Source organism: Telopea speciosissima, chromosome 3, assembly GCF_018873765.1.
Source record: "Telopea speciosissima isolate NSW1024214 ecotype Mountain lineage chromosome 3, Tspe_v1, whole genome shotgun sequence".
In the NCBI taxonomy this organism is placed as follows: Eukaryota; Viridiplantae; Streptophyta; class Magnoliopsida; order Proteales; family Proteaceae; genus Telopea; species Telopea speciosissima.
This window is the reverse complement of record NC_057918.1, coordinates 31,219,313-31,341,208: the sequence shown is the minus strand read 5'-3', so window position 1 is coordinate 31,341,208 and position 121,896 is coordinate 31,219,313. Positions and strand designations below refer to the sequence as shown.

General features: G+C 39.2%; 7 protein-coding genes across 8 annotated transcripts; 3 read left to right on the top strand and 4 right to left on the bottom strand.

Annotated features, from left to right (window-relative positions):
- Positions 1-2,961: 2,961 nt before the first annotated feature.
- Positions 2,962-22,660, top strand: LOC122654786 (suppressor of mec-8 and unc-52 protein homolog 2). Its single transcript, XM_043849034.1, has 11 exons — positions 2,962-3,008; positions 3,091-3,231; positions 3,359-3,408; positions 3,633-3,747; positions 5,992-6,040; positions 6,172-6,261; positions 11,185-11,253; positions 11,337-11,460; positions 21,100-21,455; positions 21,595-21,978; positions 22,330-22,660. Exons 1-11 carry the CDS (start codon positions 2,962-2,964, stop codon positions 22,612-22,614), a joined length of 1,710 nt encoding a protein of 569 aa, XP_043704969.1. The 3' UTR covers positions 22,615-22,660.
- A 2,465-nt stretch (positions 22,661-25,125) lies between these two features.
- On the top strand, positions 25,126-45,064 carry LOC122654721. Its single transcript, XM_043848944.1, has 7 exons — positions 25,126-25,279; positions 25,800-26,797; positions 31,376-31,576; positions 33,767-33,962; positions 35,985-36,215; positions 44,536-44,538; positions 45,053-45,064. The coding sequence occupies exons 2-5, from the start codon at positions 25,934-25,936 to the stop codon at positions 36,167-36,169; spliced, it is 1,446 nt and encodes a 481-aa protein (XP_043704879.1). The 5' UTR covers positions 25,126-25,279; positions 25,800-25,933; the 3' UTR covers positions 36,170-36,215; positions 44,536-44,538; positions 45,053-45,064.
- On the top strand, positions 40,899-45,904 carry LOC122654722 (60S ribosomal protein L18-2-like). Its single transcript, XM_043848945.1, has 5 exons — positions 40,899-40,935; positions 41,064-41,153; positions 41,473-41,601; positions 43,044-43,226; positions 45,690-45,904. Exons 1-5 carry the CDS (start codon positions 40,933-40,935, stop codon positions 45,846-45,848), a joined length of 564 nt encoding a protein of 187 aa, XP_043704880.1. The 5' UTR covers positions 40,899-40,932; the 3' UTR covers positions 45,849-45,904.
- Positions 45,905-51,334: 5,430 nt separating this feature from the next.
- On the bottom strand, positions 51,335-52,059 carry LOC122655077. The gene is made up of 2 exons (XM_043849317.1): positions 51,976-52,059; positions 51,335-51,856 (listed from the first exon to the last, which is right to left on the bottom strand). Exons 1-2 carry the CDS (start codon positions 52,057-52,059, stop codon positions 51,335-51,337), a joined length of 606 nt encoding a protein of 201 aa, XP_043705252.1.
- A 6,982-nt stretch (positions 52,060-59,041) lies between these two features.
- On the bottom strand, positions 59,042-61,181 carry LOC122654320 (ethylene-responsive transcription factor RAP2-12-like). 2 transcript variants are annotated; one of them, XM_043848367.1, is made up of 3 exons: positions 60,877-61,181; positions 59,293-60,247; positions 59,042-59,165 (listed from the first exon to the last, which is right to left on the bottom strand). In XM_043848367.1, exons 1-2 carry the CDS (start codon positions 61,133-61,135, stop codon positions 59,337-59,339), a joined length of 1,170 nt encoding a protein of 389 aa, XP_043704302.1. In that variant the 5' UTR covers positions 61,136-61,181; the 3' UTR covers positions 59,042-59,165; positions 59,293-59,336. The 2 variants fall into 2 exon arrangements, with proteins under 2 accessions (XP_043704302.1, XP_043704303.1); XM_043848368.1 differs by having other exon boundaries at positions 59,293-60,241; positions 60,886-61,181.
- A 13,122-nt stretch (positions 61,182-74,303) lies between these two features.
- Positions 74,304-98,668, bottom strand: LOC122654319 (AT-rich interactive domain-containing protein 4). Its single transcript, XM_043848366.1, has 15 exons — positions 98,278-98,668; positions 97,981-98,172; positions 96,700-96,753; positions 96,417-96,505; positions 95,710-95,986; positions 95,546-95,602; positions 90,463-90,494; positions 89,079-89,214; positions 88,754-88,927; positions 86,013-86,654; positions 85,193-85,330; positions 84,977-85,075; positions 81,465-81,565; positions 81,270-81,360; positions 74,304-74,561 (listed from the first exon to the last, which is right to left on the bottom strand). The coding sequence occupies exons 1-15, from the start codon at positions 98,428-98,430 to the stop codon at positions 74,457-74,459; spliced, it is 2,340 nt and encodes a 779-aa protein (XP_043704301.1). The 5' UTR covers positions 98,431-98,668; the 3' UTR covers positions 74,304-74,456.
- A 1,767-nt stretch (positions 98,669-100,435) lies between these two features.
- LOC122655075 (FCS-Like Zinc finger 17-like) lies at positions 100,436-101,040 on the bottom strand. Its single transcript, XM_043849316.1, has 2 exons — positions 100,713-101,040; positions 100,436-100,601 (listed from the first exon to the last, which is right to left on the bottom strand). Exons 1-2 carry the CDS (start codon positions 100,937-100,939, stop codon positions 100,436-100,438), a joined length of 393 nt encoding a protein of 130 aa, XP_043705251.1. The 5' UTR covers positions 100,940-101,040.
- Positions 101,041-121,896: the final 20,856 nt, after the last annotated feature.

The following is a 121,896-nucleotide window of genomic DNA, read 5'->3' as shown; positions in this document are numbered from 1 at the left end:
TATTCAAAAGTCATGGGTGGATCTGTAATTAAGCTTTACCTCAGGAGAGGTACGTGTAAACTTCCCTTTGAAAAAAAGTTGAAGAGTTATAAACACATAGAAAAATCGAATAATTGGACTTTTCTAAATTTTGTCCTACAACGTGTCATTGACATAGACATAAAAAAAATCATTCTCAATTGCGAATGATTTTATCTTTAGAGGTTTTCGTAGAAAGTGTAGATCTTGGAGGACTCGAGGGTTATATGTTGAGGATTAGTAGGGGAGATCGTATCCACCTCTAGGAGGGTCTTTATCGTCTCCATTTATCTGCCCCTCCATTTTCTCCATTTCATCTTTTAGGGGGGCAGAAATGACCACCCTACCCCCTGTCCGAACACACTGCCTGGGTGGGGTCCACTCCCCCCCTATCAGATGAAATGGAGGAAATGGAGACGATAATTTCCCGTAAGTGGATCCCTTCTCTACCAGAGTTTAAATTACGACAACCGCCACTTACAGATTGTTCGGTGTGATGGGTTTCTAAGATTATAAATCAACAATCTTGCACTTGCAACGTCCAACTAATTGAAACACTCTTCAATCTCATTGAAAGAGCAACAATTCTAGACATTCCCTTTCTCTATTTCCAATAAAGGATCAGTTGGTAAGGGGAGCTTCGAAGAATGGACGTTTTTTTTTTGTCAAAACCATGTATCACTTCCAGTATACTCATTAGAGAGCTGAGGAGAAGGAGGGCCCCTCGACCTTGAAAGTTAGTAGTTGGAGTAGTACATCATCCTCAATACGGCAAAACAATTGGCGATGCCAAACATTATCGAAGATAAAAATCTTGCCAAACATTATCGAAGATAAAAATCTTTCCATGGCGAGCCTACGCTCCAGGGTTGGCTTAGGGAAGGATTGGCACAACGTCAAATTCCTATTGATTCTATGTTCCAAAGGCGTTGCTTGATGGTGGAAAATCCAACTCACATTTTGCTTTGATCGTCATGGGAAAAAGGATTAGCAAAAGAGTGTTGGTCTTTGCAACTTTATTGATTGGTACTTGTGGCATGTACACAATTTTTGGTTTTTGGGACCAAGACTTGGAGTCCAATCAAGGTATTTCAGGCAACACATCTTTCACATTATGAGTTCCTTCAAGTCCAACGTTCACCAAAACCTTCACCTTCTTCTAGCCAAATCACTGTGTTGTAGAAGCATCTCATTATTGCCTTATTGGAAGAATCCTACTCCATCGTTTTGCAAGCTGAACACTGACGCATCTTAGGATTGCTGACACAGGAGATGAAATGACTGGCCCAACCCCATGAACGACGAAAATTTGCGTTCTCATTTGTTGCCGTTCACATCTAGCCCTTGTGCACCCCACAGATAACACTCTCCTTTTTTGTAATAAAAAAAAAAAATTGGTTTTTTAAATTTGGCATGCATTGTAATAATAAGGGAAAATTTCACGTAGCTCCCCTGAGGTATGACTCATGTATATTTTCATCCGTGAGGTTTGGAAAATTTCACGTACCTCCCCTGTTTTCCAAACTAAGTAACAAAAACACTTAGTCCGTTAACTGTAGACGTTAAACGTTAAAATTGTGTTTTAATTGACCAAAATGCCCACATCTTCCCTAAATCGTTTAGGGTTTGAAAAAACATGCAACTCATCTTCCCCAAACCTGCAAATCCACTTAAATGGATTCAGATTCAGGGAACAAAAAAAGAATTCTAATGGATCGAAAGGAAGACTCAGAAGAATGGTTTTGAAATCCTATGCTCTCATCAAAGAAGCCTTTCTCTTCCATTTTCAGATTTCGGATTCGATGATTTGACCTCTTCTTCCCATGTTGAGAAATTGGTTAATGATCTGAAGAGTCAATCCAATGAAGTGCAAACCTTGCAAAGCACAATGTGGAGAACCATATTATTATTGCCCAGTGTGGGGCTATTGCTCCTTTGATGTCATTGCTCTATTCACCAGCGAAACTAACACAAGAGCATGTTGTCACTGACCTATTGAACTTATCAATAAATGAAGGAATTAAAGCCTCGATTGCTGAGGCAAGAGCTATAGAACCTCTTATCCATGTCCTTAAGTCAGAAAATGCGGGGCCCAAAGAGAACTCTTCTGCAACTTTATTTAGTCTATCGGTACTGGAAGAATACAAGATAAAAGTTGGTCGTTCCAATGCAGTAAAGGCCTTAGTTGATCTGCTAGGCTCTAGCACACTTAGGGGTAAGAAAGATGTTGCTACTGCCTTGTTCAATTTAATCTTTCATGAGAATAAGGCACACATAGTCTAGAACGGAATCTAAAGAGAGCACAGGGTTTCAAAACCATTCTTCTGAGTCTTCCTTTTTCAATTTTTGGTTCGATTCGATTTCTTCTTTCTTTCAATCAACGACGAGCATGAGTCTGGCTTGGGAAGATTCATTTGGACTTTTTTTCTAGAACCTGAATCCATTGAAGTGGATTTGCAAGTTTGAGGAAGATGAATTGCAAGTTTTGGGGAAACAATTTGGAGAAGATGAGTTACTGATTTTTCCAAACCCTAAATGATTTGGGGAAGATGAGGGCATTTTGGTTAATTAAAATACAATTTTAACGTTTAACGTCTAGAGTTAACAAACTGGGTGTTTTTGTTACTTAGTTTGGAAAGTAAAAGGCGTATGTGAAAATTTTTAAACTTCACGGATGAAAATGTACATAAGTCATACCTCAAGGGAGATACGTGAAATTTTTCCTAATACCGACCAGGTATATAACTTATAAGTAGAAAACCATATCCCTCAACCTAAGCAGGAAACTAAGCAGGAAACCCGAAGCCAGGAATCCTGTCCCTCTTCCAAGGATCCACCACCTAGCCTTGTAATCGGGAAGTCCCTGAACTCTAACAAACTAAATAAAGTTTGAGCATTTGGAGATCCTCTTGTATCGTCGATTTGATTAGAATTATCCGGAAGATGTCTTCCTCCAAGAAAAATTACAAAGAGAAGATGATTCGTCGCAAGTATGTAGACTTAATTTCATTCCAGGAAAAACTTGGTACTTGATTTTTCTTGTTAACTTTTCATATCTTCCACTGGTCACAGAGAAGAGAAACAAGAAGAACAAGAACTTCCAAAATATCGAGATCGAGCCAAGGAGCGCAGAGAAGATCAAAATCCTGATTATGAGCCAACTGAATTCGGAGCGTTTCATGCTGTGGCTCCTCCTGGGGCTGTTGATCTACGGTGAGTTCAGCTCTCATATTTGAGTGGAATTTTTTTTTTACTATCTGGAGCTTGTTCTTCAGTTTTCCTTCTGTTGATGTAAAGTAACTTGAATGTCTAAACCACCACGGTGCTGTGTTTTTTTTAGGTCAGCTGATGCGCAAAAAATATCTATTGAGAACAGCAAGTATCTTGGAGGTCCGTTACACTGATTTCAAAAAGTTAAAGAATTTGCTGGGTTGTTAGGTTACTGGCAATATGTTAATTAGATTAGGGAGGTATTTTAATTGAGTCAGTTTTTATGGTTCTTAGCTGTTGAAATCCACGAATATATACATAATCCTATAGCTCTTGACAGTATAACCTTCCCTCTTTTCCTTTGCTGGATGAAATCTTTGTGTTACTGCATGAATTTTCTTCAGGTGACGTGGAACACACACATTTGGTGAAAGGATTGGACTATGCCTTACTTCACAAGGTAAGAAGTGAGATTGACAAGAAGCCAGATGTGGGTGAAGAGACTGATGGAAAGTCTAGGTAAATAAATATTCTCCAATGGTATTACTCTTATGTGAAATGAATGTGAATTCTGTCTCCTGAATTCTACTGGCTTTTGACCTGTTAGTGTATGTTAGAAATTGTTGGCATGCATGGAGTCATGCAGAAATTTTGAAATAATAAATTTAGTTGCTTGCTAGAGCTTAACTGCATTGATCCCTTATCTTTCTTTAGGAACATCTTGATGAGTTATTTTTCTCTAAAATTTAGTTTGAATAATCTGATTATCAACTTAAAAGTCTCTAATCTTCATTGCGAAAAACTTTTTATTTTCTTGTGCTTCTGGAAGAAAGGAAAAACTTGGTACATTTGTATGGAATATGTGCATTCTTATAGGTCACATTGTTCCATAGAGAGTGAAGGAAGGTGGAGGATCAACAATTTCTTATGTTCTTATTTGACTTTCTCTTTCCCGATATTTCCCTGCATTTCGACTTATTGAACTAGTGGAAACCCATTTGATGAATGGAAAACTATTGACAAAACAACAAATTTGGGAACCATCATGGTCTAAGTTGAATTGAAACGTACATAGAATCTAGTTTGGATTAAGGCAAAGAAAGTCAATTGTGCTGATTGTCCGAAATCTTCACAGCCTCAACATCTTGGATTAGACCCTTCCAGTGACAAATGCTGAGTATCCTGCACATAGTTGTCAAGGTTTTGCCAGCGTCCAGGTGCCTTGGTCGCATAGATGGGATCCTAGTAGCCTTTTTGGTGTCACCTTGCGTTCAAGCCCCTTCTAATGCGTCGGGTTTCCTAGACGCTGTGATAACTATGATCCTGCACCTCGGGAAACTATTGCAGGACTCTTTTTTGGGTAAGAAGAACTATTGCAAGAATGGAAAGAACAAAAGTAATGAGCTGGAAGGGCAGGGATTTTTTAATGTTTAAATACACGAGGCAAATTTGGTAGACACATAAGTCAAAACCCCGAAATGAAAATTTTTAGTAGGGATGTAAAGCTGAAGTTCACTGTGGAAACTGAGTTATATAGATGGATATGGATTTTTTGAAGCAAAATGTTTATCAGGGAAGAAATGCAGAATCTTCTGAAATGGTTGGTGCTCAGTAGTGTTCAAACGTTCATTTTTCTCTCTCTATCATCCACGCCCGAGAGATTGGCCATCCCTAAAATATTGTCCAGGGAGATAGAAGAGGGAGAGGCGGGGACAGGGAAAGGGAAATTTTAGGTTCTAAAAGAAAGGAAGTAAAGGGGAGAAAAAAGATCTTTAAAGCAATGAATGACCTATCAAGAGGAGTGTGACGGCTCAGAAAGCACATTGAATACTTGGAGGCTCAAGCTCGAGGAGTTAAAAGTGACTCATCCGATTCCCCGCCCAAGCCCCGGGTTTTGTGAGGTTTGGACATCCCTTCCGGTAAACTTCTTTAAGTTGAACACTGATGCATCATAAAAGAAAGAAGACCAGAAAGGGGGTATTGGTATTCTAATCAGAGATCATATGGGTCAGGCTCGCAGTGCAATATCTGAACCTTTGTTTTTCCTCCATTTTATTGGGAGAAACAATGGTGATGCGCTGTGGTATGTTAGAAGCAATTTCAGAGTGTTGTGATCGGCTTATTATGGAGACAGACTGTAAGAATTTTTTTTCTTTAATCACGGGCATGAACACAAATATTCCGTTATCTGTTCAGCTGGTGATTGAGGATATTTCTTATATAGCCATTTATTTCTTGCAATGTAATTTCCAGTCTATTCATAGAGTGATTAATATTGTAGCTGACTCCCTAGCCAGGAAGGCCCTGCTAGTTTTGAGTAGGACAGTTTGGCCGAATTCCACTTCGTAGTTGACGGAATCTTGTAAGCTGACTTCTACGAGTTATTGTTGTTTTAATGAATGGACGTTCTCTTACACACCCCCCCCCCTAAAAAAAAAAGAAGGAAAAAAAGAAAGTAGTCTATTTGCAGGTCTCAATGGGGGTATAAAGAGTCCACTAAAAATCTGAATTTGAGATAAAAAAGGGGGAAGGGGAAAGAAAAAAGAAATGTTGACAGTGAGTTTTTTTTTGGGGACGTGGAGTTATCTTGAAGAGGTTGGGGTATTCCCTAGGCTAATTGTCAAGTTCTGATTTTCTCTGATATAATGCACCTTTCCTCCCTCTCCCTTCCTTTGTTGTTATTAAACGCTTATAATTTTTTTTTTGCCTGGACTTGTTTCCCCCTTTTCAAATTGACGCTTACACTCAGTTATTCATCAACAGAGTACCGAAGGATGACCAACCAGTGTCATTTCGCACAGCAACTGCAAAGGTGCTTATCTTCTTTAGATTGTATAAATCTCTTATTTATAATGCCATTCACAGCTTGAACAAAAGAACACATTTTTTTTGTTTTGTGGTGACTCAATACTTTACCTTGTGAGTCATGTCTTCTGGTTGCAGTCGGTGTATCAGTGGATTGTCAAGCCCCAAACTATTATCAAGTCAAATGAGATGTTTCTTCCTGGTCGAATGGCATTTATTTTTAACATGGTAGGGATTGAGATTCTTTTATTTTTTGAAATTTTCCTTTTTGGTTGGTAGGTTGTTTTGAATAAATGTATGGTTTTGGTTACTTGATTGTTGGGACTTGTCAAAGTGGAGTTTGTTGGGAACTTCTATTTTCATTTACAGTTGCCTTAGCTTTGCCTGGACTAGTTCTCCTTCTTACACTTTTGATCCCTTTTAACTTCATTGATGTGTTAACGCTGATGGTGTAAAATATTCTTGAAATTCTTATACACATGACACAACGATCTTGCTTTGAGGCAAAACAAAAAGGACACTTAGGACCACACTTCTACACACACAAACATGGAAGCAAGGTTTAAGTATCGGTATCGGGTATCATATCGGAGGGGTGATATTAAGAGTCTAATCGTTTTGACGTATTGTATTAATGTATTGGAGAGGCGCAAAATAGGTTAAAGATAAGCATGTAAATGGTCAAGAAACACATGGAAATGCTAAGGATATATGCAAAACACAATTTTGAAGCATAAAACATTATAAATAAACAATAAATATATTTCATGGATAAAAACTAAAAAATGAGAACAAAGTATGACGAGAATATTACATTCAATAATTATGTATAAATGATAAGGTTGCTTACATGTACTAATACCATTAAGAGTTTCGGGCTTGTTCAATATTAGAGATAAGGAGCAACAACGATGATTTTGTGCACAGACTGACCATACGAGCAATACTGTTCCCAATCTAAATAGTGATGGTGATGCGACTCCCACTCATAGTAGAATTTCAGATCCTCTTCTGCTTCAACTTTTGATCCTTCGTAGTGTAGGTATATGGATTTTCAGCGATCCACAGATCTGGTACTTAAAAGGGGTCATCAAGGACCCATAAATGTCTCCCCCAGTCGGGGATGAACTATAAATTCCATAGGACGGCTGCGGTTTGCCCAGATCGCTGGGCAAGTGTCAAGTTATAGACTGGGAAGCGGTAAGGCACCCAGTCTGTCCGGCCAAAGGCCAGTCTCCTTCTATCTAGACCATTCCTACTTACTATCCTACTAACCGACCCTAATCTAGTTCACTAGGTAAAATCCTAAACTAAGTATGGCATGAAATATATGTGTTGACCCTGAGTCAGATATCTATGCGTTGAATTGGAGAGAATAGGACTTGTGTCAATATGACACTGGTCCTCTTTATTTATAATATCAGGAATAGGGTTACAATGAATACAAAATATAGAAACTACTCAAAATACCCTTATTCCCAATTTACAACACTCCCCTCAAGTGGGTGCATAAATATCATGCATGCCCAACTTGCACACAATAGGACAAAAAACCTTACTAGCCAAACCCTTTGTAAACACATCAGCCAACTGATCTGCTGATTTGACAAAGGGAGTACAAATCAGTCCTTGCTCTAATTTTTCCTTAATAAAGTGTCGGTTGATCTCCACATGCTTCGTTCGGTCATGCTGGACAGGGTTGTGGGTTATGCTAATGGCAGACTTGTTATCACAGTAAAGCATCATAGGCAGTTGGACCGGAACAGTCAAGTCTTGTAAAAGACTTTTAATCCACAACAGTTCGCAAATGCCATGAGACATGGCACGAAACTCTGCTTCAGCACTTGATCGTGTAACCACAGCTTGTTTTTTGTTACGCCAAGTGACTAAGTTACCTCCAACCAAAGTGCAATACCCAGAGATGGACCGTCTGTCATTAGGAGAACTAGCCCAATCTAAATCAGTAAAAGCCTCGACTCGAAGATGATCGTGTGGAGAGAAGAGTATATCCTTTCCTGGTGCTGCCTTCAAGTAGTGGAGTATCGGAATGACTGCTTCCCAGTGTGAGGTGTATGGATCATGCATAAATTGGCTGACCATACTAACAACAAAAGTAATGCTCGGACGTGTATGAGACAGATAAATCAGCTTGCCCACCAAACGTTGATACCGACCTTGTCTACTGGCTCACCTGTTTGACTAGACAGACGAGCATTTGGTTCTACAGGAGTATCGGCTGGCTTACATCCCATCATACCTCTCTCAGTTAAGATGTCTAAGGTGTATTTCCGCTAAGAGAGAAACACACCCTTTGTAGACCGGGCCACCTCAATGCCAAGAAAGTAGAGCAATTGTCCCAAGTCTTTAATCTCAAATTCTCGGCCAAGATACACCTTGAGGCATGTTATTTCTTCAATATCGTCCCCAGTCACCACTATGTCGTAAACATAGACAATTAAGACTGCTATCTTGGTCCCTGTGCGCTTGATAAAGAGAGTGTGATCTGCGTTGCTTTGAGAATAACCAAATGAGATCATAGCACCATGAAAACGGCCAAACCAGGCTCGAGGAGACTGTTTCAGCCCGTATAACGCACACTTGAGTTTACATACCTTGCCATCGGTCTCTGAACTAGCAAACCCAGGAGTAATATCTAGATACACCTCTTCTTCGAGGTTCCCATGTAGGAAGGTGTTCTTCGCATCAAGTTGCTGCGTGGTACACCCAAGTTTGAATTGGAGAGAATAGGACTTGTGTCAATATGACACTGGTCCTCTTTATTTATAATATCAGGAATAGGGTTACAATGAATACAAAATATAGAAACTACCCAAAATACCCTTATTCCCTATTTACAACACTATGTTATTCTAAACTTGGTTGTGGTACATTATGCTAGTTAGACTAACTAATTAAAGCATCAGTAATGTTTTGATTAACGTATTATGACGCCCTACTTAGGCTAATTACTATTAATTAAACCTAATGCTAAATGATTGATTAAGTAATTTATGGAATAATATTTAATCTAGTTAGTGAATAGCTTTTAATTAACGAAGGCTAAATTAATTAATGAATGGACTACACTAGATTAACTATGTCTAAGTGAATGCATTGTTAAAAACCTAATTTAATCTAATGTGCTTGATTAAAACTAGACCTAAAAATTAATTAAGTGTGTTATGAAACCGAATTAGGCTAATTACACTTACTTTATACTAACCCTACATAATGTGTTAAACATGTTATGAGATCCTAGTTAATCTAATGCAGTAAGAATTTAACTAACTTAGTGCTATGTTACTTATTTAATTATCGCTAAGTAACTAAGTGTATGTATAAAAAAGAAAGAGCTACCCGGTGCATTAGGCTCCCGCTATGGCAGGGTCCGGGAGGGGCAAATGTACGCAGCCTTACCCCCTGCTTCGCAGGAGAGGCTGTTTCCAAGTTTTGAACCTGCAACCAATAGGTTGCAATAGCACATTTTAGTATACATATACCTAGTAAATACTTAACATGTAGTGTAATCTTAATGCAGTTAGTATACTTAATGTAAGCTAATATACATACACTTAAATGTAGGTTGCGTACATTTGCCCCTCCCAAACCTGTAGTAGCGGGAGCCTCATGCATTGGGATGGTCTCTTTTTATGTATACTAAGATGTATTATGTTACATATGTATATACCAAGGTTCTAAAACTCGGATCTCGGAACCAACTCGGTTTTGGGAAAAACCGAGTCGAGTTGAGATCTTGGCGAGTTGGTGCTTTTTTTTTCCCGACTTGAAGCCTCATCTCGGTGGGGTTTAGACCTAGTTTGGGTTTGAAACTTGGTATTCAACCTATTTTAGGCCATTTAAACACAATGACACTATCAGATTTTGCAAAAACAAAGTCCAAGTATGAGTTTCAATTCGGACCATAGATTGGTAGGCGATGATGTACTAAAAACCCTACTCTACACATAATTTAGTAATAGAAAGCAAGCAAAACATTCAATTAATAGCTAAACAACTTAAATAAGAATTAGAAATGTTAAAGTGATATATCAAACTGTTTAACAGTGTTACAACTATCATCACATAAAATGACTTTGAATCAAGTATTCAGTCCCCACTAGTGTCACATAGTCTTCCCATGACGTAGTGTTGCTGTAATGTTGCATATAGCGCTCCACAGCAAGCATATAAGAGTTCTGTTGAGTTAGGTAAGTAAATACATAGTAGATGGGTCATTTCCATGGGTCAACCCGAGATCCGAGATCTGGACAAGATGCCTCATAAAAATGGTTCAAAACAAGATCTCGAACCGAGATCCGAGATCCAAAAACCGAGAAACTCAGCGAGATCTCGAACTATGGTATATACTAATATACTTGGTGGATTTTGCTAAGATGTGTATACTAAACTCTATTACTTACAATACTGTGATTAAGAAATCTGGGTACATTAGGGAAAATAAAAAAGGGTTAAGCTGTATTAAAATTTTACTACCCTATATTAACATGCGTCAAAGCTTTATGAAATCTGATTACATTAATGAAATAAGAAATTATCTAATCTATTTTAAACATCCCTAAGTAAACATACTGAATGGACCTCTTGGGACCCTACCAGACCCTGCAATAGCAGGAGCCTTGTGCACTGGGGCACTCTTTTTATTTTTTTATTTTAAGAGAGTCTCGGGTGATACTTTTACTGCTGCTGGCTCTGTTTTAAGTTCTGCAGGTAAGTATCGAGGTAGGTTTCTTAAGTATCGACCCATATCGAGTGATACAAATCATATTGGCTGATACAGGTCCATGCAGTACATTACTTTTTTTTTAAACGTATCGATGCTTGCTGATATAGATACGATACACACTGATACTTAATACCTTGCATGGTAGCATCTTGAAGTGTCTGTCATGCCGTACCCCATCTTGTTTGCCACCTCGCTTAGAGTTTTTTCTTTGTTTTGGTGGGTGGGTGGGTTTTTTTTTTTAAAGGGGGGGGTGGGGATGTATTTTTCAGATTTACTGAAAGGAACGTTGCATTTCCTAGTTAAATCCATGCATGTATGAAATATGAATGTCTATTTCTAGTACTGTTGAGATGCATTTCATTATGTTATTTGAAACAGTTTAAACCTGAATCTTTTGTGCATCCTAGGAGGACAATTTTTCTCATGATATTCCAACTACTCTGCATAGAAGCAGAGCAGACTGCCCAGTTCCAGAGGTAATATTCCTGATGCTCTTGAAATGCAATTGTCCCATTTAGTGATGGTTGAATAAGTTGATAATGATTCTGATTTCTTACAGGAAATGGTCACTGTCAGCGTTGATGGTTCTGTGCTGGACCGTATTGCTAAAATTATGTCATATCTCCGCCTTGGATCATCCGGGAAGGTTCTAAAGAAAAAGAAAAAGGATAGGGATGTGAAAGGTATGAGTTATTTTGTTAGTTATGTATTGTGTTACAATTATATTTTGTGTGCATCATGGAAGGTGCCGTCGCTTAGTGTAATGGTAGAAAGTTTCGGCTGCCTGTATGAATTTGTAGGTTGGATTCTGAGGGCAGCCACTTTTTGCAAAAAATGCCAAAGGTTAGGAGTTAGGGCTGACTCCAGTCCACCTTTCCTGGGGTCCTGCACAACAGGGACTTGCATTGGATTACATCCCAACATAAATACCATTTTTGTTCATGTCATAATGGGATAACAAAAATGGCAATTAATTCGATCACATTAAATTTAAGTTTCATCTTCTTGATGAGAACTTTCCCTCATTGAAAATTCAAACTGTATTCCCACTAGTATGAGTTGGTTTGTGCCCAGCTGTGGATGGCAGGGTCGCAGGGATTTCCTTTGCTTATTGGCTTTATCATCTGTGTACTTTTTTGTTGAACATGTCATTGTCTCTCCCTATGGACAATAATGAAGTCAATTATCATTTGGACTGAAAAGTAATAGATGCATCTGAAACAGGGAATAGAGACATTCACCAATCCGATAGGATTGTTTGGTCAATGAATTTTTGGTGCTATTTCCCCATCAACAAACTGCTAACCAGATGTTTGACTGCACTATCTGAGATTCTGCTCATCCCTCACTGGAGGTCATAGCTTTTACTTGTCAGGGTTTATCTCATTGGGTTATCACAATCGAGAGCTTTTACATCCATATATACTGATCATATTGTCAGATGATGGTATACTGTTTCTTGATCATGCACGTGTGATGTGGAAATCATGCAGCTTAGACGCTTCCTTTAGGTTCTATCTTAAAAGTTGATTCTGGTCCTCTTGGGAATCTAGATTAATTATGTATATGGGGAGCCTTGGGCCTTGAACCTTCAGGAACTACATGGGCGCTGCACTATTTCTTTTATAACTCTCACTTTTGGTGAGGGGAATACTGTCGTGGGAAATGATGACAATTCTTCAGGGATTATGATTTTCAGTTTCAGATGTGGTGCCTTGAATATGTCATTATGTCAATTTACTAATGGAAAGAAATGCAAATTGCAAGGATTGGTTTGCTCACTAGGAATTCTGGTGGATCTTGGAGAGACTCACTTGCTAAGAGAGGTTCACTTGTTGGTTTTCAACTTGCACCCTTAGTTACATTGGAGGCTCAGTATAAATTTTGGTGAATCATGGAGACTCACTTGGAGAGGGCAGGATGTTAGCTGCCGTATATGATACCTTGTTCCAGTGAATTTAATGATCTGTAGGATCTTAGAAGATTTCCTACAACTAGTGGATTTTCAAGGGAAACACAAGAGGCCAAAAGATTCTAAATAGCATGTGGGTAATGAGCTCAAGGGGATTTATGAGGAATTCCAAAAATGAGTATAGAAAGATTCCAGAAATCAGATCTAAATTTTGACAACTTTACATAAGGGGGAGGCATGGGCTTGAAGAATAGAAGGGGAGAGACCCCATGAATTTACAATAAGTCTATTTCTAGGGGAATCAATACACAGGGAGGGAGACCTAGAAATCTTGGATTGGACTTCAAAGAGAATGGAGTTCCAAAGGGCCTGCACGATAACACTTCTGTTTCTTTATTTCTCAGTTTTTTTTGGTTCCTGGAAACAAAAAAAGAATAGAAATCCATTTGTTAACACCGGTTCTTTTTTTGTTCCTGGGAATGAACCAGGACAAAAAAATTGTTGAGAAATAGAAACAAAGAAGCTCCAATTTGAAGCTTCTGTCCCAGAAATAAAAGGAAGAAATAAGGGGGGGGGGGGAGTTGCTCTTTAATGAGTACATGGTTAATTTGATTGGCAAAGCAGTAATTTCATGTTCAAAATAAAACACCACCTCCAACATCGCCGCCACCACCACAACCTCCACCATCGCCACCACCACCTCCACCTCCACCTCCACCGCTGCCACAGCTGCCGCCACCTCCACCACTGCCGTCACCACCATTGCCACCACCACCATGGATGGTTTTTCTGAAGTGAAAGATGCTGCGTTTACTGAAGGGAAGAATTGGTTGTTCCAGAAATTTTTGAATATCAAGGACTGGATAAACCTAAATCAGACCTACCACAGAATGAAAGTGCCACAAATCAAGGAATGGATAAAGCTAAATCAGATGAAACAGTCGCAAATCAAGGTGGAGAAAATGACTAGAGCTCCAAACAATGACTGTAATATAAGTGTTGTTGTGTTATCAGTTTCCACTGCAATGGATTGATAGTCGTCAAAAACCTATTGTTTTGGCTCTATCTGCTTGATGAATGGCAAGCTGTTACCACTCGGTACTGCACCTTGGACTGCAACAACCAAAATTTGGTGAATGAGCTTTGCTAGGACGACTTATTAAAAATGAGAAATTTATTACCTTTCTCTCATATGTGGGATTGTAGTCCTTTGCCTAACCTGCAACTTTCTCTCACAGAAATTTGGTGGCAATGGTGGTGGCAGTGGCGGTGGAGGTGGTGGATATTCAGTGGTATTTTTGAAAATTTATAGAAGTTCCAGAGACAGAAATTATTGTGCATAACAAATACGTTTCTGTTTCTTTTCTGGTCAGAAATAGAAATGACTGAGTTACTACGCATTTACCAAAAGCATTTTTTGGTCCAGAAATTTTGCCCAGAAACAGAAATACAAAATGCTATTTCTGGAATAGAAACATGGCCCAGAAATAGAAGTGTTACCGTGCAGGCCCAAATTTGCTAGAAAGATCTAGCCTTGGAGGTCCATCTTCTAATGTGATGCTCTAGCCAGATATGGGAGATAGCAGCACCAAAAGCTGATTTTGCCACCGTATCGCAGCAGGATTTCCCAGCGAAAGTCATGTCTACCCAGATCCATTCATTCTCTGTGAAAAAGGGCAGAATCCTTCTTCTTCTAGGCCAACATTTGGCCAGTAAACCATTCCAAATTGCCAAGGAGTAAGGGCAGTTGAAAACTAGGTGATCCGCATCTTCAGAGGCATTCCAACAATGGCAGCATTGGGGAGAGACTGCAATCTGCTGGCGGATAAGGGAAGACTACATGGGGAGGTAACGTTTGAAACTTGCCAGACTGTGAAGCTGTGGCGAGGGACGTGGCGCTTAAACCAGACCAACTTGCGCCAGAATTTAATGCATCCACGAGCCCTGATGAGGTCCCAAGCCAATTTGTTGTTCATTCTTATTCCTCCTCTCGTTATTTCTCCTTCCATTGTTTCCTTCCTCTGTTGCCTTGGTCTGTTCTAACAGAGTTTACAGCCCCATGCGTTGGCATCGATCTCTACTGAGATGCTTCAGATCGGTTTGTGATTTTAAGAAACGTTCTCTATGATAGAAACATAGTTGTCAAGGCGTCGCCTCGCGTCCAGCCACCTTGGTGCCTAGGCGGACGCCTTGGTCGCCTTGCGTTTAGCCCCCCCCCTCCCCCCCCCTCTCAACGCCTTGGGTCCCCTAGGCGCTTTGACAACTATGGATAGAAACGATTCACCTTTCACAATTTCAAGTTAAGACCTGATCTCTGCTGAAAGTTTAGATCAGAACTTGAAATCTGGTTCTTGGGTTTTCGCTAGATCTAGTTGCAGAAATGATCTCCGTTATATTCCTTGTTGTTTGAGTTCGTTACTAGTGGAAAACAAGAGGCTATTGGGTGAGCTACTTTTCAGTTGATTAGACTTTCATAGGAGAGAGATCTCTCAATCCAAACAGGGCTGGTTCTATTGCCCTTTAAAATCTGTTGAGACAAAGAAGAAGATTATTATTTCTTCTTAATTGGTTTGAAGGATAGATCCTTGATATTACAAATAAACCCCTGATTCTTAAATTGCTTTCCAGAATTGTCTTTCCTTTTAGATATAATTCCATATTGTTCCCCAAATTCTGTTAGTTACTCCTAAAAGATTGCTTTACTTCAAATATCATTGATTTGCCATTGATCCTTTTATTCGAGTTATTTACTATTCTTGTGGGCCCATAAGGAAGCGTTTGGTTGCGTAAATCTTTTGGATGTGGTCTGATTGTGGATGGTCATCCACTTGAATTACCATTTGTTGAATTGTAATTCTAGAAAATAAACTGTTTGGTTATCATGATTCTGTGAAGTGATTCTTCCTGAAAAACTGTTTGGTTATCCTGAGTCTGTCAGTTGGATTCACCCTGAATCTATTTGAAAAACTATTTGATTACGCTGAGTCTGTCAGTTGGATTTACCCTGAATCTACCTGAATAACTGTTTGGTTACCCTAATAAGTCTGTCAGTTACTAAACCTTACATTTAAAAGTATAAGACACATTAACAAAAAAAAATACTATTACCATATTAATGTTCTCAAATAATTAATTAAATCCAATTACCACCCAACCTTATATAACCTAAAATTATTAATATGTCATTGCTATGTGTGAGTGTGAGCTTAGGTGTAGGGGCAGTAAGGAGTGGGGGTGAGTGTGTGCTCAGGTGTAGGGGCAGCAAGGGGTGAGGGTGACTATGTCAGTGTTGTCTTCAGGTGTAGGGGTAGCAAGGGGTGGGGGTGAGTGTGTGCTCAGGTATGACAACATAGAGGGTATGACTCAGTCTGACTCAAGAGCTTTCATTTTATAAGTGAAACAACAGTTCAGATTCCCCCAAGCCTCACCCTATTCTGATGGGTAAATCAGTTCACTTCAAGATAAGAAATAAAATAAGATGCTACTGCTACATGAGAGTCGTGATGGAGTCGAACCATCATCTCCTGGGAACAAACCCAGGTGCTCTTCCTTTTGAGCTAGAGACTCACCTACCTACATAAACCATGTCACAAAAACATATAGCAACTGAACAAAAGCAAAAAAAAAAACATTTGAAGCCAACCCACAAATCCAACATCATTTATTTTCTGCTGTTCTTCCTTATTACCTAATTGCCCAGCCATACTCAATACCATCACCTTCTCCTGATCATTCTTTTTATTTAATTTAATTTTCTATTTGGTTCTGCACTAAGAGACACCTTCTCCCCCACATTCTCATCTTCCTTGTGAGAGATGATGTAATTGGTCTTGGCCTTGGCCTTGGCCTGGGCCTGTTCTTTGTCCTTAATGAATTAGGCTTTTAGCTTAAAAGAAAATCATAATATGCCTCATATCCATCAAGTTTATAAATAAATATAAAGAAGAACAACAGAAAATATCCACAGGATCCTACATAACCATGCTATAACCATGCTACCATCATGCCAGTGCAAGTTCATCTACTACAACATAACAATCAGCAATGGATAGCGAGCAGTGTGAACTGATTTGTCAGCAATAGAGCTTGCTGGAGTATGTAGAAATCCAAAGTACATATTACTTTGCTAAAACTGATGAATAATAAAACTAGAATACATTATTCCTCAATTAGAATTCCTGTTGAATGAAGACAAAACCCAATGTATGCCATAAAAGCAACAATAAGTGTATTTATGTGTGACATTTTTTCTCACGTAGGATCTCAACAGTCAATATTCTTATTCAGTGTTCAAAGTGTGAAGCATGATGTGTGGCAGTTGGAGCACCAAACATGGAGTCAATGGCACCAAAACCTTGATGCCCATCAAACTACCATAGCTTGAGGAACTAAAAACAATCTCACAAACAAGAACCATAGCTTGAAATTGAGCACATGGACAAGATTAAACTAAGTTCAGAGTTCCCTTTTAAGAAGAGAAACTTATTAAAAGACAAAGAAGGGGATGGAGCCCAAGGCCACCAAGGCCAGTACAAAACCTACAACTTGCAGAAAAGTCTAAGAACTAAAGCAAACAATCTCATAAGTCTCTCAGATGGCCCACAGGCCAAGTGGTTTAAGGCATCAGAAACTGGTCCTTATCCCTCAGGACCGGCCAAGCACTAGCCTTAATTATAACCAGTTAAAGTCTCTGAGTAAGTTAAGAAGTTGAAAATACAAAGTCTATGTTGGCCAACTCACTCTCCATTTACGAGTAGTTGGTGTGTTTGGCATCACCATATAATTTTTAATGTTTTTTGTTTGTTTATATAACCTCACAGGCTCACATTAAGCCCAAAAAGGTATGTGAGTAAGCACACACGTTCATTTTTAGGAAGCCTAATCATGGCCACTTGTCAAGTTGTCATGCCTCAGGGCCCACCTAATCATCCATGAAATTGTTTGAACAATTTTCTTCTTGGGCCTTCAAGGCCAGAGTCAGACCAGCAAAAGGATCTTAAAGCTATTCTTGCACTTTCTACTTATCTTAAGCTTGTGTAGAGGTGTCAAAGATTTGTATCAGAAGACATGACAAAATTTCAACAAATTCTACCCAAAGTCTACAATGGCTAGGCTCATTATAATCGGAAATTATAAGAAGTGCAAATTACATAGGAAAAGACAAAAAGAATCACTCAATTCAGATATTCTCAGAGACAATCCTCACCAAAACTGTAAATCATTAATCTGAAATTCCATCACAAACATATTATTGTCTAAGAAAGAAGAAGCAACTCAAAACCATCTCGATTTAGACAAGTTAGATACCAAACAGCAATTATATTTTGAAAAAGAAAACAGAACAATAAAACGAAACGAGATTTGGGCATTTGAAACAAAGAGTGGGTGAACTCCACTATTATAAGATCAAACCAATATCCGAAAAAAAGAAGAGCTGGAAAAGAAAAATCCAGAGATGTCTTGGCTTTTCAAATCCCGGCAGGTGGATTTCTGCCCTGATTGCTCTTCTACATTTTGTCTCACTCTCTTACCTCTCAATTCACATTTTCTTACTTAATTTCACACTGAAGTCCATGATATGGTTTCCTACTCAGAGCTCAAATTAAACAAGTAACAACATAAAATCAGGTTCTCCACCTATCAATATCTAGCTAGTGAACATTTACATATCTAAATACTCATCGAGATGAAGAACAGGAAATTAGATGAATCAACTTTAAATTCACAGTCCAACACATCCATAATCTACAGATAATATAAAAACTGAAATAAAAATTAAGGAATTTAGCCAATGAAAAATACGTCGAAGATGAATCTGTCAAGAATGAAGCGTATTGTTGGAAAGAACAGAACGAAGAAGGGAAGAGCAGCAAAATCTTCATAGACAGGGTAAGATTCCTCCTCCCAGTTGATCGAACCCATGCCTAAAATTTTACAGACCTAGGTTCGATCTTGCAGAATGGAAGGAAACAAAAAAAGGAAAAAGAAAGAAGGAATTTACGAAGAATGAAATATCAAGGGCCGTTAGACGAAGGAATTGATTCAGAAATCGATCGATGGAATAATGGGGAATATCCATCCTCTTTAACCAGCAACAAGGAAACAGAGAAGAAAAAAAAAAAAAAAAAAAAAGGAAATACAAAAGAGAAGAATGAAGAGCCAGAGAGAGACCACCGAGCATACCTGCAATCCAAAACTTGACAAAGCCCTATACCCAAGTATCTCTGCTCCAAAAATCCCTGCAATCCAAAAAAACCTAAAAATAAAAAACCCTAAATCTTAGAGAGAGGGAGAGAGACCAGATAACGAGAGAGATAGAGGGATAGAGAATACTGCTCACCCTTGCTTTCAACGATTTCCAAGTTAGGAGATAGAGAGACAGAGAAGTCGCAAGCAGCCAAGCACCTCCATCTTGCAGGTGTTCTTCTTCTTCGTGCGTCGAGAGGCACAAGGAGCTTTTCGGTTTTTTTTGTCGAGGGCTCTTGTGATTTTCGAATTAGGGTAATCCGAGATATGGATGATAGTATTTATGTTAAAGCTGTGAATGATCATCCATATCTGAGTTTACCTAAAGAGGTGAACTCAGATGAATGATCAAGTTTAGTGTAAAAATCAGAATTATACAATTCTTGTAATCCATTGGAATTAGGCAACCAAACGGTTTTATTAATTTAGAATTATGGTCCGACAGAACGCCGTTCTGTTGATTTACGCAACCAAACGCTTCCTAAGGGATCCAATTTGAGGGATTCGGAACCCAAGATTGCATCACTTCAATATTTGATCCAATGGCTAGTTCTTGATAATCAAGCCACTGATTCTTCAGTTATTGATGGTCTGGGTTCCCGGTGGAATAGACTTGTCCTTGAGTTATGTTATTGTTCAGCAATATTTGATCAACTTGATCCTCCCTTAGCAGTCAGATGTAGAGTTCTGGTGCCCTTTCTGATCAGTTGAATAAAATTTTGACGTGGAGATTTTTCACATCAAGGAAGTGATGTGGGTAATGATTAAATTTAAAATTATTGATGTGGGATAATAAGCTCTATCATAGTAGGCTTTCCTCCTATTGTAATATCCTCTTGAGGTTCAATGACGTCAAGTGAACCATCTTCTAGTTCCTCTTTAGCTTCCTTTTTGTCTTCTCAGATTCTTCTGCTGTCTGGAGTGCCATCTCCTATAAGGCTGCTTTAAGTATTTTGTTATGTTCTAGAAGATCATCAGTAGGGAGATGCATCTTATGAAAGCTGCCATGATTCCGAAATTCTCACCTCAAAGTTCTTGGTACCCAGCTTTGGCTTCAAATTGCCCTTCTTTCTCAAGTGTTAAAGTTCACGAACTTGAGATTGAAGAGCAAGGAGGATATTTATATCGAACTCCATAAGCTATGATCAAATTAATTATGTTCAAGTCTGATACGAAACTGATGCAGGCAAGGAACCAAAAAATCATAAGCCTGCAGGTATTGGGCCCAAGGAAATTGATGAGGAAGATCCCCAAAACAGAGTTTTCACAGAGAAGATTCCAGAAATAAGACGAATTAATGATTCAATCCACAGTAGAAGTTCCAAATGGGATGTCTTATTAAGTGATTACAACTTCTGATAAGTTGTATCCAAAATTAAAATTAAGAGAAAAGAGAGAGAGAGTTTGTAAACATTTGAAAAAGAACCGCGAACAAAATTTAACTTCCCATGACTTACAGAAGGCCAGAGCTTCTATTCACTAACCAAAATGATGCTTAATGGTAAGTTTTGACCTTCCAAAATGAGCAGGGATGGAAAGTGATGGAAATAGCCAACTGTACTATATTATATGATGGTCCCAAACTCCAAAATCTATTCAAGTGGCCAGTGCTTGATAACCAAGGGATTGATTCTTCAGTTGGGGATGCTCCGGCATGAGAATCTTTCTGTTGAAGGTGCCGCTTGCCCCAACAGTGAGGACCATAGACCATGGTTCGTTATCTTGGGATTGGATCAGCCGAGGCCGATCCCGAATGTTAACCGATCCACTGGTACGACCTAAGGGTAAGAAAGTAATAAAAGCCGATTGTTATTAAAAAGCAGGGGTAATTCTGTCCAAGCCAGACTGATTCAGGGCGATCCGGATCAGTATCGGATCGGTATTGGCCGAGACTGATCCCGGTCCGATTTCCAGTACCTTAAACCATGCCTTGGACTGTTGTGGCCAGATCCCCCTTTGCTCCCCTTCTTCTAATCTTCCATCAACACACCTCCAGGGGGGGATCCAATATAACCGCATTGTAGTGTTGTCTATATTACCCTCCTTCTTCTGGCATTCCTTGCATATCATCAGTCTTTTAATATAACATAAGCTTTTCATTTCCCAGCATCCACCCCCTCCCCCAAGAAAAAAGGAAATATTAAGTGGTGGTTTATTATTACAGGGAAGATTTCTGCTGTTAGCAATGAATATGATGAAGATGAGAAGCCATCACAGCCTGATGGTGGAATATCAAAACAAAAGACTGAAAGAGAGTCCACACTACCACAGCCACTGCCTCGCCAGAACAATCTTGATTTCAGAGAGACACAGGTCCCGAGTGTTGCTAGAGCTGAAGAAGAAGACATTTTTGTAGGGGATGGTATTGACTATGCCATCCCCAGTAAAGATATGAGCCAAAGTCCAATTTCGGAAGATATGGAAGAGTCTCCTCGAAATAGGGAGAGACAACCATATTTCAGTGAACCTGCTTATGGCCCATTGCCACCACCTGAACCTCTGCAGGATTGGCATCAAACGGTGAGTTTGTCATGCAATTGGTTTAGTGAACTTTGTTGGGAAACTTGAATCTAAGTTTCACACAAAATTTACAAAACCCATTCTTATTATCCACTCTGGCTATTCTTTCTTGATTTGATTGTTCTTTTTCTTTCTGCAGAATGGTTATGATACAATGCAGACACAAGTAGTGGCAGGTGGCTTCCAAGGGGAGTGGCAGGACTACCAGTATGCTGAACAACTGGCATATCCTGAACAGTATCTCCAGGAAAATATGCCAACCTATGATGTGCAGGCAGGCATAAATGTGCCACATGACCCTCGCTTCATGACTCAAGAAGAGAAGGATCGGGGCTTAGGGTCAGTTTTCAAGCGCGATGACCAAAGGCTTCAGCAACTTAGAGAAAGGGATGCTCGTGAGAAGGATCCCAATTTCATTTCTGAGAGTTATTCTGAATGTTATCCTGGGTACCAAGAATATAATCGTGAAGTTGTGGACAGTGATGATGAAGACGACTTGTCAAAAATGGATATGGGTGGTCGGGTAAGACATTTTCTCTAAAATTATTTATTCATTGAACTATCATTGATGCTTCTATAAAACTCTTTTGTTCAGATATATAAACTATGTGAGCTGTCACATATCTTAAATTACCTGACAAATTGACTGCAGTCCAAAAATGTATGCTGTTAGGGATATGAAACCTGCTGGAGAAATATGACTGATCTCTTCTGTGTGCTTGTACCCTCAATATATAGGCAGACTATTCTTTAGTTACACTGAATTTTTTTTTCCAACTTTAATGTTTGCTATTGGTGAAAATTCTCACCAAAATGGGAATCTTTAATGTAACCCGACACTTGGTGTTAATGTTGATGGAACTTTTCAAATCAGGCAAAGGGTCGTCTTCATCGGTGGGACTTTGAGACAGAGGAGGAATGGGCAACATACAATGAGCAGAAGGAAGCAATGCCAAAGGCTGCATTCCAGTTTGGTGTGAAGATGCAAGATGGTCGCAAGACGAGGAAGCAAAACAAGGACCAAAAGCTCACCAATGAGTTGCACAAAATTAATAAGATCCTTGCAAGGAAGAAAATGGAGAAGGGTGAGATCCATGATGATGGTGGGATGTACGATGATGATGATGATAAGCAACCTGGAAAGAAGCTTCGAATATAAATCTTGGTGATTAGGTTCTCTAAAATATATAGTACTGTTCTTTGTTGGACACTTGGTCATGAAAATAGATCTATTGAATATCTATGAAAAGTTCTCATTTTCTTTACTTCCAAATTTGTTGTTTCTCTTTTTCTATTTTATTGTTTCTTCTCTCTTTCTCATGCAAATGGATGCAAGTCAGAGATGGAATAATGGCTAAAAGGCCAATTGTAGTTACCCGGCCCTTGTATGACTAGTAATATTAGGTTTGCGGTGCATATGTGACCTGTCAGAGGATTGAAGTAACTCGTCTTGGTTGATTGAGTGAGATCACCGATTCTCAGGCTTGCTGGGATATAAGACCTGAATGAAATGGATTGTTATAAGTTCATGAACTATTCCATTAAATCCACTGTCGTAGCATTACACGGAAACACCAAACCTTCCTCTTCAGGAGAAAACCCATCAGAACAGGATAAGGTGGGTGATATTCAATTTTGAGAACAAGCCTAAGTCCTTTCAAAGTGTACCAGTTTGATCCTTCATTTGTCTCTATTTATTTATGGGAGTAGTTTTCTTGGACGGTAAATCCATTTTTTGAATTCATGGATAACAGAAATATCTCCCACGCCGCAAGTTGGATTAGACTGAAATTTTATGGATTGATAAACCCTAAATTTCTTTATTCACATATCAACTTTCAATCTGGAGTCTGGACAGAGTTGGCGTCAGAAATCAAATGAGAAAATAAAGTTAATTGATAATATAAGGGAAGGATGCTAAGATATGGGTGGGTGTATGGATTTTTATCGCCCCCATACACGATCTCCCATTGCACCTTCAGTGCACTCCTGGTTGCTCATGCATGTGGATAATTCGAGTCTGACAGTCCAAATCAAAACCCCCACAAATTAACCTCAAAATATTTAAATCCAAATTCTCCTCCATTCAACTTCTCTCCTCTCCATGAATGACGGCCAAATCAGAGTCCGTCCATTCAACTTCTCTCTAGTTAACGGATTCGGTGTTTTTGTTACTTAGTTTGAACCTCAGGGAAGGCGTGTAAAAATTTTCAAAGTTCACGGGTGAAAGTGTACTTAAGGCAACCGTTAGGGGAGGTACGTGAAAATTTTCAAACCTCATAAGTGAAAGTATAATTAAGGCAAATCTTAGGAGAATTATGTGCAAATTTTCAAATCTCATGGATGAAAGTATAATTAAGGCAAATCTTAGGTGAATTATGTGAAATTTTCCAAAACTCATGGGTAAAAATGTAATTAAGGCAAACCTTAGGGGAGGTACGTGAAATTTTCCCAAAAATTAGATGATATGTAATTCAAGCACTTTGATTTTGCCATGTGGCATGGCTAATTGGAAAACTCTCTGTATTGGTCACCTTAAATTGCATGTTTCCTTGTCTTCGAAGTTATAGAACTATTCAAAATTTGATTTATTTATGTTTTTCAATTTCCTTTTGGGAGAGGGATTAACAACCTAGAAGTGTGTAATAGAAGTTTACACGTTAACATTTTATTGATTGTTGGATCCCTTCTTTATGAGTCGTTATTCCCTCCAATTCTTTGTCCTCTTCAACTCTTCCAATTTTTCACATGGGGGTGGAAATTACCATCTTACCCCCTTGTTCGAAAATACTGACCAAGATGGGGTCCCCTCCCCCCTGTTAAAGGAATTGAAGGAATTGGAGATGATAATTATTCCTTCTTTTATATTTCAACCGTTCAACCAATCATGATTAAGATGTAGCGAGAAGGATCTACTGATCAATAAAATGTTGTGTATATCATCCCCTATTTCTCGATGGAGAGGGGAGGGGGGATCTAGATCCTCTACAACATGCTGCACTGCTGCCCCAACGGCCCCATATTGTGCAGACACAGGGCCGCATGCAATGACCACCTTACCCCTATGCCCGAATGGGGGTAAGGTGATCATTGCATACAACCCTATGTCTACACAGCACGGCTGTTGGGCAGCACGCGATAGAGGATCTAGATTGAGGGGAGATAGAGAAAGGGTATAGGTGTATAGCGGCCAATGCAGTTGCAATAATTGATAGGTTGAATAAGACTGTTGAGTTTCTACAAAAAAAAAAAAAAATAAGACTGTTGGGTGATTTACTTTTAGAATTGTCCCTTTTAAGTATATTCCCAGAGTTTGTAACAGTGTGGCGTGTGGCTGACTCTGTAGCCAGAATTCACTATCCATCTAGGATCTTTGCAATTTTGATCTCATGTGTTCCACATGTTTAAAAAAAATGAAAAAGAAACCAAAAAAAAAAAAAGAGGCTGTGTGTACGTTTTCCTTTCCAAAAAAATGTTAAATGGTTATGCCTTCCCAAAAGAAGAGAAAAATTCACCACGCTATGACAACTTGGAAATACCAAAACCAGACATAAAAGTCACTAAACCCCTACAGTGAGAGGATGGGTATTTTTGGTATTTCAACTTAGGATAGATAATTAGATTTGCGCGTAGGGAGGTCTATAGATTGCGCTTCTTTAACCTGATTGTCACGTATCCCTGTGATTCTTCCTATGTTTCCTGCAAAATTACGGAAGAAGTAATCTTCATCTTCCCCTTCTCGTCACCTGCGGGCTCTGGAGAAATCGATTGCCTTTGTTTTTCGTGCTTCCTTTCGTTCAGAAGACGATTATAGTGGTTCTGAGGTTCGAATTCGATTCATTTGGTCTACCCTAGTTTTTAAATTTTTTTTTTTTGAAATCCACGTTATGATTTGATTAGAATCGATTTTGTTCATCTTATTCACCGCTAAAATCGATATATGCGCTTCATAATCGCTTTTAGTATCTAATTGGACGGTTTAATGCTACTGAAGGTATTGAATCAATGGAGAAATCATTAACTACTGAAGTAATTCTATCGAATTGGTCGTCTTCTTCTTCGTATAATTTAATTTATGCGAGTTTAATTCATAACTTAAGATCTTAACTTGATTTCTGCTGATTTTCTGCGGTGATTTCTATCTATTACTTGGATGTGCTCTCATGGTACTAGGGTTTTGTTTTTTGTTAGTCAAATTCACCATCTGCTGATTTTTGCACTTTCTGGACGCAAATATTATATTAGAAAACTCTGCTACAATTATCATACCTTGCGGAAATAATATGTTCAATTTATATAACTAATTATTTGTTTTTGTTCTTTTGGGTAATGATTTTCCCCCAGCAACAAAGAACAGGGAGAAAGAAGCTCTTGAGTCGTTATCTCCTTTCGCTGTGCATCTCCTCGACTGTTTGGCAGGGATCTGTGCAGTAGAAACTATTGTATTATCTGATTCTTAATTGCACGTTGCATGACACATGGCAACACCGGAGGCAAGGGTTTCATATTCTTCACTTTCTAAACTGGAAAACGATAATACCAAGTATCAATTTGATGACGGCTACGATGATGCTGCCTGGGCTGTGCCTGGAGGCCAAAATACTTGCTCCACAGCCTTTAGGTCCTTTAAACAAGAGTACCCATATCCGTCTGTCATTGAATCCGATGATTTTCTTGATGGAGGATATGATTCAAGTGATGATCGCTATAACTATGTACAGCCTAACGTGGTTCCAGATGTCAACTTAAAAAATGTGTTGAGTGGGATACTTGCAATTGTTATGGGCCGGAATAAAGGATCAGCGGATTCGGATGAGCATAGGGCCTCTAGTACGAATGTATCATTTCTGGGTTCGGGAAAGAATGGAGACAGTGTCTTGCATGCTTCAGTCTACATCCCGAGTGCGCCACCACTTCTTGAGCCTAATGGGATCAACTATAGTGCATACAAAGAGGTCTTGGAGGCTGATTCTCCAGAGTGGCTTCCAGACAGTTCTACAACTGTTTGCATGCAATGTAATGCTCCTTTTACAGCCCTTACACGAGGAAGACATCATTGTCGGTTTTGTGGAGGGATTTTTTGTAGAGCATGCACAATGGGGAGATGTTTGTTGCCCATTAAATTCAGGGAAAGAAATCCTCAAAGGGTGTGCGATACATGCTATGATCGGCTGGATCCATTACAAGGGATATTAATCAATTCCATCAGCAATGCTGTCCAAGTTGCAAAGCATGATGTGATGGACTGGACTTGTACAAGAGGGTGGTTAAATCTGCCGGTGGGTTTATCCATGGAACATGAGATATATAAGTCATCTAATACTCTGAGGAGCTACTGCCAGGTGCGCTTTTTCTGCCCACCGAGTTCTCTTTTCTTTAATTTACAGTTTTAGCTGAGTAGTCTAGGCAACTGGGCAATGCCCCTAGGGCCTTTCATCTTCAAAGGAAAATTCTGAACTATGCATTGCCATTAAAGAACTGATTTAGTATTGGCCCTTGGCTGAGTGAACCATACTGTCATATGATATCTTGCTTGTCACGTGAGAAGCTGTGGACATGTTGTTAAATTACCCTCTGCTCATGTAGTGAGTTCTTGGCTAGAGGGAGCTCATTACATGGCAAAAAAGAGGCAAATTTTTTTTGTGGGGTGCTTGACCTGAGAAAGTCAACATAGTGACAGATGGGGAAAAGATCATACACATGGTTGGCCACAAATTATTTTTTTTCAGAGGGTGTCACACAGTTGAGGTGGGGCTCTCTTTTGCGTAGCCACAATGTGAATGGAGATGAGGATGAATCAATGGGATGAACTCGATTTAGGTTAGGTTATGAACTCGATTTAGGTTAGGTTTTTTTTTTTTTTTAATAACATAATTATTCCATGCTTCTCGCATTAATAACCTAGACATAAGCCAACAGAAAAATTTAACAAAAGAATCAATTTATATAAAAAAGGGGAAAGTTTTTGTACACGGTCGTGTAAACCATGTACGAAACTTTTCCCCCCTCCACCAAAAAAAGATGAAACTTCCCCCCCCCCCCAAAAAAAAAAAGATTCTTTTTATTTTTTATTGGCCCCACTCTTCTTTCTTCGTCTCGTTCTCGTTCTCCTTCCTCTTCATCTTCTTCTGATGAACGATCGTCTGCAACCACTCCCTCTCCCCGCAACCCTATCCCACTTATTCCCAGCAAATCGGCCTTCACCACCAACACCACTGCCACCGCCACCGCCACCGTCATTTGCCCCCTCCCTTGCTCTCCCAATTTTTCTCCCTCCCTTGTCATCGCCACCTCCCCTCTCTTCTCTGCAACCCACCCACAGCAAGCCCAGCCAAACCATTTTTATCCTCAAAATTCTTTGAAAAAGGTTTTTTTGTTTTCAATTAGTAGTTCCTTTTTATAGGATGTTATGGTGTAAATATACATAAGAGAATTTTTATCTTCAACCAAGTTAGGATCCTTTTTTCCCCCTTTCGAGTTTTTTTAGTGAACAGCCAGGGATATTGGAAATGGGAAGTCTCTTTCATTTAAATTGACAATCCAATGCCATGAAAATTCTTCTCTTATTCTCTTTGGGTGGCAATGGAAGATAGGAATTTAAAAGTTATGCAGGTTATGCTCTCTGACATAGTCCAAGTTTTGGTACACAGCAACCATCTCCTTGTGTATTCACTACTACAAAAATGTCCAGCCTAGACTTTTTGAGATGATAGGTCTTTTTTATGATCTTGATTGCATGTCATTGATATTTAGCCTCCAAAATCTCGTAAAATGAATCCAAACATAGGCTCAGTTTGATTGCCACAATTCCTTACCGCAAACCTTGACAAATCAAATATCTCTCTCTAGAAGAAGACCTTGTTGCTTTGGGTCTTAACCATGATGCCTTTTTGAAAAGTGGTTTACAGATTTGGCTGAAGTCTGCTAGGTGCAAGACCAGATGAAGGTAAGAACGACATGAAAACACAGACTAACATGATTATATGCAACGTTTAATAGCTAGCCCCTTTAACATCTTCACTTTCAAGAAGCTTAACTGCAAGATTTCCCCCAGGTTTCAGAATGCCATTCTCATCTACGCCAGAACTGGAACCATCGAACTCCTCAGCATTACTATTGTCCATGTGAAGCTCTGCCAATGGCCAAATCTAAGGCCCGCATCCCCAACTCAACAGATAAAGCAGCGTCTTTAGTTGTATTTCCAGAAACAAGGGGGTACATATCAGATAGTATCACAGAAAATCCTTTTCCCTGCAAAATAAGTATGTCAAACCCCATGTTTGTACTACTTGAAGGTAGGGCACTGGAGATACCAGACAAACTAGTAAGAGGAAGAAGAAGAAGGGATGGGGCGGTGTGTCCGTCGTCGCCTTCTAAGAAGAAGACTGAAGGAAGGAGGCATGGGACCCACAAGTTGAATTTAACAAAAAAGAAAAAAAAGTTTTTTTTTTTTGGGGGGGGGAAGTTTCATCTTTTTTTGGTGGAGGGGGGGGGGGAAAGTTTCGTACACGGTTTACACGACCGTGTACAAAACCTTTCCCCTATAAAAAATAAAAATAAAAATGGTTTGTAAACAAAAGTGTGTACCCAATACCCAAAGCGGACCAAGGCGCCAAATCAGATGCCTAGGCGATGCTTAGAGATACAAGGCATATGCCTTTTGTGAAACACATTTGGTGTTAAACCGCTCAGCTCATTGACAAGTGCCTGGATGCCTATGCGTCCCCTTGACAACTATGCTCCCAAAAGCTTGATATCAACTTACTTCAGTGCTAATCTTAAATCAGGTAAGTCCAGTGGGAGATCAGCTTGCAAGTTGCAACAGGATCACAGGTATAGGGACAAACCCTTAACTGAGAGAAAGCCAGATAACTCTATTTAAACAACTCAGATATGCATGAAATTCTGGTTGAATGGTCTATTTGTCCAGGAGAACAAGTTTGTTAAATCTTATGTTGGTCTAATGGTCAGATTTGAATATATGGGGTAGTCTTAATAAGAGCAAGCCGTCAAAAGAGTGACCAGATTTAGCAACTAACAGAAAATAGCAAGGAGGAACAAAGAAATAGCAAGTCAAACTCAAAATAAAAACAAAGTTCAAATTTTGAAACTAAGATGAACAGAAATAGCAGTGTATCAGCAGTTAGTAACTAAAAGAAAATAGAAACAAAGAAGAAGTGCTGCTGCAACAGAACTCAAACATAGCAGAAAACTGCCAACAAAACTTGAAATCGATGGGTTGAGTTGACTGATATATCAGCGGTAGAAACCTGGTTTGAGACTGAGAAGAAACTAACAATAGTTAGTTATTAAGGTAGCAAATTAGCAAAGCAAAAAAGAAACTGAAAACTGGTATGTGCAACCAAGAAGTGAAAGTATAAACCTGACCGGCTGACCTTGGTTGATTTGAGAAGAAGAGGATAAGAAGGGAAGATATGAACTAGCAACTAGGCCTCTCACCTAGATCTTAACTAGCATTTCACCAGTCCAACTTGACATCCCAACAAGGGCTTCACTGCATCTCACTGCAAAGGTGCTTTGAATCTCACTGAACTAACAAGCAAAAGCTATGTTTAAATCTCAAAAACGTGGGGGAGTTGTGTAGCCACTTCTCTCTTTTTTTGTTTAATAGAACTAAGGAAAAACTGAAATAGGAAACTCTCCCATGTGTGGACTAAGGAGAAGTTCCATTACAACTAAAACTCTTAAAAATAGGAAGTCTAAGAAACCAGAAAAAAACTCATAATTTTGTATAGGCCTCAAATCCCTCATATTTGAGCTCGTAGAATCGGCCTGGCCCATTACAGTAGAAAACCAAAAAATACCAAGCCGATGGCCTATAATTTCCATAGGCATAGTTGTCATGCCGTCTAGGTGACCCAAGGCGTTGGTGGGGGTGATGCCCGAGAGGGTAAGCAAGCCAAGATCGAATCTGGAAGAGAATTCTGATTTGAATCTGGTTTGAGTGGGTTATGGGTAGGTATGATGGAGGTTGATGGAGGGTGGTTGTAGAGAATGGATGATGGAGATGATGAGGATGATGATAGTTGAAGATGAATATATATAGGTGGTAGCCTAGAGTCCCACGAGTTGTCCAACCCAGTCCCACCGAGGTCACAATTGAAGGAGTCCCACCTTTATCCCACTTGAGTTCACAAGAAAAAGTTTTCAAAGAGAGTTTTTTTGTTTTTAATTCATGGTTGCCTTTGAGAGCAGCCAGGACTTGCATTATATAGAGATAGAAATCTTGAATACAACAAAATAACATTAAAGAGACCCTTAGAATTCCATAACCTCTTTGGAATTCCCCATACATAGCGAACAATTCCTAGACATTGAAACTATCCCTAAGACCTAGAAAGCTGGTCCCAAGACATAGGAACTACAAACAAGACTTTGAAAACTGATAATGGAAGGCACTTAATGCTGCCTTGGAATTCAAAAAGACAAATACTAAAAACAAGGAGATACTCTAGTGGCTATTAGAAATATTAAAGGACTCTTAAATAAACCTAGGCAATATGAAAACAAGCTACTACTAAGCCTAATCCGGAATGCCTTCCTTGTACCCACATTTTAGGCCCATTAAAGTGGGGCCCATTACAAAGAAAACACATGAAATCAAAGGCCAATGCATACATAACCCACCCAAGGCTTATTTACAATAAAATAAGCCTATTATGTGACTTATTTGCATCAGGGGGCCTGGAAGCAAGGTGATACCAACTAATGGCCATGGTTTGCTGCTGCATCATTGCTTCTGATTAATCACGTTACGGCATAAGTTCTTGGTTGGGGTCATTAATTGCATCTTACTCGGAACTCAGCCAAACTGGGTCAGCTTGGTCTAGCTAGTATTTGATTCAAATTATTGCGGTTGTCATAATTTTCCCTCACAATGTGATTCTTGAAATTGACAGGTTTCTCGATTAAACCCTGAGAGATCAATACCATATGCAGTTCTGAAAGGAGCTAAAGGCTTGGCAATTATTACAGTTGCTAAAGCTGGCATGCTTCTTACTTACAAACTGGGGACTGGTTTGGTTGTTGCTCGAAGGTCTGATGGGTCATGGTCTGCACCATCTGCCATATGCTCTCTTGGTTTAGGATGGGGTGCACAGGTAAAATTACTTTCAGATCAGTAGACCTTATACTCTATTGATATATATTCTTAATGGCTTGTTGATGTCGCTTTTCCCCGTACTCTGTTATTGTTTTGGTTCTCTTTTCCCTTCTGGAAATGGAAATATCCTTTTTGTTGCATTGCGAATTGCATGATTGTAACTTTTTGGAGTTTTGAATTCCTCGACATAAATGTATATGCATGCAAAACATCACTAAAGTGCATTGAGTATTTAGATAAGACTAGGGATTCCGAAACAGCATGTTTATAGGCGTTCAGATGCATTGTCTTGGCATGTTTCAATTGATTTTATTTCTCCCTGTCTCTAATATTTTTTTTCTCTTTTCTTTTGATTAGGAGTCTATTTTAGGAGGATAATAACCATATTTTCGTTGGGGAAATTTTTTTGTCACTATGCGCGAACAAATGAATTCCAACCATGACCACATATTTTTCCATGTGGAAGTATGATGTGACAAATGCGACCATTGGATATCTAGGGAATAATTTGGATTGACAATGTTTTAAATTTCAGTCCCAAATTCAATCATTTACTATCCCATGTATGTCCATTCACTCCACTCATTGTGCTGTTCACTCCTTTGTACTCCTGAATTTTTTAATGGCTTGTTTTGCCATGTTGCCAACTTTTATTGGGCTGAAACTCGGCATGTGAGCAGGGAACCTTGGTGTCCGCCCGACCCCAAAAGTTCAACCCCATCTTAGCAGGCCATGTGACAGAATGAGTGGACATGGTTCAATTCATGTGCCACCAACGTGATGACAACAAGATTAACCCATTCTGGTTAGCATGCAAGGATTAATAATACTTGTCATCTTCCACTATCCAAGTTCCAACCTCCTCTCTTGGGTAGTTGCGTATAAAGAAGACAAATGCATTCAACTAAAAAAGGGAATGAATCAGTGGTAGAGGAGTGTCATTTTTGGGAATAACACATGGGAATTTATGGATTCTGCATGGTTTCATCTGTATATTTGCCTTTTTTTATTTTTTATTTCCGTCTCTACTTTCATATGGTGGAATTGGTCTGGATGGGAGACTTGTATATTTCATACTGATGGTATGACACAGGAGGTAAAGGCTAAAGAGTCAGTCAGATATGATTTGGTCTTTCTTACTGTCATTCTAGAGTAGCTTATATTAAGTACTACTGGCAGATTTTCATCGAGCCTGCTTTACTTGATAGGCAAATGGAGAATATGTGGTAAATTTGAGATTTTAGATATTAGAATTTTAGTTGCTGTTTTGAATCTATGATTTGTTTGAGCATTGAGAGGGGGGGGGGGGGGTTCTGCCATCAGTTGTCATTTCATTTGTTGAGACAATTTTTTAGCAGCTCTTGTAACTCGTGGGAGACAATATCCCCACCCTAGCTTGGACGACTCCAACTAACTTCTCTTGGTTATTCTTCAATATAATCTATCATATTTCCTTGTTAAGATTTGCTGTTAACTTATATTGCTCTTATTATTGGTTACTGATGGTTTTCTGTTTCTGTACTTATTCCAACTTTGTGGGTGAATTCCATGCGGTTGTGTTGTTTTCCTTGACCAGTTTTTTTTTTCCTAGTTGCAAATTTTGTGCTGTCCCTACATTTTTCTGTGTCATGTTTCTCCGGAATATCTGAACTTTTTATCGTTTCCAATAAAGCTTAAAGCTTCATGCTCACTCCTTATGATGTGCATGGTGTATGTCACTTCATCCCTTATCATTCATCAGGAGACAACAGCTTGTGTTGCAATAGAATGCATCATCCAGAATCATAGTGACAAGAAATTCTGATAGATCTGATATTTTTGCTGACTGATATGTTGTGAAATGATCATCTTGCACTTTTTTCCTTATTAGAATGCACCCAGGAGGCTGCCTATTGGTTGGATGCTTTGAAATTGATGTGTAATTGTACAATATGTGAAACTGAAGTTCCTAACATTAACGTTGGGGAGGGGGGAGGGACTCACTTGATATATTCTCCTTGACAAGGAAACATTTTTTTACTGAAAAGTAAAGATTACTATGATTCTTTAACAAGAGCATCGAAAAACAAAAATTAGTTGTCCAGCTTGCTGCTTTAAAAGAGATCAGTAAGTATCCACTAGAGAATCTCAAACTCTTGGTTAGAAATTAAATGTGTTTAACTGGTGTCTTTTACTTGCTGGAGTGCAGATTGGGGGGGAGCTCACAGACTTCATAATTGTGCTCCATGATTCTAAAGCTGTGAAGACATTTTGTAGCCGCATGCATTTTTCTCTTGGAGCTGGTTGCAGTGCTGCAGCAGGACCTGTGGGGAGAGTATTGGAAGCAGATATTCGAGCTGGAGATAGAGGGTCTGGCATTTGCTATAGTTATAGTTGCAGCAAAGGTATATTATTCTGAAACTTTTTTTTTAATCAATTTTAGGGATTTAGTGTAAAAAAAAATGATTGAATTGGTGTTGTGACATTTCGAGCTTGATACCTATTGTTTATAGGTTTTTTGGCCATTTGGAAGGGCTGACATGGTAGACCCAGATAATCATTTTCATAGGGCATCGTCTGGATTTAGCCATTTGTTCATTGCTTTTGTTCATTGTTGCCCTAGCCCTTTGTCCAACAATGTATTATTAATTGAAACAACACCACAAGTAGAAACACCAAAACAATAGCAGTCCCCCCAACATTATTATATATGTCCACGTAAGTACAAAGCGGCAAGGACTAGGATACCCTTCAGTCTTTGGCTCTTTGCAGTAATAGAAGTCTAATAAAGTTACAAACTAAAACAAGTAGAGTACGACTAGCTAATAAGACTAAGAATATAAAATAGACCAAAACACTAATATCCCTGCGGTATTGCAACTATAACTTAACACTCCCCCTCAAGCTGGAGCATACAAATTACCCATGCCCAGCTTGGAGAAACCCTTCCAGAAAGTGGGACTAAACAGAGGCTTGGTAAACATATCACCCAACTAATATGCTGAAGTGACATAAGGAGTATCAATCAATTTCTTCATAACTGCATTCCTCACAAAGTGACAATCAACTTCAATATGCTTGGTCCTTCCATGAAACACTGGGTTCTGCCAGCAAGAGGAGATGAGAAGCTTCAATCGTTTAGAGGCTGAGATTAACCTCAAAGTAGAATAGAGTCTTCCTTACCTTGGGGGCAATATTGTTGCCGTATGAAATTGGAGTGATCTGCTGGATAAGAGTGCCGATGTAGATAGATCAAACTTCACCCAAATAATTCCAGAGAAATCAGAGTATCGGCAGCAGCTAATGAGATGGAGTTCAATCCTTGCAAGTAAATATCATCATAGACTTACTGTTGCATGTAGACTGGAAGAAGGAAACCCAAGTTTGTTTCCGTACAATAATCAAACTAGGGTTTTTATGAATTAAATATAGCAACATAGGTACAAAGCTGCAAGGATTAGGATACCCTTCAGTCCTTGCAGTAATAGAAGTCGGACAACGTTACAGATAAAACAAGTATGACTAGCTAATAAGAATAAGAATATAAAATATACCAAAAAACTCACTGCCACAAGGACACACAATTATACCCCTGTGGTATTACAACCATAACTTAACAAAAATTTCCTCCCACAAATAGTCGCCCTTGAATTCTTCTGATTTTCTCTTGATTTTTAAGGGGAAGGGGTTCATGCACAATTGCTCATGGCAATCAAACGTTTCGTGAAATAGGGGGGTTGGTTGGTCATTTCGACCCCCTCTATTGTCTCCATCGCATGGTTATATGTTACATATAACCTTTTGCCGTTTTTAAATTAACGTAAGTGAAAATAAGACAACCGTCTTTGCCGTTTGACAGAGGGCTGTTGTGCTGATACTTACATTGTGACAAGCATCTGACTAGGAATAACAAATGGAACTGTTTGAGGGGTCAGCAATGATGCCAGGTATTGCTGACCAGATTCAAACCTGCTGTTTATCAACAGAAAACCTGGCGTCTAGTTTCATTTATTTCATGATTATTGTAAAGAAGTGCTGCTAGGATTATTGGCTTGGATTTGGCATTAGCTCTGTAGATATTAGGGGGGTATGTAATTGATGGTTCTGAATTATATACTATGGTCTACTGTCATTATACCCCATTGTTTTGAACAGAAGTAAGAGTTTCACCATTAAAATAAAAGAACATCCTTTGCCAGATGTTTTGGAAATGTTCTGCCTTTGTGGGAAGTTGACATCTCTGTTTTGGGTTTCTGTTGTATTTTATGTAATTTTCTGTATTATATATGTTTTGCAGGGATAGGCTAGGGTTCCCGTAAGGACAACAATATAATACTTGTTAAAAAAGGAAATAAAAGGGGGGGGGGGGTTAAGACCTTATTACTGTTGGGAAAAGCTGATAACTTGTTATTGTGCAAATGGAACAGGTGCATTTGTGGGAGTTTCACTGGAAGGTAATGTAGTCACAACACGGATGGATACCAACCTACACTTTTATGGTGATCCTTATCTCACAACAGCCGACATTCTGCTTGGGACAGTGGATAGACCAAAGGCGGCTGTACCATTGTATGCTGCTCTTAAAGACCTTTACTCGAAGTTACAAAATTAGCCAGCTCTTTCAGGGGTCTCATTGTACATAATTTTCAATGTCTTAAGTAATGATCTGTGTAGATCAATGCTCTATGTTCATCCACCCACCCCCCATCCCCCTCCCAAAAAAAAAAGGGAAAAAATGCTGCTGTGTGTGTCAAATTTATTATGTCTTCTCATATTCCTGTTCCTATGAGAAGGTGACCCAATTTATTAAATAAATTGTACAGAATAAGTTTGTTATTGTTAATCGTACTACGGCAGATGATGAAACAAATAGTACCTCGCTGTTTTATTGATATATAATGGTTCAATTTATCAATTTATCTCTGTTTTCAGCCATTAAAGGTCAAGATACCTTGATTGGTTTGTTGTCTTCTTCCAAGGATCCCCCATTTGTATACATTTCATCTTGTTCAAAAGGCTGGTTAGGGCCTCTTCCTTTTTGGGAGGATCTCAGTTCTCATTATATTAGCAGATGAGCTAGCGAAGAGAGGTGAAGAGATATACTTTTTTTCACTCCTGCGGCATGTTTGTTGACTTTTTGTCTTTTAGAGAATGGATCTGTTGGATGGTGTTGTGTGTGCATGCATGTATTTGGAAGTCTGAGTGCTTCCCCAGTTTCTGTATGATGCTCTTCCATCTTAATAAAGTTCTTTAACATTATAAATGTTGCCTTATTGTACTCCTGTTACCTATTCATCAACATTAGAAAGCCAATTCGGATCATGGAGTTCCTGCTCTGCTTTGCCTGTACCTAGATTGAATTACCCACTTTGCGAATCTGATATTCTTTTCTGTATGGAAATTAAAGATTGATAAGGACGATTCATGTTATGTTACACAGGGTGGTGGTGTCATTGAGTCCTTGATTCACAAGCCCTTGATGACAATCCCCATAGACCCGATTCCAAGGTGAGGAAACCCAAGATCATATCAATTTTCATCAAATCAATTTCATAATTGATGTTGGATCTACCCCCATATGACTGATATGAAATTGTAACAAACTTGAGAGAGAGAGAGAGAGAGAGAGAGAGAGAGAGAGAGAGATGTATTGTTTTTTTAATGAGAACATTGATTTTGATATGCAGAGATTCAAGACATGAATGAAGTTTCTACTGTCGTAAATAAGTTAGTCGTAATGTAGAGTAATGCAATATTCCATTTGGGTCACATCCATCTGTTGCTTTACCTTCTACAGCCATTAGAAGATAAAATTGTCAATGAAGAATTTGAGTATATAGGAGCTTTACGGATGAAAAAGGAAAGATTCTCAAGTCCTTTCGCTTCTGCTGGATTCCAGGATTAGACATTTAGGTACTAACTACGAACTGACCATCCTGATAAAATTACATTGAAGCTTTTCATATGCAGACCGCCCACGAGCACTCACTGGAGAAGGATGGAGGGTTCGTAGAGATTGAATCCTGCAAGAAAACATACCCAATACAATTGTATCAGATTGGTGCGAGCTCCTTACGATAATAATAAGAGAGCTGACTTCACTGCAGTTGGAGAGAGAGAGAGAGAGAGCTCTTCATGGTCACTTGTTTTGCCATGGGCATGATAGGAGGGGGCCTAAATTTTGTGGATAGGTGGATCTTTAGGTTTCTGTTCACATTTCAAGTTCCAACTCAAATGAAATTTGAAAATGAGTAAAAATAAAGCTAAGAAAATCTAGGGCTATAGAAGAGTGCACAGTAGTGATTGGAGTACAGTAAGCGAGCATGGATGTATATGGGGATACATGCCAATTGCCAATAGAGGTCAATGGTTGAAATTGAGCCTGAAATTTAACATAGCCTGTCCAAACCATCCATCATTCTTAGGTTTTTGGTGATTCATTTTGCCATGTGGCAAACTCCATTGGCTAATGAGCAGGGGAGAACCTTGGGGTCTAAAGGTCTACTAAATTTCAGCCCCTTCCAACATACTATATGGTAGAAATATCGCCCAAACACAGTCCAGCACGAAAAGACCGACGTACCCCTCTGGAAAGACGGAAAGGAGCAGAGGTGCGCTGGGCTGTGTCTGGGCGCAGGTACACGCCGAGGCACAACACCGGTTAGTTTAGTGAGATTACAATGGATTGGAAAAGTTACACATACCCTCTGGTACCTTCTCATAGAGTAAACTGCACTGTAGAATATTAACATCTGGTAATCAACATTCACTTTGCAGTCTATGGCAACCTACCAAAAGAAAACTATTTTAAATCAAAGAGAGAGAGAGAGAGAGAGAGAGAGAGAGAGGCAAATGTTAAAGTTCAGAATGAAAATGGAGGGAAGCTAGCTAGTGAATGAATGAATTTGCAATTTGGATTCAATGAGATGCTAAAAGGCATGCATGGGCATTTAATTTTTGTCAATGGAAGCTTAATTGGGTAGTAATAAACCTTGATTGTTGGCAATGTGATATCTAGTATCCGGACTTGTGATCTAACATCACCAACAACACTCAAAGAGAGATAATTGTTTCTTCCATTCCCAGAGCTTGAAGAAGAGTCTTCTTCAACATCTTGAAGTGTAATTTGGTTGATGCTCACATGGTCCAACACAAGCTGTGCCTGCACACTTACATTGCTGCTATGAGCTGGTTGGTAAAACTCTGGAATTTCAATTGTTCCTATTAATGGAGTAGTAGTAGTAGAACTACTACTACTAGTCCCCTTGTGCAGAACACTCAGCTGTGAAGAACTGTAGCTTAGGCTGAACTTGTTAGGATTTTGAGCATTCATTGTCAAAGACGCCATTACCGACAAATAGACATCGTTGGAGGAGGAGGAGCCACCGCCGGAGGAAACATCAAGCTTAAATGAATCCTTTGTTAGACTTTGGAGTGTGAAAGTAGGCTTCCTGGGCTTTAAAATAAAGATGATAATGAAAGTGATAGCAACAACGGAAGCTGCAATAATCAGAAAGAATATGAGAATAAAAAAACAGCATTTCTGCAGGAAGGAACAACCAATAACCATGGCAGTAGTAGTGTTGCTCTTCACAACAGTTGCTCCAATGTCCATGAAGTTTTCATCTGGAGGGGCAACTCTTCCGTACAGATGAAGGAAGAATTTGATCTTTTCCTTCACCCTCTGGTCTATGATGTTAGCAATTGCCAAAAAGTGCATTTGTCCTCTGATTCCTTACTTGCAACATAAATCCCCTTAGAGAGTAAGGGGAGGTTTTAAAACCCTTGAGAATTGTGACTAGTGAGTAAGCGGAGGGACCCATAGGTCAACTACAACTATCATTCTATCAAGGGGGAAGGTTAAGAGAAGCCAACGGAACTACAATCAAGGTTTAAAGTATTGGTATTGGATATCGTATCTGAGAGATACGAGATACATTAAAGATACGTAGAAATGTTTAAAATATATGTGAAATACAGTTTTGAAACATAAAACACTATAAATAAGTAATATACATAAAATATATCAAATAGGCCAGTCATTTCGCCCACCCCTCATGTGTTTGGGCACACCCTGCTCCCCAAGTACAAGAAAATTTTCCCATAAATTTTATAAAGAGGAGAATAAAATATGACAAGTACATTTAATTGATTATATATAAAGGATGAAGTTTCTTACTTACACTATTAGAGAAAAAAAAATGTCATTTTCAGTTTAGGAACACATCATAGAAAAAGAAATGTTCTGATAGAAAACTATTCTTGTGTAAATCTAGGGGCATGCGCTCAACCGGCAAGCTACCGACTAACTAACCAAGCAATGGATGGTTTTGTTGGATGACTCAACCATTATAGCATATGTGGACAACAAAAATATCAGTCATGTCCACAAGTAGGGTGAAGTTGAAAATTTGTGGACAATTAGACCCCAAGCCTTCTGCTCACATGTCAAGTTTCAATCCAAATTGAACTAATGAGCAACAAAATAAAGGTTTGAAAATAAAGTGAAAGAATAAAACTTTATAAATGAAAAAGAAGAGGATTGAGTATGCCACTAACTTTCGATAAACTAACAATATATACAGTGTTCATACACTCTTGACCTCTGTTAGCAAAAACGTGTTCCCCTTTTTTACATTTTAAACATGTTTTGGGAAACATACGAGAAAAAACTGCAAACGACAAGCATTCCCGTTTTAAACGTGTTTAATAAACGTTTCAAATTTTTTGGGGTGTTTTAAGACCTTAGACTTAAGTGACCATATCTATATCTCCCAAACTCTGATCGAATTGATTCTTTCACCAACATAAAGATGACTCGAAAGGTTACATTTTTCTTGATATCATCTGCAACTCAAGGTCAATGCACAAATACCAAAATTATAAATCTGTATTTCAAATAAAAAAGCCTCAATTTATATGAGAATAATGCCGTTGTTTTGGTTGCCTTTTTTTTGAAATATAACATTTAAAACCCGTTCCGTCCATTTTCTGTTTTTTTGACCGTCCATTTGTAAGTTTTTACCATTTAAACCTTTACCGTAATATTCCATTTTTTTTACTGTTCCGTTTTTGCTAACTATGCTCTTGACCTCGAATTGGGCCGGTGGGCGAAGTAGCCCATTGGAGAGACTAAAGCCAACCCAATTATTTTATCGCAGGTCCTAAATGCAAGCCAGTCTTCCCAGTGAATCGGGCTGCCGTTCTAACACGTAGCCCAACTCATTTTTGAAACCCTATTCCTAGTCATGACTCAAAGTCTAAACCAAAACCCTAGCGCTGATCATCACTTCGCATGCTTATATCACGAGACGTCGAACATCCCTAGTTCTTCTTCTTCTTCTTCTCGACTCCAGCTTAAATCATAGGGCGACAATGGTAAGCGTAACTGATTCATCACTACTTACTTTAATCTTTAACAAAACAAAACCTGAAAAGTCTTCTTCTTATCCCACCCCTTCTCTGTGTATGAAGATTTTATAATTCTGTGAATTTCTTTTCATCAGGGTATAGATCTGGTTGCCGGAGGCAAGAGCAAGAAAACAAAGCGAACGGCTCCAAAATCTGATGATATCTATCTCAAGCTTCTCGTTAAGGTTAGTGTTCCGTGTAACAGAAATTTGTTATTTTTTATGGCGTGTCTTCTTTTATCTCTTTGATTCACTTTGGAAAATAAAATTCATAGTAGTCATTCAAGTCTGAATCCTTGATGATTTGTAGCCATAAATTAGCCTCGGTACCTCAGCGTACTTGTACATTGTATATCTTCTGGTATCAACTCTTAGAGGAGTGCGGAGAACTGTTGATTTGGCATTTCTTACCACCCTCTTTCCGTCCTTTTTTTTGTGGGTGGGGATGAATCTGCATGTGGGTACATCAAAATTTTGGTTCCTTTATTATTTTTTCTGTTTTCAGCTCTACAGGTTCTTGGTTAGGAGAACTGGGAGCAAATTCAATGCTGTCATACTGAAGAGGTTGTTCATGAGCAAGGTCAACAAGCCACCCCTATCACTGTCGAGATTGATTGAGTTCATGAAAGAGAAGGTAAAGATGTAATTTTCTTAGTAGTTTTATTATTTTAGCGCCCTTGTATGTATCCTTGCTTTTAAATTTTTTAATAATCTTGACTTAGAATTTATTTCCCATATCATTTCCGTAGCAGAATAATGGTCATATACAACCAGATCTGATATTTATTCACTCTCTGAGTCTCTATTTGCTTTGAGCTTCAGTGATCTCTCATCTTTGTTTCATAAACTCAAAACAATTTGTTGGTTTTTAACTTGTACTTTATCCACTCTCCCCTTTCTTGACATCAAAGAGGGGTCAGCATAGTAAAGATTAGATATATATGTTGAAGTTTAATTGAATTTGATAGTTAATTGGAATTTGTACTTCATATCATTGTATTTTAACTGTTTGTAATGCAATCATGCATGGAGATATTGTGCTTGAGCAGTGGATCAACTGGGCACGGTAATGCTTCTGGCTAAGATGCCAGCATTATCTATTTAATTTAATCATCTCATTCATGGACATTATTTGCAATAAATTATGCCTTTTACTTTTTTCAAAGTCAACCAGCTTTGAAATTTACATCTTGGAAGGATGTGCGATGCAGATTTGCTTTTAGTTTGATGCTACAGAGATAGTAGCAAAGTTATTTTCTATATGCTGTCAAAATTTAATGTTGCTGTTACTAAAAAAGAATAAAGGAGATCACCCTTGATACAGATAAGTCACCTAATGGGCTTACTAATGGAAGTAAGCCTTTGGTTGGGTTATGTAGGTGTTGTCCTTTGATCCCATGGGTTTTCTTTGTAATGGATCACTTTAATGAGCCTAAAATTAGGGTGGAAAGTAGGAAAACGGAATTTACTCCATTAGTTTAGTTAGAGTCATGTTTTGAGTCAGTGTCATTCATTATTTTAGTTTCATAGTTAGTTTATGTTACCTTATTAGTTAAGGATTAGGTTAGGCCTTCCTTTTTAGTTTTTTGAGTCTCTATATACCTTTGTACGGGGCTACAGCCTAGTACAAACATAGCTTTGTGTTTTGCTCTGTGAGAGAGTATGGTGAAATGCCATTGGTGAGAGAACGTGGGTGAGAGACCCGAGTCTGAGACACTACCCTATCTTCTTCTTTCCTTCGTGGGTGAGAGACCCGAGTCTGAGACACTACCCTATCTTCTTCTTCCCTTCTTTGATTTCTTGTTTTTTATTTTATTGTTCTGAAGTTTCCTGCAAATCTGAGAATCGTTTGAGGTATTTACTGTTGTTGGACCTGAAGCTTGCGATCCTCGAGTGGACTGGTGATCACTTGTGACTGGTCTACACTCTACATTAACCCCCTTCCCTGGGTTTGTGGGAGTAGTTCTTGAGATAGTTTTCATTAGTAACCCAAATTTTGAGATTTTGTTTCTTTTCTTGCTGTATCTTACTGGATAATGTATTCTAAAACCATTGGAACTGATTGCTGATTCTCAGGAAGATAAGATTGCAGTGGTTGTTGGGTGCGTTACTGATGATACACGAGTTTATGAAGTTCCTGCTTTGAAAGTGACAGCTCTAAGGTTCACGGAGACGGCCAGATCTAGGATTCTGCAGGCTGGAGGTGAATGTTTCACTTTTGATCAACTTGCTCTGAAGGCACCTCTGGGACAGAACACGGTTAGTTAAAAATCCTACTTCTAGCTCATCCATGCTCTGTTCTATAAATTGCTTTTGAATTTGGTTAATGTTTTTCGTAGAACTTCACGTGATATATTACATAAATTTTCATAACCTCTAAATGAAATAAAAATGAATAAATAAACTTTCATTCATTGGAAGCCTAAATTAGTTTAACATGTTTCCAAGTATTGTGTGCATGGCAATTTTTTATTTCTGCAACACAGCTATGAGTACAGTTTTGGTGCAGGACATGCTGATGTGGAATAGGCATTGTATAAGTAGATTATGCCTAGGATCCCTTTTGAGATAGATGTTTTGGATCCTTAATATCAGCCCTTCATTTGCACATATGTTGTTTCTGTTGGATTCTAGGCATATATATAACAGAATCCAGTCATGTGTTTTTTCTTTTTTCTTATGTTAAAAATAGTATTGTTCACCCTCATTAACTCTGTTATGAACTTGCCAGAAACAAAGGGTGTGAAATGATGTGGGAAATGTAAATGGAGGAAAACTTGGAAATCTGAGAGTTGTACATTGGAAAACACTCTTAACATCTAAAATCATTTAAAAAAAATGTCTTCCATGTGGTAAAACTGGATTTCATGATACTTATGTTTATGACTGAACAAAGTAGTCAGCCAAGCCACGTCTCATCATCAACGTGAACAGATTTTCTTACAACTCTACAATATTAAAGTATTGTGTTTATGTCATGCTTAGGGGTGTCAACTTGTTGGTTTTGGTGGGGCCTTTATCCAATTATCAATTATCTAATTGGTCCTCTAAGGCCACGGTCTTTATCCATGGGCAATGAGTTTGATGTATTGGGCGTATCCGTAAACCTAGTGACCCATAAATAACCAATACAAGTCTTAGGGGGGGGGGGGGTTCCCCTTATTTATATACTACCACCTACTCCCATTTACCACTTTGTTGTTGTGGGATGCTGCTTCCCTTTGGCCAATCTTTATCCCGTTCCCTACATGCATCTTATGTGGGTTTGGAGGTTCCTCTGCTTCGTAGCTTCTAGAACGACCTCACATCCAACTAGTATCTCATGTTTCCTTACCAGATTCAATAGGCAATCTTAGCTTTATGTCCAAATTAGAGCTTATGAGTTGCAGATTCAATGGATCAATTCCATCTTCCATCATAGAGCTGGTTATAGAGCTTAACCAACTGTCCAACTCTATGATGGAGGATGGAATTGATCCATTTAATCTGCAATTCATAAGCTCTAATTTGGATATAAGGCCTGCCTATTGAATCTGGTAAGGAACTTGAGAAACTAGTTGGATGTGAGGTCGTTTAGGAAGCTAAGGAACCTCTGAACCCATATATAGGACCAATGAAGGAAATGGGGTGGTGACTGGCAAAAGGGAAGTTGCATCTCACATCGACCAGCGTTTTAAAGGAGAGAAGTAGGGGTAGTACATAAATAAGCCCACCCTCCAAATAACTTGTATTGGTTATTTTTGGGTTAGTAATGGAATTGACCGATTATGATTCGCCATGGTCTGTCTATTGAGGACCAATCAGATAATTGGTCTTGTGGTTTAAAGTGGTAGGACTGGTAAAGGCCCGACTGAAACTGACTGGAACCGATTAGTCTACCCTACGTTTATCCGCCTGAGAGAGCTATGAACTCAAAGGAAGGGTTGATGGGCTGATTCCTTCATCGGATGGAAAGAGTAGGAAAAAGAAGCAAATTATAAAAGGAAAATGGAGAAGGTGAACAATGGATACAGATGTAAGTAAAAGGAAGCAAATTATAAAAGGGAAATAGAGAAGGTGAACAAAGGATACAGATGTAAGTTTAGTAATAGTATAATTATATGTACTATATCTTTGTGTATTGGTCGGGTAGGTTTCATTCTTTGGTCAAAAGCAACGCCACCGGTTATTGCACTCTCTCAAACCGAGACCTGGCTGTTAGTAAATGGTCGGTTTGGTTTTGGGCTACAACTAGTCAGGTCTGGGTGGGCCTATTGGTGTGGTTCTGGTTTTGAGTAGTCCTACTCAGCCAAGACTATTTCGGAGCCTTTTAAATGGGATTTTTTATTTTTTATTTTTAAGAATTGCTTATGTGCTGAGCTGTTATTATACAACCACATTTACATTTTTTTAACCCTTGGGGCATTAAATCTTGTACGAGTTTTGTCTGCATTTGGTTTTCATCTTTGTTGTAATGAGTGAACTTCCACTAGGAATGAAGGTGCTGGCTTACCCGGCTAGTACAGCTAGTAAGTATCTCAACTGGTTACAATGAGGTTTGGGATGAAGTCCTGCTTCCATCAGGTGGAAAAGGAGAGGGGGGGGGGGTTACGGTTTGAAAGTATAATAATCTCCTATTATTAAAATGGAAAAAATTTAACTAGGGACCTTAGATTATTATCTTAATTTCATTCTCGATGCAATATATTTCCACTCATGTTGTACTGTTCATTCTGGTTGTAGATTCTTCTGAGGGGCCCGAAGAACTCAAGGGAAGCAGTGAAGCACTTTGGCAAGGCACCAGGTGTGCCCCACAGCCACACCAAGCCATATGTTCGCTCCAAGGGCCGGAAGTTTGAGAAAGCTAGAGGGCGTAGGAATAGTCGTGGGTTCAGAGTCTAAGCCCTTTTACTCCAGTTTTGAGCCATTGACCTGGTTGATTGCAGCAATTTTCGGGGGTAGACTATTTTGATTTTGTTCGTTGTGGATGGTATTTTCGAAGTTCGATAGATATATAATATGTTTTGAGGATTTTGATTCAGTTAGGTTGAAAATTCTATGTGATATCTTAACGAGTATGGATCTCAATGTTTCTTTGTGAGCGTAATTAAAGCGAAATTTTGAACTTCTTGGTTTTCCATGTTCTGCTCAAGAGTTTATGTATTTGTTACATGGGTTTTGCCAACTTCAAAGAAATTATTTCTGGTCAGTATATTCCTACATGTCCGATTGCATCTGGGCCATCTTTATAAGACAGCGGAGATTAGAAGTGTAGAAACTTTTCTGAAAAATGTTATTATACTGTTTCAAGCACAGAATTTGTGAGGTTACGTTGCTCCGTTTTTTTACCGATGAAAATTGCTCCATATATTGTTCCTTGGAGATGAAAATGGGTTACAAAAAGAGTAAATGTTCTTCAGTAAGATTAGGAGGTGCACCACATTCTAGATGGTTATAAGCTCTCCATTTATGGTGGAAACCCAGGTCCGAAGAGAGATGGCTCACAGCTGAGAACGGTTAGATGGAATCCCCTCCGTGAACCTCTCGGGCTCACATTCGAGAATGGCTCACAGTCGTTTAGATGGAATCCACTCTGTGAACCTTTGTTGTCCGAAGAGTGGGGGAGTGCAGTTTGACAATTTCTCGAATGACGAACCGAGATTGTTCGTTTTGCTTGTGCAAATTCTTTATCTAATACAAAAGATGTAGGATTTAAACTTGGGTTGTTGGCATGGATTTCGTGCATGGTATCTGATTGGGTATGACCATCCCGAAAATTGATATGGATTGGCACAGATCGGTCTGTATTGGATGGTTTAGATTTTGCCACTATTTTTCATAAAAATTAGGGTGTTCTTTTAATTGTTTTACCCTTAGTTCAATGCCCGATAGTCGATGCACAACTGTAGTGATCCATCATGCTTCCGTTGGAACAAGACTAGAGTACCATATGGGGCCTTAGACGGGCGAATGACCCCAGCATCAAATAAATCTTTGAGTTGCTTCCTTAGCTCCTCTAACTCTGGCGGCGATATTCGATAAGGTGTCATGGCTGGTGGTTTGGCACCGGGCTCCAACTCTATTGCATGATCCACCTCCCTCCTAGGTGGAAGTGTCTTGGGCAGCTCAGGTGGCATGACATCCTTGAACTCCTGAAGGACCTTCTTGACCGGCTTGGGTAGCACCTCCGTAGGGCTGTTCTCCTTTTCCTCGAGCAATGCCGCAAGGTAGGTGTCTTCACCCTTCTTGACTCTTTCTCCAACTGCATGACTGAAAGTAGCTTGGGGCCTTCCTTGGTCCCTTGCACCGTTGGGGCTATGCATGGTGCACCTTCCTCCATGATACACACTGCTCATGAATGGCATGGATATAGCCTTAACCCTCCTTAAGAACTTCATACCCAATACCACTTGGAAGTCATCCATTGGCACCACCGACAAGTCTACGGTGCCTTTCCATGTCTCGATGCTCATCTCGACCCCTCGAGCGACACCTTCTATGGGATGAGCTTGGGAGTTAACTGCCTTTAACCATCCTCCCTCCTTGGACACCTTTAGTCCAAGCTTCTTTGCCTCCTCCGTCGAGACAAAGTTGTGTGTAGCGCCTGTGTCGACCATAGCATGCAAGGGCTTCTTGTTGATGTGCACCTCCACATACATAAGCCCCTTCTGAGAGGTAGTGGCCTTGATCTTCGTCGCCTTAGCCTTGATGGCACCCAATTGTTGTAGGGACCCCATGTGTGCTTCGTTGTCACCCTTCTCAAGTAGGGCATTGGGAGCTTTCCTCTTGGGGTAGTCCCTAGCCCAGTGTGGCCCATCGCACAAGAAACACTTGTCCCTTGGAGTGAACTTGTCTTTCTGGTAATGCTGAGCCTTACCCTCCTTACTTGCAGGGGTTTTACTTGTTCCTTCCTTGGGAGGGTATCTCTTGGGACCCTTCTCTCCCCCACCATTTCCACCATTGCTCTTCTTGGCCTTGGTATTATCTTCCCTCCTAAACTCCACCAATGACTCCGCCGCTACTATAGCCGAAGCAAGATCTTACACTCCTCATCGTTGTAGTTCTTGCACGGCCCAGCCTTGGAGGCCATCCATGAAGTTGAGGAGGAGTTCTTCATCAGTCATACTAGGGACCTCAAGCATGAGTGTTGAAAATTCCTTGACATAGTCCCTAATAGACCCTGTGTGGTTGAGCCTTTTGAGGCCCCCCAAGAAAACAACATTTTCTGGATAGAATTGCTTCTTTAGTTCTTTCTTGAACTCATCCCACGTGTCTATGATGCACGTTCTCTTTCAATATCAACATGCCTCCTACATCACCATAGAGTTGCAATGTCGGTAAGGTAGAGTATCGCGGTCATCACCTTTGTTACCTCATCGTCGAACGCCATCGCCTCGAAATACCTCTCCATGTGTCATAAGAAGTTGTCGACTTCACGTGCATCTCTCTTCCCATCAAACGCCTTGGGCCTTGGTGCCTCAACCCTAGGCACCTCATGCAATGTAGTGGCTCCCCTGGCCGCTGTTCTCCTACACATGGCCCAATCAGCTTGCACTTCATCGATGCGAGCATCCATCTTTGCCAATGCCTCCCACACTTGAGTCTTGAAGGTGGCAAACTCCTCCTGTTGGGGATGTACTATGGTGTTGAGAATGCTTTGTAGGGACTCCTTGAGCTCTTCCATTTGGTTCACAAGCTCCTCCTTAAGCTCCATGACGTGGCCTTCGTGCTCCTTCCCACTTTGCTCCACAATATCGAGGCGCTCCTTCACCTCGGCCGTTACTAGCTCCACCCGAGCTAAGCGTGGCTCCATAGCACCACCAACATCTACGGACTTGTCTTTGCCTCTTCGCCTCTCCTTACTAGGAATGACCTCCCTTCCACAGACTTGCTCGTTCATCGACATGTCCACCACTTTCGAAGGGTTAGTAGACATCTCTACAAGTATGCTCCCTCGCAATCGAAGCTCTGATACCACAATTGTCACGGACTTAGACCTCTTTAAACAACCGTGCCGACACTTAGCACTCATGCTAGCACTAAGTCAGCGTTTCCACAACTCTAGTAAGGGACTTGGGAAGAGAACTTAGAGAACACAAGAGAGAGTTTGAGAGAATGAACTTGTATTGCTCAAAAGCTTGGATTACAATACTTGATAGCTCACTTGCTTGGTGCTTTGGCCAAATGAGGCCACCTCTATTTATAGGCACCCCAACCTACAATGAATGGCTAGGATCTATATAAGTGTCATCCATCCAACGGTGGAGAACTTTCTAGTAATGGGACTAGAACATTCTAAGATATTTACAAGTATTCTCTAGAAGTCTCTCTAGAACATTCTTGAAGCCTAGAGGTTATAGAATAAGTCTAGCCTCTTCAAGTATGAAGAGTTCTAGACCTTGGTTCTTCCTTGGCTTAAGGTCCATGTCCATGGGTTTTGCAAGCTTGGCCTTGGGCCATCATTGGGCGGACTGTGACAGCAGGTTGTGCCCAGGCACATAGGAATGGGTGCAATGACCACCCTGCCCCCCTACACAAGCTGCTCATGTGCCTGGGCGTAGCCTGCATTGTGGCACAGAGAATATTCTCCCAATGTTATTATATTGTTTCACATACAGAATTTGTGAGGTTACATTTTTTTTTTTTTTTTTGATAAAAATAATTTATTACCAATGGAACAAAGTTCCAAAAGACTCAGCATACAAAGGAAGAAAAATACAGTGAGAGGTTGAATTCTACCAGAAAAGGTTGTTCTGAACTGTAGCCCCTAGAGAAGCTAGACAATCTGCCACTGAATTGGCTTCGTGCAAAGTATGCCTAAACTGGATATCCTCGAAGTTTTGAGAAAGAAGAAGATAATCCTTTATAAGGAGCGTAATCCTCCAAGGAATGGCGTCAAAGATCCTTTGAAGGATATTCACAACTAGCAAATTGTCACTTTCGATGATTAACCTCTTGATGTTGAAAGTGATTGCTGTCATGATAACATACCGAATGGCCATAGTCTCTGCAACAAGCGCATAATTCCTTTCGATGCCGACGAAGAAGCAACAAATAAAGGATGACTCAGAAGATCGTCATACTCCACCAATGCCAGTCATACCTAGATTGCCAAGGTTTGATCCATCCACATTGAACTTAACATATGGAATTAAAGGTGGAATCCATTTGGCGAGTCGGGTTCTCTTGTCAAGGGGTTTAAGAAAATCATTGACATACCCTTTTGCACCTGATATAGTTCTTAATAAAACCTCCCTGGGATTGAAGTTCATTTGCCTAAAAATGAGATTCCAATATCCATTCCATATGTTCCAAATGATGCTGCAAAATAAAGAAGTCTTGTGGATGCTGCCTTTGTCATGAACATTCTGGTTGATGATGAAGGAAATAATAGTAGTTGTTAATGATTGATTGGAAATGTAGAAGCGAAGACCCCCTTGAGACTATATTTGCTGGACATACGGACATTCCACAAAAAGATGATTCACATTTTGATTTTGCTGTCAGCAAATAAAACAAACCGGATCTGAATTGAAGCCTCTATTGTTTAGGAGATCTGGAAGAGGAACCCTTTGATGGAGAATTTTCCATAGCAGATGGTGAATTTTCAGAGCTGTAGGGAGATGCCAAAGTTTAAGCCAATATGGTTGAGAGATTGGATTGAAGCCCTTGATTGCAATGCTGTAGGCTGAGGTAATCGAGAAACATCCACTAGAGGTAGTTGCCCAAACATATCTATCTTCAGAAGGAAAAATGGAAATGAGAATGGATACAATGCTAAACGCCACTTCAGGAGGCCACCAAGCAAAAATCAGATCTCTACGCCATGTATTGGTGGAAGAATCTATCAAATGAGCAACGGTTAAAGGAGCATTTCTTGGAAGGGGAAAAGGAGCAGCTAATGGGGGTGGCTAGGGATCAAAAAATCATTCCACGGATTTATCGAGCAGTCATTTCCAACTTGAATAAAAATATCTTTGTGAAGAAGATCCCTCGAGGAGAGGATAGATTTCCAACCCCAAGAGGCAAAAAAGGGGCATTTTCTTGGAGAAAGGAGGAGTTTGGAAAGTACTTGGCCTTCATAAGTCTGCTCCATAGAGAATCTGACGAGGTAAGGAGTTCTCAACCCTTTTTTGCAAGAAGAGCTTGATTCATGGGGGCGGAGAGCTTGACATTTAAACCACCAATCCTCTTAGGTAAACAAATAGAGGATCAAGAAACAGTAGGAACCATCGCATTGGCTCCACTAGACCAAAAAAATTCTCTGCTAATGAAATCCAAAGACTTTTGAATAGATACTGGGATCTTACAGTAGGACATCATATAAAGAGGCATAGTAGACAGAGTAGATTGGACCAACACCAGTTTACCTGTAGATAGAGAGATTTTCAATGTTGCAGTTTGTTAGAGACTCTTGAGATTAGATCGGAGCATTGACTTTTTGATAATTTTCCACTGGTATATGGAATTCCCAAGTACGCATCAAGAGAAGCTGTAGGAGTAATCTGAAAGAATTCCCTTAAGAGTCTCTTAGTTGATGAATTGACATTAGGGCTGAACTGAGCTCTTGTCTTATTGAGATTGATGGCTTGGCCCGAAAACTTGCAATAATTTTCTAGAACTTCATTGAGAGCTCTCGCCTCAGACATAGAAGCTTCTCCAAAAAGAATCAGGTCATTTGCAAAAGCCATATGAAAAATGCTCCCACCACCCTTGTTGATTTGAAGACCATGAATGCTTCTCTCATGAAGAGCAATGGCTAGTTTAGAGGATAGAACTTCAGCACATAGGACAAAAAGATAAGAGGAGAGGGGGTCTCCTTGTCTTAGGCCTCTAGACGGCTTGAAGAAAGGGAGAGGAGAGCCATTAAGAAGGATTCCCATTTGAGTGTTCTCAACACAGAACATGACCTGTTGAACCCAAGCAGAATCAAAACCATAATTCAGGAGAATGCTTCTAAGGAAATTCTATTCAAGCCTGTCGTAAGCTTTGTTCATATCAATTTTGATTGAGAAATAGCCTTCCCTACCCCTTCTTGTGTTCTTGATTTTGTGCAGAAGTTCATGACAAATGAGCACATTATCCTGGATATGGCGGCCTTTGATGAAGCCATTCTAATTGAAAGAGATAATACGGTTCAGAACTGGACGAAGTCTATTAACAATAATACGAGAAATAATCTTGTATATGAAATTGCGTAGACTTAGAGGCCTGTATTTTGAAATCGAAGAGGGGTGCTCCACTTTGGGAATAAGGGTGATGAAAGTATGATTTAGTTGCAGACTGAAGGCCCCTGTAGTGAAGAAATTCCTGATATAGTCCGACACTTCATTACCAATGCTGGCCAAGCTTTGTGAAAAAAAAGAACCTGAAAATCCATCTGAACCCGACGATTTTTTAGAAGGCATAGACTTAACAGTGTGGAAGATTTCCTCATCTAAGACCGTATGATTAAGACTGATATTGTCCCCTTGTGAGACTCTCCCTCTGATGGGCACAAAGTAACTCTCCTCTATTGGTGAATTTTGGGAGGAAAAAAGCTCTTTGTAGAAATCTGATAAAGCTTTTCCAATATCTTGATTTTCAGCCAACGTGAGACCATTAGCATTTAAGGATCTGATAGTATTTCTGGCTCTTCTCTTAACGGTAGAAAGATGGAAAAACTTGGAATTCTATTCACCAAATTTGATCCAATCAGTTCTTGACTTCTGATGCCACAAAATTTCTTCTTGATGAGCTAACTTTCTTAAGATAGCAATTTGATATTTTTTCTCTCAAAAACCAATGATCATTTCTAAGATGAGGTTGGATCTCATAAAGAGAAGAGAGAACACTCTTGGCTTCTTCCATCCTGTGAGGTTACATTGCTCCATCGTTTTTTTACCCATTAAAATTGCTCCATATATAGTTCCTGGAAGATGAAAATGGGTTACAAAAGGAGTCTATGTTCTTCATAAATGATTAGGAGGTGCACCACATTCTAAATGGTTATAAGCAATCGAAACCCAGGTCCGAAGAGAGATTTTTTTTTATGGAACAGGTCTGAAGAGAATTGGATTCACGTTCACGAATGGCTCATAGCCGTTCAGATGGAATCCACTCCGTGAACCTCTCTCGTCTGAAGAGTAGAAGAGTGCAGTTTGACAATTTCTCGACTGACGAACCGAGATTGTTCGTTTTGCTTCTACGATGGGCCGATGATGATCTTTTAGAGCTAGATTTCCATGGAGTAATGGCAAACTCTTTATCTAATACAAAAGATGAAGGATTTAAACACGGGTTGTTGGCATGGATTTCGTGCATGGTATCCGATTGGGTATGGCCATCCTGAAAACTGATATGGATTGGCACAGATCAGCCTGTATTAGATGGTTTGCTTTTGCCACTATTTTTCATAAGAATTAGGGTTTTTTTAATTGTTTTACCCTTAGTTTGTACGGTTCCATCAATATCGGATGATATTTTTCATTTATCATCTCTGTTCGCATCTTGTATTTCCATTTTGTTTCAAGGGAGATCAACACTATGGCTGACTCAATGGCTCAGATGGCTATGTCGCTTACATGCTTGACAGTTTGGCCTGTATCCTCTCCTTGATTGCGTGAGTTATGTTTGCTCTCTAACCTTGAGTTGTAGCATGATAGTATGATACTTCTTAATAAAGTTCCTCTATTTACCCAAAACAAAAAAAAAATCAATATGGGATCGATCAAGTATCGAAATTGGTGTCAGTCGATATCCAATCTGATCACATTTCCTTAAACCACTGTGGGGTATTAGGTGTCTCTATTTTTTGCCTCAATCCGTTGAGTCTTTCCACAAATGGACGATGGGCCTTTAAAGAAAAAAAAAAGGACATAGGCCTGTGTGGTGCAAGTGCAATCCAAGAGGAAAGTGTTGGGTTTTGGTGTGTGTTGTATTCTGTGTTTCCACATAATTATTGGATTAGATTTTGGGCCTATTACATATATGAAGTATAATTGTAATTGTGTCGGAATTAGGGTTTTTAGGTTTCATATATATTGTCTTTCTAGTGAAAACTCTAGACACAAGCAAAGAAGAGATCACTTTGAGTGGTGTAGAATTTTTTTTTTCAAGTTTAGTAGAAATCCTTTGGTTCTCTTGACTTCTTGAGTGGATGTAGACATGCATGTCAAACTACATTAAATCCCTCGTGTCGTTTGTAATTGTTTGTTGATTTCTTCCTCATGGTTGCGTATTTTTCCTCAACAAGTGCTACCAAGGTGGGGTTGTGAATTTTTTCTTTAAGTTAAATAGAAACTCTGTTGTTCTCTTGAGTGGATGTAGACATGCATGTCAGACCACTTTAAATTCCTCGTGTCATGTGTAATTGGTTGCTGTTTTTTGTCATGGTTGTGCATTTGTCCCCAACAAGTGCTCCAAATCGAGGTTTGAAAAATCATTGCAGGTGATGTGAGAAGATACATGAAATGAATAATGCGCAAAGAGAATGACAGAAGGAGGAACAGTAAAAATGTCAGTTTTTCTTCTCCGGTTGCCTCACAATCATTGCTACATTTTTTTCCTGTTTCAACCGGTGTTATTCTCCGGACCTTTATCCCCTGAGGTTCGCTGACCGGTACAGTTGTGAGGTTCCTCTCATGGGGGGGGGGGGGGCTGAAATAACCATTCCACCCCCTGATCGAACACACTGCCCGGGTGGGGTCTACCCCCTTTTATTAGAGACACTAGGAAACCGTATCGGGCAGAGAACCGCAGGTGATAAAAATTCGTTACTCTCCCATCTTTTCTATGATCTCTTTGCTGGTTGCATGAATGGTTATTTCTCTTTGATCAAGGAAGGTAAAGAAATAAGAGAAGTTTGGTACGGTTCGGTAGGCAGGTTGTGGGGAAGAGTTGTTACGTAGAAAAGGAGAAAGAATGGTAGGAGATCAAAAGAAAAACAAGAAAAGAAAGAACGATGCGTGGCCCGAAGGGGGAGTAATGAAAGTGACAAAAAGGAGCATTGAGTTTTTTGCTTTTTGTTTCGTGCACAGAAAGAAGAGTGAAGTGGGTTAGTAAAAGCCACGAAAAGAAAGGGTTTGTTTTTCAAGCCAATATCGTATGGGTTTGGTTTCTATAGGAAAATTTGATTTTGTACAGAGAATGTGGTACGGATGTTAGGTGTTTTTAAAGTTATTTGACGTTTCCAACGCAGTGGACGGGACGAATCGGAAATATTTCACTTCATTAGTTTAAAGCTTGCAAGTTTGTGCAGAATCAACGGTGATCAAGTTGATCAGATGGAGGTGGAAGGTTCAAGCTTCTCCATTGAATGCTTTACTGACCATAATGAATCTGTTCTTTGTCAACGGGTGAAAATATTCTTATGTAGGAAGAGATAGTCAAGGCCTTCAGGAAGAAATCAGAAAAATAAAAAAAGATGCGTGGTAAGAGTTGATGGATTTAACAAATAGCAAGATTCAGTTGTATCTTACAAATAACACTCTTTGTGAGATCATTGGGTTTGACAGATCTAGAGGAAGTTTGGGCAAAGTTGAAGAGCATGTAAAAATCTAGGTTGTTGATAAATCGATTGTCATTGAAGAAACAATTATAGGGCATTCAGTTGTTAGAGGGAGCAAAGATTGAGGTACATTTGGACAAGTTCAACAGGATATTGAGAGAATTATCGGCTCTTGATGTTAAGATTGAAGAGTACACAACACTTCTTCTGTTGACTTTGCAATCTACTTCATTTTATCACATTGTGACTACACTACTATTCGGTAAAGATACTCCCAAACTTGACAAGGTTATTGCTGATGATGAATGAGATACGACAGAAAAATAGCAGTAAGAGGATGTCAGAGAAGGGTCGTGCCTTAGTTGCAGGAGGTGGTCAGGGAAGAGGCAAACCAAATGAAAAACTAGTGTTTGACAAGTACAAGGATCACTACAAGTCAAAAGGTTCGTAAAATAGCTTAATATTATTGCGAGAAAGAAGGTCATATAAAGAGGAATTATTTAAAGGGTAAAAAGGATACAAAGGCAAAATAACTTACCATTATTGCAAGGAGTAGAGTCATATGAAGAGGAATTGTCTAAAGTATAAGAAGGATAAAAACGAGAAGAGGATAAGGAGAAGGAAGGTAAACAATCAACTACTGATATTATGGAAGGGTTCTAGAGGGAGGATGGAAATGTTTATTTCACTACTTCATCAGGTATATATACTTGAGATTAGATTTTAGATTATGATTGTTTCAATCAAGGATCAATTTGCTACATATTATGCATGTGATAATGGTACTGTCAGAATGACAAATAATGCGGAAAAAAATTGTCGGAATTTGGATCATATGGATTTGCATGATAGATGAGATTGTTCGAACTTTGATTAAAGTGATGCATGTGCCAGATCTAAGTAATAATCTGATTTCACTGGGAACACTGGATTCGAGAAGTTTAGATGTTCATCTGAAGGTGGAATTTTTAGGATGTTTAAAAGGGCCATGATTGTGATGCATAGACGAATGATTAGAAATCTATACAAACTTGCATAGAATGTTGAGGCAGCTACTATTAGAACTCAGGCAAAAGATACATGTGGACGACAAAGGCTACAATAGTTCAGGCGATGAACAAGTACAAGAGGAGAAACATGTGTCTTGTAATGGCCCATTTGATGAGTGGCATGATCTCTCAAAGTGGGCTACAACAATGAATTAAAATCCTCTATAGTACCGGCGGGGAGGCAGTGCACATGGCCTCTACTGTGCCACCGGATATGCACTGCCGCCCCACCGGTACTGCAGAGGATCCTGTTCCTACAACAATAGAAGAGGTAGAGCCACATCACATTGTGCGACGGTGATGAATTATTTGGGACACCCTAGGTGGGGCTATGGATTATGAATCATGCCAATTTGGATATGACAGATAGGTAAGGACACCCTAGATGGCGGGAAGGGAGGCATGCTAATTGGGTGCGACAGACAAGTAAAGACAATGGCAGGGTTTATAGAATCGACAACATCATCGACTTTCTTCATGGTGACTTGCAAAATACAAGACAATGTGGATATTCTTGGATTGGGTGTATCTTGTATTCTACTAATTCACATAATTACTATTGAATTGGATTTTGGGTCCATTACATGTACAGAGATAAAATTGTAATTATGTGGGTATTAAGATTCTTGTGTTCCCTATATATTTTCTGTGATAAAAACCTTGGGCACAAGCAAATGGGAGATCATTTTAAAAGGTGGAGAGAGGTGTACAAAGTTTTATCAAATTTAATGAAAATCTTTGGTTCTCTCGACTGCGTGTTGACATTCGTGCTTAATCACATTAAATTTCTCGTTTAATTTCTTCCTTCTGGTTGCAAATTTGTCCCCCAAAAGAAAGAAAAGAGAAGACACCCGTGGCAAATGTTAACCCAACCTGACCCAATTGCCAACACTAACCCTGTTCACCAGATCAAAGGAAAGCAATGGGGAAACCCACTTGTCCCATTGTAGACAGATCTGACTACTCAGGTGTCAAATCTAAACATAAAATTCAAAAAATTTAACCTCCAATATAATGGCAATAGTACGCATATCATCATCTATCTCCTTTTAATTCTGTGAACTCCCTTTTGTAGTCATGATGAACATAGTAATGTTATATTTTGCCACAAGACCAACTCTCAGATTAGGTTGAAACTTAAAGAAGAACCAGTGAAGAATCTTAAGAGTCAATCTCTCCACACAATTTAAATACCATCAAAATTATCACACAACAGATGTGGAAGAGAGATATCAAAGGATGACCTACGTGTTAAGTCATAAAGGCTACTTTTAATAATCAGAATGCAAGTTACGAAAGGTCAAAAGTATCAGACTCGACTAGAACCGAGAAAAGAGTGCAGCCGCCATGTAGGTAAAGAGTAAAGATTGGGTCACCTGTCAATAAAAAACTGTTGTTGTTTGGTTCCAGCGACAATTTTTCATCTCGTGACTCACGTGGGCCAATACTCCCATTCCCCCCTCCCCCCCACCACCAAACACATTTTGTAAAATAGGCATAACAAATTTTTTATCTGAGAGGAACCATTCGATATTCCAGTACAAGCCAACCAACCTAAGAATTGCTCTTTCAATAATTTGCAGAAACTAATCCCATTCGTTTGTTTAGTCTATCAGCATCGATTTTTCAGTTTGTAACAGCAACCAACTTTAAAAACTGAGAACAGAGGATGAGGATTCTAACATGGGTTTCTAGTTAGTTGAACAGCCCTGTACCTTTTGGGGAAAGCAACCATTAAACCACAAAAAATACAAAGTTTTGAACGTAAGCAATGGAAACAGAAAGGTGCCACCCAGCAATCTCAAGACGCCCACTCCAATCTTCTGATGATACTTAAACCATACTCAAGTCTCAGATCCAAAATGTTAGCCGCAAAAACAGCCCTTTAGGCTATGTAAACATCACATGCTTACCAGGTCTTTTACTGTTTCCACCTAAATTTTACAAGACTAAAAAGCCACTTCATTCCAATACTGCCCTCCCCCCGTGTTGGAATGACTTTATACTAATACATGCACAGAGGATCAAACCACACAAATGGAGGTTCATTGATTTCATCTATGAAATTGAAATGGAGGGAGGGTTTACTCCATAAAACCTTAGTAGCATGGAGGTTCGATCAAAAAAATTGCACCGAATTGCACAGCTCTGGGGCATCTCAGTGACTAAAGTGTATGTTTTAACACAACCGCCAATGAACCACCCTTCACATTGTCAGAGGACTCCTCTCTCTGTGTGTGTTTTTCTCGATTTGTTTCTTTTAAGTGATGAGACATAACACTGGACTTCTTAACTCCAAAAGACAGGTCAATTGGAGGGAGTGCAAGAAAGGAAACAATTCCCACCGACAAGCCCAAGAGCTAACGAGGCAGAGAAACCCAAGCAACCAGACTACTCTAAAATCAAAAAGGATTGTGAGTGGGGGGGGGGGGATGGCAGAAGAACTCAAATACAGCATTAATCAGTATTTCATCACATATAACCACTCCCCAACATTCAACAACAAAGCCATGCAGTTTAAAATCCAAATGCAAATACCCAGAAACAGATGCCAAATAAAAAAAAAAATCCAAGGATGCTACCTATATATACTTCCCCATAAGCCAAAGCTGCCTGAGAACTCTCCATAGCTGAAGCATATGCACCTTTTTTGTTCTCCATCTCTATCATCAGCAGCTACTCCTGAAACAAAGGAAAACCAAAGAAGATACAATTTTCAAAAGAAATTCCACAAAAAAAAGAAATAATAATAATAATTTATTTAACACATCGAATTGATGAAAAGGGAGTGATAGTGAATATTACTAACATGTTGTATTATTTACATAAACCAACATGGGAGACTATGACCCTTCAGAAGACGCCTCCCACCGTCGGAGGAAAGTCATCAAAGCTCCATAGGTCCATCGAACTATTGCCATCCTGAGATGAATCCCCATTCAGGAGGTTTCCCATTGACGTCTCCCAGCTACCCACGAGATATGGTATTTGAAAGAACATCTGGGATTCAAATTCAGGTAGCTCTTCAGAAAGATTTTTTGCAGTATTTTCCTCAACCTGCACTGCTTCCTCCTCGGGTATGGTCTTCATTTTTTTATTTACATGGTGATCCTCTAAAAATCCAGACTCCTCACTATCAATCGCATCTGAGAGAACTGATGAGATCTCTGGAGTCTTTGGTTCTCGATCTCCCAACCCGAAATCAGAACAATCATAGGAATTGCTCCCCTGATCTGAATTAAAACAAAGTATGCCCCCATCAGAAGGTGGAAAGGATTTGAATCCATTCGGGTCAACAATGTTAGTGAATGAACTCATGCATCCAGATCCATTCACAGGGACCTTCTTTTCCATAGAGGCCAAAGTGTCGTAAAATTCAGAAGCTGGGTTGCTCATGAAACTGAAATTTTGGTCAAGATTTTGCTTTTCAGATGTCATGTTCACTTTTGGTATCGGCTTATGAGGGTTTGCCTTCACAGTGCTTTTCTGAGTTGTGGAAGACGACTCTTCTGGGAAGTTCACCTTGGCTTTCTTGCCTCTGATCCGCCGAGCTTCAGCATCATAAGCTCTCGCAGCTTCTTCAGCAGTGTTGAAGGTTCCCAGCCAGACCCGAACCCCTTTTCTAGGGTCTCTGATCTCGGCAGCCCATTTCCCCCAAGGACGCTGACGAATTCCTCTGTACTGGTTCTTCCTCTTCCTCTTAGCAGATTTTTCTGCAAGCCCATTGAATTCCTCGGGTTTTACAGCAGTTGGCCCTCCTGTCGTTCAATTAAGAAACACCACAGAACCCCTGAGAGATCTTCAATTTTTAAGAGAATGGACTATAAACTTAAGGGATTACTAAAATTAATTATCCATTACTCCTTCGATATAAGAAAATTACTAAGCCTAAAACAAAGAAGATTAATTTTTTTTTTAATAAACGGCAAAGCCAATCCAAAAGGAAGTTTACATAGGAGAAGAGCTTTTCAAATTCAATTCGGGAGGTCAACTAAATGGCAATGAACCACCAAAAGGGACAATTTGGAAATAGAAAATGAAGGATAATAAAGAGATTCTATGAATGTTAAATAAAGGACTTAGAACAAAACAAATTCAAGGAAAATATAATACTTCAAATCGGGAAGGAAAAAACTGAGTACCGAAAGCAATTAATACCAAAAGGAACGATTTTAAAAATAGGAAAATAAAGAGCTTCTAGACATGATAATTGCAGGACTTGGAGAAGTCATTACAGTATATTCTACTTCCATTAATCGGCGTAAAATAGAAACCCCGTTCAAACGAAAAAGGGTAAAACAGTGATGGGAAAAAAAAAAAGTAATTAAAAGAAAGTAAATCGGCGGTATGAAAGCATATACGATCAAAACCCTCCCAAAATCGAAAGGGAGATGAGGCATACCTTGTTTCGGAGGTCGAGATTTAGGAGCGAAGGAAAATGGCTTGACATCTACTTGCTCCTCATCGGACTCATCCTTGAACTCCTGAAAATCAGCCTCGAAATCGTCGTCGACGTACGCGATCTCCGATGGCAAGGGCTTGGAGTAGTAATTACCAGAGTTTATCTCGATGCCGGAGTACAGGTAATCAGCGATGGGTCGCTTGGAGCGACTGGTCGGAATGAAATCAGAGATGATAGCTCCACCACACATCTTGTCTTAGGAGATCGTAGTCCGATCAAAATCCAACACAAAATTGACAGTAAGAGATGGATCAGATACGACTGAGTTTAAATATAAACGCAGAGAAAACGAAAAAAACGAAACGGGTAGTTCACTTTTCCCTTCAGCTATTCTTGCTGAAAATGTAACGGAAGAAGGATCAGAGGAAGCTCACAGTAGGTGAAAGGTAGGGTTTTTCACGTTGATGGAAGCGCAGACAGAGAAAGAGAGAGAAAGAAAAAGGAATAACCAGTAGCGACAACACATATAACGTGTCCGTAGGAAACAGAAATGAAAAGAAACAAACAGAGAGAGAGGGATGATAGATAGAAGTTCAGCTTTGCAACTTGCAAAGAGGAAATCCGAAAACCTTTGCGACACTACAGTAGAGTACGGCGTGGAGCCTACCCTGATTTCATTTCAATTTTTTTGGGGGAAAATTACATCCCCTTCCCCTGTACTAGCCTAATAACACATTTCTCTCCTGAATTTTCTCCAATTACACCCAGACTTCCTCTATCTAACGGTGTTAGCCTGCTGTTAGTTATTGTATGAAAAAGACTATTTTACCCTTTTACTAAAACATCAGAAATAAAATTACAATGCTACCCTTTTCTTTATCTTCAACCTAAAATACCCATATCTATCTTTCCTCCTCCACCACCGGATACCACCACCATCGTCGTCGTCACCGTGCTCGTTTTAAGAATTTAGGGTTTCGTGTGTGTGTGTGTGTGTGTGTGTGTTTCTTTGTTTTCCTTTTCCCCCATTTGGGATTAGGGTTTTGGGATCGAGGAGGAATGGCGCAAGAAGGTAGCAGATCTATTGGAGTGGTGAAATGGTTCAATACCCAGAAAAGTTTCGGATTCATCACTCCTAAATTTACTCCTCTATCCCAGGAAAGAACGAGTGTATAGAAAGACTTCTTGCCTTCTTCTACCTTAGGTTAGAAACACCCATATCTATCTTTCCTCCTCCACCGCCAGTACCACCACCACCGTTGCCGCTGTACTCATTTTAAGAGTTTAGGTTTTCGTGTGTGTTTGTTTGTTTTCCTTTTCACCGATTTGGGATTAGGGTTTTGGGATCAAGGAGGAATGGCGCAAGGAGGCAGCAGATCTATCGGAGTGGTGAAGTGGTTCAATGCCCAAAATAGTTTCAGATTCATCACTTCTAAATTTACTCCTCTATCCCAAGAAAGAAATAGTGTATAGAAAGACTTCTTGCCTTCTTCTACCTTAGGTTAGAAACACCGATATCTATCTTTCCTCCTCCGCCGCCGGATACCACCACCATCATCATCGTTGTCACCGCCGTACTCGTTTTAAGAATTTAGGGTTTCGTGTGTGTTCGTTTGTTTTCCTTTCCCCCATTTGGGATTAGGGTTTTGGGATCGAGGAGGAATCGCGCAAGGAGGTAGCAGATCTACCAAAGTGGTGAAATGGTTCAATTGCCAGAAAAGTTTTGGATTCATCACTCTTTAATTTACTCCTCTGTCCCAAGAAAGAAACAGTTTATAGAAAGACTTCTTGCCTTCTTCTACCTTAGGTTAGAAACACCCATATCTATCTTTTCTCCTCCACCGCCAGTACCACCATCACCGTCGCCGCTGTACTCATTTTAAGAGTTTAGGGTTTCATGTGTGTTTGTTTGTTTTCCTTTTCTCCGATTTGTGATTAGGGTTTTGGGATCAAGGAGGAATGGTGCAAGGAGGCAGTAGATCTACCGGAGTGGTGAAGTGGTTCAATGCCCAGAAAGGTTTCGGATTCATCACTCCTAAATTTACTCCTCTGTCCCAAGAAAGAAATAGTGTATAGAAAGACTTCTTGCCCTCTTCTACCTTAGGTTAGAAACACCCATATCTATCTTTCCTCCTCCACCGCCAATACCACCATCACCACCGTCTTTGCCGCCGCCGTACTCATTTTAAGAGTTTAGGGTTCCGTGTGTGTTTGTTTGTTTTCTTTTTCCCCATTTGGGATTAGGGTTTTGGGATCGAGGAGGAATGGCGCAAGGAGGCAACAGATCTATGGGAGTGGTGAAGTGGTTCAATGCCCAAAAAGGTTTCGGATTCATCACTCCTAAATTTACTACTCTGTCCCAAGAAAGAAACAGTGTATAGAAAGACTTCTTGCCTTTTTCTACCTTAGGTTAGAAACACCCATAGCTATCTTTCCTCCTCCACCGCCACTACCACCGCCACCGCCACCGCCGTACTCGTTTTAAGAGTTTAGGGTTTCTTGTGTGTTTGTTTGTTTTCTTTTTCCCCCATTTGGGATTAGGGTTTTCGGATCGAGGAGGAATGGCCCAAGGAGGCAGCAGATCTACGGGAGTGGTGAAGTGGTTCAATGCCCAAAAAGGTTTCAGATTCATCACTCCTAAATGTACTCCTCTGTCCCAAGAAAGAAACAGTGTATAGAAAGACTTCTTGCCTTCTTCTACCTTAGGTTAGAAATAGAATCGAGCCAGATCAACATGAGATTTTATGCTGGGATTTTATGTTAGACCTAATACCCAAGATCATGACATGGATTAAGAAACATAAATGGATTTAATAAACTAAGTAAGAAGCGAACCTGAAGCCATGAAGACGAATGCTACAAATATCAACAAGAAGAGATCGAAAGTACCAGAACTTCTGTCCTACGTAGCCTTGATCGCAAGAGTGATGGAACCTCTAAATTTCATAGTCACTATTAGGGCAAAGACCAATCTTATTTATAACCTTAAGCCTCCTAACCCATAATAGGAAGCAATCTATGCAAAATCTTTGAATATACCCACAATATACCTTAAACCATATTTCGAGATTACCTTATTGAACCCAAGAATAAAATCTTGTGTGTGTGTGTGTGTCCGCTAATAAGATTGGCAACTCGATCACTAATAAGGAAACTTCTAACATTTTACACTTCCATGCGGTGAAAATGTAGGGGAGGAAGGTGTAATTAGGCCATAGTATAGAGGAGGGGCATGTAATTTCCCCCTTTTTTTGGGGTGAGATTTTTTTTTGGTAAAGTATAGTTGGAAAACAAGGTTTTGACCCAGCCAAGTCACCCGAGTCGAGTCACAATTTTGGGAAACCTATTCAAGAGTACTCTAGACTCCACCATGATGAAAAATGATGGAACTCGGCAATGACTCACCCGAGTCATCATTAATGGGCGAGTCTTGTCAAATTTTAAAATAAATAAATGTTACTTAACTCGATGATTGTTGAGTGAGTATATCAATAAATATAATAAAGAACAATTAATAAAAGTAAAACTAAAGGTGTAAAATACGTTAAAGACCCAAAAAAAAATGACTCCTGGATTCCCTTGATTCCCTTCTCCAGAACCCTTCAACGGTTCCCTGTTTGCAATTTTACTGATTTCAGTTTTCATAAGCACACTGAAATTGTGAAACGACTCTGCAATTGTTTACTTTTCAAGTTTCAAGTTGATGAGTTGTGGTGCACTTCATGCCCATGCTCACCAGAAAGTCTCGAATTCGAGTCTCGGCTGGTCCCTTCCCCATCCCCTATTTCAAAAAACAAAAGGGCAGAACTGCACCACTACAGATTTGGATCTCTCCTGTCTCCAATCTCTCCCCATTTTTTATTCAAAAGCTATCCATGTTGTTGTCTTTTATTATTTATTAGTTCTTATTATTTTTTATTTTAATTCAAACTTTCATTCTTTTCTTCCTCTTGGTGCAACCCAAACCACTTTCAATATTGATCCGATTCCGACCCATTATCGATTTGGTACAAGACTGACCCATATCGTAATGATATCGATATGATACCATATGCGATATATCACACCATATTGCAATTGGATCGCACCATATCACAATCGCATCGCGCTGTATCACAGGATTGCGATATATCACAGTATGGCACGAACTGATCATGATATCGATTTTTTGCCGACTTTTCTTTTCTCCTTCTTTGTGCAACCAAATCCACTTTCAATGTCGATCCGATACCAACTCATTATCGATTTGATACGAGACTGATTCATATCCTATCGATATCAATACGATATCATACACGATATATCGCTATAATGATCAAGTCATATCACTGATCATGCCATGTTGCGGGATATGACATGATCATCATAGAGATATGTCATGATCCATCTGTCGATATCGAATTTTTGCCGAAACCAAAAAATAATAAGAATTAATAAAAAAAATACAAGAACAACAAAATTGATAGTTTTTTAATATAAAAAGATGGAGAGAGAGAGAGAGAGCGCAGCCCTTAGATCCTCTCTAACACACATGTCAGACGGAGAGACCTCACTAGGAGATCCCCAACCCCCCACACTGAAGAGGATCCAAATCTTTCCTAGTGAGTTGTGTGTGTGTGGGAAGGTATGAGAGAGAAGAAGTGAGAAGTTTGTATATATATAAGGAAAAAAAACTTTGTTCAGGAGTGTAGGCCCTGCCGTGCGCCAGACAAATGGGGTTAAAATGACCCCCCATGCTCTCGGATAGAGAATACTTCCCCATATATATACACAAGAAATGTTTCTTGTGAAGAATTGAATTGCCCATCCCTAGACATAGAAATGGTGAAATGACCACCCAGTCTCCCATGAAAGGCAGAAATGAGCGCCCACCTAGTGCTTCTATTGGTCCCCATGTGTGCAAAGGCTAGACTGCCACACAAAAAAAACTATTTGATCGCATGGTCTCTACACAAGCATCTTTGTTGATGGGTGAACACACCTAGGTATCTATCCAAGGGACAGAAGCATCATGTTACGATGCCCTGTGAGAGGGCATAGAAAACACCACCAAGTAGACATCTGTTTTCCATATTATTGCTATTTGGAATAGGTTAGAAATAAATATATTATTGATTAACATGCCGTATGGCATGTGCGGGTGAAATAGAATAGTAGAGTAGAATAGAAGGCAGTCAATAAGACAAGACCGGAATCGGTCTCTTTTCTCTCTCTCTCTCTCTCTCTGTGTGTGTCCAGGGGAGACTCCGGAGGAGGAGAGGAGGGTGCATGCATGGAATCTAAGAAAACCCGCCTCATAGCAGGCCCACCTACTCACCCCCTAAGTTCCTTACTGCTTAATAGGCTGACGACATCTGAATTCATTCGGTTCGCCTCCCCTTCCCTGCATTCTGATTGTTAGGTTTGTGTTAGGTGAGCATAATAGTTGGATCCTTGTCCCCTTTTCCTGCTCAGCCTAGTAATTCTTCCGGTGCTTGGAATAAAGGGAAGAAGGGCGTAATGATCACCCTGCTCCCTGTTCGAACACTCTACCCAGATGGGATCCACTCTTTTTATTACAGCTACTGGGGAACTGGAGGAGATAATTATCCATAGTAATTCGTCTGATCTGTACTACACTCACTGGCGTGTTGAAGAGGATTTTTTTGCGAATATAGTATTAAGTTCTCTCTCACATCGAGTCATAATTAAGACTCGAGACTAGTCACTCTATAGGACTTTTTTTCATCTTTCATTTCTTTTTTGCCTCTCACGCATAATTATTTAATTCTCTGAATTATGGCAGAACCTAAATTATACAAATAATTTGACTTTATTTAATAATCTTTTAAAAATTAAAGAATATTTTAAATCAAGGAAAATAAAAAATATAACTTAATTAATGATAATCTACCTCTTAGAAACAATCCCTCGGGAAAAATAAAATAAATAAATAATTTAAGGGTAATTTACTCATACTTTCCCTGAGGTTTAACGAAAGTATAATTTTATCCCCCAATTTTGGATAATTCTACGTACCCCCTGAGGTTTACAAACGTTAACAAATACACCCGTTCCGTCAGTTCATGACTAACAACGTTAAAAATATGCTATGAACTGACAGAATTACCCTTACAAGAAGAAAAAAAAAAAAAAAAACAAACAAACAAACCTGCAACTCATTTTCCCCAAAATCGATTGGGGAAGATGACCTGTGCATGCAGGTATGGGAATACCATGGAAATCGACAGTGGCACGACGAGCAAAGGATCTGGTTTTTTCATAATCAGTTATAGAGGTCAGTTACTATTTTTAGTTTTGTTTCAAAGTCTTCTGAAACTGGTTTTTAGGTTCCAATGATTGCTTGAAACGAGTGTTCATGGTTGCTCTGTAAGTGTATCCTGTAGATTTACTGCAAAAGTTGTATTTTGGGATATGGGTTTTTATTCATATAACTAAAAAAAGAGGGTTTACGTTTTCAACGAAGGTTTTCGAGATGGTTTCATTCGTTAACCATGGAAAACAAAATAAGTTTTTTTCTCTTTTTATTTGGCTCGAATATGATAAATTTGTTTTCTTACGAATAAGTTTCACTTCTCAAGGGTTTCATTTAGAAAATGTGTTTTTGATTTTTGGTTCTCTTCAAAGCTGATTATTGACAATATTCGTTTGGTTTTCTTCTCATTCCAGCGAATAGTTGTTGTCTTTGCTTATTTCTGGTGTTGGGAAAAAGTTCGTATACTTGAAAGTTTATCTATCCTCTCTTTAAAAGCTCTACTAGATCTTCTTCAATCATCAATCCAACAACAATAACAAGAAGAGATTGGATTTGAGGCCATGAAAAATCTGAAACCTCTGTTGGCCCATTTCTTCTTTTGAAGATCCCAAATTAGATTCCTCTCTTTAAAACCTCTGCTAGATCCTGTGTTCCATTGACCTATCTAGATCTAAGTGTTTCTCCCACGTTGGCCTGTCTAATTTGGTTTTTAACTACTTGTCTTTGGTCGAGCTTGATCTGTGTAATGGTACTGAACTCACGGATTTTGCTACAACGGCTATAGCGGAGGCAAGGAATTTGGAGAAGTTATGGCTGGTTAGGTGTAAATTGATTTCCAATTTCGGGATTGGATGTATTGTGGTTGGGTGCAAGAAGCTGAGACTGATCAGCTTGAAGTGGTGCTTAGGGCTGGTTAGGTGTAAATTGATGTCTCATACTTGCAACTCATCTTCCCTAATCGATTTGGGGAAGATGAGTTGCAGATTTTTTTTCCCCTTCTTGTAAGGGTAACTTTGTCAGTTCACAGCATATTTTTAACCCGTTGTTAGTCATGAACTGATAGAAAGGTGTATTTGTTAACGTTTGTAAACCTCAGAGGGATACGCAAAATTATCCAAAACTGGGGGGTAAAATTATACTTTTGTTAAACCTCAGGGGTGGTATGTGTAAATTAACCATAATTTAACTAAGGAGAATATCCTACTTTGAGAGATGTTGGTTGAGTATTTGGCCCCCTGCCCAAGTTCAATGGTGCATCCAGCTCGGTGGTGCACATCCATCCTCGCCATCCAAATAGCACCTTGGCCATGTGTCGAACTCTGGGGGTGCGCCAGACATCTTCCAACACACTCCTGCACCATAAGGAGCCCGATCTAGTTAACTCTGAGATCGATCAGTCCGCACCCTAATCCTGATTTTCAAATCCTAAATCCTTGTTATTTAAAGCATGCGGCACCAATGGAGGTGCGGGATGAGGCATCATTCAGGAGGGGTAGGGGAGTCATTTCAAAGAGGGAAGATAGAGATAGACACTGCACGACTAACTTGTGGTACAGTGGAGGTGTGCCCAACCTTTTCCCAATTATTTTTTCGGTGAAGTAGAAATCTTTTGGGTGAATCTTTTCCCAAATTTTATTTATGCATTGGTTACTTTAGCTCCACCATGTGTTTCCCATCAACAAGTTTACCATAGCCTAGTTTATTTTGTGTTTAAGTTTTGGTCTTAAAGGAGACTGACCCAAGTTTTACCAAAAAATAAATAAAAAGGAAAAACTGACTGTTGCTGTTGAAATCCACCTGAGGTGAAACTGCACACAAAGAGCCAAGAAACACGACAGAAGAACTAACCGGAGTGAGCTCTGGGGGCTCTCCGATGCCTAAGTTAGATCTCAGTAGTTCCATTTATAGGACGAGGAAGGAATGTCTTGAGTTCACGTAAGCCTCAAGTTCACGTATTCTTAAGCTCATGTAAAATACGTACTTTTGAGTTTGGACGGGAGATCTGAGCGGAAACTGTTGAACAGAGTTTGTCTCTTCTTGTAACTAGCATCATGAAGAGTCCCAAGTTGTCTAACCACGGGGAAGGTTTCGATCATGAATTTGATGTGAGGAATCTAGTCTTAACGACTTCCTTATGGCCTTGAACTTATCATGTGTGGGCTTGCTTACGTGCTTTCGGGCTTTTGTCCCTACCAAGGAGCGCCTGCTCATTGGTGAGCCAATCTTATATGTATCATCCCCCACTCTTTTAGTCTGTAAAGAGTCGCGGGAGTGAAATAAAGTATTATTTTATAAGCTTTGTGGCACTTGCTCATTGGTGAGCCAACCTTACATGTATCATTGACCCATAGGTCACTAGGGGTTGGCGTCCCAACTCAAGGAAGGGCGGCTAAGGATGAAGGGGTGGAATAATAGGATTTTATCCATTTGATGGGGAAAGAGTCGAAACAATGACCTCTCCCTAGACTCAAGCCAACACTCTACTGCATTAGCAGCCACCACCATGCCAAGAGGTGCTTCCCAACTCAATTGAGTTGACCTGACAGATTCCTCCCCCCCCCCCCCACCACAATTTCAAGAGAGAATAGCTGAATCCTTGCATCATCCACCGGACAGGCAGGCAACATACATCACTTCACTGACATAGGAGCAAGACCATGAGATTAATGACCGAACTGGGAAGAAGATGCATGGCTGGGTGCAAAAATACCTCTCCCACGCAGGCCTCGTGGTGTTGTTGAAATCAGTGGTCCTTCCTTCAGTAAACTTTGCCGCAAGCCACTTCAAGCTGCATGAATCTCTTCACAAGAAGTCAAATGGGGCTGCTGCTCGTTTCTATTGGGGAGGATCCTCGGAGGCCTCGAAAATCCACTGGCTTGCTTGGAAGAAATTGTGCCATTCAAAGGACCAAGGGGGATTGGGATTTAGAGATGCATCGCTTCATAATCAAGCATTGCTTTCAAAAGGAGCTTGGCGTTTGTTTGCTGAACCAGAATCTCCGTGGGCTCAGTTCATGAAATCAATTTACTTCCGAAGTGCGATTTTTTCCATGCTAAGCTAGGAAATACCCCCTCTTGGAGTTGGAGAAGCTTAATGAAAGGAAGAGAGGTGATGGTTAAGGGATTGATTTGGAAAGTGGGTTTTGGAGATCAAATCAACATTTGGGGTGACAAGTGGATTCCAAACCTCCCTGGCTTCTCAATTCAAGAGACCCCTTCGGTGGACTGCCCTTTTAGGAAGGTTTCTAATCTTATCGACCCTGAATCTCGATAATGGAAAAGGAATATCCTGAATTGTCTGTTCTGTGCCAAGTGAAGGAGGCCATTCTAAAAATCCACCTCTCAATTTTCCCCTCAGAAGATAGACTGATCTGGGGTGTGGATAGGAAAGGCTTATATTCGGTAAAGTCAGCGTATCATGCGTATCATATGTTGTGCAACGAGCGTGACAGAGAGGAATCCTTGATCCCTTCTTCCCCCTTGAGAAGTCGATGGGAATCTGTTCCTTCACCTATGTGGCGTGCGATCTGGAGATGTCCCACCCTTCCAAAGGTTAAAACATTCCTTTGGAGGGCATGTGCGGAGGCTATCCCGTCTGGTGAAGGTCTCTCAAAACATCACCTAAAGCTTGATGGACATTGTTCTAGATGTGGTGCCCCCTTTGAGACAGCAGACCATATCCTTCTACAGTGCCCATTTGCTAGAGCAGTATGGTAAAGATCAGAGCTTGCCATCAGAATGCCGTCAGACAACAACCTTACTATTTCAGAGTGGATCAAGGAATAGAGTAGCCTCCATGGAAGTAATAAGAATGAGACTAATTATCGATTGAGCCTTTGCGGTTTCATTGCCTGGAGTTTATGGTTGGCTCGAAACGATCTACTATTTGGTCGCAAGAACTGGTCCCCAACTGAGACAATTGAAGCAACTCAACGAACTCATACTAAATTCATCCAAGGGTTCCAAGGTATTGAGAGACTTAAGGTTAACCCACCTGTTAGAATAGAATAGAACAGCAAGTGGACTCCTCCTCCTCCTCCTAAATTGAAGTAAATTGCGATGCCTCCTTCGATGCAACAAGTCAGGCTTGTGGAATAGGATTTCTCATCAGAGATTTTCAAGGAAGACCGCTGGTTGCGAAATCAGTGAAGGACCAATATATTTAGGGCTGGGCTGCTCGAAGCTATTTCCTATGGCCTGGATCACATGGAAGTGGAATCGGACTATCAAGAGGCTATCTCCTACATCAAAGGCAGTAGCAGCTCTATCCCTTTTACCCTTCAACCCCTCATTTCGGATATTTGCCGGCTTTCAACTTTTTCTCTAAGTTGTGAGTTTACCTGTATTCCTAGGGAAAGCAACTCGGTTACCGATTCCCTAACATAGAAGGCCATGTTTTTGCCGTGTGAGATATATTGACCGAACTCCACTCCATGGTTGATAGAGTCTTGTACCCCACCTTCTACGTATTTTTCACGTGCTAATCAATAGACATATTTCTACCAAAACAAAAGTTAAAAAATATAGGAGCAAGACCTGGACCATGGCTATGCCATAGCAAATCCCGAGACTTGGAATGAAGTGACGTCGCAGGCTACCAAAAACAAGGGGCTATTGGCTAAACAATTTGTTCTTTGTTAATTGTTATGGCCTTTTCCCTATTTATCTGATTTTAGTTTGCCAAGTGACCAACTTGGAGAATCAATTAGATGGAATTCTCTAATAAATGTTGATTTGTCAATCGAGCTTATTGCAGTTAGAGGTGTAGTAGGTGTTAATTAATTTGGATAGTGGATATTTTTAATTTTATTTTATTTTATTTTTGAAGAAGATAGTTGGATAATTAATTCTACTTTTGTTGCACCAACTATCAAAAATTCCAAGTTGGCAAGTGGGAGACACTTTGATGCTTGTTAGTTTACCCAGAGAATAATTTTTCTTTAAGAAAAAAAAAAACAAGTCATCTCATTTATGCACAGTAACAATATTTGCATTTTTTTCACCCCAAAAAACAATATTTGCATTTGAAATGACACTTATTGAAAGAGAATTTTATTACAAAAGTCAATAAAAGAGCAACTCCTACCGAGAAAAAATTTACTTACAAAGAAGGCCCGAGGACTTGACCCCCAAGTTTGAAAAAACCGAAAGTTAAAATGTTCTAAGAATACAAAAGATGGGTGATAAGACTTACGATATTTGTCCGGAATTGTGGTCTACGCCAACAATCCCATGTGTCTAATTTCTCTTCTCCTTAATACAAAAGGGCAGAAATATCTTTCAAATGGAGAGGAGAGAGATAAAATCATGGGAGTGTGACCTACTCAAACAGATACAAAAATGCACAAAAATATCACGTTGCTTCCATGAAAAGGCAAAAATCCCACCCAAGGCGATATATAACACTATAAGACACATGAGAGGAAAGCGACTCCCATAAGTCGCATCTTATTCTCTAGTGTTCGCTAGCTACTTGCTAATGCGATTACATTTCGAGTTCAGAATGATTTATCTGACTGCAGCAAGATTACTATGTAAAAATGTATGTATCAATCACACATTCACACATACACCAGTTGGAGTTTAATTATTTTAACATGCCAGACCAATACGGCATTCTGCTTAAGGTAATAATACTTTACAATAATAAATCATTCACCAACATTTTTGGGTTGTTGTTATCTCTCAAACGTCCATAATAATTAATCGGGCAAGAGAATGCTACTTGGTCATGTACTGTTCTGCACCAACATGGAGGCCAATGAGAGCGCATGGGCACACCAGCAGGAGACACACGACTAAGCAACATTCTTTTTCCCTAATCTCTTATATATAGTAGGGACTAAGGGTAGTGCTACACAAATACCCTGCAATCATTGTCCAACTGTTCAAAGCAAAACATTAATCGACATTGTCCATTCAGAATTTCAGTAGGTTACAAACAAGTATTCCAATGCCCTATTTCATCCTTTACAATGCATAGATTTGGTATACATCTTTTGAATAGATTCTGGATCTAGAATGCATTCTGTCAGGTTTCTTCCCAATCTTTTGGTCTTTCGGACCATAGAAGTAACAATATAAAAGTGCCATGATAAGCCCCTAAACTTGATCTGAGATATTCATGGCCAAACCTGGTCATTGCTAATTCTATTTATCAAGGGACCAACAAAATCAGCAATCTCCATCAAGGCCTAAAGTATCAGCATCAAAAAGGTGATTTTAATATATGTATTATATCGTATCGGAGAGATGCAAGATACACATGAAAATATTTAGGATACATGCAAAATACATTTTTAAAACATTAAACACTATAAATAAGTAGGGAGAGGGTTCCCTACACTGTCCCAATCCAGTTTTGGGCGAATAAAGGTACATTTATGACATATCACCCTCTCTTTTTTTGATAGGAAACATATCTCCCACTCACATGAACCATATGTGAGGGGTGTGCAATTTCATTTTTTAACTGGCTTTGTACAAAACTTTTACCCAAATAAGTAGTATGCAAAATATATCATAAAATAATCACTACTAGAGTCCCTTTTTCCGGTACAAACAAGGAATCAAGTTGATTTTTCTAACAAAATTGATTACAATGCCTTACAAGAGCTATTGGTATGTGTTTTGCATCATTGACCGAGTAATAAAGTGTATAAGAGATGTATCAGGTGTATCATTAAGTACCAACTATATCGGGTAACGTATTGACCCCATAAGTTGTTAACTTATTTTGCTTATCGGTACCCTAAAAATAAGATACATATCAGTCAATATCAGGGGATACATTAAGATATTAAAAACCTTGAATTCTCCATCAATGGTGGAAACTGCTTACTGCATCTAGTAATATCATCTTAAGGGTTAAATATCAAATCCGTAAGTTCTGAGCTTTAACAGTTGCAGGCAATTTTAACTGTGTATAAATCGTATGTGTATTCTAAAAAAAAAAAAATTCCGATCATTCAACCGGTGTGGCGAGAAGGGGGGGAAAAAAGAATCAAACCCTTAACCCGTCACACCCATCCTACCTGATTTTCAAGGGGGCTATATACTCTACAATGGCTCTTCAAATATTTGCATTCTTACACAAACATATGCCTTTTTCCCTGTGGGAGTGTCTCCTCCCCCCCTCCCCCCTCCCCCCTCACCCCTTTCTTTCTTGAAACCACCTATGATGATACGACAATGGAAGGATAATAATATAATACAAGTGACCCCAAAACAAATAGGGGCTTTTCTCTTATGCCTAACAACATGACTAAAAATAAAAGAGACTAGAAGAAAGAAGATTACATAGGCATTGAAACTTTTTACCCCAGGGCAAATCCATTTGCAATTTTCTGTGGTTTCCTCCTGAAATTTGTTATGCTGCAATGAGGACAAATGTACTCCAGCCCATCCGTTTTTGCATAATCCTGCCATCACCACACACGAATAATTAGGACACATCCATATTGCCTAGTCCCTTCATTTGAAATATAGCCACCACCAACCATGCCAACCAAATAGGTACATTGAAGAAAATGATTTGGGAGGAAATGGTGAGAAAGTAACGAATGTCTTTTTATACAGACAGGTTTAAACAGAATAGAATGGAGACATGATCCATGTAGCCTGACCTGCCTTGGGACAAAACATAGTAGAGCTGTAATTGTTCAAAACCATATAGGCTACAACCATTTGACAGGCACAAGGCGACAACTCAAGTGTCTCACCGGACAACTCACATTTGAGAGGGAGAGGGGTAGAACCATCCAAAGATGGTCAGAATCACACAATCAGATCAACTCCTGCCAGAAGGGTGGAGGGGTGTGATTCATTGAACCCAATCCCAAGTGAAAACTCTCAAAAACGAATCTAAATCAGTTAAGACAAAAACCTATCAAGTGCTGCTTGCACACATGTTAAGTTGATAGCAACAAATAAATCTCTACAGGAAGCTGCTCGGTGTAGTAGACATAAGTGTGGTACCCAGTGACAATATTCACATCATCAAAAACATTGTTATATCATGTCTGCCTTAAAAGACAGCAATCTCTTTGGACTTTCACTTGCACGAAGCACTCAGTCATAATGTGGAAAAAGCAATGCAATTTCTTCTACTTGTGGCAATAAATAGATCCATAACAGATCTAATGTCCACTAACAAAGAATTCTTTTAACTGGGTTTGGAAAGTAATATCATGACTATTGTAGTCTGTCGAATACAGGCTGGATCAAGTTTGGGGCACTATCAAGGATTTAAGTCTCGGTGCGTATCGTATCGTCTTGGCCGATACGTCTCGGTATCGGTCGTGGTCTATACGATACAGGCCGAGACGTATCTTTTTTTTAAAAAAATGTAAATGTCTCGACTGTATCGAGACGTATCGACCGAGACGTACCAATACGATACGATACGATCGATACGTATCGATACAGCCGAGAGTTTTTTAAAAAAATTATTTTTTATATTTAAAAAACGATATGTATCGAGACGTATTGATATGTCTCGATATGTATCGATACGTATCGATACGTCTCGATATGTATCGACCGATACATACCGATACATATCGAGACGACTCGATACGTCTCGGTATGTATCGTTAACTTAAAAAACACATGGCCATTTCATCATTTTCACCCAAAACTCTATTTCTAGCAGTCCAGGCAGAAAAAAGGTCTTCCCAGCTTTGAGAAACCCTTCCAAAAACACATTTAAACTTGCTTTTTGGGTAAGATTTCTTGAGGGCTTTCAATTCTTTGCCAAAAACGAACTTAGAGGAGCTGAAATCACATCATTTGGTGGATCTAACAGCCTACATTCGAATTCAAAAGCTGCTCTTGAAGGGTTAGGTAAGTTTTTTGAAAAAAACTTGAATCTTTTGCTTTAATCTTTGATTATTGGTATGTTTTTTGGTATGAATCAAAGAGAATATGTTAAACAAACATAGAAATTGCATTCTTTGTATGCATTTACAAAGATTTGGTTTCAAATCCATGTTTCTTTGACCATTTTTACCCAAAACCGAAAATTCCTTCTTTAAAATGAATTTTTTTTTTTTTTTTTCTTCTTAACTTTAAAACAAATGGTAATGTTTATAAGATATGGAGTACATTATGTATAGATGTATGACATCCCAAGAAGATTATACATTTACCCTAAAATCTGTATTTTTTTTTTTTTGGGTATTTTCTGAATTTATAAAATACTTAAAAAAATGTAAAAAATCTGATTTTTCCATCTATACTCTTTCATTATAGTTTGATAAAATGTATAATTGGCTGAAATAGAATCAAAGACTTAGATTCATATATGTAGTACATTATGTCATTTTTTTTAATTATTTAAAAAATTAAATAATGTGTAACTAGTTGTAGAAAATATAAAAATGTTTAAATATTGTTTATGGCAACTTTGCTAGGTAGTAAATAAAAGAAGATGATGCAATGCATGACATGCATCATAATGTGTGTCTATACTTGTATAGTTGTATAAATAATAAATTATTGATGTGTGGATTTGAATATTGTTTAACATATATCTTATATAGTTATCTACTTTTGTTTGGTATTTAGGACGATGCCGCGACAACAAGACATTGGGTGGTCTTATTGTACCAAAATAAACAATAATAGATTGCATACACAGTGCAACTTCTGTGACACCCAACATCTTGGAGGTGGGGTAACTCGGCAAAAAGAGCACATGGCAGGAGGATATGGAAATGTTTCCAAGTGTACACAAGTGCCCTGTAGAGTTAAGCAGGGCAATGCAAAAACACCTTAGAGATTCCAAAAAAAAATCCAAGCAAGCACATGATGATGTTGATGCATTGGTGAAAATTTTGATGGAAGATTTTGAAGATTATGAAGGATCGGATATGGAAGCAGAGGAGGACCCAGAGTTGGCATTGGCGATGAAACAATCAAGACATGAAGCAAAAGAGCAACAATGGAGAGCTGAGCAATTGATTAGAAGTCAATCAACTCGACCCAGCCAGGGCCCTGTAGATATTGGTGTTGGCTCCTCTTGTCGTCCATCTCTAAGTAAGGGTAAGCAGCCTGTTGGCCTTAGTAGAGCAACCAGTGTGAAGGGGATGTTTGACCGGTTTACAAAGACTGGTAAGGGTAAGAGAAAGAAGAGCCCAGATATCAGAGACATGGATCCTAATGTCTATAGAGCAAGGGATGCTAGCCAACAGAGGATTGAAGAAAGCTTTCAACCCAAAACACTTAGTAAAAGGATAGGCAGAGCAATCTCCAGATGGTTCCACAGTTCTATGATTCCACCACATAAGGCCAAAGATCCCCACTTCAAGGCCATGGTAAAGGAGATTCAGCGGTGTGGGAAAAATGTTAAGCCACCCACACCTCATGAGATTGCTGGGCCTTACTTGGATGATATTGTCCAAGAGGTGCATGAGTATGTAGAGAGGTTCAAGGAGAAGTGGCCACTATATGGAGTGACCATCATGTGTGATGGATGGAGTGGACCAACAAGATTATCCATCATCAATTTTCTTATCTACTGTGATGGAAGGACGATCTTCCACAAGTCGGTCAATGCATCTAGTGAAATCAAAGATGCCAACTACTTGTACAAGTTAATGGATGAAGTTGTGGAAGACATAGGAGAAGAAAATGTTGTCCAAGTAGTAACTGACAATGCAGCAAATTTCAAGAAAGCTGGTCAGTTGCTTATGTTAAAGAGGCAACATTTATTTTGGACACCATGTGCAGCTCATTGCATAGATTTGATGTTTAAGGACATAGGAGAATTGCCCAAGGTCCAAAAGTTGGTTGGTAATGCAAGGAAAATCACCAACTTTATTTACAACCATAGTTGGGTTTTGGCATTGATGAGGAGTTATACACAAGGGGATTTAGTGAGGCCTGCAACAACAAGATTTGCAACAAATTACATTGCAATTGATAGCCTCATTTCCCGAAAGCATGGGCTGCTACAGATGTTCACCTCTACTGAGTGGTTGACTAGCAATTATGCAAGGTTTGAAATTGGGAGATTTGTTCAAGATCTTGTTACCTCCTCAAATTTTTGGGCTGCAATGGGCCGACTTTATAATGTTATGATGCCACTCTTTTGTCTGCTTCGAGAGGTTGATGGGGATAAAGAGCAGACCATGGGTAAGATGGTAGATGCCATGGGATGTGTGAAGAAAAAATACATGAGAATAATCCAACATCAAACAAGAAGTATTTGAAGATTATATCCGATCAATGGGAAAATAAGTTGGTTCAAGATGTTCACTGGGCAGGTAATCTTATAAGTATATGACTTTGGTTTCATTTTAAACACTTAGTAGTTAGTAAGTTACTATTTATTTATTTATTATTAGAATTTCTAGGTTTCTAACCATCCATTACAAACCATGTGCAGCATATTATTTGAATCCGGATATCCAATACTCCAATGATATAGGGTGTAGACCGGATCTATTGCGTGCCCTAAGGAATGTTGTGAACAGAATGGAGCCAGATGTAGCGAAGGCCACACTTGCCATGGTTGAGGTTAGAACTAAATTAGTTGTATAAATGATTGAAACCAAGAATAGAGTGATTGGTGGAAGTAGAACTAATATATATTTTTTTTAATACCTCTCTAGGCTAAGTATTTTCGGGAGGCCACTCGTGATTTTGCTGATAAAATGGCTATCCATGCTAGGAGCACACAACGCCCAGGTAAGTTAGGTTTACCTAATTTATTATATCATTTAAAATTTGTTTTAAGGTTTTGTCTTTTAATATTTCATTTATTATTGTGCAGCTGATTGGTGGCTCAATTATGGGGGTACTAGTGCTCCACACTTAACCCGAATTGCAATTCGAGTATTATCCCTGACGGCATCCTCTAGTGGCTGCGAACGTAACTGGAGTACATTCGGGTTGATACACACCAAACCCCGGAATCGTCTTAGTTATTCAAAGTTGGAGAAGCTAGTGTATGTCCATTACAACATGAAGCTGAAGCTTAAGTATTTAGAGCTGGAAAGAGAAGGAGATGATGTAGATGTCAACCCAATCGACATCAACCACCTACTTGACGATGAAGATCCAGTTAGAGCATGGATAGAAGATACCGATAAGGTATTGGTGATGGATCAATTAAGTGAGGATCGCCAGACAACCAAACCTCGATCCAGGTGATAGAGAGCATCATTCAACAGATGGATGAGGATGCAACACAGCCACCATCACAAGATCCTTGTCCTAATGTTGAAGAAAATGAAAGTAGCTCTGAAGAAGGTTTAGTCAGGCGGACGAGGTCAGGTCATCCGTATGGAGGAACTCAACAACATGTTGATGATGAGGATGAAGACGACGTTGGTGATGGTGATGATGATGGTGATGGTGATGGTGGTGGTGGTTCTGTTGTTGTTGCTGCTGCTGATGATGATGATGATGACGATGATGATGATGGTAGTGGTGGTGGCCATGGTCTTGGAGGTAGTGGTGGTGGCTATGGCAGGCTTCACAACATCGTCTTGGGGTTCGATTCACATGTGAGGCGGGATACACACATACTACCCAAGATATGGATCATGGTCTTGAGCCTGCTGGCCATAAGACTTACTCGCGGAAGCCGCACTAAGGGCAAGTCGCAAGCGCTCCCACAATCCATATGATAGTGATGTGCTTATGAGTGGCATGGAGTCACTTAGCATTAGTTCGATTATCTTTGGTGCTTCATCGGCCATGGGCATTATGCATCGAGTTCTTCTTCAGGCTATGGACATGGGGCTTCAAGGGTATGGAAGTTATGGATACGGAGAGAATCAAGCACAAGCACAACCTAGTCTTGTCGTGACATTAGCCACTCCAGAGCAGTACACAATTCTACTATGAGTGGGAGAGTCACTACCATCGATTTTGACGGCTCGATGTTGTGCTTATGTTCTGGACAAGACACAACATCATCCTAGTCGCTCCTATTGTTAAAGACCCTTACGGACATGACTTTGATCCACCCCGACATTCTTCATGGCAATAGAGTGACTCTATATGTAAAGAATTTCATCATTTAATCTTTTATAACAATTTCAAAGTGCTGTACTTGTCTGGTTATTGATTATTCACAAATCTGAGTATATATGCATGATATATGACACAAATTGCTTGTTTATATTGTTTTTTGTGTCCAAAAGTGTATTTTCATGTGTATTTTGATCATTTTCATGCGTTTCTGCACCGATCGATACGTATCTCCAATACGATACGTCTCTTAAAATCGCCTGACCGATACGATACCCGATACCGAGACTTAAATCCTTGGGCATTATTACTTGAATAACGACCCAGATCCATGACAGATCTAATGTCCACTAACAAAGAATTCTTTTAACTGGGTTTGGAAAGTAATATCATGACTATTGTAGTCTGTAGAATACAGGCTGGATCAAGTTTGGGGCACTATTACTTGAATAACGACCCAGATCCATAACAGATCTAATGTCCACTAACAAAGAATTCTTTTAACTGGGTTTGGAAAGTAATATCATGACTATTGTAGTCTGTAGAATACAGGCTGGATCAAGTTTGGGGCACTATTACTTGAATAACAACCCAGAGTAGAAGGGTTAATGCCTACGTATTATATGTGTAAGAGCACGTGAGGAAGCAAAAAATCCAAATCCAATCCATATTTAAGATCCATCCATTTAGATCTTGGACGGACAAGGGTCCATGCGCATGGGTCCAAGATTCTCTGGGCTTGGACCTGTACAGATCTGACCCATTACCTCATATTCTATAATAACTTCAAACATCATGACTATGTTACGTTATTTTTCTGGAGGCATAGCTATCATATTGGTTTCTTGCATTATCACAAATCCATACAAAATCAGTAACTCAAACTGGGAAAATGAGAATAGGCCACCACGCCATATAATATTATTAAGGGTAGGTTCGTTACCCAAAAAATAAAAAGCTTAAGTGTAGGTTCCACATGGAAACATATTAGAACTAGATAAAACAGATCGTCTTGCCAGTGAAAGTAGACAGTGGCAATAGATATGTTTTAAGGAAGACGGTTAATTATATTCATCTATGCAGTCCCAACAGAGAAGCAGTAACAGCCAGCTAACTTTCTGGGAATGACAGATAGTTTTGCAGCATACCTTAAAAGCACCAAGGCCCTGCCGTCTATCACAGCCAAAGTGGGCCCACTCGCCGCATATGCCACAGTTCACCCAATCACCTGCTGCACTACTGAGAAAATGATGCACCAACCCATTGTTAGCGAAGCACAAGATAATTACCTAAATAGATTAGATGGAATAATTTTTGCAGAGAGAGAGAGAGAGAGAACATACCTGTGACACAACAAGCAGCATTCTCCATCTACATCATCATGAGCCAGCTCATATTCTAACAGATACGTCTCATAATGCCTTTTTAGAGTATTCCCAACACCCTGGTGCAATCACAAAGATTACAGACACAATAGTGAGAGAGATCCTTTCTCGACAGAATTTGTATGAGATTTTTTGATAACATTAATGGGACTAGTCAGTGGATGAGCCTTGGTGCAACGATTAAGTTGCGCTATTGCAACCACCAGGTTGCGGGTTTGAAACATGGAAACAGCCCCTCCGCAAAGCGCGGGTAAGGCTGTGTACATTTGCCCCTCCCAGACCCTGCTTTAGCGGGAGCCTCGTGCACTGGGACACTCTTTTTTAATTAATAGGAATAGTCAACACCCGCAACAGATAAATCTAGAATAATGCAATTAACTGCAAACAAGCACGTCAACATCTGAATAAGTTTGCATAGACCTCCAAAAAGTAACGGCTAGCAGAGCTCCTGCAACATAACCCACAAAAATATCTCAACTTTTTTTTTCCTAGTGACAATTTTTCACAGGTTATAAGCAGGAGCCCAGACCACAAGATACTAAGTTAGGAATGAAGCATAGAAATACTGATTTGGGATAGAAATAATGACATAGGTATCAGAAAGAGCTGGAAGTGGAAGGGGAGAGGAAACAGAAACCATCAGTACACAACCAAAGAAAATGAATTAAAGGGTATTGTTGAACTTTGAGAGGCTACACACAGTAGCTTATAAGGCATAAGGTCACTCTCACAAGCCAAACAGCATAATCCTGCAGGCAACATGGATTTAATGAATATTCTCAGAAGTGATAGTGTCTTGGTTGCTCAAATAAGCAATGTTGAGGTTATTCTGAGGGTTGATTTGATCTCTGTCGAAACAAAAATATTTCACCAATTTTTGACAGTTCTCACTCTGGAAACAGCCTCTCTGCAAAAGAAGGGGTAAGGCTGCGTACATTATGACCCTCCCTAGACCCCACAGTGACGGGAGCCTCGTGCACTGGGTACACCTTTTGACAGTTCTCACTCAAAGTATTGCTAATATTGTCATATGTTGACCCCCTGGGAACCAGAAATATACCATCAATTTCAATCAAGCAAATAAGGTCAATCAAAATCACATCAATGACTTTATTTGTGTGTGAGTTGAGGGGGTAGATGCAGTTAAGATTGTCCAATTAGGTCGCAGAAAGACTTTATTTTGCCCCAAGATTGGGTTCTATGGATCTTGGGATTCTTTTTTGGGTTTATTGATGTAATGGGCCTAATTTATAAGCTCATAAAGTGGGGATAATATTAATACATGGGATTAGTAGTCAAGTCGAGTGTTTGAGTTGATTAGGATACTTAATAGCTAAATAGAGTTCTGTTCTGAGTTTATTTACTTTATTGAATGTATTAGAGTGATTAGGAGTCTTTTTATGAGTCAAATTAGGAATTTAAAAGGTCTTTATATATGTAAATGTAATACATCCCCAACCAATTAGAGATGATTTGAGTAAAGAATATGAGTTTTTACTAAAAGCTTTGGTGCTCATGGGTAGTGCATACGGGATTGGTATCCCAAGCCTGAATTCTTCTCTTCTCTTTTTCTTCCTCCCAATCAACTCTCTACCCTTCCATCGATCTGATTTTTCCCCTTAACAATGCAGTTGTTTCCTTTATCTCAGATCTGATCACAGATTTGATTATTGGTTTTGTTTGCATCTGAGATCCATAATCTGGATTTTCAGATTGCATCAATTTGTATCAGAGCAAACCTAACCATGGATTCCTTTGTGTTCAAGTTTAGAGTTCGCTTGCCCAACATAAAGCTTGCTATTTTGTTTATTGAAGAAAGGGCAACATGGTAATTTCGTTTCGCGATCTGTGGTGGATGCTATCCAAGACCAACCATATCACCATTGAATCTGAGGATGATGTCTTCGTTGAGTTCTCCATTTCTCAGTATTGTGATGGTGCTTATTGTGAAGTGTTTGATTTTTCTCAGCGCATTATTAAATTGGGTCGAGAGTGATTGGAAGAACGAAGAGGCTTCGTTGATTGCAACAGAAATTTGTGCTCCCTACAGCCTTTCACATGCACCAGACATTCGTTCTTCAAGGGTTAGCTGGTGAAATTTGCTCAAAGCCGAAAGAAGCAACACCAGCGATCCAACCTCAACAAGAACAGCTGATAACGGCAAACGGAAGGTGAGAAGATTGTGGAGCAAGTAACGACGGAAACTAGTGAAGTGAAGTGAAGTGAAATCCATTCCCCACCATAAGTTCGTTCTCCCCACAATTTCCCAAACGTGAATGCAACCCCAAAGCTTCATATTTTGAATTTTCTTTGAGTTGTAGACAAGGAGCCGACACCCCATTCGAGTACTTTTATTCCTGCCCTTTCACAAAACTCGTGGGAGAAATTTTTCTCAACATTGAGGGAATTGATGCAGTTAAGATTGTCCAATTGGGTCAATCTGGCCTCATAAGACTTTTTTTTGGCCCATGGTTGGGTCTAGACCAACCTTGGGCTTCTTATTTTTGGGTCTATTGATGCACTGGGCCCAATTTATAAGCTCATAAAGTGGGGATAATATTATTACATGGGATTAGCAGTTAAGTTGAGTGTATTGAATTAGATTAGGATACTTAATAGCTAGATAGAGTTCTGTTTTGAGTTTATTTACTTTATTGAGTGTATTAGAGTGATTAGGAGACCTTTTATGAGTCAAATTAGGAATTTTAAAAGGTCTTTAACATTCTCCACTTTTCCTTCCTCCCAAGAAGATCAATTTCATCTCTCTTCCCTTCCCCCTTGCATCGATCTGATTTCTTCCCTTAACAATGCAGTTGCTTTCTTTATCTCAGATCTGATCACAGATTTGATTATTGGGTCTGCTTGCATCCGAGATTATTTTCATATTGCATCAGGGGGATGGAGGTACAATACAGGTTTCTATTTTAGTAGTTCTATAGGTGGCTCATGTGGATTCAAGCACCAATGTAGGATAAACTGGCAGAATATGCACAACCATTAGTAAATAGTGTCGTAACATTTATTTAGTGTTTACACTATATCTAAATTTCAAACAACAGTCCACTAAATGATCAATAAAGAGTGTCCCGATGCACAAGGCTCCCGCTAATGCAGGGTTTGGGAGGGCAAATGTACATAGACTTACCCTCTGCTTCGCAGTAGAGGCTGCTTCCAAACTAAATGATCAATGTTAAAATTTTATTTTCTGTATATATATTTATATAGTTCTGTTATAGTGTAATTCTAAAACACTTGGTGAATCTCTCTTTCTTTGTTCTTTTTTTTTTTTTTTGTGGGGGCAGGGGGGATTCTAGTTGGACACCGTTTACCATTGTTAACTATCATAGATGGATACAATTCTTAGGTCGTGGAAGAAATTATATTACGAAAAAAGAAAAAAAAAAGATTCAGCCAGACTATAATGAATCTCAAGCCATTGGAAAAGCAAAATGCTGTGGTAAGTGACATACTGTCATTCTATTGGTCAGTGTGTGATTGCGCATCTTTGAGAAGACCTGGCCTTTCCAGTTGATGCCATTCCCAACATGAAAGCCTCCTCTTGAAACCACCTACACCAGCTCCATCATATAACAATTTTGACGTTGAAGCAACACCACAAGAAAATTAAATCACATTTAAAGAAAATAGATGTTCCCTAAAACCAACCAAATATTAAAAATGCTCACCTCTCGATACAAGTTATAGAGATCAAGACGCTTTGCATTGAGTATAGCCTCTGGGAATTCTGCTAACCCACCTTGAGGGACAAGACGGGTATGACCGCGAAGGACTAGAAACTGCATGACATCCCTCAAAAATTCCTCCTGCAATTAAGAACATGGCAGAGAACAGATTTAGAAAGAAAAAAAAAATTATGAAGCAGTCCAAACATAGGAGCTAGCCAAAGCAAACCGATGCACATGGCCCAAACCAATGCATATAAGGCATATTTAAATTGATATAAGACTTGAAAAGTAATTTGTTGGAACAATTTAAAAGTTGACAAACTAGATGTCATAAGGATCTGTATTGTACCATTCTTGACCTAATCGTACCATCATTGAATCATACGTTGCAGTTCACCAGGCACATTAGCCGCATTCTACAATATTTTCAAGGAAGCTTGCTTCTTCATTTCTAATCCTGACATCATACTAATTTTCTATTTCTCACAATAGAGAATCTAATCAAGGGTTAAGATTGAACAAATTTCAATATCTATAGGCAAAGTATGTTATATGACCACAAAATTCAAAAGGGGGAAAAACCTGCAAAAAGAACACAGCATTATCTATTTCATGCTTTTCAAAAATTTTATTCCTAAATATTAATAATGTACTATGTTTTTAACATAGGATCCATGCCACCACAATGCACATGAAGTGGGACATCATCATGCTGGGGCTGCCTGAATACTGATCCAATAGCCCAGATCTGACACCATAGTATGTACCTAAATCTAACTCACTCTAACCTACTCAAGGAAATTGCTCTAGAACAACTCACCTCAGAGCAGACCTGAATTGGACACCTTCCACAGCCATGTTTCCTCAGGGGTAAGGGATTCAATGAAATAATCTGCTGTGCTTGATATGAACTTGAAAATGATTTTCGATGTGTGGTAGGTGTGGGCCCTGCAGAATTATGCTTTGTGGAGGAAATGATTGATAAGTTAATTTTTGGTTGTCCTCCATCATTCCCATCTGCCTCCGGAATACCCGAAAAGGGAAGCATCTTGTGCTGATGAGCATGAGGAATAGGCCTCATTGCAGCAACTTTCAGTTTTTGTCTAACAGGTACTAAGGGCATGCTGACCTCATCTCTTGATCTGGATTCCTTCTTTTCATCATCTATTAATTTGGAGAAAGTCGCTCCATTTTTAGCAATCAATCCACTATGGATGACATCTATTGCTCCTTGGCATGGTTCAGCTCTCTTCTGGCCAGGTGCTGGTGGTCTTAACCATCTTGGAGGACTACAAGGACTTGAGTTGTTAGGATGGAGATCTTTCCCTTGCCTTGTACAGAAGAAGAGGAGGCGCTCAGCATCATCTTTCTCAAAAGAAGCAACAGATAACCCTTGAATGCTAGCTATGCCAAGTGTCACCAAGCTACGATAAGAAACTTCTGGTGCCAACTGCCTCAAAACCTGCCAAGGCATGCAACAAAACAAGGTCAAAATTTCACATGGTATTTGGTCAACCCAACCAAACTCACATAAAGGAGAAGATAAGGGAAGTTAACAAGTGTTTATTGTGTGTTGGATAAAACTGTTTATAAGTTAAACTTCTGTCATGGTTCAAATATAAAGGAATGACAGAAGCAGAATTCATCCAGTCGATCCCAATATTTAGTTGAGTTGAGGCAGACGTTCTTATAAACAACTGACTGCTCTGAGATCTTTAAGCTATCTTCAAGGATCATAAACCTAAACTACACCTGTTCTTCTCTATGATGTCCTGTTAAGCAATTCCTGATGTGATGAATAACTTTCCTTCTTCCAATGAAGAGATTGCAGTACTTGATAATATACGAGACCCACTAGGCCTTTTTATACATTACTTAAACTACATCTACGAAAATCTAAGGCTATGATTTTTTGCATTCCCAGGGATGGGAAAGGCGAGGAAAAGGGAATATTAGGGAAGTGGCTTCTCTCTCAGTGTTTTTCAGTTGCATTTGGAAAGTCAAGTGAAAAGTGAGGAAGGGATTTCCTATACAATATTTCCAACCTTTCTGTGGGACAAATTTTGTGGGGAATCACCTTCCCAAAATTGTCCCAGGGACTGCTTTTCCTTTCCTTAGGAAAGCAACCAAATGCCTGTTCCAAAATTATTGGGAACAGCTTTCCTATCCGAAATTTCCTAGAAATCAACTAAACGCAAGCGTCAAGTTCCATGTGCTGAGGGCCGGTGGGGCCGGTGGGGGGGGGGGGGGCAAGATCTAATCTTGGTTGATGTATGTTTAGTAGGGGGTTGGCCATTGCCCCAATTGACTCCTGGCTGGTTGATAGGTCAAAATCACCTCTGTATCTTATGCATGCAGACTGAAGACCATTATGACAATCAGTTTCTCTCTTTAGTGGTCGGTAAATAATAAATTTCAACCCCCTAAATCCAGTAAAAGTCAGATGATCCCTTCATTCAGTGCTTTGAAAGAATTAACTCCAGCGACACAACAACTTGGGACTGTTGCCCCTCCAGTCACAAAGAACTGACTAAAAGCTGAACCTAGCAAAAAAAGCTAAGCATGTTCAGATTTCTTCAAAGCACTAAATGAAAGGGTCATCTGACTTTATATTATTTACCAACCACTAAAGAGAGAAACTGATCATCACAATGGTCTTCAGTCTGCATGCATAAGATACGGAGGTGATTTTGACCTATCACCATCCAGGAGTCAATTGGGGCAATGGCCAACCCACTACTAAACATACATCGACCAAGATTAGCTTAATGCAGCAGCTGATAAGGTCCCAACTAATCAAGTGAATTGACTAACGTAGCAGATGACCAACAACAACAAACTCAGCCATATCCCAACTTAATGGGGTCAGCTACGTGGATCCAAACAAAACAGAGTTCTAAACAAAAAGGGAAACAAAGATGGGAAAAGCGGGATGGGGAATGAGATGGAAAAAAAAAAAATGGCAAATGAAAGATAGTAAGAGGAAAGAAACACAGCCCAGCACGTCAGGAGATTCTTAGCTAAATGGGGTCTGCGACATAGATCTTTATCCTCCAATAGGCTCTGTCCGAGGTCATACTTGGTACAAGACCTAGACTATGCATGTCCTTCCTCACCACTTCTCCTATGGTCATTTTAGGTCTGCCCCTAGCTCTTTTAGCTCCTTCGATTGGAATTATATAGCTCCTTCTTACTGGAGCATCCCTAGGCCTCCTTTGAATATGACCATACCACCTTAAACGACTCTCTCGCAGCTTGTCATTGATTACGGAAACTCCCAAGTCCGATCTTATATGTTCATTCCGTACTTAAATTACAAAATAGAAGAAAGGCCAATGGAAAAAATAAAGACCTGTTAAACTCATATCATAACCTTCATGCAAACTACAAATTCAAAGTTCAATTGACTTATTGCACAGCACACCTAGTCAACAGGGCAATCAGTAATCCACAGCCAAACATACAATGACCAACATTAGATTACTGCAGTTGATAGGCACCCGACTAGTTTATTCTATTCATTAGAACTCATATAAGTGAAGCAAAGAAAGAATTACAAACCTGTGAAGCCCATGCTGGGACCTTCATGCAAACTTCAAATACAGTGGCCCCACAAGCTACTGATGCAGAGGTCCAAGGCTCAGAGATAGGTGGCTTGTTTTCCTCACAGCTAGGCAAAGCGTGGACTAGTTGACTTTTTTCAATAATCTCATTCTTTATATGATTCTCCAAAAGCTGAATATAAGATTTTAAAAAATTTATGTATTAAAAAAAACATAAATAATAGTCACGCAGATCTATAAACTTTAGGAATCAAATAAGCATAGAACTCCAGTACAACAAGGCTTTAATCTTCCGATGGATATTTATATGTAAATCTTGTTACCTGATCATCAAAACAAGTCTGTGCACTACCAGAGACTAAAAGTGATATGTGAGCAGAACTGCAGGTAGATATATCACATCGCATAGTCACAACACCACGAGAAAATGTCCCAGCCTGAAGAGGGGGTGGAGGGGCACTGGAAAGAGAAATTATGCAATCCATCAGCATAAATTTCTTCATTTACTCGAGCAAAAAACAAAGACCTCATCAACTACTGGGACAAAATAAAGAATGTAATTACTACAACACCCTCACTGATAGATAGATTCTCTCTCTGCATTCATACCCTTGATGTCAAAAGAACTCCAAGCCTTTTACTACAACACCCTCACTAAATAGAATTACCTAAAACACTACTTAGACAAAATAGAATGTAATTACAAGGGAGCTAAAGAAACCCAAAGATGGTAACACATTAAGACAAATAAAAATGATCAACCTCGCAAAGAATCCCCAAATACCCCTCACGCCCATTACTTGACGAGCACACCCACACAAGCATTAACCAATCAAAGCATCAATTGGAAGATGTTGATAATAGAGAGGATGCAACATATTTCTGATGCGGAATGCTCTTTGCTACAAAGTTCTGCATCCATGAAGGACCTTAGAATGGCTATGAGTAACTGCTAGACCCAGAAGCTTCAACAATACCACAGAAGCAAAAAATTTTCTTCCAAGGAACCATCAAAAGGTTAAAATGGTACCATGTGGATTCTATTTTCATGAATATAGCTTGCCTGATTACTTGAAATTGCATTTTATTTTCATAAACGATGTATCTAAAAGAATGTCCACACTTGGCCTTAAGTATCCATGTTCCTTACCCTAAAGATTTGCAGGCCATAGGCTTCTGATTATTAGAGAAATACTACAACCAAAACTCATACCCAGAAACCATGTAACATAGCTGTATTGTACAACAGCAGTCAATACTCTCTGCAGCTATCTTCTTGTGCTCTCCCCCAACCTAAAACCAGTTTGAAGAAAAAAATACCAACAAATTCACATGCTACGAGTGGTATATCTTATCATCCATCCAAGAACACCCCCCCCCCACTAACACACTTTTTCAAGTTGGTCCCCAAAGAAGAACATTTTATTCACTACAGTCTCAAGAAGAATAAGTATTTCTTCATCCCTTCCTCCCTCTTCTAATGTCAGGGTAATACTGCAAAGCACATAGCATTCTTAGATTCAGTCAATCATATATTTTAGTGGTTGCATACTGATAAGTTATTCACACAACTACAAGTCTAAAACTAAAAACTCAAGAGAACCACTTGCAATACAGTGTGCATGTGCACATTGTGTGGTTGAAATGAGATGTTGTTCCCTTCCCTCCCTCAACAGAAAAGGCAAATGGTCTTATGCAACAACATACCTAACCCGATTATGAAGTTTGCTCCCCCGCATCTGAAACACGACCACAAAATAAAACAAGAAAATAAGAACTTTTGTTCTTTCTTAAAATTTAAAATCGAATTAGCAGCAGTAATGCAAAAAGTAGCATCAAAAGGAGAATAATTTAGTAATTTATCTTAGAAGGTGCAATGATCACATATATTGACCAAAAGATCCAAGCATGCTTTTTCCATATCTTCATCCAAGTCATTTTGGAAAAAGTGACACTACTAATGTAATTTTAAAACCCACCTAAAACGAGAAACTAATATTTCAGATATAACCAATTTGGTTTTATGCCAGGAAGATTAATAACAAAAGCTATTTATTTGCTTAGGAAACTAATGGAAAGATCTAGAGAATGTAAAACAGATCTCCATATGGTCTTTATTGACTTAGAAAAGCTTATGATAAAGTCCCTAGAGAGTTAATTTGGCAAGTGTCAGAGAAGAAAAAAGTTTCGAGTAAATATGTGGCATAGTTAAAGATATGTATTATGGTGTAGTGATTAGTGTAAGAAATGTGGGGGGAAAAGGTAGTGAATTCCCAATCAAAATTTGATTACATCAAGGATTAGCCTTAAGCCCATATTTGTTTGCACTCATCATAGACGAGCTGGCTAGAGACATTCAAGATCATATCCTTCACTTTCAGTCCTATTGTTTCTGTAGTGGCGGGAGCCTCGTGCACTTGGTACACCCTTTTTAACATCATCTTCTATTTCTCCTTCTTTATTTATGATAAGGGTGTACCAAGTGCACGAGGCTCCCGCCACTACAAGGTCTAGGGAGGGTCATAATGTACGCAAGCTTACCCCCTGCTTTCGCACAGAGGCTGTTTCCAGACTCGAACCCATGGCCACTTCGTCACAATGGAGCAACCTTACCGTTACACCAAGGCGTACCTGTGACCACGTTGTCACAATGATGTTGCACAAAGAATTAGAATAGTATGGATGAAGTAGCGGGGTGGGTCTGGAGTGTTGTGTAATTAGCTTAATCCTTTAAAACAAAAGGAAAATTTTATAGAAGAATTATACGACCAACAATGATGCATGGAGTTGAGTGTTGAGCCGAAACCCCTACCCCCCCCCCCTTTTTCTATTCCTATCTCTTCTTCTATACCTTCTTCTTCCTCCTCCTCAATTTTCTGTTTAATTCATCTTATATCTGTTGCGAGATTGTAAGCTACTGTTGCTGCTATTAAGAGACTGCAACCATTGCCGCTGCCACACCTTTTGAAGACCAGAATCACTCCTTAGTTATCATAAAAAAAACTGTTGCTGATTCACACTGCCGGTACAACTGTTGCTGCTCATCCGCGATTCAGATTTCTGCCCAGATCTGCTGCAACTTTCAGACTTAAGCTCTCGTTAATTACAGAGCCTATTGAGATCATATTCAGGGCATCTTGAGGGCACATCCTGCTCTTCATTCAACCTTGCTTGATTTCCTAAAATACTGGCCAGATTGATCTTTCCAATATACATTCCCAGAGCTGGTTGCCTAGTATTTGTTACCTTCTATTCTGGTGTTGATCCTGGCTGCAATCTATCTCCCGCTGGTTTCCCGGTTTAAAGTCGAGTTTGCATTATTTGGTATCAAAGCTATGGAAGGGGAGAGTTATAACAACCCTAAACATGCTCTTATGTTAGTTGTACGACAATTTACTGAAGAAATTGCTTCTATGAAGAGAGAATTTCAACAGTTTAAAGCTGATTTTTGTCCCGGCTACCGTCCACCTCCTACAAATGCTATTATGACAACGGAAGATATTCTGCAGATGTTAGACCAACAGTTCAAAGGTCCTACCAAGGAGGTCCATGTCGAAGTCGTCAAGGAAGAGACATCCGAGGTGATTATGGTCCCCCAACAAGAAGAACCGTCGAGATTATCAGTGCACCGGAGTCTGAAAAGGGGGAACTTAAGCCAGCAACGGAAGACACGTTCATGGACGATCCCATGAACACGACTGATGATGTGGAAATTGAACACGTGGAATTTGTTATTCCACCAAAGTACTTTGAAGAACGAACTCCACACCTACTAGATTACATTCGTATCTTCAAAGCACTTCCTGAATTCTGCTATGGATTGAAGATGGATGTGCACAACACAACACTCCTTCCTATCCTCTTCAAAATTCGAGGTCGAATTTTTTGTAAGAGGGGGAGAGTTGATGTAGATCCGAAGTAGCACAGCCTTAATGGGCTAGGACTATTGATGTGGATCAAAACCAGAATCATAAGCCCAAGTATTATTGGTCCTAATGGGCTTGGCCTAGACCCAAGACTAAGGCCCTGCCCATGTGTGGAAAATTGATGCAAGTTGGGTTTGGTCAATCGTTTAGAGCATGTGTCATGTCTGTTTATTATTCTGTTTATTATTGAAGAGCTTGTGGAAGCATTGTGAATAAAGGAGGCCCTATTGTTAAAGGGTAGGCTCCCTTGTCAAAATTAGGTAAGTTTGTTGGGAATTTAGTCAATGTTAGGTGGGAGTTAGGTAAATGTTGATGACTTTGTTAGTAGATTGTCATAATGGCTTAGCCTAAAAATAGATGTATTCTTTCAAGAACAACAGACAAGAATGATGAAGATTAATTGAGATTGCTTTTGTGCAATGTTGTTATCCTGCCGAGAGAGCCTGGCTGATAGAGCCGAAACCCCTAACCTCCCCCCTCCCTCTTTTCTATTCATATTTTCTTCCTCTATCCTTCCATCCCTTCTTCCCCTTCTCAATTTTCTGTTTAATTCATCTTATATCTGCTATGAGATTGTAAGCTACAGCTGCTGCTATTAGGAGACTGCTCATTGCTGTTGCCTTTTGAAGACCAGAATCACTCCTTAGTCATCATCAAAATAATTGTTGCTGATTCATACTGCCGGTACAACTGTTGCTGCCCCGCAATTCAGATTTCTGCCCAGATCTAATGCAACTTTCAGACTTAAGCTCTCATCCCAGAGTTGACCATCAACATCACCTTCGGGGGGGAGGGGATTTGCCAGGTTGACATCGAGTGAGATACCAAATCAAAAAATAGCCAAGATGAACAAGATCGTGGCACATCTGTAATTACTTTATGCAAACCTCAATTGATGCGGAACCCAGGTCAAAATACCCTATTGGGTTCACTATGGGCCCACCCAAATACCAAATACCCAAGTTATAAAAAGGAGCAGTGACAAAATTGTAATAAACCAGAATTTCCAAGGAGTGTTGGGTAAATAATGAACAATGGGACACGAAGGGAATTAGAATTTATTGTTTGGGGACAGACTAGGCAATAACATTAAATATGGATAGGGAGTGAGTTAGACATATAGAACAAAAGTAAATTTGGAAAGACCAAAAAAAGGTTTTAAATAACAGGATTGTCTTCAAACTTCGTTCCCGAGAACCAAGGGCTTGGGCTTGAGGGGTAACCAAGAGGAAGGGGATGTCGAGGCTTGGACGACAATCAAACGAATATCCCAACATCACCGACAGCAACGAAGATCACAACATCAGGAGATGATAACTCGAATAGATGATAACGCAGCTCCTCCTCTAAAACTACATAGGGTATGTCAATCTTGTTCCCAAGTATTAGGAATGGGACATGACCTCTTTAGAGAGTAGGGCATCTAATTCTTTCTTCGACTTTGGAAACATCTCTCTGTCAAAGGCATACACCAAGTACACCACAGCATCAACCTTGCATAATAATCATTATAGCCTTTGCGGGCAATCTGATGCCCGCCCAAATCAAAGGCCTTCAACTTGATTTTGAAGGTGCTCATAGCCTCGTTGTGGCAGTGACTGCAAGAGAAGATCTCGTTGCAGCAGCAAGCTCAAATCTTGCATCTCCTCCGGTAATGCTTGCATCCGTATCCCATCATCCCGAGATCGAGACATTCATTGGCAGCGCCTTCCATTGCAGGGGAAAATTAGAGTAAAGAAAGATGAAGAGAACCAGTAACCAGATACAAAAAAAGAGAGAAGAAGAAGAGAACCAGTAATTGAATTTTTTTTTTTTTTTTCTTTCTTTCTTCTTCTTCATGGCTCTGATACCATATGACAAAACCAAATACAATAAACCAGAACGATGGAGATGGAGAAAAGGAGAGAGGGTGAACACGATAGGAGTGGGATGGTATGCCTCTATTGTGGACAGCCTCTCCCTTAAATTAATCAAGCAACCAACTCTTAACAACCAAAGACTAACTAAAGTAAATAACAATGACTAACTTAGACTATGACTCAACTTAGGCTTCTCCCACTCTCAATTGAACACTAATTCTCCCCCCTCATGGTACAATATTTGATACTGTAACTACAATAGAGTTTTAAATCTCTCTCTCTCTCTCTCTCTCTCTCTCTCTCTCTCTCCTCTCTCCAACTTAGAGAATCACCCTTGCTTGATAGTGATTCAAACCCTAGAAGCTCACACCTGAAAGTGACCTCTGTTACGAATAATAAATCAAACTCCGATCTGAATTGTTGTTCTTCCGCTTGAGTCAAGTTGCAGCAGTTTTATTCCATTGTTTGATTTCTGTTGAATGCCTGTCAGTTGGAAACTGTAGATTTGAGTAATCGAACTCCCCTTTGAGTTTCAGCCCGACTGAAGATCCCATTGAAGAGTTCTAACCTGTGATTCAAATAACCCTCTACCTTTCTTATTAGGCTATGAAATCATGAGGTCGAAGACGATTCTTGTCCCCGCACCTTTTTTACAATTCCCTTTGTTTTCTTATTTATCTCTTTAACTTCCAGTAATGCCCCTCCTTTCTTCTCTTATTCTAGTTTGTCCTTTCTTTTCACTTGCTTTCAAGTTCACCCCTCCCATTTAACGCGTTACACTCCTTCGCTTGTGTTTGAAGTTCAAATAAATTACCACCCAAGACTTGCATAGCTTAGGAATAGTAATGAGTATGTCTTTGAATAGAGCTGAATGGAGAAAAAGGATCCACATAGCCGACCCCATTTAGTTGGGATAAGGCTGAGTTGAGTTGTATAAACATAATGTAAAAGCCAGGTTAGGTAAATATTGTTAAAAAAAAAAAAAAACTCTTGAATCATACTTACTTCAATGCTCAATAGAGCATTGAGGCCATCTTCCAAAGATCCTAATAAGAAAGCATCCTGCAATTACCGGAATCTGTAAGTATTGAATACCATGAAAAGAATAACAAGGATCTGTTGACAAAAGGAAAATATAGAGAAGAAATTAAGAAGTCATCACAACTTACCAATGTGCATGGCAATCCACAAACAAGAAACCTCACGCTCACATCATCATCATATATTTTTATAGAAGGGAGAGAACCAGGCGAACCTTCCTCTTCTTCTGCTTCATCTTTTTCAAGAGGAGCAATATTGATTTTAGGAGGGTCCCCAAGTAGGCGAGGACCCAACTTACCACTAACCTTGTGGCTGTTAGCTGGCAAGACCTGGTTGTTTCGTACACAATAGAGCCTAAAGGATGCATGTGCAAGCTGGAATGCATCCCATGTATGACTACAAGAACTGCCACCCACCCCAAAAAAAAAAAATAGTCAACAACATGATAATTAAGTTTTCCTTACAACATAAAAACTAAAGAAATAAGGCATGCTACACCCCAAGCATGGCTTCTGTAGCCCTCCTCTATGTTGGAGCTTAACATGTATTTACCAACTGATGTTATTATTCCATAGCACGAAAGTAAATAGAATAAACAATCCTTACTACTCAACAGGTGAAGCCTTTCAGATTAATCATCTAAAAAATAGGCATAAAATCAGACAGTAAGGATCATCCAGTTGTCCAATCCTAGGCTATAATTGCTTTAGGATCATACAGTAGTTCAATCTTAGGCCATGCCTCATCCAAAGAGTGAAGAAACATTAACTCAACCATCCATGATGCAACAGGAACCCTCTCATGCAAGACTTTCCCATGCAATATGTATTAATACCTCTGTACCACTGAAAACAGAGCTTGGTGAAAATGGCAGGCAGCATAACAAGAAAATGCATTCTTCCAATATATCACATAAGGAACACCCTGCCAAGCAGAAACTTGCTGATTCAGTGATGGATTCTTTAGAGAGAAGAACACTTGCAGAACATGCTAAACCAATTAAAATCCATGTTTCCAGTTGACAAATACAATTTTCTATTCAACCGAATCACCATGGTCAATACTTTGTTAACAGAAGAACAAGAAAAATACTTTAAAATTCCTCCAATTCAAATTACCTTAGAGTAAAGTGCCTCTGCCAATTTTTCTCCATTCGGGATCTCCAAATAAACCTGAACCAAAATTTGATAAGGAAATAAACGGAATGTAAGAACTATGTCAACTGGGGACCGACAGTGCAAAAATCAACAAGCAGGGGAACCCTCATAAACTAACTTGACATCAGCCCATTACATAGTCGTTACATAGAACCACCATTATAAGAGAGTGGAAAGGCCCGCCCCGGGGGAGGGGAGACAAGGAGATATCAACTATCTACATACCCAAGAGACTGAAGGTGGAAAAAAAGATAAAGAGAGTAAGCAACATTAACAACCACCAACATATCAGGGGAGAAAACACTATATTGAATATGAACCAACTAACAAGCTCACATTCTTTTTCCCTATTCTTTGCTTCCTTGAGATTGCAAAATGCAAAGGGTTAGCATTCATGTTAATTTCATGACATTCCTAACTTTCCCATTTGTCCTTCTGTTAGCTTCCCCCCCCCCCCCCCCCAAAAAAAAAAAACACCACCACCACTCCCCATCCATTTGAATATCCATCACAAGGCATGTTAAACTAACTTTTGAATACCCATTTGTTTCTCCGTTTTCAGGTTCCCTTGAGATATCCAAGGGTCAGAAGTGTCCCGAATCCTATGCCCTCTTAATTCTCCTTAACCATCATCTTCCAACTTTCCCTAACCATAATATTCTAGCTTTCCTCCCTTCCACCACTCCCAATCCACAACATACAATACGAGGCACAATCATGTAAAGCTAAAAGTTCAACGCAAAAGTATGGTTATGGATCTTCTGACCACAGGATCCTAGGGAAATTTTTTCCATGTATACAGAACCTATAGGACGTGCTCTCAGCATCAAATTTAAAAGGAATTGGTGTTGGTTATCTCAGCTGGTAAAGACACTGGCTTTTTGTGACCACATCTTGGAATTGAATCTCGCCTGGTTGGGTTGGGGACAAAGGGGTGGGAAGAAAGTTGCAAGCCCCAAAAAGATTTAAGGGCAATTTGCAGTATGAGATACAGTAAAGAACTTGATTGTCATCATATTGTGCTAATTTCTCTAACTTTCCCAGTAGTTTATATACATTTTTTGAAAACGACAATAGCATTTGCTCGTAAACCAGTATATCACGTCCTCAGAGGTCTTTTAGTTGCTAAGCATTCTAGCACGGATATATTGAGAAGCAATAAAAGATATTGCTAACCATGGAGAAAAATCTTAACCAATGAACACAAATTACACATAGCTGCTACAGATATAAATCACTTACAGTAGTAGGTAATATCGGACCAAACAACGCAGATATAGCTTCAGGACTTGACAAGTCAACGCCACACCATACCAAAGGACCTATTTCTTCCTCATTGGAAAGCTTCTCTCCTTGCAAGTAAACAAAACTTGGCTCAAATGAATCAAGAACTCGCTGGAACTCATCAGTTGTAGGATTTGTTAGCGTTTGAACCTGCATTAACAAGCAAAGGATGGATAAATTAGTGTACCTTGACTGGCAGCTCAGCTCCAAAAAAAACATCAGCAAATGCTGAGAATACGGTAGTAGATCTTCCACCTCTAGTCGCCCGGAAGAAACAAGGTCTGGAAAAGGGTATTTTGGGCTATCCACTGAAGTCTCCTCCTCCTGTTTATAATCGGGGACCTTTCCACAGAAAACTGCAAGGAGACCACAAGTATGCTTTGAAGGACCTTGAGCATGAAACATCATTTATACATGGCAGCCCCGAGAGAATCAAAATAAAGCCATGGGGGAGCAATCTTCTTCTGCAATATAATCAGCTAGACTTGTTGCTGTGCAGGGAAGCCTTAAAACTAGAAGACTACCAGTAGCATTGAATATAACGCGAGTTCAATTCCGAAGAATACCACAAAATACCAAGTTGAATCAAAAACCCATGATCATCACAGAGGCCACCTTCACCTAATTTGAAGAATAGAACTAACTCACAGCACCAATAAGTCTTCGTAAGAACACCCAAAAGCCTTTCCGCGGAAACACAGATCAAACACTAAAAAAGTGATCTAATCCCTCCAATACATTTGCCACTATCCCCTCGAACGGGAAAATTTTACAGCATCCCCCGACAATTTTATCATAATCCCTCTTCAATAAACCGTATTTCATCAACTAATTGGGTTGAAAACCCCGAATTAGGTATGAATCTGAGATATCCACCCAATAAAAAAACTCGAATTATACTGAGAAGTTCTCCAAATAGACGAAACCAACCCACCCAGCTGAAAAACCAGGAAAATTCAGCAAATCTGAGGAAAGAACATCCAACAATAATCACATCAAACGAGGAGAGCAGGAAGAAACGGCGACCTAGAGGAGAAATCAGGAAAACCAACGACCCAAGTGAGAAGAACACGATCCAAAGCTTTCAAAATCAAAACCCTCGTTGTGAAAGAAGAGTAAAGTAAGAAAGGAAACCCTAGGACACTTAAAAATCACAAAAAACCGCAAAGGGCAATCGTCAATAAAAATTCTCTCTCTCCACCCTCAATATCAACCAAACTCTACTCCCCCCACTAATTAAATTAAATTCGCATTAGTTAAGTGAGTGTCAGTTTTCTGCTGTCAAAAACATATGCACACACCAAACCAATCAGGTCAAACAAAAACAAAAACAAAGGAAGAGAATCAAAGTTTGAAGAAGGGGGAGAGAGAGTAAAATTAAAATCTTAAAACCTTTTTCAGATTTGACGAACGAGAAAGAAACGAAACAAATCCAGAAAAAAAAAAACTAAATAAAAAATGAAATAGAAAGATATGGACGAAAACAAAAGTAAATTAAATAATTAAGGCTCTTTTAATTGAACAAAAACCAGAGAGAGATTTTTCGATTATTTTCGCAGGGCCACGAGATTAAGAGATCATAAACCCAAGGCAAGATTTTTCTTCTTTTTCTTTTTTTTTTTCCTTTTTCCCTACAGATTCCAAATTCTGAAAAATCATGAAATGGGTTACGTGGGTTTGGATTTCTTTTTCCCTTTTCTATGCTTTTTGATTCTCTGAATGACGCAATTAAATTCATGACTGTTGTTCTTCCAATTTCCCGAAACTCGAGCATCTCTCTCTTTCTCTCCTTGTCACTTCCACCTATCTCATTCCCAGTCCCAATTCTCTCAAACTAATCTTCATTTTAATGCATACAAAATTTATATTTTTTTTTAAATTAACAACACTAATGATCTTTTTGTAATTCTCTGTCTCCATGTCAAGAATCCACATATGTTTGTCATGTGACCAAAAAAAGCATTTTTCTTCTTTTTATGGAATAAAGAATCATGATTTGGCAATGGATTTAGTGGTATCAACGCGGATGGAAATATATAAAAAAAAATAGCAAAACTGTACACTTGCGAATCACGTGTTCTTAAATATCACCAAAGATATAGTATCCACTCCAAGATATTTCTAAAAGAAGATGATTTGGTATTATAAACTCTTTAATTTAATTAATTATCACTGCAAATAATTTTTTTGAAGTAGAAGAATGTCTCATTGCTCTGCTCCAGTGAAGAAGATATGTTTCTGCACTAGCTTCAGGGATCACAGAGTACTATTCACATGTGTTTCATCTTCAAAAAGACAGTTTGGCTACTCAGTAGAGAGAAAGAGAGAGGGGAATACAAATTTTTGGACAAATAAGTTTTCATTCAAGATCAATTGAAGCCACAGAAATGAAGATTAGAAATTAGAGTAGAGGTCAGCTTAATCTTCGCCAACCGGAATCTCGAACCCGCCTGCTTGATCGACAAGGGGATGATGATGATGATGATAGCATAGCGTTAGTAGAAGCTTCAATCTCTCTCATGTCATCTAAGAAAATTTGCCGGCTTCGGCATTCCACGCTACAGAACCCTTGGTCTCCCCTGTAACAAAAGTTTCCGAATTGTTCAGATCAATTAAGTAACTTCAACCCCAAAAAAAAAAAAAAACAACAAAAAAGAGGAAAGTGAAAGAGTATCAATGGTTTAGTTTACCTGTACATGAAAACATCTTTATTGGGGCTCAAGCGTTTCTGGCACAGGTGACATGTTTTAAGAGATTTAAATTCGATTTCTCCAGAATTGAAGGAAACAGCACGTTGAGCTCCAGCCGTGATGGGTCTTCGTTTTCTCCATGTCATTGTGGATTTACAGACAATGTTAGGTTCACCTCTTGAACGCTCTATAAGAATCCTCAAGCCGGTTGGGTACGCAGAGCTCATATTGGAGCTTTTACCATCTCTAATGGCGGATATATTTGTGCTTCTTCTCTCAAAACTCTCTTCGCCAGCCAAAAAGAAGGTACATCTGCATCTTGGAAGCATAGTTGAGAGAGAGAGAGAGAGGAGAAGAAGAAGACGAAGAAGACGAAGTTGTTGAGACAGGCATTAGAGGAGGAGTGATGGGTATTTAGAAGGGGTCGATTCTGTCCACATTCCACGTCCTTTCAATTTGAAGTGAATTTTCTTTTTGCATTTTGTCGGTAAATATAACTACAGTTTGTTTTTTTTAGCTCAAACCCCACCAACCAGAGATGAAATTTTGCTGCCACCCAGTATGGAGGAACTTTCCTGCCAGCCGGGCTGGCAGCCATTTTAATAGAATCTAAAAGGATATATATTGGAAAATATTAAAACTTGGGAGAGTATTTGTGAATCAAAGGAGAAGTGAATTATTTCATTTCTTTGGCTTCTTTGGCTCGTAGCCCAATGCACAACAAAATTGGTAGTACACTTGAAGCTTGATTTCATTGTATTCCTTTGGTTTCTTTGGCTTCTTTGGCTCGTAGCTCAATGCACAACAAATACTATCAGCTTGATTCCATTGTATTCGTGAAATGTGGATTTTTCCACATGTCATTATTGTGTTTTTATTATTAGGAAAAAGAACCTGAAAGACAGCATGGTCCCTATATTTAGAAACAAGGGATACCATAAAAAGGTGGAAATTTCACCCCTATTGATGTGTCCTTGTATGCTCCCATTTGCCTCTACAGTGGTATAGGAAAACACTGCTTTTTAGGAACCCTCTCCCCTTCTTTTTTTTTTTTTTTTTTTTTTTGACATATGTATAGAAAGGGATGCAAAAATCTCTTTTTAGTTGCAAGATAAATTGAAGAGAAAGGAGGGGAAGGGAAGTTTTCAAACCTAATAAACAAACTTTTGTAATCATACCCCCACATATATAGTTATGTAATTTAAAATCATTCTATTTTTTGCTTTTTTAGCTGTTAAATTCCATTTTACATTGTATCTAAATTCCATCAATTTGAAATGTAAAATAAAAAAATTATATCTACCTAATATCATTATTAAATATAGGGGAAAAGAATGCTACTCGGTCTATGTATTTCTTGCACCTAGACACAGAAAACATGCAAAAGTACCGTGCTACCACCATGAAAAAGCTTAAATCCTGCCCAGGATGATGCTTGCATGTGCTCCCATTGGCTAGTGTGCAGGTGCAGGCTCTGTAGGTCTAGACAACGATTTCTTTTCCCTTAAATATGATAAGAAATTTATGTAGTTTTTTTTTTTTTTGGTAATTGAGAAATTTATAGTGTTTATACAATAATGTTGTGTATTGATGACAAAAGTTTATTTTTAGATTTGAAAATTTTCACTTCCTTTTTCTTCAATTTCCCTTGCAAGTAAAAACACCTGCCTAACACAATTAGTAACAATGTGGAGCGTAAAGCCTACCCTTCTTGGAGGTCTTGGGCTCAAGCCTACCAATTGGCCCATGTGGATAAATTGTATTACTCAATGGTCCATCCAATTGTCAACAATACCCCTTTGATCACATATTCCATTGGCCATCTCAGTCTTATGCTGCTTGATTTGTAAATCCAATGTTGAAAAAAAATATAAGAAATAAAAACAAAAAAAGAGACAAGAGAAGACTATTATGTGAAATCCATGAAGTGGATCATTTGTCCACCATTCACGTAGTTGACTCTTTGACTCTTGGTGTGTGCCATGATGTCATATAATGAGACTTCAATCAAATGGACTAAATTTACCATTATATATGGTCAACATAGCTCACAAAACTTGGTTAATATTATCCCCTCATGTAGTAAAAATATACCTCCCTAGTCTTTACCGGATCATTATCTCCTCCATTTTTCCGTCTGGTAAATTTCTCCATATTCCTTTAATATGAGACAGAAATGATCACCCTATCCCTACTTAAACACACTATTTGGATGGGATCCACTCGATCTGGATCTTTGTCTGCTCCATTTCCTGAGCATGTCCATTTTCTCAAATTTCTCTAATAGAGTGGGGCAGAAAGGACTACCCTACCCTTACCCCAACACATTACGTGGATAGGTCCACCCCCTCTATTAAAGAAACTTGGGCAATGGAATGGACAGGAACGAGTTTATTTCTCATTTTTTTATTATAGCTTTTACCTTTACCGTGTTGGCTTTTTCAAGTTACAACTTTTTCTTTGTTTGGAATATCAAGATTCAGGAATGAGATTTGAAAAACGTGAATGTTGCGGAAATAGACAGTAATAGTTCTCTTTAGAGTAAATTACTCCCCCCTCCCCTCGATTATGCTTAAATGACAAACCCCTCCCTTGGGTATTGCATAATGACTCTCCCCTCCGCTGCATTAACAAGATTCTATCAACTGTACCCATTACGTTAAAAATGGTTGTTACGTGTTAGTAAAAGACCATATTACCTTTTGAAAGTTAAGTGTTAGAAAGGGACCATATTACCCTCTGAGAGTTAAGTCTTACAAAAAGACCATATTACCCTAGTGTCTTAAGACATTCTACTTCTTTCTCCTTTCCCTATGGTCTTCAACCATTGGAAAAGAGAAACTCGAAGATGAGGAGTTGAAACCGCCTGCAACTCAAATCTCTTGGACCTGCAACTCCCATCTCGGCTTGGACCAGTATCGCCCTTGATGAATCAGAGCAGTCCTGGCAAAAGACGGTCTATTGACGGTGATCCAAATGCAGGCCAACATTGTCGATAAAAACGACCTGAATAATCCCTTTGTCAACCCGATTTCAAAACCCAAAACCACCATGAACAACGGCAAAATTGGCTACTGCTGGATGCAGAAAATGCCAAAGACCCTCCTAATAGCATCCTAAAGGCTGGACCAGAGGAAGAATCGTCAAAGCAGAATTCTACACTGGAACACAAGACCAAATCCAAATCTGATAACGGTGCACCGAGATCTAAGAAACCCATTTCACTCCGCATCTGGTCTTTTATGGGTTTTCGTTCTTTTAATCCCTTTCCTCATGATTTGTCGTACCAAAAGGTTATGAATAGCTGTGAATTCCTCATTTCCTGCGATTTTACCAATGGTTTTTTTTTTTTTTTTTTTTTTTTTTGTGAATTCTGTTAAGATTTTGGTGTGGCATTTCCTGATCTGTGCAAAACGAGAAAAAATTTGGTGGGTCTTTTGAGCATCCTTGGTTTTCGAAGGGTTACAGGTGAGGGTATGATGAGAGTTCTTTAGGATTGGAAGGATTTAGGGTTTTCTTGGATTGAGGAAAATTATTAGTGATGTATGTAGTTAGATAAAAGTGGGGGCAGTGGAAATGGAAATCACTAGTTTGCGTTAGATCGAATGTGTGATAGCAGGGAGAACAATCAGACGACAATGTCCAATAATTTGCTTTTGTTCCCTTTGTCATCTTCTTCTCCGACAGTGGCGTTAATTATATTAAACATCATGTTTCTAAATTTGATACCCTTACAAGCGTGGCAATCAAGTATGGTGTCGATGTAAAAAACAAAAACTTGGGTGGAAACCAGTTGGTAATCATTTTGTTTTTTGGTTTCTTATTCATATAGTTCATCTAGGCTGGGGGCAAATGGCGTTGCAGGTAGAAGAAGAAGAAGAAGAAGGGCATTAGGGAGGGTCATCTTGGGATATCACAATTATAAGGGTATTTGTGGGTTTAAATGAATATATTTAATGTGATGTCATCACTTAACAGTCATTTTTAACGGAATGGGTACGGTTGATAGAATCTTGTTAATGCAGGGGAGGGGAGAGTTAATGTAGGGTATTTGTGGGTTTAAATGAATAGATCTATCCAAATACCCAGGGGAGGGGTTTGTCATTCGAGCATAATCGAGGGTAGGGGGGAGTAATTTACTCTTCTCTTTATAATAAACTTCAAGCAATGACAATGGGCGGAAAAATGACACACTTGTTGTTTTCTTCGCAAAAGGGTTGGACTGGGATGTCATAAATATGCCTTGAGAAGGTTAATGAGTTTTAATGCCTTCCCTTGGTTCCACTTTACCATTGGTGTGGACCTTCCTCACATGCATGTGATATTGTGATAGATCTTCATGAGTGGGGCTTATTGCGCATGCTTTAACACCCTCTCCTCCCCCCTCCCCCCCCCCCCCCAAAAAAAATCCCCTTTATTACATAGAGTTCAGATTAGGTTCTCGCACGAAAACCATTCTCGTATGTCCTTAAATGCACAAATGGAATCCAATGGAATCCAAGAGAGTGAGTCGATTCCATCAGTGGGCCTAAGGGTGTATGAGAATGGTTCTCGTACGAGAAACGTACTTCAATTTCAAAAGAATATCTTATGAATTTCACTTTGCACCATAAACTATTTTTGAATCTGTTCCATTCGGATATTGATCAGCCTTGGTTTGACATGGTTTATGCATTACTGGTTCCCGGAAGAGTCAATATCTCCATTAGTTGAATCCTTTTTGACCCTACCTTTGGATTCGTATTTTGTTAATTGAAAGAGTAAATATTCGCCCGCAAAAGCCTTCTTATTGGATTGCAAAAAAATCGACGATTTGATATAGTTGTTCCGACTCTTTGTCTCACTCATCACTGCTTGCTTGAGATCCTAGTCTGCATCCAAAGAAAGGGGTAGCACTATTCATGCCTTGCCCCGGTCGATTGGCAGCAGTGGTCAACTGGTCCATGCTCCCGATCCCAAGTTTACATGATTTCCACAAGCAACCTAGCTTTGAAATCCTTAACTTTCAACCATTGATTTTGTCAAATGCTCGAGGTGGAAGCCTTTGATTAGTAGGAGAGTAGGCACCACCTATAAACAGCTAAAAAGAAAGCATATGGAACACACAAGATCAACTCATATAGGAGGGCTGTCTTTTTTCAATTCCTTCTTTGATGTTAGGAATGGCGGATAGTTCAACTCAATAACTCAATAGAAAAGTTGCCCTTTCCCAATTTCTACTTTGAACAAGGAACTTACGAGTAGGTTAGCTCAGTAGCTCTTTTGAAGGGTTGCCCTTATCCAATTCCTTATCGTAATTTGCAGGCAGGAAGAGCTCCTCATAAATTAGCTACAATTTAAGCTCTTATGTCGTAGTTCAGCTAAGAGGAGTGGTCCAAAGAAAGGTTCTTTCTTACTAGAATTGATCAGATGATGGTGGGGAGGGTTCAGACCCCCCCCAAACCCCTTGTAGGCTTGGCTCGTTTGTCCGGCTTCAAGCTGGGAACCGAGAGAAAGAGGTTCTAATACCAATATCCAGAGAGTATGGCTTGAACAACCTAATTGGTCGCTTACGAGAAAAAGAAAGATTCATTATAAAATATTCACTAAGAAAATAAAAGAAATTATTTAGTTGTATATACAAACAAGATTCATTGTAAAGAGGTCGGTTCCTCTGCACGCACCAACAGGTGAACGTACATATGAAAGCCAACCACCTGTCCTATTTTTGCCGTTTACAAGGGGAGGAGGGGTTTTTATGGAAACAAAATTAAAATGTGATTGACTCTGAGGGATGTACGTTCACCTGTTGGTACGTGCAGATGATCCATTCTCCATTGTAACACCCCACATACATGTCATGATTGTTTTATTATTATTCTAGATGTCCTTGAATATTTTAATATATCCGTAAATATTTTATTAATATTTTCCTTGTAGTGCGTATGCTTTGTTGCTATTAATATTATTTTATAGGGCAAGTGATCTCTACTTGGTCGCATGGTCTCTACACAAGTGTCTAGGCCAATGGGTGAACACGTCTGGGTATCTACCCGACCAGGGGCAGAGACGTCATCTCACAATGCCCTATGAGAGGGCATAAGAAACACCTCCAAGTCGAGATCTTTTTCCCATTGTTTTATTATTGTTTATGTAAGTCATTCATCTTATATTAATTTAGTTTAAGATTATAAACTCTGGTTCTTAATTCCCCTAATTTCTATTCTACGGGAATAAAACCGGAGTGGGATTTTGTTTGACAAATCCGACCTAATTTCATGTTCCCAAATAATAGACCGACCCCAAAAATTCCTTCCAAAATCAAGAATTACATCTTTTTTATGTTTCTTCTGTTCCGGAACAATCCAAAGTAGAATGAGATCCCCATGAATAATAATTATTCCCAATAAATTTTTACAAACTCGATTGCTCGATCTCCTCAAGCCTTCTTTTCCTTTTCTTCTTCTCCGTCCTGTTCTTTTACAGTTTGCTCGACTTCACTGCCATAATCTCTTCTCCACGGCCACACCCTCTTTTCTTTGTTCTTATCATATTTTGAGATTTCAGTTATTTGCAAATTTGTATGGTTTCGACCTTGGTTGAATTTAAACCTAATGCAACTCTAAAGGCATTTAAAGTTTTGACCGAATCTTGGAAGTTACGATCAAAATCTCGGTAGTTTTCAAATTTCAGTTTCATACCACTGAAACAGTACAATTGCTTGATATAAAATGGGTTCCTATTTCGACCCATTTCAACAAAAAACAAAAGATCTTGACCCCAACAAAACCCTTGTTTTGAATTTTTTGGCCATTCCACCTATAAATCTTTGTGGAACATGTTGGAGGCTACTACTTTTTGTTTGGGTGGAATGTTGGATGCTACTACAACATATAAAATGAAGATTTGGTGCTGTTGAATGAGATTCCTTAAAGATTCACAGTTTGAGGTATACCCCTTTTCCTTGAAGTTATTTTTTTGCAAAAAATAGGGTAAATGTAGTGTTTAGGCTTTAATTTTTTTTATATATTTGATATCATTGGCCAATCTGCGACTTCGCATAATCGGATATAATTTTTGTCTCTAAATTATTTTAAAATTTTTATGGTTTAAAATTTTGATTTTATTGAAACAAATTATAAAAAATAAAATAAAAAGAAGGTGTACCCAATGCACAAGGCTCCCGCCACTACGGGATTTGGGGAGGGTCATAATGTATGCAAGCTTACCCCTGTTTTTGCAGAGAGGCTGTTTCCAGACTCGAACCCGTGACCACTTGGTGTGTGGAGCAACCTTATCGTTGCACCAAGGCCTGCCCTATTTGGAAAAAAAAATAGAGTTAATACTTAATGGTTGTAGCTCAATTTTACATATGTTATACATTGTTGGCTGATCTAAGGCCTCAAGGTGTAGCTTTTTCTCTACCTTAAAAATTGTAACATTTTTCAAAAATTAGAAAATAATTTAGACTTCTCAAGAAAAAAATAACCCCGAAAAAATAAGGAAAAAATATTTTGTTTTGGTTTGAAAATTTTTGAAAGTACTATTTTTGTCTTTTCAACTCAAAATAATGATTAATATGTTGTTCCATACTTAAATTTTGGTTAATTAGAATATTATTATTTAAAATTTTATAAAAATTAGTTTTAATTAAGAAAAAAAATGAGCCAAGTAGAAATTATGAAATAGATTAATTGTTATCATAGGATTTTTAATTGATGTAAAAAAATTAATAATGTGGTAAATTTTGTTGCAAAAGTGTAAGAAGAGTACATCATTGCTACTTAAGGAAGAGATGGGGGTGACATGTGACATAGCGTGGAGGTATGGTGTACCCATTAGAAATGTAAGAAGAAATCATAATGCAATTACTGTGGGAAGAAAATCAAGGTAGGTGGAGCAACTAGATTAAAGTGGGCATTTAGCAGGTGGACACAGGGATGTGACCAAATGCCCAAGGGTCCCTCTTGAGGGGCAAAAGGCTATGGCTACCTTCATAAAGGATTCATAAAGAGGCAGTTAGATAATTAGAGGGCAAGGGAAGATTTTGACAAGGTAGTGCTGGAGAGATAGGCAGAGGCAGGAGCAGGGGAATCGGACTTTGATTTTGATAGTGAGGACTACATGCCTACTGATGTGGAGACAGAGACACAGGTACAGATGAAACAGCTACGACATGTTAAGGCATCGAGTTGTATTACACTAATACAGAAGGCAGAGAGAGCCTGAAAGTTTAGGGGAGGAGATGGTTCCTCTAGAGTAGCTACACCAGAGGCTGGTCCCAGTGGTTCCGCATAGGGTAGGAAGAAACATAAGCAGATGGAGTTGCCCTTTCGAAGGTCATAGAGTGTGAGGGGAGCCTCAACCACTCCCCCAACCCCAGTAGATGATGATGTTGTTGACATACTTGAGCAATATCTTGCAGTTTTCATGACTCAGACCAATAGAAAGAGAAAGTTAAAGCATGAGTGGTCTGAATGAAAGGGTAAGGTGGGTAATGCCGTGTTGAAGTGGTTCTTTTACCACAGTATCCCAGCTCATACTACTGAGGGACCCTAATATCAAAACATACTAGACATTGTAGGGAAGGCTGGGGAAGGAGTGAAGGGGCCCACTATGTCATACCCCCAGAATGACTAGATCTGGTGGGGCCCATGGCACAGGATCTAACTGGGGATCGTGCAAGCAAAGCTTAAAAAGTTTTATTAAAAACATATTATGCATGGATCTTAAACATTCATGAAGTTTAAAACTCCAAACCTAACATGGTAAGATCATTCCTTAGATCCATAACAAGATAATTATCAGAGTCATGGCGAGACATCAAATTAAAACCATTAAAACTTACACCCATTCATTGGGTGGTAACACTGTTGGCATCAATCCCTGTTTAATATAGTCATCCTTAAGAAGTACAATTCTTAAACATCTATAATAAAATGTTTAAACATGCATATCATAGATCTTAGCTAAACTTCCAAGAATAGCAAGGTTCCTTTCAATTCAAGTGATCCTACTCGATCACAATTCTCTTTTCTCTGTCTTTGGCTCCTTTCTCTGTAAAAATATTTATGATAATGGAATGAGCTTGACAGCCCAGTAAGCAAGATAAACAATCATTCATAATTAAACATACTCTTTATTTTAATCAAAACTAAGGTAACATGCATTTTTCATTATTTCCACTTTTCTTTATATCATTCATACGATACTCGTTTAACATTCTTAGCCTTAATCTCAACTCCTCATTGGAAATGGTTTCCTTTCCTGTCGGGCCGTGTCTTGGCTAAAGCCTCAACACCTCTCTAACTTTTTTGTGTCGGGTCATGTCTTGGCCTTAGCCTCAATGCCTCTCAAAACACCATTAATTACCATTTTGAGTCGTCCATTTACTTAAGCTATATTTTACATTCTTTCTTAAATATTTGACTTCCATTATGTATATGTGTACCTTTCCCTTAATCACTCTTAGCCCTATCTTGAACCTGTGAGTAATACATAAGAGCATAACATAGTTGCGAGGCACAACATAAGCATAAATATTCCATTCACATGCACAGTTCATAAACCATCACCATCCATCTATCATTATAATCAAACATACTCTTTATTTTAATCAAAACTAAGGTAACATGCATCTTTCATTATTTTCACTTTTCTTTATATCGTTCACACGATACTCGTTTAACATTCTTACCCTTAATCTCAACTCCTCATTGGAAATGATTTCCTTTCCTGTCAAGCAGTGTCTTGGCTAAAGCCTCAATGCCTCTCTAAGTTTTTTGTGTCGGGTCATGTCTTGGCCTTAGCCGCAATGCCTCTCAAAACGCCATTAATTACCATTCTGAGTCGTCTATTTACTTAGGTTACATTTTACATTCTTTCTTAAACATTTAACTTCCATTATGTATATGTGTACCTTTTCCTTAATCACTCTTAGCCTTATCTTGAACCAGTGAGTAATACATATGAGCATAACATAGTTACGAGGCACAACATAAGCATAAATATTTCATTCACATGCACAGTTTATAAACCATCATCATGCATCTATCTCAATCATATTCTCGATTGTACATATAATGCTACTTTTCATTTTTCAATATAATTAAATAAAACTTTCACTTTCATTCTAACATACATATTTTCATATACTATGCACACAAAAATTTATAAGTTGCATAATAACATTCATTCATTTGTTCATTTGATCATTCAAAAATACATTTATTTTATAACAATAAATTTTAATATGATCATGCATCATTATTTACCTTCCAACGCTTCCAATATTTTCAACTTGGATCCAATCTTCGAGTGGCCCTAAGGATCATTAAATTATTCCATTTTTATGTCATTCTTGGTGTCCAAGGACTGACCAAAATATAGAACTAAGTTGTATAAACATTTTTCAAAAAAATCATATTTTCAATTTTTCAAACTATTCTGTCCAGGGAAAAATATAACTTGAAATCCGAAATTGAAGAAACTTCATAAAAACTCATTTTAACATTGGGGATTTCATTCTCAAGTTCCCAAGTATGCTTTCCATCATTAATACTCATCAAATTAATCTTCCAAATTCACTTAGAAAGTTCTAACTTATGCTAATTTAATCAATCAATTAATCACAAGGAGATACCTTCTTCTCAAATGAAAAACCCCCAAATTTGTAAGGTTCTTCACTTGATCCCTTTCTCAAATCATGGGTTCCCTTCAATTTGACATGGATTTAACCTCTTTACAACCTAAGCAAGAGATTTAAACTTTCAATTTCATATATCCATCATTTAAATACTAAAACTAAAACCAAATCAAGCTTTCTTACCTTCAAATCTCAAGTAAGAGATTAACCCTTCAAATCAAGACTCTAATCCTTTAATTCCCTTTTTAATCTTGCTTCAATAACCTTCAATTTCATTAAAAAGACATTCAAATCTTCAATCCAAAGTAAAATCCTCTTCTTCTCTATTTCCCCCTCTTTCTCTTCTTTAGTTAAGTGAATAGAACTAAAAAATGTGAATTTTCTTCTCCATAAGAATTATTTATAATCTATGACACTTTGGTAAATATCAAGTCTTCATTTAGAAATACCCAAAAAACCATGTAAAAAACCTAAGTCCTAATCCTAACATCCAATAGTGCTCAAAGATAAAAATATCTAACTAAATTTTTTTTACTTAAATACCCTTAGTTCCATTACTAGGTTAAAATTCACTTAAATTCACTTAAATTAACTCAAATTCATAAATGAAATTAAATCAAACCAAATGAACCTAAATGAACTCAAATTCACAAATGAGCTCAAAATCAAACACATTACATACTAGGCCCATAAATAAAATAAGAACCATGGGCTTTAAAAGAAAATCTCATAAGGCCCATACCTAGCCATTGATAAAGAATAAGCCCATAAACCATTTTAAAAAATCATAATTACAAGAGAATTCTTACAAAAATCAAGCAATATCATACAGTGGAATCAATCTCCTTCCATTCAGTCCAGTTACTCTATAAAAAAAAAATCAATAAACTAATATTAAAAGACAGTACTTAGGTTGGGGTATTACACACTGCTTCGAGTTGATGAATGTTTATTTACCCCCAACAAAGAAAGGAGCTAGAGAAGTACATAAAGGCCCTCAAGGGAACATAGTCAGATTATGGTATCACTGTCATGTGTGATGATTGGACTAGACCTACTAGACAATCCATCACATAATTGTCACGGCATCTAGGTGACCTAAGGCGTTGGAAGGGACATGGGTGCAAGGCGACACCAACAACAAAGGTATCTAAGGCACCTGCCTAAGCGGCTTAGGCGTTCACCTTTGTCGCTATGGCCCATCATCAATTTCATGGTATACTATGATGGTAGGACAATGCTCTTAAGTTTGGATGCATCCAAGGAAAAGAAAGATGCAAAATATATTACTTTCTTTGTTCAATATATATAAATATGTATCCAAGTAGAATCACTTACCAATAATATTCTAATATAGGTGAATAGTGGTTGTTATGTGGGAGAGATGCACTTAACTAAACAAAGGTAGCAATTAAGGCGATCTCTCAAAAATATTCCGCCTTCATATAGAAACATAATTGGAGTAGGTTTTCGCTCATCCACTCCAAAAGGCAGAACCTATTGGGTCAACATTAGGAGCAATTGGTGTATATATACTACAAAATGAGATTGAAGATGCGGTACATATGCATGAGCATGGACAATGATAGAGACCCAATTGAATTAGCAACATCTTCTAGGTAGAGTCAGATGAGGAGGATCCCCTACAGAAGTGGTACGGGATTGAGGTGACCCTGTGATGAATCAGCCCAATGGTAGGCCCGACCCCGAGATTGCTAGTTAGATGTGTGTTGATGTTAGTGAGTTCATGACTTCATGAAAGGGTCAAGTTCACACACAGACATCCTGACCTTTTGAGTCCTAATCTAGCAAGGATAACGAGAATGTTGAATGGTCGCATTCCAGTTGCCACATTCGCATACCAGTCATCTAATGATGGATACGATGACGATGGTGATGATGATGTGGTGATGGCAATAGATTTGTGAGTAGTAAGCCTTCGTATTTCTAGGCAGAGGTGGAGCCGGAACTGGAGCCTATCTGATTCACAAGAGAGACTCAGTTTGATCACGCTACACAGGATGCTGGCCATGGTGCACATGTCCCCACATGTATATTTTATTCCAGAGGGCAGCGTTGTAGGTTCATACCAGATGAGATGACAACATTGACATGATGTAGATGTTTTTTCCTTGTCTGGCATACTTGAAAGCCTCAGTGTAGAGGGTATTAGTGGATATGATGGGTATAGATAGCCAGAGCAATGGCATGCACCATCATTTCAAACAAAGACATCCAATGTCAGTGGTGTGGGTATGGTGGATTCAATTAGTATGGTTCTTCATCATATTAATTCCCCGCTACTCATGATAATCAGTCACAGGGTGTGGCATCTTTTGCAGATAGCGTCTTCTCATTTCTAAGCCTCCAGCAACCATATCAGCCTAATCCACCAAGCAACTATATTGGAGGCATATTTGCATCATCTTCCCGATCCGGTGATCTATATTTGAAGTTAGGGTACCTAAAGTATGTTGATTATGAGACTTATTAGGCTGTTGTGATGGACTTTGAGTGTTTCTTCAGACATATCATGACACAACCATCTTTTGTAATAGAGACGGAGGAATGGTATTGTTGACAACAACAATCTTTCTCAACTTTCAAGCCCATCCGAAACTCTGTGTGGTATTGACATAGAGTAGGAGGAAGGGCTTTGTAGGGGTTTTTTGAGTTTCACCTTTGATGTGGTTGACTGTACACTTACAGAGTTATAGTTGTAACACTTGTACGTGTATAGTGTACTTGTAAGTTGTAACACTTTGACATTTAATAATATTAAATGATTTTCTCCATTTATAAATTGCAATTGCATATTTAGTTGTTTTCATTAATTTTTGTGTGGTATATTACTTAAGGGAAGATGATGTATACACTAGCATTGTATAATGGAAATAGCCATGTAATACTCTCCATTAAGGCTGGACCCAGTCAACTAGTTATTGTTTGAGAAAGCGGATTGGAGTCTTGGGTATCAATCATAGGAGTAAATACCACTAGGGTTCTACTCATGTAACAAAAAACAAGTCTAAAGAAGGAAGGACAAACCAAAAGGGGGGAGGGGGTGAGTGCTCATGAGGATAGGGGAAGAAAAAGCATTTTGGGAAGGGAGGAAGGTTGCTGGTGGAGGGGGAATTTGCAATGGGGAGGAAGCCGATGGAGGGGGAGTAGCAATGGGGAGGTTGCACGGAGTTGCAAAAGATAAAATTTGGGCAAGGATTGAGGAGGGAGGTAGGGGCGGCAGTTGCAAAGGGAGCGGTGGCCAGAGAGAGAGAGGTGGGTTGCAACAGGGGAGAGGGGAGAGATGATTGTAGAGGGGCAGCGGTAGAAAGAAAGATGCAGTGGCCGTGGAGAGAGATACAAAGAGGACGGTGGTTGTGAATGATGAAGCGGTTGTGGAGAGAGATGCACCATCGATGGAGAGAGATGACAAAGATGCCTTTATTCTACCTGACAGTAAATAAGGTACTAGTGTGTAATATTGTATACATACTGCTAGTGTATAGATCCCCCATCTATTATTAAATTATGTATAGCATATGCTATATTTGAGAAATATATAGTCAAGGTACACGTACATTGTCAACCTAGGGTACGAAACCCAACTAACATTTTGAGTGTATTTTTGTTGGAATTTCAATGTTTTAAAATTAAAGATTCAAAATATGTTTAGTTTTTGTTGGTGTGTCTTTTGGAGACACCCCTTCTGTTGGGTGTATCTTTTGGAGACACCTTTTGGTTTTTTTCCTCCCCTATATAATTTTGAGATGAAAGAACCACCAGTGGAGTAGTAATGGTAGACAAAACCATATAGGTGCACACTATATTATCAAAGATCCTCCTCGGGCCCAACGATCCAAAACAGCCTCGCGTAGCTTGAATAGGGCAAGCAATATGTTTGGCCTCGAGATTCTCTGATCTTCTTTTTAATGTCGATGTTGACTCTGGCTCCACTAATGGATATGTGGCCAGTGAGCATTATATCCTCAGGCCCTTTATGATTGGGAGAGTTGACGTAAAATCCATCGATGTGGGGAAGGTTCTCCAAGGGAGATGGATCATTGTCGGTTCGTCAAACTTCCAGCTCAAATCAATGAAAAACTAGGGCCGAAACTATGGGGATGAAGGGAAGGATAGTGGTTTTCAACAGAGCCTCCATGAATTGTCACGTGCTTAAGCGGGCTGCCAATCTTACACCGTTACTAGCAATATTGTTGGAAAAGGGAAAAGCTTGCCCATATGGAGCAAAGTGGGATTGAATAGGTGTGGTAACGGTAGGTGGGTAGGAAAATTGGCTCTAACTGATGAAAGACCTTGAAATGGAGTAGTAACTAATATGATGTGATACGGTATAAGTGGCATTGTTTGAAGTTTTTGATGTGATGTATTTGACAGGAGTGCTTGCTTGAAAGCCATTAGGACTCATAACTATATGCTAGTTTCTAGGAGGAGTTGAAAAGGGGAAGTGACGGCTACTGTTACCGTTTAAGATGGGAGAGATGAGGTAGCTATGTGGGTAATGCCCACGAGTTTCTGTAACTGTTGTTAGGTGGTAACAGTTGATAGTGAACATGAACCCTATGCCAACTGTTGCACGATTGAGTTAAGTACTCCTATAGTGTCGGCTTCTTCGGCAATGGCAACCATGGTGGCACTACTCAAAATTGGCCAAAAGTCAACTAAGTAGAACTCTCATTGAGCATCATCTCTCCACTGTTTAAGAACTATGAGCCATGAATGGAGATGAGAAACTGTGATTGCAATGGACTTGCCTTCAAAAAACTCTCACACAACGACGATAGAGAAGTAAAGAAAAACTTGGATCTCGCAGTTGCTCAATCTAGTGTTGCTCACAAAAAAAGAGTTGGAGACAAGATGAAGAAGACACATACTAGGGCAAAGAAGCTCGCGTACATGGGCAGAATGTAAGATTTCCATAAGGTGGGCTGGCATAGTCCCACTTTATTTTAACAAAATCGATTTAGTTGTATTGATGGAAGCTACCTTAATGGTATGAGTCCAGTTACTATGCGTGGACCTAAGGTATTGTTTCCTTAATGGGAAGGAAACCCTAGGGCCCGCTTAATAACCTTACCAGGTGTTTCTGTTCTGAAACTGTGCTGAAAAACACCAGAACAGTTTTTTCTTTCCGAACACAATTTTTTTTCATTTTGTTTGCTGAGAAACCATTTTTTATCCGCTTGGTAAACCTGTTCTGAAAACGTTTTCAGAAGACAATTGGAACACCATTGGTGCTTGATAAAATCTGTTTCTGGGAACATGTAATGTGACCAATTTTAATAATATTTGTCTTGAATAATGTACTTTAGATAATAAAGGTTAAAATAAACATTGTAATTAAAAGTTTTATGGTCCAATAAAAGTCTACAACAAAGGAAGGGGGAGTGCCAAATATGCTCAAATGGGATTCTAATTTCCTCCTTTGTTTAAATTAAGCTTCTGAACAGCATCAAGGATATCCTTAAATATCCTTAACCTTTCCTCTGCATCTTCAATTTGTCCAGTTAACAATTTTTTTTTTCCTCCTCGCCTCGAATTGCTCTTTGTATATATCCCTTGACATAATTTGATGAAGGGGGAGTGCCAGGCGAAGGAGCAAATGTGAACGGTCCAACAGAATCAGTTGTGAGTGGGCTAACTTTGGTAGTAGAGCAATTGATGTCATCATCCACCCATTTGAAAAATTTGCAGCCACGATTTCCAACCTGTATGCCAAATACATTGTTCCATATTAAGATACCATTATTGGTTTAAAAAGAAAAAAATGAACTGAATTTCAATTGAATGTACAAGTTGATAGTACCATACCCCCGTAGATTGCGGGCAATACCAAAATCGTCGGCCTAGGTTTGTTTCTAATTTTGCTACTCGAACTTTACATTGTCCCAACCCACATTCACATAATCAAAATTCATTCACCCACATAAAAAATGTATTATGGTTTGGACATTTGAAGTAGTCTCTGCCACTATTTGGACCATTCTTTGTTGTATAAACTATACACAATTTTTGGCAGATTTCACATTTTGCAACGGTAACCATAGACTCATTGGAAGCCATCTATTCAATACTAAAAAAATAAATACAATAATGGTTATGGAAGATGTAGCATAATGTAGACTTAACCAGATGTAACATAATCAAAGATACTAAAATTAGTGTTAAATTAAAGTTAACAAAACTATTAAATCAAACACACTTAAATAGTGTAATTAAACAGTGTAACCTTTAAAAGTTCAAACATAACAACATGAAGATCACTATTGAACTGGAATCTGAGCTATCCTCCTTTTTCTAGCCATATAATTTGCAATATTTATCCGAGTCTCATTCATAATTCTTGCCCCTACCCTTTGAGTAATAGTTGCATCAGTTTGCTCAAAAGATTGATGATTTGGATTTAGTTCATCTTCCACTGGTTGCTCATGCCCATACTGTCACACCCCAAACCAGCCCCTGAGAGGATCAGGCGGGTGACCCGGATGACGAACCACATCCGCCAATCCCCAAGGATCCAGAAGCAGTATTTACATATCACAAACCACACAACGAGGGTAAAAGATAATAAATGAATATCAAAATGCAACGGAAGATAAAAGAAAAACTACCCAAAAGATAGATTATATTAGTACCTATGTTATATCATATACATATCCATTTATGTTCAAAATACAGTACACAAAAAAAAAATTACGCTCCCGAAAGGATGGAAGCAATAAAACTACAAGATCTTCACGAAGCAGCAAAGTACGAAAGTTCTACAGCTTCAGCACACATTGGTAAGTGAATCGGTACCTGCAAAATCATCTAAAAGAAACAATCCACTAGGGATGAGCTCCACAGAGCCCAGCAAATGAATAATAAATCATACAAGCAGGTACAACCATCATCATCATCAATCTATATGTCGGGTTCAATTTTATTACTCTAGTCCACCTAACATCATAACTAAGTCACTAGGTATATGCTACTTGCAATGACTCGGATAACAACCTCAGTCGCTCCCTTATCAATCTTCGGTTGCCACCTCAATCATTGCGGGTGAAATTTACGCTGGTCTGGGAGCACCAACTCCCTCCCTTGGCAAACCCCAAGTTAACCACGTCAACCTGACCCGGCTTCTGCTGCCCTCGACTGTTCAGGAGGCCATGATCACCCAACAAATGCACCCCTGTTGGGAAGGGCTGTAGCATAAGGGTATATTCGCCTAGCCCAATGATCTACATGATAAGTATGAGTTGAGTGGTGTCAACCGTATCCCATTTTACGGGCTACCACAAACCTCATTTTTAGTATGAAATGCACGGTGCTCCTACAGCCCATACTACGGCTCACCATGCCTTTCATTTCCAAGCCATCTATTACGGCATCAAATCTAACAGTTCATATAGCATGCATTTTAGTCATCAATCAACTCATCAACATGCTCATAATCATAATCCACAGTTACAACTGAAATTTCATTGTTCAAAAGCAAATAAGCAATAATATAATACAGATATTAATAATAAAAGTAATTTCATTATCTTCGATATGTTCACAAGGTTACACCTACAAGGATGATCCAATATCCACTCACCTTGGCTATACTCCGCTGGTTTCAAAGATTGCCGGTCCGCAAAGGTGCTCGGACACGCATCACCGGACAGATAATCAAAGCCTAGGTAAATAAATTAGAAAAATCACATTAATATTCACCAAATTACCCTAGGAGACTAGGGGTGACCTTGGTCCAACTTCTAGACCAAGAAGGACACAGAACTGCCATGACAGCAGCAGTGGTCGATTGGCACTGGTCTATCCAATGGACCAGTGGTAATGGACCAATAGGCTGCTTTGGCCCAAAATAAAAAGGGGGTTGAGGATCTAGACCCAAAAGGGTGCCCAAGTACTATTTTAAGTAACTACAGGGGTTAGGGTCATGTTCTTCATCAATGGTTTACACTGGTTGATTGGACTGGTCTATCCAATGGATCAGTGGCAATCAACCCATAGCTCCAAGTGTAGGCACAGGACTGAGTTAGTGAGTTTTATGATGGGATTTATACCAAGGGCCCAGGAAAGGGTGTTTCAGACCTTGGGGTAGGTCAGGGACAACACAGGCTTCAATATCCTGCAGTAGGGGTGTCAACCAGTCGGGCTTGGTTGGGTTCGATCGGGCTTAGTCGAGCCTCACCAATTGTGCAGGTTGCACCGTGTCCGACCATTTAAGAATTCGGTCCGGGCCATGTCGGGCTCGATCGGGGTTCGGTCGGTGTCGATCTTTAATCGGGTACTTAAATCGGGCTTTAATCGAGTCTTAACCAGGTTGTGGGCCTGTTTAACCCTTCATCGGGCCTTACCCGGGTCTTAATCGGGCCTTTACATAATTAAATTCCTACTTGAAAAAATAAAGAGAAGAAATGGGTTTCCACCAAAACACATTCAAGACCCAAATCCAAACCCAATTTTTCAAACCATAATCTTTTCCTGAACTTATGTTTATTAGTTTCTACCAAAAAAAAGGAAGAACTTATGTTTATTAGTTTTTATTTACTGATTTGTTTCTTTTTGTAACTAGAATTAACTCAAATTTATGAAGTGCTTATGCTTATCAGCTCAATCATCATTGACGGTACTGGGTTCGTCCTACTATTTGTTTTCTCTTTGGAGCAAGAACACCCCCCGACCCTTTTTGTATATTTCTGGTTCTGATTCTATGAAATGAGAAACTTAATGGAGAAGAATATAAACATTTTTCTGAGTTAAGGAAACCCATCAATTGAATTGCCCATTAATTTGGGCTTAATGGGCTAATCATTTTAAGGAGTTAAATAGGAAAAGAGAGAGGGTTATCAGGTGGGCTAAATGGATTAATAGAGGGTGGTTTGCTTAAAGGGTCGGGCTAGGTCGGGCTTGAAAACGGTCGGTCCGATCGGGCGCCCGAAGGGCTAGGACCCCACACCGGGACCGCCCTATTATTAAACAACCCGACACGTTTAAGAATCGGTCCAGTCCGGGTCAGGCTTTAATCTGGAGGGCTCGGTAGGGCCTGTCGGGCCGGGCTTGGAATTGACAAGCCTATCCTGCAGTGGTTGATTGGTACTGGTCCATTGGATGGACCAGTAGCAATGGACCAGTGGAGGTTTCAGTCACAAAATTGGAAAGGGTTCACACCAAGGGTTTTAAATGGTACTGCAGTAGTTCCATCAATGATTTGGGTTATAGTTCCATACTGAAATGAGTTTGGTCGCCCAGAACCTATCCCGGGGAAGTCAGATTGGCTCCAAACAGAGGGTATAGAGCTGGGATGGCTGGGGTTCCATCACAAAAGGCCTTTCATAGTGTTTTATAGGTCATGGGCTGATCAGGCTTGAAATTGAACAGGGTCTCTGGTAGTGGTCGATTGGTACTGGTCCATCCAACGGACCAGTGCAAGTACAACTCAAAATTCTTAAGAGCCAGCACTATTTTGGCTTGGATCTCTGGATCAGTAGCATGCATGGACGATCAGAGGTTACAGTAGGGTTCCATGCATGACAATCAACATATATATGGTGAGAAATCAAACATGCATGGGAAATCTGGGCTTCTTGGCATCATGGTTAGCATGCATGGCTGTTCATGCAAGGAACAATAAAATTCACACATGAGCAGGTGTATATCAGTGCTATAATAGTTCTGGCTTAGGAAATCAAGGCCTTGCATCAAACATACTATGAAGCTAACAAATCCTATACCCATAAGGCTCTTTTCAAACTAACCATGGGCATGTGAATCAGTTAAACAAGGCTGGTTTTGACAGTTACAGAATGTGTTCGTCATGACACAGGTAGATGGCAGGCCAAACATAGCAGATTTATACTTGCATGTAAGGATCCAAGCATCTAAGGTTAGCAAAACATGATTTTTATTATAGAACTCATGAGAACATGGTTGTACAGCCAACAACAGAGAAGATTCATGGTTACAGCCATGGTAATGGCTATGAAAACAGTAGGGAATAACTGGGTTTAGGTTTACCTTAAAGGATCCAAGCACAAGGAGGTCCCAAGCCTTCTCCTTCCTCTTCTTTTCTTCTCTTTCTCCTTCTCCTTCTCTTTCTCTCTTCCTTCTCTCCAACAAAATGAATAGGAGGGGTCTTTTGGGCTGAAGACTGGTTTATATAGGCCCAGCCACTAAGGCTTGTTTGCCTAAAGCAGTTTTATGAAGAATGCATTCTTGAAATTCATTCTATAATGCAATTGGCTTCAAAGTGGGCTCCACATGACCACATTGTTAGGGTAATATCCTCACAAGTCATTCTAGGTACGGGGAGGTGATCTGGGGTGCGAGACATTAGGCCCCATGCATCTGAGATGCATTCTGTGCAGTATAGCAGCACTGGTCGATTCAACTGGTTGATCTAATAGACCAATAGGGATGGACCAGTAGGTAAATTCCTACTATTTTTGTATTTGGGTCCCACTGAGGCCTGTGCCATGCTTAGGCCATTGTCCTTGTATAATTTGTGGCCATTAACCCATGTTTAAACGTTTAAAAATGAATTTAATTATGTTT

Excerpts from the sequence above, each read along its gene's own strand:
- LOC122654786 (XM_043849034.1), top strand. The coding sequence starts at position 2,962 with ATGTCTTCCTCCAAGAAAAATTACAAAGAGAAGATGATTCGTCGCAA. Across the intron at positions 6,041-6,171 it reads TTCGCACAGCAACTGCAAAG|TCGGTGTATCAGTGGATTGT; the intron begins GTGCTTATCTTC and ends TTCTGGTTGCAG. Across the intron at positions 11,254-11,336 it reads CAGACTGCCCAGTTCCAGAG|GAAATGGTCACTGTCAGCGT; the intron begins GTAATATTCCTG and ends GATTTCTTACAG.
- LOC122654721 (XM_043848944.1), top strand. The coding sequence starts at position 25,934 with ATGGCAACACCGGAGGCAAGGGTTTCATATTCTTCACTTTCTAAACTG. Across the intron at positions 26,798-31,375 it reads CTCTGAGGAGCTACTGCCAG|GTTTCTCGATTAAACCCTGA; the intron begins GTGCGCTTTTTC and ends TGAAATTGACAG. Across the intron at positions 31,577-33,766 it reads GTTTAGGATGGGGTGCACAG|ATTGGGGGGGAGCTCACAGA; the intron begins GTAAAATTACTT and ends GCTGGAGTGCAG.
- LOC122654722 (XM_043848945.1), top strand. Across the intron at positions 41,154-41,472 it reads ATCTCAAGCTTCTCGTTAAG|CTCTACAGGTTCTTGGTTAG; the intron begins GTTAGTGTTCCG and ends TTCTGTTTTCAG. Across the intron at positions 41,602-43,043 it reads TTGAGTTCATGAAAGAGAAG|GAAGATAAGATTGCAGTGGT; the intron begins GTAAAGATGTAA and ends GCTGATTCTCAG.
- LOC122655077 (XM_043849317.1), bottom strand. The coding sequence starts at position 52,059 with ATGGCTTCATCAAAGGCCGCCATATCCAGGATAATGTGCTCATTTGTC. Across the intron at positions 51,857-51,975 it reads AATCAAGAACACAAGAAGGG|GTCATGTTCTGTGTTGAGAA; the intron begins GTAGGGAAGGCT and ends TGGGTTCAACAG.
- LOC122654320 (XM_043848367.1), bottom strand. The coding sequence starts at position 61,135 with ATGTGTGGTGGAGCTATCATCTCTGATTTCATTCCGACCAGTCGCTCC. Across the intron at positions 60,248-60,876 it reads TCCGAAACAAGGTATGCCTC|CGACAGGAGGGCCAACTGCT; the intron begins ATCTCCCTTTCG and ends TTCTTAATTGAA.
- LOC122654319 (XM_043848366.1), bottom strand. The coding sequence starts at position 98,430 with ATGATGTTTCATGCTCAAGGTCCTTCAAAGCATACTTGTGGTCTCCTT. Across the intron at positions 86,655-88,753 it reads TCCCAGCATGGGCTTCACAG|GTTTTGAGGCAGTTGGCACC; the intron begins GTTTGTAATTCT and ends ATGCCTTGGCAG. Across the intron at positions 74,562-81,269 it reads AGGGCCTTGGTGCTTTTAAG|GATTATGCAAAAACGGATGG; the intron begins GTATGCTGCAAA and ends TGGTGATGGCAG.
- LOC122655075 (XM_043849316.1), bottom strand. The coding sequence starts at position 100,939 with ATGAGCTCTGCGTACCCAACCGGCTTGAGGATTCTTATAGAGCGTTCA. Across the intron at positions 100,602-100,712 it reads AAAGATGTTTTCATGTACAG|GGGAGACCAAGGGTTCTGTA; the intron begins GTAAACTAAACC and ends CTTTTGTTACAG.